The sequence below is a fragment of the Hippichthys cyanospilos genome, chromosome 14, assembly GCF_059441005.1.
Source record: "Hippichthys cyanospilos isolate Australia breed blue-spotted pipefish chromosome 14, RoL_Hcya_1.0, whole genome shotgun sequence".
NCBI lineage: Eukaryota > Metazoa > Chordata > Actinopteri > Syngnathiformes > Syngnathidae > Hippichthys > Hippichthys cyanospilos.
The window spans coordinates 13003842-13148020 of NC_142382.1; the positions used below are offsets into that span (position 1 = coordinate 13003842).

At 38.1% G+C, this 144179-nt stretch overlaps 4 protein-coding genes across 4 annotated transcripts; all 4 read left to right on the top strand.

Annotated features, from left to right (window-relative positions):
* The first annotated feature begins 55705 nt into the window (after positions 1-55705).
* erich1 (glutamate rich 1) lies at positions 55706-63793 on the top strand. Its single transcript, XM_088433511.1, has 6 exons — positions 55706-56044; positions 57544-57687; positions 57840-57956; positions 58991-59362; positions 59521-59715; positions 63053-63793. The coding sequence occupies exons 1-6, from the start codon at positions 55942-55944 to the stop codon at positions 63169-63171; spliced, it is 1050 nt and encodes a 349-aa protein (XP_088289637.1). The 5' UTR covers positions 55706-55941; the 3' UTR covers positions 63172-63793.
* Positions 63794-64350: 557 nt separating this feature from the next.
* On the top strand, positions 64351-67588 carry LOC148413058 (uncharacterized). The gene is made up of 2 exons (XM_088432989.1): positions 64351-64541; positions 65609-67588. Exons 1-2 carry the CDS (start codon positions 64491-64493, stop codon positions 65894-65896), a joined length of 339 nt encoding a protein of 112 aa, XP_088289115.1. The 5' UTR covers positions 64351-64490; the 3' UTR covers positions 65897-67588.
* Positions 67589-67747: 159 nt separating this feature from the next.
* On the top strand, positions 67748-84174 carry LOC148413059 (uncharacterized). Its single transcript, XM_088432988.1, has 13 exons — positions 67748-69560; positions 70097-70217; positions 70301-70482; positions 71883-72455; positions 72601-72653; positions 79697-80193; positions 80998-81094; positions 81168-81234; positions 81576-81636; positions 81746-81842; positions 82156-82272; positions 82711-82770; positions 82887-84174. The coding sequence occupies exons 3-13, from the start codon at positions 70440-70442 to the stop codon at positions 82974-82976; spliced, it is 1755 nt and encodes a 584-aa protein (XP_088289114.1). The 5' UTR covers positions 67748-69560; positions 70097-70217; positions 70301-70439; the 3' UTR covers positions 82977-84174.
* Positions 83836-102484, top strand: LOC148413060 (CD109 antigen-like). The gene is made up of 34 exons (XM_088433636.1): positions 83836-83896; positions 85158-85276; positions 85577-85688; positions 86116-86250; positions 87585-87613; positions 87703-87936; positions 88035-88157; positions 88246-88285; positions 89100-89181; positions 89272-89359; positions 89705-89825; positions 89914-90023; positions 90097-90288; positions 90423-90521; positions 90630-90692; positions 90786-90956; positions 91037-91189; positions 92218-92288; positions 92377-92454; positions 92554-92671; positions 93672-93785; positions 93858-94076; positions 94197-94338; positions 94604-94780; positions 95636-95717; positions 95968-96199; positions 96308-96479; positions 97267-97457; positions 97895-98044; positions 98134-98199; positions 98837-98979; positions 100261-100417; positions 100573-100675; positions 100824-102484. Exons 1-34 carry the CDS (start codon positions 83836-83838, stop codon positions 101012-101014), a joined length of 4338 nt encoding a protein of 1445 aa, XP_088289762.1. The 3' UTR covers positions 101015-102484.
* The last annotated feature ends 41695 nt before the right edge of the window (positions 102485-144179 follow it).

Genomic DNA, 144179 nt, shown 5'->3' on the forward strand with positions numbered 1-144179 from the left:
GACAGCAAGAGTGGACTTATTTGCCCCAAGAGGTCCACTCAACCCAAAACACCTCAGAATTGGATACCTGGTCATTTTGAAAACAGAACTTTGACCCAAACTTTTCAAAGAACCTAAAACATCTCGGGGAGAAAAAAGATTCTGCAACATAGCAAACATATGTAAATTAGTAATAACCTTTATACTTACTGTAACCATGAGCCAAATGTGGTCATTAATGTTTTACCATTATGCACTATGTTTATTTACGAATATCTACCATTTTGGTTAGTACAGTTTCTAGGCAATATGCCCCCCCAACAAGAAAAAAATCTCAGTTTTCTTCAAATATTCTGGATGATTTTATTTTTTTTCAATTTTAATGGAGGAAGTAAACCCACAAACAAGTTTAAGAAAAAATCCAGTGGAAAGTTTTCAGGCAAAAGTAATGGAAATCGATCTAAAATCAGTTTAAATATAAACATTCGTAGCTGTGCATAACTTGCTTAAAAGAACAGTCCCTTTGCCATTTTAGCAGTAAAAAGTTAATGTTTTTGGCAGTATTTCTGTTAACTACATCATTTGCTTTATGTTTAATTGATTGCTTTAAAAACATTTTTTTAACAACCAATCACTGTTGGTCATCGTGACTTTCATATGCTGAACTATGATTGATTGGTTGTTACCTGAGCCTTCAATACAGGTGATGTCAGCAGGAGGTAGGGACAGCAAGTGAAAAAATGTAATTGGAAAATTATTAATTGTGTGTGAAAAATAATGTAGGTACCAAAGTAACTCAATCAAGCTCAAAGATGTCATTTTATGTTTTAAGACTCTAGACATTAAATCCCAGTTATATTTTAAGAATATTTTCAAGCGTTCGACTAAGGGTGTGTCTAAAAACTGTGGTTTGAAATGGCTTCTTAAGTGCTCTTTGCCACTTTTGCAAAACCTCATTTTCAATGACAATTTTTCACATTAGTTTTAAGATGATGAATTAATTAAATTAACCTGATTTATTGCTTAGCCCAAGTTAGTACTCAGTCTTCTAAGAATGCATAAATTGCTTCTTGCATAACATTTCATTTAACCGTGGCTTTTATTCAGTTCGGTCCAATTTTCTGTTACATTTATTTCATTGGTTACCATGCTGTAGCAGGTTTGAGCCAATTTGATAGAAGTATAAAAGAGAATGGAATCGTTAAATCTAAGTGCACGGTAAATACCAGCCTGAGGTTTCTTTTGACTAGTGAGAATAAGCCAGCGGTTAGTGATAGGTCTGGCAACACCAATGCATCAGTTCATGTGTTGAGCTCATAAAGCACGCGTATTGCTTCAATAAAAAAAAATTCAGACACAGCCACTTGTATTGGATCACATGACCAATACAGCCACTGTGTTGCTCATTCGGTACCTGTAACCGAGGCTCTGAATTTTACAAGGAATCATCACTGGGAAATCATCTGCGGGTAAGTCTTTGCTTGAATTACAATAAATAAATGATCTCAAACGATCACAAAATCAGTAACAATTAGCACAGCTCTACACAGATCCTTTTTTAGATCAGCTAATGAAAATGCTTAAAACAGCAAATTATTTTTTCTTCAATAGCAGTGGTGGCAGCTGGGTGGCAGAGTGGTTAGCACGTCCGCCTCACAATGCAGGGACCTGAGTTCAATTCCAGCTGGCTCTGGCCTTCCTGTCTGGAGTTTGCAGGTTCTCGTGCCCGTATGGGTTCTCCAGCTTTGTTTCCACAAACATGCTTTGTAGGTGTGTCCGTGTGTGTGTGTGACTGGGATATACACGGCACGGTGGTAGACTGGTTTGCACATCTGTCTCTGCAGAATTTGCATATTTGCTTCTGGCTCTGTCCTGAGTGTTCTTCCCGGACCTGCATGGGTTTTCTGCGGGTACTCGTTTCCTCCCATATTTCCAAAAATATGCATGATAGGTAAATCGGCATGTTTGTGTAAGTGGTTGTTTTTCTTTGGGTGGCCTATAATTGGTTGAAAACCATTTCAGTGTCTCCACTGCCTACCGACCCAACATAACACAAGCATGCCCGCAACCCTCGTGAGGATGAGGGATCAAGATGGATGAATAATATGATAAACTTTTTCTTAGCATTTTTTTCTGCTTTACTCTACACTGTTGAAACAATCTTTCCCTTGGAATTCAATAAGACATTAGTTTATAAACAAATAATTTGGTGCATTTTTATGTCTAAACAATTCATGCAGAAAGGTGCCATGGCAAAATTATTGTGCACGTGTTACAGGCACTAAATCTTACAAAAGGCTTTTTACTCAAGTTGTACACACATAATAAATAACTTAGCACGTTGATTAATGATGCAGAGCAGCTAATCTATAGTTATGCCTGCAGGTGATAATGTCAAACATGTGTTCCTCAGCGGGTATCACAGCAGCACCACCTGGCCTGATGACCCTGCTCCTTACTGGTCAGCGGGATTCTGGCTTGAGAAGCCTAAGATCAACTGTTAGAAGGGGGAGGAGTGGAGGGGGAGGTGTGTGTTTGTTGCATCATCATGTATGGCATGCCGTTTAACAATTCTGAATCCTGATAAAGTACTGCATAAGAAAAAGCTAATATCATTGATCCAATTCCTGATTTTTTTTTTCTGTCACAGGTCACCAGAAACTAAAGACTATACCAAACGAAAAAGGCGTACGGAGAGAGTCAACAGATTTATCACATGGCAGGGCTAACACATAAAGACAAAGAGTCACTCACACTCACTTTCACACCATGTCTTCAAAGAAACTAACATTCCAGTTTTTGGGCTATCAGCGGAGACACAAAGGCCACAGCCAAGATTATAGTGCTGTTCCCAAACGTGTAACTTCTTGCCATCATGCAACAGTGATAACTAGTGCACCACTATATTGCCAAATCATTTAATTAGAATTTGGCAATGTCATGAGGATGTCACATTGATGATTTATCTGCCGCTATTAATAGTCAGGCGGTAGGAGAGAGGGTGTAATTGCATTCTTCTGGTGACTGAAGAATGTGTGATGTGGTGAGCAATAGAAGGACATTCTGGATTTAAATGCTAACGTTGAATCCACCAAGATGTGGCGGCCATATAGGATGTGGCCATCGCAAAATGAAGAGCAAGTGGGGAAAATAAATAAATGATCAAATAAATCCATTTCACCAAACAAAAACTGCATGCTATATATCCTGCTCATCTAAATACAAATACTGGGATTATATTTTCAGTATTTTAACCATTTCCCTCCCGTTGGGACAATGCATCCCACAGCTTTTCAAAAAAAATGGCAGTGGGTATAGGAATCGTAGCAATAAGATGTAATGGCATCCCAGTGGTTCATTCCACACCTATCTACTCATTTTAGTGGCATTTCGCATCTTTTACATACACAACGAGCCAGTGCCGGGTTTCTCCCCACTTGATGCACAACGCTATCTTCATTATTCTCTTTTAAATTCTGCAGGTTGGTAAATTCAGTCCATTGTTCGCGTGTAATCTCAAGCACCTGTCCTGCTGCGGCAACTCGACGCCTATTCCAATGATGGCAACGTCCACTTAGGGTCGCCTCTTCCTTGCATAATATTAGTAAAGAAAATTGCAAAATAGAATAAAAGCCAGAGAACTGCTCTTTGTTAGTGTATTTGAGCATAAATGCCACTTAAAAAATATCAGATTGTGTCGGAGAAAATAATTAGCTTTTACAGCTCTTGAAAATGTCATTGTAGCTGAAGAAAGATGATGATTCTCAGGGCCAAACCAACTTGACGTCCTCAAGGACCTTTATTTCAGTGAAAAAAACCCTCCACCACCGACTTTTGCTTCTGCTGCCGCTCGGACCATCTTTCATCTTTAGCCCCTTGATAGATTTCTTCACTCGTCTGACTTCATCATTCTCTTTGTATAATTCTCAAAGCAACGATGACTCATGTTTGCCACGGTCAAATTCGCACCTTTTGAACCACCTCCCATGGTAACTTGCCTGGAGGGAGCGAAGCGAGTCTTCTTCTCATCAGAGGTCACGTTCGTCTGTCACACATCTCTGCATCTTCATTCGCTATGTCAAAACTCTCTGCGACAGTCGTGTCTGAATCGCGATGTCTCTTACATGCATAAACACCTGTTCCATTGCATTTTCCCAAAATTACAATGTTATATTTTAATGGCCAAATCATTCTTCTCTTCAAGTTACCGATGATGTAATCAGTGGTTTATTCGCCCGATGTCTGTGAAAGCAGTATGGGTTCAGTTGCTGCTCAGTGGTGAAACAGAGAGTGCGACTGATTGTCAGCTCAATATGTGCCTAGTGATTGATTCATCCAAAAAATCAAAGTTGAACGTGAAACAAAAATCATAAGGATCGCATAAGCCTTATGGGCCTTATGGGAAAGGAAGTTACATATTTCCTCCAACAGCAATGACATTTTTCAGACAAAGCAACAAATTTGATACGGCACACGTTAATATTTCACCTGAATCACAACTTCGCATTAAATCACAAAACTGGGAAAAAAGAAAGAAAAAAATAATGACAAATAATTTGCACCACCTTCAGAAAAAGCCTATGTTTATGCACATTTATTGGCGTATACCCAGGCCTAGTTTAGTGAATGTTTATGTGTAAGATGGAAATAACACAAGTAAAGACTGTCATTTTAAATAAATTGTAAACTCAAAAGGTATTCATATACTCAGTACAGAGGATTCTCAGTCCAGGCATTTTCCGTCCTTTAAAATGTAGAGTTAATTTAAGCTCACGAGAAAAGATCAAAGTTACTGAAATCCTTTGGGAATGCAGCAAACAGACTGCAGACAGTGAAAATTGCCTGATGAGATCATGAGTAGGAATATTTCTACAAATGTGGAAAAAAGGTCAATATTTAATATTGTCAATACAATTCAGAGTATTTTATCAGTTTCTTCTGTTGTTTCCAGTGCCCTAATCCAAATCCATTAAAAAATAAAAAAAAACAAAAAACAAAAAAAAAACCACGGAATTTAAGATTTGAATAATTTGGAGCTTGTATGCCTGGCTCAGGGTTTCAAATTTGATTTACTGGGATTCTAAACTTCAAGGCTAAATTCCAGTATTAGTTTAATCTTGGGATGCACCAAAATAAAAATGTTTCCCTGAAACCAGAAATTTAACATGAGAAATGCATGTCTGAAAAAAATAAAAATAAAATAATAATAATACAATTTTAAAAATGTGGCAATCTTTTAAATTTGGGAAATGACTAACATCAAAAGAGGCGAGCTGCACAAGTCTGTAAATGATTCATGAAAATGAAACAAAATTGCATGCTATTGCTCTTAATATTATTATTTTTTGCGTGTTAAACCCTGTTTTAACAACAGTAATTTTAATGTGCTCCAATATTTTGTGGTAAACTTTGTATTTACAGACGTCTCCAACTATTGGTTTGCAGCCTGGTACCGGTCCGTGGATCAATTGGTAATGGGCTGCACGGCTGCACCTGCAATAATTATTTTGGTTTTTATGTATTATCTGAAAGATATTTCGTCAAACATTTATTTTTTTACATTTCACCCACAAAGTGGCATATTGAATAAGAAACAGACGTCTAAAGGACCCACAAAGTGACAATAAATGGATTCTCAACCTGTTTGATACCAAACCAGGCCAATCTGGTGTGTTGTGCAAGAACACGATCAACTGCTGGAGATCGTAAATGACAGGAAGCCCCAAAAGTATGTTTGAGATTTTCAACATCCTATCTATGTGAAGTGTGGTTTACTGCAATGACTGCAACAAACACTCCTAGATGGGCATTAATGGTGAGTTCAAATTTCATGTGCACTTTAAATTTCTGATTGCCAATATTCGGTGCATCGCACATTTAGGTACTTAAAGAGGTAAATAGCAAGTAAAATATAAAAAAAAGAAAAAAATACCGTATTTTCCGCACTATAAGACGCACCCAAAAGCCTTTTTTTTTTTTTAAATCTGATGGTGTGCCTTATAATCAGGTGCCCCTTATAAATGGATCAATATTGAGATCGGGATTCGTAGATGGGGAATGAACTGATAAAGTAAGCTTTACCTGTTTTGTGTGTTTGTAGTTGAACAAGGTTGGTCATATTGACATTATTTAGTTAATTAGTTATTATGCTATTGAGAGTTTAGAGTTATTATTTGAGTTATTGTTATTACTTTGAGTATTACTATATTGTGATTGAAAAAGTTTTAAAATATGTCATTAATTGAGGGTGCGCCATATAATCCGGTGCGCCTTATAGTGCGGAAAATACGGTGTGTGTGTGTGTGTGTGTGTATTATATATATATATATATATATATATATATATATACACACACACACTATGATGCATCCCACAGAATAAGCAGCGAAACAAAATTCCACTCAACTCTCTACTTTAATGTTAAACAGCAAATCTGCTGTTTTTTAACTTTCCCTGGCCTTAATGCTGTTTGTAGCAGCTGCAGCAGCTGTTCTCAGCCGAAGAAGAAAACGCTGAGCCCCCCAAAACAAAAAGACAATTAGCAACTACCAAGTAGTGACAAAAAAATCTGAATAGGCTAAAAAGCAAGTAAATGTTTCTCTCTCACTGCTAAATATGGATGTCAAAATTGACAAATTAAAGCTGCATTACTGATAACAAGTAGGAAGGTGAAACTGCATCTTTTTCACTGCCTCATGAGTCCAAAAATATTACGTGCAATATTTTTTTGTCTTTTAAAATCAATTGGTATTTAAGTCTTTCAGGATAAGCCTTTTTTTTTGACAATGCAAGCCCTCACCGTGTCAGTAAATCTTTTCCAATTTTAGCTCCTCACCACATCTTCTAACATCAAGGCTATTAGGTGAATCATTGTTGCGTGCTGCATAATTAGTAGACATATGAGGTATCTCTGAGTAAGCATTATGTTAATGTGTTCCGAATCTCAGTCACTCTCCTACTTTGACTCAGCTCCTGCAGGAAATACGACGGCTGGTAAAAGAAAGGTTATGCATACAAAAATAAAACAAAAACATAAACTAGGTCATTGGTGAGAATTAGGTGATGTAAAATGGATGGGTAAAAAAAGATGGCAATTTTTGGATGACGTGACCAAGTAGCTCCTAATTTATCGATACTGCAACGCAATCATGTCCAAGTCCATCTATTTTCCACTGCTTGCAATCACATTCAAGAGGCAGAGTACTGTACCGACACTGGAGACAGGTAACGAGTCAGTCATAAAATAAAGTATCTTATAAAATAGCAGGGCTCAAATTATGGAAAAAAAGCAGTTCTCATGAGCTCTCCCCTCCTACCGCCCCCTCAGCCCCAACCTCACAACTTGTTTTGATCTTCCTCCTTTCAGCTCCCACTCGCCTACCACCACAAAAACATGCACATGTGCTTGTCTGTCCGCCCACGAAAAAGCGCGGGCATGGGTGACTTCCCAACATGGGGAAAAATTTGGATAGGTGGAGGTTTATGCAAAGACACAAAATTGAGTGCAGCAGAGCTGACAAGTGGTGCTGTCTCCATGGCAACACAGGGAGCAAGGCCCTACGACGCCGAGTCAAACAAACATAGGATTTGAAGCTTTTCAAAAGAAATGAGATGAAGACTGGTGGTCGTAATGACAGGATGGGGTCAATAAAATTGAGTTCAGTCACAACTTGCGCTCTATTAAACTCTTCATAAAGTAGATATTGCAGACTTCCACTCCCTAATATTAGCTTTGCCTACTCTGCCACATAGCATTACATATTCAAATTGTTACATGGCTTTTTCTCCACCTAGATTTTGTTTGTGTCTTTTTTTTTTTTTTAACGAGATCATTAAAAACATGCGGCAGTACAATAATACTGCCAATAAATGAACTGAAAGCCATTAGGATGTCTATGAACTGCAGAATTAGGAACTCTCACATTTCAGATCTAATCAGAGTCAATATTAGAACTTCGCCAATAAGACACTTTTAAAGAGGTTTAAAAATGTCTATTTGTATTCCAAGAGCTACTTCTCATCTGCATTATTTTTGGTTGCATTTTTAAGACATTAGTTTTCAGTAATAATAATCAACCATTTAGTCATTTACAGCAGTGGTTAACCTTTTTTCAGTGACGTATCCCATGTGAAAGATGCTTTCAGCCAAGTACCCCTTAACCAGTACAAAGCATTTTTGGGTTGAAAAAAAACAAAAACAAAACAAAATAAACAAAAAAACATAAGACATGCCATCAGTGTCTGATTTATTAAACTTCAGAACCTTTCAAACTTAATTTTTATTAGGCCACAAAAAAATAATCCACACAAACTCACTTGGATCATAGAATATATCATAGATGTTATCGACATAAAATCGCTTCATTATTATGATACATTTGCCCCCAAAAATAATCAACATAGAGTTTCAGAGCTGCTCTCAAAAATAAATAATTATAAATAAATATTTGTCCACAAAAAATGTTCAATTTAAAGTGTCCCTTTTTGGGATCATAGTAAAGATCTGCTCACAAAAATAAGTCATTAACTTGACACGTAACAAGAGGTGGCACGTGACAAGTTGGGTCAAAGTATGGGGGAGAATCTGGCTTTTTAAAATAATGAAATTGAATAACCTAAATATAAAATTTGTTTTATGAACTTTTTCCTTAAACTTTTAATGATTTGAATAATTATTTTGAAAGGATTTTTACATGGTTGTTCAAGTCGTTCAAGTATCCCCAGGGGTACCCGTACCCCTATTTGAGAACCACTGATTTATAGCATCCAGCAAAGACCAGAGGAAAAACAATTGCTTGCAAAAAAGTGTAGTTTAGGTTTTTGTACTACCTGTAAATGCATTACTATGAAAGGCACAATACTTCAAAAAACATTATATAAAGCTACTGATTACTACTTGCCTAAAAAAGCTGCAGTTATAAACAGAGAACAAAATAATGAATTATTCACAGGTATGTGTATTATCAAAGTGTCCCTTGATCTCAATGCCCAAAGGACATGGCAAATACATATAGTAGAAGAGAAAATTCAGCTAGTCTCGACTGCTTATATATGTTCAGGTTCAGGTTCCCGAGTGAGCAGAGGATCCATCCCAGTTAACTTTAAACAAGTGACAGGAAAGACCAGAAATGGTCATTTGTCAAAAAGACACTTTGCGTCAATTTGCGTCCATGTTGTGTTTTTAACACTGGCACACTGCAGTGGAACAGCATTGGAGGGTAACATTTACACTCTTAGGTATTTTTCTAAACATCTTTGTTTATTTAGCATTCTATTGATCAACGTTGATGTACAACAGGGATGTATTGCCACATAATTTGTTCTGCTTTAGAGCTTAGACCTTTTTGGCTTAAGTGATTCACCTGAGGCACATGAAGTTCACGGTGCAGTGCAGGATATAGACTATCTGTACATGTCAATGAAAAGTGTGGTAAAGAAGGACATAACTATTTTCTTTGTTCAGAATGAGTAATTGATGGTCATCACCCTTCCACCCCTGACTTTACACCACGCATGAGAGTAGTCATGAAAGGTCAGGAAACATCAACATTCATTAAAAAAAAATAAAAAATAAATACATACTGCTATAAATATTGTAGCTACATATATATACTGTCACTCACACTTGCAGGATTCATAATTGATACATCTATTAATGTTTGTACATAGTATGTTATTTGCAATTTATATTCCTTGTTTTAGTGTTGAATAGTGTTCTTGAGGTTTGGGAAAGTTTTCCAGTGGGTAAAGTCGATGCAGTCAGTTGGACACTGATGGAAGTCAAAAGCATTAACCCAGCAGACAAAGTGCGCCGACAATCGTTTGTGCTTCACATGGTCTCATGAGCGCAAGTGACACATCACAAGCGCTCCAAAATGACACATTTGACACCAGCGGCTGATTACCGCCTGTGGGTGAGATGCTGCATCCCACTGTGAATCAACTGACCAGTCAATTTTGGGAACACGCTGGGCCACCATCTGTGCTCAGCCCATGTCATGCAAAGAGGTGTGAGCACAGTGTTACTTCACCAAAACTGTCAGTTCCCATTCAGAAACTATTAATATCAAAATTATTGACATGTTTCTGCGCGCTCGCACGCATGTACTATATCATGGCCATTGCGCTGAATGTTGAGCTTGTTGCATTTCACTGTATTGCAGGAGAATTCAACAAGCCTGCTCGTAGGGTATCCAATTAGGGGGATTCCCAAATCCCAACATTTGTCACTGATATGGACAATATCTACCATCTCTAGGGGGTCACTACTTGCCACAAGCCAGCAACAAATAATAAAGGGCTCTATGCTCAGTATTCCCAACTAAGATATGTTATCGTTACAGTGGCGAGGCAGTGCTTCATCACTGATATGTGTCAATGTCAGCCATCTCTTGAGGCCCACCCCAGGTCTGAGCCTTATGTGGCATCTCTGTACACACTGCATTCGTTACATGTTGGAATTACTTTAAGAAAACCTTAATCATTATCATGATATTGTTTTGTGTTGTGTGCTGTGCTTGTACAAACTATATCATATCTTAAAAGGAACACATATTTATTTCTTAACTTATTGTCTTGCATATTAGTTTTCAAATCACTGGTCTAAAGCATATATATCTGGGAGAGGAATCTTTGACTGACTCACTATTCCATTCACTTCCAATTTTAGGGTCTAAACGATTAGATTCCGAATCGATTTTTGATTCAAAAGATTTTTACTCATGACGATTCAATTACATTCAAAATGATTTCTGCTTCAACCTACAAGTGTGCTAATTCTGCTTTAATTGACGTGCACATGCGAAATAGTGAGGATGTGGTGTCATTGTTGATCTATTAAATCTACAACAAAAGCCACCTTCCTTCAAATAGATTCTACGTATATAGTAGCAAGGTGGAAAACATATTTATGAAAGTGATTGGGACTCGCAATGGTGAAAAGCCACTTTTAACTCATTCAGTGCCATAGACAAGAATTCTCATCTTTTAAAATAATGATAACAATAATACATAATAAAATTCTGGTCAAATTTCCACACTTATAACACAGCTATTATAAACACGCAATTCAAAGTAAGGAATGCAAATCAATCTTTCATCTGAAACCACCCATATTTACATAGACATTGCACACAGTATTCTGTTGGCCTTGAAAGTTGAGCGAAAATGCAAAAAATACTGGCCTCTTAAGGCTTACTTTTCCAATAACGCTTGGCACTGAAAGCATTAATGCTTACACAATCAACAGATTGTTAGCAGTGGAGTGAAACGTTGTACTCACATTTGTGGCCGTGTGGCTTTTGTGCATCACAGAGGTTTGCAAAACGCGACACAACTGCTTTCAATGAGCACAGGGCAATGTTACGCATCAGTGATATCTGTCGCGCAAGTTTAACTGGGTACCCCTTTAATTTTATATGTATATATATATGTGTGTGTGTGTGTATATACACACGACATTTTGACTAAACCATATGAAATGTAAATCAAATAAAAGGATTGACATCTGAAACCTGAAGATGAAACGATAATCATGCGTTTCATTGCAAATCCAGCCTCCCTGTGCATGAATGTAAGAAAGAAAATCAAAACACACACTAGGCCACACCAAATGGCAAATCATGCTTTCCATTGACAATATTTGATATTAAAAACATACACATACACACACACACACAAGGAAAAAAACAACCAATCTTTGGTAGATGATGCCTCAGGAATTCATTATAAGCTGAATGAAAAAGTCATTTAAGGGTTGAGGCCAAAGAACCGTTTCCATCAATTGAGATGTTAAACTTCCTCAGATTTTAAAGTGTTCAAGTCTCAGATTATGTCCTTACCTGCTATTGGAATTTTCTCTACAGTGCTCCTATAACACTCCTTGAAAGTTTCAGGTCAATATCTTTTATCTAAGTTACTGGCTACAATAAATATTTGAAAGATGAGTGAGCCAAAACCTTTAACGCCGTTTTTCTCAAAACTATGGATTTCAAATTGGCAACATTCAAAGTGCCTGTGGTTAGTCTGAGCTACCGTCATGTAGTATAAATCAATTTAAAGTGACAAATGTAAGATTTAAGTGACAAATGTAAGATTTAGATCTTACAGATAGATTATGATGCATTTCCAAAACTTTCAAATAAATGTGTTCTTAACGACCAACAGTATGTTTTAAATATAATCGTAGGTCTAGTTATCATCAAATTATATTACATGGGGGGTGGCATTCCTCCCGAAGTTGCCATGATCTATATTGCTGCATTTATCGTAATGCCCCTAAAGCTTTCACGGGCATGTGAAAAATGATACCTTATACCTACTCCCTAAAGGGAATTTTGTGTAGAATTAAAATATTAATAGAAATTATAGAAAAATCAATTTTAATTTTCACCGGCATAAGCTTTGTTTTGTGAAAACGTATATATTTACTTAGTTTTATTGAATATTTCAAAGTTATTTCCATGAAATACATTTTAAGAAGAACTCTGCAGCAAGGCAACCTTGAACAAAGGAGTACTCAGTCAAGTGAAGCTCAGAGCATGCGGTGATTTAGTATTTGTTTTGCGCATTTTATAGCTTAGTAATTCAAATTATACAAATGCAGGGCTATTTGAGGTTCTTTTTTAAATGTGAACATACCTTATTCTTAGTTTCCAAATGCAAATGTTTGTCACAGCTAGCATTTGTATTCAAGTACTTTAGAAATGCAGGGTAAGTGATTCAGCTGTCCGCCTGCTTCCTAGTCTAATTCCTCCCAAAATCTAACAAGGAAAACTGATGTGTCCCTTCAACAATTGAAAATCACTTCACAGCCACCAGAGATGTAAACATTCAAAGACTGACAAATCAAATCTAAAAACCTCTTACCCACTTTGGATAAATTGCTCCATTTGTTGCTATCACGAGTCGTATAAAATTATGGAAATTAGCATTGCAATCTGCCCATGGCAATATTTCACACATGCTCTCAACAGCAAGAGCAACATGTCAAGATGCAGAGTGATGACAGGATATTTGACAGCTGTTTTAATTCTTTACAAGCCTCAGGGTTTGAGTGACCATGACTGTTGGTGTCACAAGTCTTAAATCATTGTATGCGTACAGCCGTAATTTGTAGTACAGTTCACACTTTGGGAAGCACCTACTGAAATTCAAGAATAAATAATAGAAATAACGGCAAGGTCAGTTCCTCTATGAAGCCAAGCATGACAACAAACGCACGCTAACCTAATCAAAGCTTCGAAAAACATTGTAAGCAAGCTGTTGGTGCAATCAAATTCAAACGACACTTCTGAGTCATTCATCTTGTTTAAGAAGGGAATGTGACAGCAACATTCTCTTTGGTTCAACAGATGTATTTGTAGTGCTCTTGTTGCACTGTGATCCCCTGTCAGGTTTTGGAAAGCGTCATAGAAGATGACAAGTCTAATCTCTATCCTGTTATTGTCAGCCAGGATAATGCACCGGACACTGCTTGGTATGCTTACTTTAAAATGCTCAGTACTGAGTTGTAGGTTTCCAGGGTAAGTATGCTTTGCAAAGAAGATAGCTAAATAAATACTGAAATAAAAAACTAAATAAAAAAACAAACCAACACAATGCTAAATATGTGTTGCGGTCACGGTTGTGCTAACAGAAAAGGAAACATTGTCAGAGCAATAATGTTTGTTGATCATCAGTCCCATTGTTGCCTTCATATCTTTAAAAATGCAGCTTTTGATTTCATTCAGTATGGTGACACTGCTGAAAATCATAAAGCCGCCACACTTGGGCATGCATATGGGCCTGGATGCTAATATAACAGCTGATGTTTGTTGAACTTTGTTTAAAAGGATTATTGTGAGGGAAAAGGGCCTGGTCTTGACAGATAAACAGGCAGACAACTGCAGGAGTGGAGCGAAGGGATTAGTTTTGTTTCCAGTCATTTGTTTCAAAATGTCTGGCTATACAGTGCACTCAAGCCCTGGAAATGCTTATTTATAACAGTGGTTTAGAAGATAGCAGAAGTTCTTGGTGTGAATGATAACCACGGTTGGTTGAGACACGGTATAAGGAGGTCCATGAGGCAGGTTTGGCCATCAAGGAGTGAAGAGCCACTCATTGTATTCAGAAAAAGCAGACATAAAGCAACTAAGGATTCGGACAGTAAAATGCCGTCTTCAGTATATTATTGTCTTTGTAGCCATCTCATGCTCATATCATGTCTCTTAATTGCAACATTCTTATCTCCTCAAAACATTGAGCCCGACCCGGAAGTTGATTTCACACTGCCTTGTGAAAGTGAATTTGAATTGTATTCAACGCAATCAAGGTGTGAGGGTCGAGCATCGAGTAGCAACCGCAGGCTAGCTTAAATCAAGGGATGTCTGATGTACTTCATCCTCCGCGCAAGTATTTTAGCACTTCGAGGGTGACGTATGATAACGGGCATGTACTGTCTGGACCATAACAGATGTCGAATTTAAGATTAAAGGGGCCCAGAACCGTTAACATTTTAGAGCTTTTGACCATGTTCCAGCCTAAATATTACCGACGTATTCGCTTCCTTCATTGATGCATTTCTAAGCATTCCTTGCCCCCACCTGCGCAGAGAACGGCAGAGAAGGCACCTCTGCGCAGAGAACGGCTTGAAGTGCATTTACGACAATAGGATAAATTCATACCTCCGCGACACCTCCCTGTACCGCCTGTGCAAGAGAAAATACAAGCCGACCTTATCCACCTTATAGTTTCCTGCCAACTAAACAGCCGTTTCATTTACTAGCAACAATGTTTTAATGTAGAAAATGCCAGTGGCCAAAATGTGTGTTTCGGACAATCAACGTCAGCAGTAAATAATTCACCTGTGGGTGGAACTACTGTTATGAATACTGGGTTCCCATGGGGACCGTTTTGATAGGAGGAACGTATGTTAGTGAGAGTGCTGTATTGACGTGGTTTTGCATTTTAATGTCAGTAAAACGCCTGGTTTTGGCCTTGTTCTTCATGCTGTTGGAATAGACTCCATCTGCCACGAGGCTCATGAGGATGAGCGCTCAAGATGATGGATGGATGCATCTTTCGTGGCCCATTGGCATTGAACACGTCATGAAGGCGGTAAGGCAGCCACAAGGGAAGCGACATGGTCTCTTCAAACAAGGCGTTTTGATTCCATCTTAGAAATATTGCTACCACAAAACTCATATATAATAAGAAATTAAATCGCCAATGTGCTAAATGTAATATATATGCACATATTACAATGCGGAGAAGATAAAACATCATGTTAGTGAACCTTTAAATAGCTTTAATCCATATGTGTCATCACTTGATAATTTAAATTTGGACATATGTTTTGCTGAATGTCTGTTCTATATGTTTTGCTGAATGTCTGTTCTATATGAGACAGTACTTACCAAAAGAAAGAGTGGAACATGGTTACACTAAATTTCTCTCAAAAGTTTAACCTACTATTTCTCAAATGTATAAAATGGCCATTCAAAATGTTATACGTTTTTCATAGTTTCCATTGTACGCATTCAACATAATGCCTTGGCAAAACATCTACCTTTATAATAATTTTCAAGTAAGGCTGGGCACTATAGCCAAAGAATAAAATCTTGATCTTCACCCGTCATTCTGGACCATTACAATTTCAATCAATTTTAATTAAAGTAATAAACCCAACAAACATGTATTTAAAGGTTTGATTCGTTAAAAAAAATCATGTGTAAATATTCAGATAAGAATAATGTATAATGATTTAAAATAACTTTTGACATAATAATGCAGGTCATGCACAACTTGCTCAAATGTCACAAGTAATGTTTTCTTTCTTTCTTTCTAAGCGTCCCTCTTGAAACATAAAGCTTGGTGTGGATATTGTTGGATATTATTGAATATTATTCGATATTGTGATGATTATCGTAGTTCTGATAGACAAATGGTACAATTGTGACACACGTCAATGTGTGTTGTTACCTTTAGCAGGTGGCGGCAACCTCAGCTGGTTGTCAGCCAATTGCAGGGTACACAAGGAGGAACAACTAATCACACACCCAATCACACCTAAGGACAATTTAGAGCGTCCATCTACCATGCATGTTTTTGGAATGTGGGAGGAAGCAGGACTACTGGGAGAGAACCCACACAGACGCAGGGAGAAGATTGTTCTTGACGTTAAATCCATTTATTATAAATGTGGACCACAAATTGTCTTTGACTGACCAGCCATAATTTTCCCACATTCATGAGTGCAAGGAGCCTCCGCCACATGTCCTTGCATCATGTGAGGAAACACAAGATGGCTTTCTGCAACAAATCTTTTAAAAGCCTCCTCAAGCTGTTTTGTGTGGAATCTCACATTTTTAATACAGGAAATTGCCTCATGGGTACTTAACACACAGTCGGTGTGAACCACAGTGCAGCAGGCAAGTAGGAGGAGGCTCCAAGGATGGATGACTGCAAGCCATTTGGTGAATCCAAACATCGCGGGAGATCTGATGTTCATTTAGAGCAACAAGATCTTTGAGTTGTCAGCAAAGCGGGTGTTACAGATTTACTCATCCAAGCGAAGCTACGGCAACGCCAAACTCTAACTCCCAACTGATGAGGCCACCTGTACTTCCAAATAAAGTGTGGTACCGACTGCTGGGAGGTACTCTGCTACAACCATCTGCTCAAATGGCAGAGCCTAAAAGATGAAGAGCCTCTCTAAGCCTACGCTGTCTGGATTGAAGTAAAGTAGCACGTAGCAGCCTGGGCGGGAGAGAGACTGTCTGCAGTGCAGCAATGAACAAGGAGGACCCCAAGCATCTTCTCCAACAGGCTGCTCAGTGCTGGGCCAAAAGTGGGACGAATTAGAACAAGAGCCCGCAACCTGTAAATCCACGCACAAACTCATGGCAGACAAGCACTGATGAGAATTTCCTGAAATGAATCTTGTATAGTTGCTCTCTCCCACAGAATTTTCTGAAATGAACCTTGTATAGTTGCTCTCTCCCACAACCATCAGGAATCAGGAAATGAAACCGTTGTCACACTTATACACACACATTTAGAAAATGAGCTGCGAATGACACACATGGCATCCCATGGAATGCTGATCCACCCTTCATGACAGTTTACATACGATGGCGCACACCCCTGCAAGTTCAGACAGTATTGCCTCAAATGCAAGCAGGTCGACGACGCAACAATGCTTCACAACAACACTCAGAATGACATAATAATTATGCCTTTTTTGATGAAAACACTTACCAATAACCTTCATAGTCTTTTTGTTTGTTTTTTTATAACTACAAATACAAATGTGGTACAAGACATGCACTGTGCATGCTGCAACTCCCATTTCTGCATCACGATTACAAGTTGCTGCAGTCAAACATAATTTATTGCAGGGCTCTTTAGCAAATCTACAGTGCGCTTGTGTTATTAAAACAACACATTTGAACGAGTCTGTTTGCTATGTGTTAATCCTATAACTTCTAACAAAATAAAACAACCCTCGGGAAAAATCTGAAACACTGCAGAAAAGATCACCAAAAAAATACTGAGCAAAAAACTGTAAAATACATGAGGACCAGATAACTAACTTACCTGGCAAAGTGTCTACAAGAAGGAGGCATTCAGTGGCTGATCTGCCACTGAAGACAGCAGGAAATCACAGTCATGAGCAAGGTAAACTGAATTATTAGACTTCCTGAGCGCTCCACCTGTATGCAGTCTTCCCTACGACTTGTCCTTACATTTATTTACACACACTGATTAAAGGTGGTGGCGGAAAGCCACCAGGGCGAGAACGGCAGTTAAATGTCAGTGAGATGCTGCGACCGCCACTGTGATGAGTTGCGAGCGCACTGTTTGGAGCATCCACTGCAGCACAGCAGAGTGGCGGTGCAGCAAGAGAGACGAGAGGCAGACAACACACACGTTTGCCGCTGCTGATTCCCACAGAATGGCTGGAGATAAACTGTGACTGGATTGTGGATCCTGGACTTTCGAAACAGACGTTTATTTATTTTTCTCCCTCAACATATGGATGGTGAGGTGGCATGAGATAGATGACATGAAAAGAGCAAGACAGAGAGAGATGTCCGTTAATTGCATATATAGCACCCATCGTAAGTGTGTTATTGCTCATTTGAGGTATCCGTGGAAGATCAAGATAAAAACCTGGGGCCAGTTGTTCAAAAAAAGCAATCTGGATCAAAATTAGATGGATTTAGAAATCCAACTTTTTGCTATCCAAAATCAGGTAATCCATTTTACTTTCATCCCGGTTTTCATTGAATTGGATCTCTGATCCGGACCAACTGTTTTTCAGTTTTCCAAATCCAGATTACCAGTGCAGAGTATACTATACCTTTATTATTAATTTACCGTTATTACATCAGAGCCTATAAAGCCACAACAGAATCTTGTATGCCAGTGGTCCCAAACAATGTGCCCTCTAATTTTAAACGTGTTTTAACATTGGTGCAAACTTCCTGAGCATGCCTTCGACCACGATGAGCAAGATCTATCACACCTTTACCAAACATCTAGCACACCTGTTCAAAACCATGATCTAGACTACATGATACAGGCATGTTAACAAATTTAAACCACTTATAAATTAGCACCACATATCAAATAAGACCAGATCAAATTTGAACCAATCATTTATGGATTCAGGATTTGTGTCACTTTTTATGTTATGTTGCACTTTTTATGTTTTGCGTTGTCTTTACGTAGTGAATTGGCCCAAATTGACTTGAATTGTTAAACTATTTAGGTCAATCAGAATTCTGCAAAAAATATTAATATATATTTAAATAAACTATATTTTATAATATGAAACATTGAGTAAGGAGTGACATAAGCAACACTTCATTAGCTACATGTGATTGCAAAGAATAGTTGAAAATGTTGCATAATGTTAGTAATTAGTAATGAGTGTTAAGGACTTTATCTAACCCCCAAAAATTTGTGAACTACAAAGTAAAATTGTGAAGTACTGCAGGACATTGATAATATGACAAGTAGAGACACACTATGAACGCTGGACAATTCAGCCATCCATTTTCTATGGCTGCTTATCTTCATAAGGGTGCACGTTCTCGAATACATCGCTCCTATTTCATCCAAAGCATTAATGGTACAGTGTGAGAGATTTAGTGGCATCTAACGGTGGCCCTAGGGAAATGCAGAGATCTTGAAGCATGTGCACTTCACTATGGGTCTGAGAGACTATACTTTGCAAACCAGGTCATTTTTTGTTTATTTTCCTTTGTCAACAACATATGCCAAATAAACCTTTACGTTTCTTTGGAAGAGATGAATAGGAAATGCCATATATGATGCAGGATTTTTTTTTTTTTCTCTGCGCTAAGAGGTGGAGAGCAGTGCCCAAATGTGTATGTGCGTAAATTAGAGGGAACACTGTCCCTAACCATAAGTTTGTGGCCTGCTACCAGTCCATGGTACCGGGCCGCACACACCACACCACACACAGTCTCGTATACATTTTTACCACACAGCTCACTATTCCGTCCACCGTGTGAAGTTGAAGGTGATCCTTCACTGGTTGTTTTATCTTTAATGCTGGCTTCGCAAATAGTAATGACCAGAAGACAGCATGATCTCCGTTGAACTAGTTACTGTATGCCAGAAAAATGGCGCGCGCAGCCATATTCTGCTCGATGCAGAAGGCGGTCTGGTCGCTCACAAAATCGTTCTGACTCTTACTCAGCCTTGGCCACTCATTCAAAAAGAAGGCGAATCTGCCTAACCCACTTGACTATATGTGAAAGAAAAGTCTTAATCAGGTAAAACAAGATTAAATGTGTCAGAGTGCACATAGGAAAGTGTAGAGCAAAGAAAGGTCGGTGACACAATGGCCTTGCTCAAGTCACCAAGTGTCAAAGAGGCCTCATACAACAAAAGATACATAGTAATTAGAAAATATGGTTAGGTATTGTTGTAAAACAGGCAATATGTGTAGTTTATATTTTGTATTTTTATGACTTGGCAGTGGCCAGCTGTGCTTGTCAGGAAATGGGAGTTTGCAGTGGAAAGAAACATTTACATCTGTCAACCAATCACATGATAGTGACATCATAACACTCCTCCCAACAGTCTCTCAGAACCTGGTTGGAATAGATTCTTAGAAACTGTGCAATTGTTACTGCCAACCTGGCTTAAAAAAAGGGCTAGTTTATCTCCAGAAAATATGACCATAAATTTTCATTAGGAAAGAGCAAACACTTTTGAATTGTTGGAGTCTATTAGGGAGTAATTTTGAGCAACTTACTGAGGAATGCATCCCTTGCTCTAACAAGGAAGCGGGCTTTTACTTGTAGTCCCTTGGTCCTAGCAGTACTCAAGGTCGCTTGTCAGAGCTGCTTGCCGGCAGCCCAAATCCTTCAGTGATTAACAGTGGCAGACAGAATGGAGCAGCTGTCAATCTAGATCTATAACGACGGCCAAGAGAGACGGCCAGCCGGCTAGGCTCCAAACATCTCCGTGTTTAACCAGGTAGAACGGAGATTTATGAGACTATTGGAAAAAAATGCATTTTTCCTTCAGTGGGCACATGCATAAGACTAATACAGTTTCCTGTCATGCTCGAGTCTTTCAAAAAAAAAAAAAAAAAAGAAAAAGCTTCCACGGGCAGTAACATGAGAGAAACCTGCATTTGAAGTTTTATTTATTTATTTTTTTTTTTAAGACGTGTCTAAAAAAAAAAACACACACACTTTGGATTAAAAAAAAATATACAGGGTGTCCATACAGTCTCTTTACCATTTCAAAAATGTATTGAAAATGCAATTGATTAGATATTTTATTCAGATTTGTTCTATTTTAATCAGTGTTTATTAAAGTTTTTTTGTTATCACACTGCATTTGTGTGTTTCAGCAAAGGAATACTGATGCCATTGACACCATTGATGAGGCTATGCTACAGCAAACATGACAAGAAATCGAGTACCGTCTTGATGTGCTTCGTGCAACTAATGGTGCCCATGGAGAAGTGTATTTAAAGAGATAAAAAAAAAAAAAACTTTAATAAACGCTGGATACAATTGAACAAATCTGAATAAAATATCGAATCAATTGCATTTTTAATACATTTTTGAAATGGTAAAGAGACTTTATGGACACTCTGTATTTTTTTTCAACAAAACAATACAACTAGCCACCTTCTACAATTATACATGAATAATTTTTCCAAGTATTGAACATTGTACAGCTAAAGTGTTATGAATGGTTTGCTCTCAACCTCCATGCTATGTTACATGGGCAACGAACATGACAATGTGGAGATGCAAGGTTTCTACAACATAACATATTTGCGTACACTAACATAGACAATTAAATTGAAACATTTTTCATATACTGTATATATATATATATATATATATATGTATATATATATATATATATATACATATATACATATACGCACACACATAGTTTAGACCGCCAGATCATAGGAAAACACCGAATGCACACAGCTAAGAGACGAAGACATCACATCACACGGCAACAGGCTGCTGCAAAGGACAACTTCAAAATAAACACATAAACACATGGACTACAATGCAATGGCTATGGTACGCAATAATTGACACTTTTTTTATTTAGCTAAATCCTTTGATCTGCTACAATTACAATATATCTATATTATCAATCAAATAATTAAATGAGGGGTTTTCTAAGATTTTTTTTCGTGAGAAAAAAATGAGATTAGATCAATTATTTACATATCTTAATTAGCCCATTTCATTTTTTAAATCTTGATAGAACTAATTATGTTTACGAACCCAAACCCTATCCCACACACTCCCAGTCTCCCTTAGCTTCTCGTATCTCATTTCTTTGAATGTAGTCTGTTAAAGAAATGGGCACACACGCTTCAATGGCAACGGGGCGTGTCTGTTTATTTTCATGGGGCTTGAGTCAACATCAGCCGTTAGCTTGGAGAAATGGATGCCTATGAAAGTGTATCCCCGCAAGGAGAAAACGGTTAGAATCACTCAGGGCAGAATTGTTCCCTGAGCTCAGAATATGTGTCGCAGACACAGATGTGCGACACCTGGCGCAGAGATTTATTGAGCCATTAGGCTGCCGGTAAGTAAACCATAGATAAATTCAAGAACGGTTTTTCAAGAAAACAGAAGGTTTAATGCTATCCCTCTATGAACAATATTAAATACAAACATCACTCGTGTAACCTGATAGATGACAGTTTATAATTTGTGAAGATGAAGGTGACATCCCACACCACATGTTGTTTTACCAGAGCTCATGTACAAAGAATTTCAGAAGATCCAATTATTTAGGTAAAATATATATTTTAACCGGCTAATATTTAGCAAATACCGTATATTTGATATCTAACGATTAGTATCCAACAGGTAAAAGTCTGCAACCGTACAATAGCATCGGCATCAACACAACAGCATATGCCACTGAGAGTACACAAGATAAAATAATGACAGAACAAATACATGGATGGCATCTTTGGTTAGTTGCAAGTGGGTCAAGTGTCAATATGAGGAGGACTTTGAGTTTTTAATGCAAGGTTGCCAGCCCCTATCTATTTGACGTGTATGCAGGGGGCTATACTGTACTCCCCTTACCTTCAGTCGAATTCAAAAGTAAATTTGGCCACTGGAATTTCTTTTGATCACTACAAAAAAGCATCCAGAGCCTTGAGGATAGCCTGCCGTTCATCCATCAAAGGTGCTCTGCTGTATACAAAAAGCTTTGAAACGACCTTTGTGACCTCAGCCTCAGAAATAAGACAGCCCACCACACTTTACTTTCAGGGCATATCAGTGGTGAGAGAAGGGAGTCTTTAAAGTATTCTCCTCACTAACCCACAACGTCCTGAGTCGAGTTCCCAAGAGACAGTGTTGATGGTGCTTGGCTTCCCTCTTGTGAGCCGCTGGATATTGGACTACAATTTCCCCGGCCTCTATTACCTTTACCCTCACCGACAGTGTCCACCAACTGGCTCAGGGATTTATTTCATGACAGACAGAGACGACCTTACAGCCACTGCAAAAGAAGGTGGCATGAAACATGACCAAAATCAATGTCCACCGCGTACCCAGAGATGTGGTTAAATATCTTCCATAGGAGGCACCTCTGCCAGATGTTCCTGGGAAGATGCCTGACTTGCATCAGTTGGAGGTAACACACCACATTTTGATTTATTTTATTTCAAGATATAATGTGTTAGTATATTCAGGTAAGTACTAGGCATGGGACAATATCATATTCAGTATGACGTTATGATAACCTTGAGCAGAAACTTCACAGTATTGCGATATCACATATTGAGATTACAGCTTTGAAATATGTACTTTTCAAATACTTTTTGCTAAATACACATTTTTCTACATTATAAAAGTTTTATTTTAAGCAAAATACAGTATTTGTTACAATAACAATCATTTATGAGTTTTGCTCACCAATAAACATATACATTATTTTTTTTGAACACATCTGATTTGTATTGAAATATGGGCTTTTAGTATACATCTACAGTACAATAATATTTTGAAAACATTACGCTGTTATTGATGAAGGTGCACATCAGAAAGATTTACTTTAAACTTTCACTCTGCTTATTTTTTCCGCATTTGTCATCTCTGGTTCTTGTCTCATCTTGGCATGCTAATTTGCTGGCTAAACAGCCACTTGATTGTTGGCCCCGACCCGATTCAACATGATGAATTGGAACACAATGAAACACTTTTCTGAAGCCGTGCAACGAAATCCGAATTTCCAATGGTGTTTTGCCACACCAAGATGACGGCACTCAACAAGTAGGAAGGCTTACGTTGGCTTGGTGTGTAGAGGACCTTCCACTAGTGCTGACAACGTGACAAGTGGACAACGTGATTGGCTGAACATATGATACACAATGAGCGCTGCACACTGCAGTTCACATTAAGGCAGCTGACGCCGGAAGAAAGTAAAATACTACAATTTCTGACAGATTTGGACGGTTTTACAACATATGCTGCACGCATGCGTGTGTGTCGGTGTGTTTGTGCTTGCATGTGCTTGCATGTGTCTAAGTATGTCCGAAATACTGTACAATATACCCTCATGTGTTCAGTCTTATTCAATAAGTACCGAAGCACAGTTTTATCTTCGTCATAACTATAGTTTCATCGGGAAAAGAAGTATACATTTCAAATAAAAGTCAATATCTATGCAGCATACCAGACACAGCAAAGAGGTGCTGTGCCAAACAATCCCGCCACCTGACATATGGGCTTTGTCCTTGCAATGAAGATTGAGCTTGTGTAGGAAATACTAAACAGTCCATCCAATCATTCGCCCGCTGGCCTTATCAGTGCTCTTGTTTGACTTTGGCCAAATTACATGCAAAGGGGACATACTTCAACCTGCCTTGTGATGCTTGACTTATGTGCTCTGCACTGGGCTGCCATAAACCTCACAAACACTACCAACAATTTCCTTCAATCATTCATTTGCATTTATGTTCATATTTTTTAAGATCAGTTCTTGAGAGTGTAGTAACAGCTGTCCCAAAATATCCATTCAATAATTACTTCAGATTTAAGATGCACCACACCTTACCGTAATTCCCCAAATATAGGACTTACTTTTTGTTTTTTTTAGAACAATGAAGCCCAAAAGTATGGATCCATCCTATAAACGGTAATTTTTTTTTCCTGGTTATGACGTACAGATGCGCATTTCTGTATCAGATATATTCTTACTTATGTTAATTATGGTAATGGGATAAGACAGACTAAAGGCAGTCAGTTTGCTGTGTTAATTGCCACTAATAAGCTGCGCGTGGTCGTGTTCGCCGATGTTGTTACCAAATACAGTATTACATACTGTCACTTTAATATGTTGCCGTGCATATGATCCATTGGTGAGCTAAAATGTCAGGCTAACTTTGCTATCTTAGTGACAGTCACAGTTCACACAGCCAGTTTACCTGTAACTGACAGGACATGGAGCTCATATTTGAATATTTGTCAAGCTATCAAGCTCAATTTTCAAGTCGAGTGCCATGAAAACAGTCAAGTTGAATCTTTCATAAATTTTAGCCAAGCAAGTTGCAAGTAATAAAATCAGTGACCTGATTCGACTCGAGTCCAAGTCACATGACTTGAGTCCCCACCTAAAACGATCTACCGAGTGGAGGACCTGGAAAATATCAGAGCAGTTAAACAAGTGGGACGTTAAATGTATCCAAGAAGAAATATAAGTCGAACTGACAAATCAAATTGGGAGCTAATTGAATTCTCAGTCTGCATGCTGGGAATATCTGGCTCTGCTGGCTGTAGGGATAATGGCGCTCTTCGTTTATCTGCTCTCGCTCATCTCATCTGGTGCTACTGCTTTGTTTGCTACTTGTGTAAATGGAATGTGTGTTATACTGTATAAGCATAGAGCCCCATTGCTACCACCATGATCGTTGATTGTGATGGGTTCACGTCTCAAAAAAACATTATGTGGCAAGATTTCTCAGTCCACGCGAAGAGCAAGCTACCTAGTTAATACGTCACTTCTTTTTTCAAGTCATGGGCATATTCATATCCCTGCAGCTGCCTGTACATTGACTGGGTTAACACAGGGCTTGATTATTTGTGTTCGGTAAAGCTCTGGTTGGTGTTGGAAAAAAAAAAAAAAGATATATACTTTGTATGCCAGGTTGTACTGCTTGCAGTTAAGGAAAGCACACAGAATGAATTAGAGCAGGTGTGAATACTTGGACGAATTAAATCGTGTAACAGATTTTGCCCGGGGGTATTAACACTCTGAAGGAAGACTAATGTATGAACAAAGAAACTGCAAGTGCAGAACAAAGTTGTAACAAGCATATGCTAAAATACATTTTGAAGTAGGGCTGCAACTAATGATTATCGTAATACAAAATTACTGTATATTAAGTGATGAGAAGCTAAGATTGTGAGAATTCTGAAGTTAGATTTTAATAAAGCATCTTAAAAGAACTATCAAAATGAAATATCAATTAATTTGATTGCTTAACTACTTGCATTCATAGCACCGATGCAGTGTAGTGATCAAATGTTGGTGTGCGCCAGTAAGTAAGCAAGCAGGTCTTATATAACATTGCTGTAAATCCAAATCGCTTGATCAAAGTCTAAGTTTTACATTTGTGACTTTGAACCATTAAGATGCTGGATGGCTTGTCCGAAGACATCAACCATGTTTGTTTACTGCGAGGCTATCCTTGTGGATTTTAGGCTAATCGTTGACAGGAAATGAGTCATGTCAGGCTTTGTTGCATTTCAGTCCTGCTTGCAGCATGAATAGATAGCAAAATGCAGAGACTGATTGTACCTAATGGACTATACAGGAAGGACATACACTTCAAATGAAACTCTGCCTCTTCACTGAACTTGATCAGAGGCATACAAATCTCTTGACACTTAATTAGGTACAGTGAAATCAAACGTTATACCACGTTAAAATTTTGCCTGGCTAATAATCCTTTATCAGAGAGGTTTGAATGCTATGATTATTCCGGGGGTTAAAGCTCAGTCCTGTCATAATCAAAAGTTCATAGGGACATTTCTTACAAAAGTTGCAGCTCAAAGTGCATTATGGATTAAACGCCCCGCTTCCCGAGCAAGAGACATGACCATGGTTGTAATTGTCCCACCCACCTCCACCAATTGAACACTGCACTCTCCAAATGAATCCTTGTAATGACTGATTTCAAGAGAATTTTTATCTGTGTGCTTTTTAAAATGGATCGGAAATCAGGTGTGATGCATCAATAGATGCTATAAAATTATTGCAGAAATTTTAAATTAAGCTACAATTGATTAAGTACTTGACCACATTCACTACACGTATGACAGAAATTTACTGTTAACCATCAAAACAAAAACAGAAACACGTGCTTTGATGCAACCATGACATTCTTGTAAATGTCAGCCAAATTATTGGATTCCTAGATATCTTGGTGAAGGACACCCAAAAGGTGACCAAAAATTTCCCGCCTCATGAAATGGAAGTGCAAAAGGGAAATGAGACACATTCAAGTGAGAGTGATGAGTATCACATTCCTGAAGATGTAGTGGTATTTGTGGAATAAGTTCAAGACTCGGTGAAGGACTGCTGTGGATGAAGAAAAGTGCTTACAATGAAATTGGATGTCAGCGCATGTTCACAAGCTGGGGCATCTGCAGAGTTGCAATAAATGTGAACATTCATAGCACACGGGTCTAAATAAAAGGTCATATCAAGGACGATTAGAAGGATCTAGGATTAGAAGGTTAGAGGTGCTTAACAACTACAGAGCGTATCTGATGGTGGGCATTTAGAAAACTTAAGGGTGGGAGGCATTGCTAGAATCAAACATGTATTTATTATACAATAATTATTGTGTCATAATATTCTATTTCAACATAGAACTTTATGGTGTCAACACTTTTTTTTACCTTGTTAAAAATGACAAAAGATAAAAAAAATCTCTCAGTTTAAAAAAAACACACCTTTGGGTCATAGTTTGATCATTATACAAACAGTGTGTCTGCGTATGTGCATGTGTGTGCGCGTGTGTACTGCTGTTTAATGTAACACATAAGCAACTTTCTGGTTAAAGTCTTGATACAAAACAACCAGTTCTAATCATCTTTAAATTGAAGTTATTATAGACACGGATTTAAAAATACGAACGCTATTCGTAATATAAACCAGTGAAGTCTGATATAAAGTGTGAATATTTAGGAACTGATTAAATACATTTTTCTCATGCTGAGTTTTAAAAAGGTGACAGATTCCAAAAAAGATTTCAATTTTGTTTGGGTAATTACCATGTGAATCAATTATTATTCAGACAAATTCTGTGTCCACAAGTTCAGCCTTCCATCTGGTGAAGTGGCACAAAGACAAATTAGAGGTTGTATGTGATGCTCAGAGGACAATTAAAACAAAGAGCTCAGACATACAATTATGGGGGCTTTAATGCAGCATAGCCATGTTCACATTGATGAGATTTACAAAAACAAACACAGGGGAAAATGCATCTGCCCCAAAGTGAAAAGCGATCAAATATAAACACACAGGCTCTTGAGATGGATTATTATTCAGTGTATTTGTTTAAAATCAAGCCTGTGACCAGGGATATTACTGTGCTTAGGGGAAAACAATTGCATGTCATTCTGAGCTGTAATTTGTGTCCAACTGTATAAAAAATAAAAAAAGAAAAAAAATGTCTGCAGCACATCATCTCTTTGCAGGCGCAAAACAATGCTGCTAATCCTATGCTTGAAAGCAGGACTTCTCTGCTTTGCTAACATCAGATAATCTTGTGAATATTTGCCTACTCATGAGCTGTTTTCCAACAGCAGAAAACATGATGACATTCGGATCATGCCGGATAACATGAAACTGTGGGCAATCTGATCTGACGCTCTACCAAGAGCATCAAATGCCAAAACAGTGACAGGGAGTAATTCCATTTTTGGATTTGCAAATCATGTATTCTGTTTTCACAGACATTCTACACATGTCCTATCTTTACTGGAGGTGTGGTTTGTACCATATTTGAAATAACAAATTAGAGGAAAATGGATAACTTCCTGTGGCACCACCCCCCCTGAAACCCTGGTTGAGAATCTCTGTTCTCAAAAGAAATAATACACGACATGCAGTCTAGTTGTGATTTTGAAACTGTTCAATAGGGAAATACAAAAACATATTGCCACCCCCTCCCCCCCAAAAAAAACAAAAAGAGGCCAGAAAGTTTTGAATTCTAATCACTTGACTCTTGATGATTCTCAGTCTTAAATGGAATACTTTAGCCATATCCTCATTTAATCTCAATAAAGAGCATGATAGCAATCAGGCCATAGGATGTTATGTACTTTACTATGATGAGTCTGACAGTGACGTCGGTCTTCACCTCAACCACATTAATCAGTGACAAGCACAGGAGTTGTTTTTAGATGATTCTCACAGCAGTAATCCAAAACTGTGTGTACTTACCCATGTTTTTTTTGTCCTTCCACAATAAAGAGAATGAGCTATCCATCGAAATGACTGAACAAATAATCGGATATGTTGGAATATCAAACGAGAAGGGCAAGAAGAAATCATTAGGATTTTTTTCCCCTTTATGAACCAGGAAGAGATCCATTGAGAGTTACATCTCTTTTGCAAGGTTGTCCTGCAGACGTTTACGGAAACAGGACTTGAACAGCAAGATCAGAATTTAAGTTCAGAAGACTGAGAAAGAGGAAAGTAACTACAATAAAAACATTAAAAAAACTGACAGTAAAATAGTTAATAGCAGTCTTGATCATAGCAATACAAGTTGTAGTATCAGTAGACCATTAATTCCAAGAACAGCTAGTGACAAGGAGTTTAGCATAGCATGCTTGAAATGAACAAAAGATATGAGAAAGCATAGTTTCAAGTGGGCTTGCAGATCGTTCTATGCCCATGGACCCAAATAGGACAGACACTTCCTCCCTAACTCAGTCCCTATAGTGTACATCTCAATGAAGACTTTCTTCGAGAACTACGATGGTATTTTTCACTTCCATATGAAAGAAAACAGGCCATCTCGAGAAATGACCAAACAAACAACATCTGTATCACAAGTATTTAAGGAACAAAAGAAAAATAGGCCATAGTTTCAAAATGGACTATCAAGTAGTATAACAAAAAGAAAATACACACATGATGTAATTTTTATCCTGAAAGTTGAAACTGGTGCACCTGTGCCTTCACAAGGTCAGCTCTTTGTTCTTGAGTCATGGGTTTGAAAAGGCAGTCTTGCAAACGTTGTGAATTCAGAGTTTAATCAATAATGCAGTGCTTCGGCGAAGTAGGTCTAAGAACAAGCGAGATGAATCTAAATATTCTTGCTGCCTCAGAAAGTTTTGGTAATGGTGTGCACTTTGAGGAGTTTCTTCATTAACAAATGTATCATTCAATATGAACAAAAAGCACCTTACAAAACTATGATCAGAGGTGGGCACCATGCTGAATCTTAACGAATCGATAGCAATTCATCCACCCTCAGATTACATGAAGTAGAAAGCAGTTTAAAAGTCACTGTTTTCACAATTGCATGCCTGGTTGAGCTTTAGCGCTCTCCTGGCACATACTCCGTGTTCTTAATTGAGTTCTCTGAGGTTTTATACATTCTAGAAATGTTCTTATGCTAGAGCATTATTCCAGCTTCTTTGGGTCAGAGGCACCCTAGGCCAGTTGCCAGCCAAGTACAGGAAACCATTCAGGATAGAAAAAAACAAAACAAACAATCTACATTCACAATAACACCTTACTCATTTACTTTTCCTTTTGAGTCAGTTAACATAACATACATGTATTTTGTATACAGGGGGAAAGCGGAATACCACAACTGATGATCGCTTGCGGAATCACTGCTATGATTATGTTATCCTACTTCCTAAATTACTGCCAAAAATGTCATTGCATCCACTATATATCCACTTTCTTAACTTGGGGCACTGTTTCTTGCATTTATCAACACAGAGCAAACTTTATCACTGCCTTGAGATAAATTCATTGCGATGTGAACTGGGGCCATATGAATGCCATTTCCTTGATTTGACTTGACTTAATGTGGCAGCAAGTGCAATGTTTGATACTTGCCTGCTGTTTCCTATGATCTGTCATTATTTCAATTAGGAACTCATGCGACCGAAGCCCATTTTATTGTTCAATCGAGGATTAACTGATTTGACTGTGTGAGGCAAACAACATGTATCATCAGGGAGGCCACAATCACCTGCAGCTCTTCTTCTGGTAGCTTGATGGAGCTTAGCAGCATTTTCCCATGTCCGTACCAATTTATTTAAATGTCTTCGAAAGTTATCATAGGTAGCTCAATTTATTTGTTGCTCATTTATCATGATTAAAATTGATATATGTCACTAAATCAGTATTATGTGTAAAATGAAATCAATAAACTTCTTGATTTAAAAACACCAGTACTTTCCTCGATTTCTCACGCACGCACGTAATCAAATGAGCTATTCAGGAACTAATCTACAGTACCTACAACAGAAAGCAAATGATCCGTAATTAACGTAACACAAAACGTCAGCATGTCCAAAAAAAAAAAAAAAAACTAAACAAAAAAAAAAAACAACAAAAACAATAAACACTGAATAAAAATAATGGATATAATAATAAAGTGTACCAAATATTATGTTACAATTGTGACTGATAATGCTCCCGATATGCTCTTGGAGGAACAATTTGGCGTATATTTCATGCTTTGCCCAAAATCTCAATTCAGCTGTTCACTTGACAAAAAATATTTTCAAAAAAATATTATCTTGTTTGTCATTAATATAGTGAGGAATACTACTATTTTTCATTTGGGCAACAGTTTTTCACATGATATTTTGGTACTGCAATTTCCTGTGAAATAATGTTTCTTGTTCTACCTTTTTATTTAAATTTTAGTTCATCTTACTTTATACAGTAAAAGTATACAAATTATAGTTAGCTTCAAAGAGCAGTTGTCCATATGGTATTTTTGTGGGAAAATGCATGTTGCTTACAGATCAAAACTCAAAAAGAAAAAAAAAGAAAAAAGAGAATAAAAGAATATAATTGTGAGACAGTCAATACTTTAATATATACACTGTATATATATATATATATATATATATATATATATATATATATATATATATATATATTATATATATATTAAAAGTCACTGGGCTATCTTCTCCCCACATTTCAAAAACATGCATGGCAGGTATACTGGACTCACTAAATTGTCCTTTGGTGAGATTGGGTGCATGAATGGTTATTTGTCCTGGTGTGCCCTGCAATTGGCTGGCAAACAGTTAAGGGGGCCGCCTACTGCTCGTTGTCACCTTGGATAGGCATCAGCTAGCCAGCCACTCTTGTGAGGAGTGCCTATAGAAAATTGATTGATGGATGGTTATATTATATATATATATATATATATATATATATATATATATATATATATATATATATATATATATATATATATAGGGTCTTAAAAGTGTATTGCGATATATTGAGCAATGTTTGTTAAAAAAAAAAACAAAAAAACGTACAAACGCTTAATGCGGACGACTTGAACAGGAGAAAGAAGCCCGAGATATGACTACGATGATGGAAACAAAGGAAACGTTATCTTTGTATCATAAAGTTTTCAGTGAATCATCCTTTTGTGCTCTTTTCCAGCTCTTATATTTTTGTTCTGTGCTCGCATGCCATTTAATCACATCACAAATGGGATCAGGCAGCAAGGCATGACTTCCATAACATTATTCAATATTCTTCAGACTTGTGGTTCATTTCATACAAGACAAACAAACAGTTGGGGACGTGGAGATAAAGTTGACCCTTTCAGGCAGTGCTAAAAGCCTAAACTTCAATGAGTATACCCATTTTAAAGGCAGATTATTTCGGATAGATGTCATTGTCATTGTCATTGTAAAATAACAGACTTTTTAGATCAATGTTCTTCACATTCGGCGACACGTTTCCAAAGTCAGAGTAATGTTAAAGTAGCAGAAAGCAGACCAACTAAGGTGAGACTTACAATCCTTCAATTTCATATTTTAGCGAGCTGCGATAGTCAGGCCACTCTATCTGGCAAACACTGCTGGCACAGTCAAAGAAACAATAGACAGCCGGTCAAAAGATCACTGCACTGCAATTAAAATCTTCCTTCAGGGGTCGAACACAATATATGAGATTTGGGATTCAGTATGGAATACAGCACTGTCAAAGTATTTGATTTTTCTACATCCATTTTTTTTCTGCTTGAAATAAAACACAAGAGCTCCCCCATGAGTAAAGACGATGGCATGAAAACAACGGTTAAGTTCGAAGAAATAGAACCTCACCAATCATTCACCAAAAAAAAAAAAAAAATGCAGAAAAAAAACTGAGGAGAGGCATCAAAAAAATAAAAAGGTTATGGCTGCAGGACACAAAGTCTGATAAGAGCAAGAGCAGAAGTGATCCTGAAGAAAAAGCAATGATTTGGAAAAAGGCACATTACTGAGGTGTATCATTCTGTGAAATGCAATGTGTTTTATCATCTCTCCCAGTTGAAACAGATCCGCACTACCTGGACAGAGAGGTATTTTCTTCACCATAAACCTACGCAGCCAAGCCAGCAATTTTCGTTCTTTGTCCATCCCTGTTTGCCATTTTTCCATTCATTTCTTTAAACCTGTAGTCAACATGGAAGAACGGTAGCGAGCATCATCTAGCTCCTCTGCATGGATGCTCGTTCTATTACAAAAACTGGCAGGAGATGATGTGTGAGAGTGTGTTGTGCCGAGAATAAAACTCCACACCTCAACTGTCTCTTAAATTCCTTCACCAGGGATGAGACACCGTAAGGGATTTGTATTACATAGTAAGCCGGGGATTTAAAAATAAAGAAGAAAAACTTTTTCATCATTTAAAATTTTGGGGAAGATGTGTCTAAAAACCACAAGGGCAGGATCGCATGATACGTTTATCGTCAAAATCATGGAGGTCCATGAGTTTGACGCTTCATAAGCACCATCTTTAGTTTTTTTTAAATTATTTTTTCATTAATGACCCTTTGTCTGTGACAAGTTTCTTAAAGCGTCCCTGATATCATTGATAGCCACAGTTATGCAGGTGGCTCCATTATTTAAAATGTGTGATAAAGGCACTACACATTATGAATCAAATAATGTTTTAAAAAGAAAATATGATAAGAACTTTATTGTTAAGTTTTATATATATCAGTGCTGTTGGCAAGCGTCCCTGCATCCCAGATGCACATTTTTTGACAAGGACGCATCCTTTCAAATCAACATGCGTCCCTCGGACGCATTGTTTTTTGACATCAATATATTAATCATTGTTCAACTGCTCTTTTATTCAACAAAACTTCAGGACTTGTCACGAAAATGCTTCCGAGAGTAATTAAAATGAAACTGACCCAATGCCATTTTTTTCAAATAGTACTTGATATACAGTACACATTTTATTTTGAAGCATTGTCTGACTTCTTTTACAACCAGCCGCATTACAAGACACATTTCATAGGGGCACAAGCCACAGTACAGATTTGCAGCCCTATGGTAAAAATGTCACCAAATAAAAACAAATTAACTTCAAAGCGCACATGCCACATACTGTATTACTTAGTACATTAATTGCTACTGTATTCATTCCAACTAAACAATGTGCACATGGCTAATTAATATGGTAATTTATTCACATATAGCGACATAAGCTGAAACTTCCATGAGAAAAGGTACTGTAGGTTAAGAGAATCACTGCAAGAAGTCGATAAGTTTAGCTGACAATAATATGTTAAAAATATACTTGGAAGTGTAACTCTGAGATAGATATAAGAAAATGGATTTGATTTGAAGCCGTCTTGTTGTTCTCAACCATTTCAATACTGTTGAGGGCTTGCTGGTGCCTATTCCAGCTGTCAATGGGAAGTAGGTGAACACCCTGGACTGGTTGCCAGTCGATTGCAGAGCACAAAGAGACAAATGACCATTCACACTCACTAACGCAACTAAGGGCAACATGGATTGTCCAATATAGGTACCCTGCATGTTTTTGAAATATGAGAGGAAACCGGAGTACCCAGAGAAAACCCAAATGGACACAGGGAGAACACGCAAACTCCATACAGAAAGGCCCGAATCGGGAATGAACCCTGTCTTGTATGGGAGAAAAAAAGCTGTCAGATTTTATACACATCACTAACTTTGTTTCAGTAATTCCTTCAAACTGATCTGGGATTGTGAATAAAGTCAGCCGACAAATCTGTGAGCATTGACCTTGTAGTGTTTTGGCAGGCTGCTAAAACCTCCCTAAACAGTCTGCTCACGTGATTGGTAGCTGGGCCAAGACAGCAGGCTGATGTATTGAAATGACACACAGATTGAATACTGTTTGGGTCTGGTTTGCTCCTTTATGCCAGTACACAGCCTAAGAGGAGCTGCAGGGGCAGAGAAACTGATGGAAATTCACTGTAAAGCCTGGAGAGCCAACCTTTCAGTCAGACAATCATTAAACTGATCAGTACATAGCTGTATACTGTAGCGTTGGTATGAGTAATGGTGAAGGGGAGCAAGAATGTTCTTTCAATGTTGCCGTCTGTGACATTTGAATGGTCTCCCATTTACAGTGACAGTTTCTATAGTTCTGAAAGATGTTGAGACAAAGCGGTTTGGTGCATTCACCATCATTGAGAGCTTCAGATACCATATATCATGGCACAATGATTGTCCTTTTGGAATATAGCACCATCTTATGGTCCCAATGAAAAATTGAGACTAAGATGCTTCATTTCTTGATTGAAACTGCATGATGAAATGACGTTGATACAGTCTACTTCTCAGAGATACAACACCCAGATAACACTCAAACACGCACATTTAGAAAGGGATCTGAACCGGGATCTGCTGTACAACAAAACTTGTGTAACTTGATTGAAGACTTGATGACGGAAGAGACTTGACAGTTTGTCAGTAGCTTTGAAGTGTGCTTTGAAGCTTTGAAGTGTGGCTTGAGCAACTGATTGGACCAGTTATTAATGATTTATGGTAAGGTCCATTTTAGTTTAAAAACAACATGGTATAATCATTATTTTTCAGTGGAGTAATCTAGGGTTAAAAGCAGCACTGGCGAGGAGTACCTTTTTAAAGTGAAGTAAATTGATGTAGAAACAAAAGCCAAATGAAATGATCTTTTTAAAAGAAGGAAGTTGTGGATTTTAAAGTGAACTGATGAACTGAAAACTAGTCCCACAAAACTTGTTTTTTCAGTTACCATTAAAGCACTTGCAGTGTCCAAATGTAGCACGCTAATTTGCGTGCGATAAGGAATCAAAACAAAGATCCCTTTAATATAGTGGTACTGCTTAAAAAAAAAAAAAAAAAATGCAGGTTATAAAACACCTGTTCTTAAAAATATCATCTCGTTAAGAAAAACAAAAACGAAAACTCAGGAAACAAAAGGCGAAAATTGTTCGGGTATAATAATAAAACATGAGACACCGGCCCGAGAGTGTAACACGGCATCACAACCGGTCTATTTGTTACAGTTTTTATGCATTTTTCTCTTTTATTAATAGTGATTTTGCACCAATGATTACTGTGGTCTTTTTACTTTTCATCTTTACACGCTTTATCCACACTTTCCACCAACAATTTATGTCGTACAACTAACAACGATAAAATTAACTACGGCTAACATTGTACATGTTGACATAAAAAAACATACCACTTTGGGCTGTCGCGTCTGACGTCAGGGTCGCTAGCATTGTTAGCACGTTAGCGAGAGGGCTGAACGTCACACAGGCACTTTGCATGAGCGCAAACTAAACTGAAAGTAAACTTACATGCTCAAAATTACACCAAAATAATAATTCTTACCCCTCTGGACTTGTATATGATAACTCGATCACAGGAATTGTATATTAAAAACATACAGATAAAACGACCTAAAAAGGCTTCTACACTCACCACCAAAACATCAGCGCCATCTCAAGGAAAACAAATGAATTGCATTCAGATTGCCAATTGCTAAGTAATATGATTCAATTCAAGGGTTTAGAAGCATTTTTTAATTATTCTCTACACGATGTACTTTGAATTCTAATTATTAACGTAATTCAAATACTGTATGTATTTGTTACAGTTTCTGACACATGTTTGCACTATATTAATATTATTCTATTAAAGGGTTTACGAGCATTTTGGGGGCTTGGAACAGATTGGGCTATTTACGTAAAATATTTATGTAAAATCGGCTCTACTTACAAATAATGGACTGATTCACTAGTACAGAAGCGTGGAGCAGCCAATGTTAAAAGCTTTTGACTGGCAAACTTATTTGAATGTATTTGCAAGCATATTCAAATGCATGTACAAGTACTTTCCACTGTATTTGTGAGTACCTGGTCAAATATGCTTATATTTGACCATACTTATTCAGTTTGAATGCACTTTGGAATATGTTTGCCTCTCATCAATGTTTTTTCCGAATTGTGAGCTCCATTCTTCCGCGCACAATAACTCTATTCTCGTGAATGTTTGTTGGCTAGTCTGATGATTCTGCTTTTCGATTCCAACAAGCATTTTAACTGACCGAGCCTAGGTTGTTGGATAGACCACTTATGCACCCAAGTCTCGGGTGTGATTTGGCTGACGCAGCAGAGGATAAAGCAGGGAACGAGAGAGAAGAGATAAGGAAAAAAAAATGAGCAGTGTGACCAGGATTCCACCGCCTGTGAGGCTGATTATGCGCCTCGTTCTGGGGTGTGATTCAGCCGACGTGATGGAGGGGAAAGGAGGAAGTGGATTAGGAGATAGAGGTAATAAAAAAAAAAAAAAAACATTGCCGTATCGAGGGCTCGGCGGCTTCAGTCACAATGCAAACACTTGTAACAGTTTGCAAGTTATTGCCAAGTTGTTGCATTTGCAATTGGAAATGATTTATCACGGATGTTGTAGTCTTTGTAGTCTGTCAGTTTAGAATAAAACAGGCAAGTCAAGATGATGAACTACATGATGTTTGTTAATGTGTTTTCAAGTTGAATTGACCTGCAGTACATTACCTTGACAACACCTGTAATTAAATAGCGAATAATGGCAATATTTCATTCCATGAAGACTCAACACTCAAGGTAAGGCATTAGAGTGATCCCTCGCTCTATCATCTTTCATGGCTTCGCTGCTTCACGGATTTTTTTACAGTGTGGATATTTTTTACAGCGCATTGTGGTCTGAATCCTGATTGGCTCAAGGCCTTTACTGTTGTCTAGAAATAAAATATTGACGCTGTACTGTATTGGTTTTTCACTTGTCAATTTATTAAAAAAGGCAAGAGGATCCAAAAGCTTGCTTTCGTCTCTCCTGTAACCGCCGTGTGCGAACGTGCTAGTAAGCACATTGATTGACAGCTTGGTCTCTGGGAGCTGATCACGACTTAAGAAATACGCGAGTGACAATGTTCCCAACCTTGTATTACTATATTAAAATTGTTTTAAACAAATTTGGGGCTTTAAAATATATTGTATATTGCATTGTAAAATAATACAAAAATATAAAGCTGACTACTTCACGGATTTCACTTTGCGCGTGTTATTTTTGAAACGTAACCCCAGTGATAAACGAGGGATCACTGTATTAACAGGTGGCTAACTTCAGACTTGACATCACAAGATTTGACCTGTAACCAGTATCCTGACAAGCCAAAAAAACAAAATGATCTGGGATTCGCTTAATACTTGAATATTTCTTGCAGAAAAGCAGAAGTGATTAATATTGTATTGCACTGCAATTTAACAATTATTTCAGAGATGGAAATAAAAGACACTTCAAGATAGGACCTCCACATTTTAAATGTACGAAGTGTTTTATGTTAAATTAAGACAGAAACGTCATAACGTTTCAATCTACAACAACCACATTTTAGCTCTAGGTCAGCAAACAACTGTTGTGACCCCTGGTTAAAATGAACTAGAGCTGCAAACTTTATTTTATTTCACATTTATCACAGAGTTCAGACCCTCATAGTTGATGCTTGCATAATCACTGTGATGCAGACTGAAGGGGGAGATAAGATGTCACCTTGAATGAAAGCAGGCTCCAGTTAAACTAATAAGGAAATGAATGGGTTGCTGGTGCAGAAAATTAAATAGGCCATGCATTACCTTCATGAATAGAGAGTAATGCATGGCCTGCAGTAAAAGAATATTTATGCAAAATCTGTTGGAAAACTAATGATGAAATATCACCATATTATAGAGCAGGGGTATTCAAATGTAAATCTTAAAAGGGACCAATTTTTTTAATTTTTTTTTTTTTTTTTGGTCAGACCTAGTGGGATATTTCGAGTCGCTCTCGGATGACCGAGCTCTTCACCGTATCACCCTGGACACCCTGCGGAGGAAGCCTCTTTTGGCCGCTTGTATCTGGGATCTAGTTCTTTCCGTTATAACCCACAGCCCATGACAATGAATGAGATAGGAACGTAGATCAACTGATTAATCGAGAGTTTCGCCTGGGGCACAGCTCCGTCTTTACCGCGACAGACCGGTGCAGAGCCCGTATCACTTGTACACCAATATGCCCGTTGATCTCCCACTCCTTCCTGCCCTCAATCGCAAACAAGACACCCCAAATAGTCAAACTCCTCAACTTGGGGAAGGACCTCATCGGTAGAGGGCACTCCACCCATTTCCAATTGAGGACCATCTTGTCTCAGATTTGGACAGATTTTCATCCCAACCTCTTCACACTTGGGTGCAAACCGCTCCAGTGAAAACAACAATACAAATAAAATTGTTCCAATATGTTTAGGGTGAAGTCAGCAGTGTTGGACAATATGGAGCACTCCGGTGTTGCTAGCTGTTTGATGTCATGCTGGAGGCTCATATCATGGTGTTTCTACTTTTGTAGGTCACTTTGCCCATTTCTTATATCTCATTTGTGAAAGCTGTTAGGAGGTGAGGACCTCCTACTTTTTTATTGACCGCTTCAGAGGGACGCACAACCTAGCTTGTCGGATTTAAAAAATCCACTGAAACGCTGTAGCATCATCCACTAATCTCTTATTTTTATACACGTCGATTAGAATTTGAACGTTTTGGCTGTTGGTAAATGAAAGTCGAGACTTTTAGGAGGTTGTTTTGGAAGAAATAAAAATATGAGCACTTCTGTTCAATGTACATTTTTGGAACTCAAAACCACCCCCCCAACATATGCCTGATTTATCAAACAACGTCACAAATATGCTAGAGAATAAAAAAGATGACTCAGTCATGAATACAAAGCATAACTAAAATTGAGAGCCTCAGCTTCAGCGTCCTTGAAAAAAATAAAATGTCTATTCATGCTGCTTATTGGTAACCTATCACGACACGCGAACGGAATGTTAAATAGTGAAAGGAGAGGTTTTGTGGTGAATATTTTGAAGGCTGATTCTTGGCCTTGTTTGGCTGATACCTCAAGGCATGAACAGAGTCATCTATATTCAATAAATAACAAAAGGCCCGAATGGAGTTGTAAAAATATGTGATGAAACTATGAAGTGATAATTAGTTCCTTGATACACTAACTAAAACACACAAGAAAATGGTAGGTGAGGGTAAAGCATGCAGGAAGCCTGAGTGGCAAAAAAAAAAAAATACAAAATAATGCAAGCATGGGGCAATTGCTACACAGGCAAGCAGGAGTGTGAATTCAATCTACAAACCTCAGAAATGTAAGGCAGATATGCTAAACACCAGAAGTAATTTAAAGTTTAAGCAAAGAATCAAATAAATATAAATGGAAATAGTGGTGAGAATGGATGATTTAGACTTTTTCCCCCCTTTCATGTTGTCACAGTCTTCAAGAATATTAGTGGTGGCAATTGCTGATTGAACTTTGCACTCCTGTAACATATAAATTCATTAAAACTGTTTTTTTTTTTTTTATAATAGGGATCATTAATTCACAATAACAACTCAAAAGGCAGAGTTCATGGAACGGATTAATATGAAACAATGAAACATTTAATAATAAGACTTCCACGTTGTCATGTCAAGATTGTATATTATTTGATCTAATGATGCAAACCGGCTCTACCAAATAGGTATGTCAAGCTTCCGATTCCAGGCTTGAGGAATAGGGAGGAAAAAAAGCAGATTCAGCAAACTCATGTGTGGTTGGCTACAAAAGCGAGAAACATTTTCTCTGATGAGCTGGTGCCATGGCTTCTGCGGCGCCATGTCAATAAAGTACAGCCCACTGCAGCAGTTTGCCCAGCAAAGATCTTGCAGTAAAAGTTAACTTATGGGTGTCCCTTCTTTGACACCGTGAAGACCAATGAACCATTTCATATGACTTAAAACAATCTGTAAGGCTGTTTGCTCTGGTTGTAAATCTCAAGGTTGCCACAAAGAAAACATCTATCAATAGCCTATACAACATTTTAATACCTACTAAATGATGCTTTAGGTAAATTGTTTTTATTCCGTGACTATCAGTACTAGCATGAAAACCAAAGGTCAACAAGCAGTGATTTCCTTTTCTTTTCTGATTTCAAGCAATTGTTAATTGTGTCAGACTAACTTTATGGATGATGGATGATGGAATCTCAATGTAATGACACGGCCTCATCAATTCAATTGGCAAATTGTCTTTCTCCTCGCACAATTCAGTTTTACTTTGTAATTTCCAGTCGTAATGCTGAGCTTATCTACAGTCATTAATGACTCTGTGTTAGAGTAGTGACAGTTACAATGGCTATAGTTTGTCTCCTCTCTTTTGGTCAGGACTCAAAGTTTAACACTGTGCCTATTTTCCATTTCCTGACACTGATTAAGCTAAATTTGTACAATAGATAACAGAATAGGAATGTATTCCATATAGACATGAAGCAAACATTGCACGGAGGTGGTGACATTTTTCAAGATCAGACTATAATCAATCTAAAAGTTAGTAAGGAGGTTTTTGTTGTTGTTTTTTTAATGAGAGCAGAGTAAAATTCAAGCCAGTTTCTGAAAGGTCGGTGAATCCTCAAAGAATACAGGAATTGCAATAAATAAAATTCATAGATCATGAATTGAAATAAATAACATGAAGGGTGAGAAAAAGTTTTTTATTAAACTATTGAAAACCCTGTCTTGTGTATTATAATACTGCACTGGCAATATAGTTGTAGGTCTATATGTCAGGATTGCATTCATAGCTTTTCAACATGAGAGCAAAATGGACCACTGATGTCGGCGTGAGATATACAAGCAGTAAGATGAAAATTGATGACAACGCCACACTTTTGTCAACGCATCTTGTATATACCGATCAAAAATATTGGTGAAACACTATTTCTCCCGACAACAACCATTCATCATTAATGAAGTAACAGAGTAACTACAGGAAGTCATCGCTTTCTCCTATGATCACTTATTTTGTCAGATGAGGCAAACAAACCTCACAAAACAGGTGTCACCCCCTGTCAGGCATGATTAATATTACTGACGACAGTCTTGAAGGCAACTATCTTGGCGCATTTGTGGGGAAAAAAAAAAAAAATCTCCTGTCTTTCCCGGTTGGGCATGACTGTGTCGCATGAGGATGAGGATTTGGACCCAGAAGCAGACAGAAGTGACAAAGTAGGAAGAATAGAACAAAAATACAACATAACCACCACTAAAAAAAAAAAAAAAAAAAAAAAAAAAAAAACCTTGTAAAATGACCCCATTTAACTAGTATTGGAAAGAAACTAGGAAGACGCCTGCTTGACCTGCTGCTGATATCACCAGATACAGTGTGTGGCAACTCAAGAGGATGCATGATAATTACCTATCAAAGGATTCTGGTACTGATTCTTTCAAAAACCAGCAATGGCATAAAACATAAAGTAATAGTGACCTAACCCTAACCTTAGTAGAATACATATGAGTTAAATGTCAATCTCTAATTACGACTATAAATTTTTTTGATTAAATATTACTTTTTGACAGCATTAGTCACAAGTTTTATTTGTAAAGTATGAAAGCTTAATGCATTGACTTTGGGGGTGTACTTTTTGTAGTTTCTGTTTCTGGTGTTTACTTTGCTTTATGATTTACGTTTTTAAATACTTTTTGGCTGTATTTTTTTAATATTAATCTCAATTTTTTGACATTTTCAGGTTTTTGGGGAAGTAAATTTTCCCTTTCCCAATTTTTTGAGGGAAAAAAAAATGCCTGCAATTTGAGAGAAATTGACAAAGACTGTATACATTGTTTTGACAGCCCAAATAAAACATGATTGACTTATTTAGTTGGATCATTCTATTTTGATAAGGTTTAAAATACAAGTGTATACAAACAACGTCTTGGCTCATTCTGCTTGTCTCATAAAGATTGCCTGACTGAAATATTGTTGATTAACAAGCTCATAAAGCAACATAGTAACATACAGTAAAAAGCAGTTTTCCAAAATGTTTGTTTATTCATATTTTCAATAACAGACAAAAACAAAGAAAAACAAGAATGTATTTTTTAAAGCCCAAAACAAAGCTCTTCCTCAAAAAAAAAAAAAAAAAAATCTGTGTGAAACAGTGAATGCAACAAGATTCCATAGTAAGGCAATCATTTTTGATATAGCACTTGTATGGACTGTGCGAGCGTATCAAAAAGTGATCTAAAAACCACAAAAGGACTGAAAGAAATGGGTGCTCAACTAGAGTGAGCACTCGAGTGTGCACACAAAAGCAGGTTATCACGCAAAGATAAAAGTGACCAATAACTACAGCAGCTAATAGAGAGGATGTTGATTCAATGTTGTCAGTGAAAGTTAGTGAGTGGCAAACTGCGATCGAACATGCAAAGCATTGATAAGGATCCTCTCACGTCAAGACAAAAGTTGGGAGAGGAACCATTAGACTGATGGAGTGTATTTGTATGTTGAAATCATGAGTTTAGGCAATTTTAACTCCCTTTTTGGAATTCGTTTTATATCGAAGTTTTATAGTAATCCAAATCTACGTTGTTCATGGACGTATAGTAGAGCTCATACACAAACTTCCCTTATTAGGTCTACATGCAAGAAGTTTGTTTCATGAAGTGACGGCAGCAAAGATTCAAAAGCAGTCACAAACGACAACTTTGCAATATGCAAAGGCAAAGTTTATAAAGAGAGATATGGATATACTCACGTGTGAAGTATTGTTTTGTTACTCAAGCCAAATACAGTAAGGACAATTGTGATTGCAAAGTAGTGAATTCCTAAAAACACAAATATGATGCAAGGGCTCCCCTCCCTGATTCGTGTTATTTGCTTGCTCGTGAGAAAATGGTGGAACGATATAAAATAATACATAATAAATTATGAAAGCATAAACATTAAAATGTTCCCGACATCACTATTATTTAGAGAATGCAAAAACAAGAAAGACAATAACTATAGTCAAGGATGCTGCCAGTTATTCAGCATGGACGAATGGAGAGATTGATGAAATACTACCAGGCTAATTAATGTCTATAAATAGCAATATTCTAAATTGACTGCATAGAAATGCTGAGTGCTCACCAGAGCAGAGGAAGAACTGCATATTAGAAATGGAAGGACACATTGAAAACAGAGCGTGTGTGATAAGCCTAATCACCACAGTTTCTTTGCACAAACATTTGATTATGGCAAACAGAAGAAAGTTAGAGGTAGAGAATGCAGGAGATTATTATTTGTCTTTCAATGCTGTATTTGTGTTCAAAACCTGCCCAGGAGAGGGCGCCCTTTATTCAGTTCAGTTGCCGCGCAAATGTATACGCATACGCAATTAAATTAATGTAGACTTGAGAGTTAATCAAGTAACCCTGCCGCAATGCCTAACTTTTTGCAGCAATGACATTTCAAGTATCTTTTCGTCTGATTTGTTCTTTTTTTTTGTGGGGGGTCATTCCTTTAACTGCCTTTCAGTTATTTATAACATTTGCTAAGGCATATAATTTAATGAGAACGCAACGTTAGATACTCACCAAGCTCGGCCAAGGCCATGAATTATTCCTCCGTGTTCATGATATGAAAAAGTGACAGTTCACATTTTGAGAATTACTCACATGTGATGTTACAAAAGCAGCATGCCAAGGTAACTGTAATAGCTGCAGGCAATGATGAAAAGTATGTTTTGCCATATGCATAAAACGAAAAGATATAATTTATATTAACATTTGATTAAAAAGTGAAATTTGTCTCTTCAAACTGCAGCTCAGTTTGCATGAAAAGGTTTTGACGCTTTAAAACCTCAATTCCACTTTCCAAGGCTGCCTCAACAAGATTGCTGCCTTCCTCCTTAGCTGGCCTTGGTGTCATGTCAGAGAACGTTACATGCATGCACCAAAGTTTCAATATATTCTAAATCAGTTTAGAAATTCTGTCACATATGGAAAGACAACAAAAAAACAGTTTGCACGGGTGCATGTTGCTATGGTGATACCGTAGCCACATTGTTAATAAATGAGTAAAGCAATGCATTGGCGAATCGGGTTGTATCTTCGCAGTGAAAGAAAGTTTGTTTGCAAGATAAAAGAACCGTATGCAATCATGCTGCATTTGAAAAGTATACAAGAGGACTGCTGTCAGGTACCTGAATATATATCCCTTTTCTTCACTTTCATCAGCAACCTCTTCACACCTGCAACAATGTGAACAATCCCATCATGATCACCAGAGCGTTTGTAACAACTTAATGTGAGAATGGCTCCCACTAAAATGTTCAAAGAAAATCCCATGATTGACGATTTGCAAATGACAGAGAAGGTCATCGACACAAGGACCCAACCATTCACCCACCACTAGCGCTCGATAATTATGGCAAAACATAGCCATGATTATTTTTGACTGATTTTAAAATCACAATTACTATAAACAATTGATGTCAAAACTTGGTGTTCAACTATCAAAATTCACCTACTCAAAACTGATTTCACAAACTCATGCCGATTCCCCCCCTTCACATGAAACACGTGTTCATGTTTATGATGTCAAATACAAAATTATTTTATAAATACAGTATATTTCGCTTCACTGCAGGCACACCATCAGTTCATCCACCCCTTTGCTGTTTTGTATCTTTACACATATTTGGCCATGAATGAGCATCTTTCTTATCTCTTTATGGTCATATAGAATTTTTCTTAACTTACTGTTCTATTTTTGTTTTTAAATGTCTTGGAACCTACTGGGCTAACCTGGGGCCTTGAGTATTTTGTGCACAAACACTCCAGTGAAATTCAAATGACAGTTCAGACACTCAGCACCAAGCCACATATATGAAGCATTCTGCAAACAAATGATAAAGTCACACACTTACCAACACACTTTTAATGAGTATGGGATTTGGGAGATTGAATTCACAGTGCTGGTACCAGGCAGTAGCTGCAGAGTGGGGAACCTGGTTACATGGCCTACCAACGCCCATTGCAAGCACAGAGAAGTCCACCCCCCCTTGTTAAATCAAATTATGCTTGGAAGTGCTCCGCTTTACCATTGTTATAATGTTATATAAGAGGGGAGGCAGTAGACTAGTGTACATCATGGGAATCAACCAGAAAGAAACAACAGGCTTCCAGGAACACATCAAGATGGCCTCTAGGGAAGACTGGCTTTGTAAATGCCTCCATCAACAAAAGCCCAGAAGGATGACGGAGCCAGATGGACTGTCATGGAAAGTCACTCATACAATTTGACAAGTACATTTACATTGATTTTAGCTTTAATGTTATCAATATTTATTTTTAAAGCGTGTTTTTTGTATGTTTAGTTTTACAATAAACTCCGAATGGGTGTCATTACACAGGGATGTAAAAATCTTTTATGTAAATCATTTTTACAATTATCTTATCTATGTGCCTTCACCTGACTGGTATTGTGATTAATATTATGTTGAATGGATTTGAATTAAAAAACAAAATCCACCTGTTTACCTGATATGGCTACACAGTAAAGGGGGAAGTCCTATTCCACAAACGTAATATTAATTAGAATGCCATGTTTAGACTTGTTTGGAACATATTACAGAGAACTTTTTTTGACTTCCCATCTGAAGCACGCTCAGGGAACAATAGAATCATATCACATATACGTTATATACTAGTGTGGTACATTCAGGTTACTTTCACAACATCTAGGAACTTGCAAACTCATAGCACGAGTCGGCACATTCATCGTTTATCTTCAATGATGTTTTTAAGTTTGTGAGAAAACAAAATTAGAATCACCTTTAAATGTTGATGAATTGCTCAGGCCTACCCATTACAACACCTAGATTGGTTATTATTGTCACATCATCAAAAGTTCTTTGTTTAGTTGATACATTTTGGGGGGGGGGTTCTTACCTGTATTCCTGTTTGGGAAAATACAGCAATGCTTCTGAAAGATACTTGGGAACACCTGAGATGAACATGAAAAAAATAGACAGTATTAGTGACTGAGCACAGAAAGATCAATGAAAAATATACAATTTACACCTCTACAACAAAGTAATACAGTATAAGCATTTACACATTGGCATCAATTTGTTAGAGTCTGTTATCTTTTACAAGATGAGAAACAGAACAACAAAATACTGTTGCAAGGTTCTGTTTAAAAGGTTGCCAGTTAAAAATCTTACTTACCTATAATTACTTTAGTGATTACTTTCTCCAAAGGGTAACTTAGATACTTTACTGACTTCTTGACTTAAAAAAAATCTCCTGTATTCTATTATTCGGTGACATTACCTCCACCGAGTTACTCATACCAGAAAAGTTACTCATTTCTGGAGTAACTTGATTACTTGACTGAAGAATGGAATGCAATAATACATATTTGGAGAAATGCATTATGATATCACTGGTCATCAATCTGTTGGATACCAAATGGGAAATGCATAAGATACATTATTGATGCAGTTCGATAAAACAGCAGTGGTTCGTACGTAGTTCTAATTATAGTCTCGATAAGGGTCATCAAGTCTTATAGAACCAGGAAGTTGAAACAGCAAATACAAGAGCCAATTATTGACCTGCTCAATCACTGCTCCACATTCCAATCAATAATGCAAGCTTAACGTCTATTCTCCTGAGTAAAATTAAATTCAAATTGATATGAAATACAATATTAGCTGATAATAATCTGCGCCTGAGGACTTTTTCTTCAAACCACGTTTCTTAAAAAGTGGCAGTACTGAATTGTACAATGAAGGACCTAAATTACTTTTAATGAGGTTGTGTGAGTATGTGAGTGCCACTGAACATCAATATCGGTTTTCAAAAGCTTTTCTAACAGATAAAAATCCCAGAGAAGGACTAGCGTGGCTCAGCAGGGGTCATCAATTTCCCCTTTGGCCTTGCCGCTAACTGACAGATCCATTGCTTAAGCAATATTGACATATTCATCCATTTCAGGGATGAATGTCAGAAAACATTGTGGCTAAACAGTTTAAAAAAAAAAAAAATCTCCTCAAGTGTAATTAGCTTATGGGCATTATAGGCTCTATTTCCAAGCTCAGCACAGGTCAACTCAACTTTATTTATATAGCACTTAAAAACAGCAATTTCTATGTACAAAGTCCAAAAGAGTGAAGTTCGTCATGTATTAAACAAATAAAAAAAAAAGTCTATAGTAATTGTGTAATGTATAACATTAACAGGGTCCTCAAAGTTAAGATTGCACCTGTGTATTGCATTTTAACTAGGGGTGTTCCATTCAGGGCTTTAAGATGAATGTTTTAATATGGATTGTACTCGAGACTTGCAGGTACCTAAAATAGCTGCTTTTTTCCCAACTTTAGAGCGACTCACTAACAATTATTTTAAGAATTGATTATTTTTTTCCAATAACTGATGAATGATATTCAAAAATATTATATCAAAATCACTATCCCTTTATTAAACTACTACTTTTTCATGGCAATGATTCAGTCACGATTGGGGCTGACTGATGGGATCAGTTCATCTCACGTTGTCTCGTAATTCAATTGATTTTTTTTCATGTACTGTAATATAGAGCTGAAAACATGCTATTAAACTAAAGCTGAAATTTCTGGATGGCAGCACAGCTCAGCCATTCAACACTAATGTCCTGAAGCGAGACGACATCTTTCTGTCTTATAGTTATAACAGTGTAAAGATTGTCTCCGTGACGTTTCATAGGTCAACTCGGCCATAAATTTTGCTTCAGTAGTCAAGTGTGAAACAAGAGATGGCTACTGTTGAATAGCTTTGCAACCCAGAGCATGCAGGAGTTGGTTTGTGGTGACTAAAGTCATTCTAATTGATGCTAGTTGGCAGCTATGTACTATTCGAGAGGAGTGAGGAGAACAAACTGTCAGTGCCTCATCTGTGTCTCAGACTCACAGAGCTGTCACTTGCTTCGTTAAAAGGATTACAGACAAGCCATCTAATTTTACATACGTTAGTGCTTCAAGCATCAGTGTTTTTTCTGTTCATGCGGGGAGGATTGGTGACAGACAATTAGAAAACACATGGAAAAATCACAGTGACACGTAATGGGGACATTTATATTTAGAGGCTCTGAAATGCAATTAATTTCCTCACAGTTAACATCAATCAGGAAAAAAAGGTTTATTTGAGTCGCACATGAAAAGGTTTATTTTACATTAAGCACACATGTTCATGTCTAAACTTCAATTAGAACTGATTTTATTCATTCTTTATGGCCATTCAGTTTACTTAAGTTTGATCAATTTTGCAAAACATGCAGAGAAAATGAATTCCCCAATGATAGTTACAATGGAGATCTTTGAATGAATTTTCAAGTGTTATTTTATTGAGTTTTTAGTCATCAGAGTGAGCAGCCATTCTTTTATTTGACATCACAGTTGCTCAGGGCTCAATCATGGCTCAGTTTATGAGTGACATGACCAAATTCATGAAACAGCTGAGCTGATCTGAGCACAAAACAAATATGATGACAAAATTGGTGGCCCCTGAGATGGATAAAAATGGATGGACTTTGCTGCTTAGTTTATATTCCACAACCATAATACTAATAAGGATGCCAAGTTTCGGAAAAACTAATTACGAGGCATTGAACATATGTTTTTTTTTTTACTTTGTATCTCCTTTAATTAGTGCACCTGCTGAAAATTCTCACTGTTTTTTATTGTGAGATTGTACTGTGGCTTTCACTGAATTAAACTGAGGCATGCTGATCCTACCATCACCTTGACCTTTGTTTTTTTTTTTTCAAAAGATGAAAGCAGATAACAGAGATTTTCCATTCCCTGGAGCGATGGAGTGAATGGCAAAAATAGCTTACAGGCTATAAGAGTATTATAAAGAATATATTAGAAAAAATAAATATTTGCAAAAAGTCCCACATTTGGTTGTAATGATGGTAGGGTATCTCTTGTGTACGTGTGGTCATATGAGGTGATTGTGATGGATACAAATGATTTAGTTTCATAAAGGGGAAAGAACATAAAAGAATATGGGCATATTGACAGTTTTCTCAAACGGAGGGTGATCTTATGGGCGACAAAAGGACCATTGTCTGATAAATGACAATTTTCTAGTCATTCAAATCTACTTCAATGCAGTTCTATTGCTGAAAGGGGCCATTGTATGGCCCACTTTATGGCCTTGCAAACTCCTTAAAATTTGAGACACCAAAGAAGTTATGGGTCAATAAGAGGTCATATTATCTCAAACGCAAGTATATGTCAAGCTGAGCAAAAATATATAAATACGTGCAAACTTAATCACCAATTTTAAAGTGCTATAAACTTTTGATGTTAAGGACAACAGGCACCATTTTCATGAGTATCTGGGAGGATGGATTACATTAGTACTGTGAAGCTCAACTCTGCAATATACATCAGTTTCAGATGAAATGTTAACTTGTGATCAAATAATTCAAATTTTAAAATAATAAATATACCGTATATTAAAAGGCAAAGTATTGTAATGTAATAGGGCATGTAGTGTAATGGCAGAAATACATTTGTGCAGGGTAGATATCCTGAGAAAAGAGCATGCTAAATGTTTCAGGACTCATGCCTTTCCACTGTAGATGAAAATGGCATCATCACTCGCATACATGTGGACCTCCAGCTTTGCTTTCCATTTTGTAACAGATTGTGAGAGCCTTATCTTGTCACTGTCAAGTAGGCAAGGTCCACATAGGCTTTCTATTGACAGTTTTGAGAGACCTTGATGGTGAGGCTTGTGAATGTGTGTGTGTGTGTACACACAGATGAAGCACCCTCACTTGCAGAGTACTCAGGATGTCAGAGCCCTATTTTTGTCTTCTGTTCATTAAACATCAGTGTTAATTTTTAATTAAGTCATGCTCCTTTTATTTATTGCAAAAGCCTTGTAGGAATTTATTTAACTTAAAAATAGTTTTTCAATATGTATATGGAAAACTTCATTTTTATAAAAACACACACGTCAGTTTGTCATGTATTCCAGTCATCTGACCAAGTCAGAAAATGTCCAGGACTGGTGCCACAAAAGATGGTAAATTTCAACTACCAGTTTTCTTAGTGTCCTACTTAAATAGGAGTCGGTCTATCAATCCGGAGGCGCTGTCCTAGATGTCCATGCGATGTTGCAGAGGCGCGTCAACCGAGACAGTCCTAGGACAACCAGAGCCCTTGGCTTTTGCCACTGTCAACTGATCACCACCTTGAGATCAGTTGGAAGCTCTGCTCCTCTCTTCACCCGAGTGTCCAAAATGTGTGGCCGCAAATTCGATGATATGACCACATAGTCAATCATGGAACAGTGGCCGAGGGTGTCCTGGTCCCAACTGCACATATGGGCACTCTCACGTTTAAACATGGTGTTTGTTATGGACTGATCCAATAACAAAGCACCGCTCGGGTTCAGATGAGGGAGCTGTTCCTGCCAATCACACCCCTCAAGGTCTCACTGTCATTGGCCTCGTGAGCATTGAAGTTTTCCTGCAGAATGAGGGAGTCCCCAGAGGGTACGCTCTCCAGCACATCCTCCAAGGACTTCAAAAAGGGTGGGTACTCTGAGCTTTTCTTTGGTGGTCACACCTCGGTGACTTCAGCCCCACAGATAAGAGAGCCCACCTCGGAGATTCCAGACTATGCTCTCTCAGAGGAACACGATGAAGTGGAATTGAGGACTTTGAAGTATTTTGCCCACCGGCTCACAACGTCCCTAGTTGGGGTCAGCAGCACACCATCTCCACTCTACGCAGTGTTAATGGTTTACTGCTTTCCCTTCCTGAGATGCAGGATCCAGAATTTCCGCCAAGCTGTCTGTAAGTCATTTTCCAAGGCCTCAACAAACTCCTCCCACATTCGAGTTGTTTGCCTTGTGACCGCAGAAGCCGCATTCCGTTTGTCCAGTCGGTACCTGACAGCTGCCTCTGGAGTCCCGCTGGCCAAAAAGGCCCAATAAGACTCCTTCAGCTTGACAGGCTCTATTACCGCTGGATACCAGCGGGTTTGGGGATTACCGGTACCACAGGCATCGACCACCTTATGGCCACAACTCTGATCAGCCGCTTCAACAATGGAGGCATCTAACATGGTCCACACGGACTCAATGTCCCTGCCTGCCCTGAGACATGGGAGAAATTCTGCTGGAGGAGGAAGTTGAAACTCCTTTTGACAGGAGATTCTGCCAGACGTTCCCAGCAGGCCCTCTCATGTAATGTTTGGGTCTGCCAGGTCATACCAGCATCCTCGCCAACCACCAGGTGGTGATCAGTTGACAGCTTCACCCCTCTCTTCACCCGTGTCCAAAACATTTAGTGGGAAATCCGATGATACCAACACAAAGTCGATGCAACCTAAGGTGCCCTGGTGCTAAATGCACTCCTACAGAAAAACTGCTACTGTATTTTTTTTTATGTTATTCAAATGCAGTAACTTTTTGTGTTTGAGGTTATTTTTTGTACCGAAATATTCGGAATGGGACAACATTTCTCATAACATTGTTGCTGACTATTGCCATGTGTATCTGACAGTTATTGGTCACCATGGTGGAGCAACCATTCAACTTTGGCCGACCCAGTTCAGCCTTAGGGGGTCAACAAAGGGAAGAAGTCTGAAAACATGGACAACATCAAGATGGGGATGAAAAAAAAAAAAACAACACTTTTTTTACAGATTGAAAAACAAGGCTGGTAAAACTATGTCTCGTCCTGGAACTTTTCTGAGCCTTTGTACACCTTATCCACAGTTTTCGTGTTTTCTTTTTTCTCTCGTTTAGTTGGTAGATTATGGCAACACATTAAGGTATATTGCACATACACTAATGGAAATAAATTGTCCCACCTCTTTGAAAAAAGCCCGCTCATTGATTTAATTTAATTACATTTACTCCTGACTGCTTTTTGCATCAAATGGTTTTGCATCACCTTTCAGTTCAACCGCAAAAAAAAAAAAAAAAAAGCTTGTTTGCAACTTAGCCCAAGAACATGTATTTGTGACTTATAGACAAAAACAAGACAGTGGAACAAAGAGGACAAATCAAAGGGTTGGGTATTTAAGTTTGGTTGGTCAACCATGGAGAAAATGACCAATACATCCAGGATTGTTAATATTACTGCAGAGGGGATCAAAAGTTTGAGCACCCCAGATGAAAATGTTTATTTTTGTAGATAAAATAGCCAAGTAAAATAATGTCCAAAAGGGATCAAATTAAAGAATGAGGCATTCATACGTGTTCTAAACACTAAGATGTTATTTCCACCGATTCCACCAGAGTTTAAAGGGACAATGTGTAAGATTTAGACAGTTTTTCCATTACGGACAACAGGAGGTGCTGCATTTACAGTTGTCCGTAGCTATAGTATAACGGATATGGCAGCCTCCCATGTAATAGAATTTTTTGATAACTAGAACTATGATCATATTTAAAACATTTTGTTGGTCATTAAGAACATATTTGCAAGTTTTTGAAATTTATAATCATTTGATTAATTCCTTTTCAGTGAAAAACTGTCTAAATCTTACAAATTGTCCCTTTAATGCATGCACTGCCCACTTTCGAAAGCTGAAACCCGACAGTCCTGGAATCCTTATACCAGGTAATGTCCATTTCAAAGTTGTAAATGTGAAGACCAATCTGGCTATGCCACAACAAGCAGCACCATGGGTTCTTCTAAGCAGCTATCTTTAACAATGAAACTTAAAATAAGTCACATTAACAAAGCAAGAGAAGGCTATGAAAGATAGCAACAATTCTCAGATACCAATTTTCTCTATTTGGAATGTTATTAAGAAATTGCAGGAATCAGGAAACAGTGGAAATTAAAGCAATAGGTGGAAGACTAGGATAACTATCAGAACATCTAAGAAGATTGACAGAAAATAAAGTTAAAACCCACGTTTGACTGTACGACCCCTCAAGAAAGACCTGACATTACACTGTAAAACTTTTCACGATGAAGAAATACTGGACAAATCGGAGGAAACATTATTGTATGCCCTGAAAGCAAAAATCAGCATATGAAGTTTGCAAAAGAACATGTATGATTTCAGAAAAATGTTCTGTGTACAGATTAGGTTACAATAGTTTTTATTATTTTCCCATGCTTTGGGGGAGGTATTGTAGTCTATGGCATGGGGATATTTTCACAAGTAGGAAAAAAAATGAATATTAGCAAATTTTGGACACTAACTTAATGCAGTCTAAAAATTTGGAAGTTGAAGAGAGGATTGCTTCTACAAGTGGAAAATGATTCAATCCAGCCAGCCATCCAATATAGCCTCTTATCTCTAAGTTTCTAAACATACCTCAATTCACAGACGATTACATCAAAGGGTGCAAGATGAAGGTTTTTTTTCATCTTTGACAATGAAAATCTTTGGAAAGTCCTTAAAAGTGCAGTGCGTAACAGACAGAAAAAAATCTCAAATAACTAAAAAAAGTTTAAGGTTGAATGGGCAGACACCTTAAACAATAAGAAGACTTGGCTGGGGGTGTTAACTCTGGTGTCCAAACATTTGCAGATTGTGTCATTTTACTTTATCTTATTTTGAAAGTGTAAATGAAGGGCATGCAATTAAATTGGGGGGAATGTCTCATCTGTAATGTGATGCCATTTGGAGATTGTTCCATCTTCCATTCTTTCTTCCATTCATTCATCTTCTTTATGCATTACTGCATATTTTTACCTGGGGTGATCAAATCTTTGATTCCAACTGTGATTGTGGGATTGCAAAATTCTACACTGAATCTTTTGGAAAAGAAAAGAAAAATAACTGCAAGCTATTATGCACCCTGTTTATAGTAAATGTATGGAGGTAGAGAATCCTCAATTGTTGCAAAGCCTTTCTTATGACACTTATTCAGTCTTGGCAAGGACTCGACAGTCAATGAAGCACATCCGCCCACGGCAACTATGGTGTGCATGGAAAATGCTGTGTTAAGTAGTTAACCTTATACTCAGCTTCTTTCTGCCGGATTTGGTCTTCATCCACACCTCACATCCACTAATTGGTGTATATGCGGAAAACTGAGGGGTGGTCGTTCATGTTAATCCAATTTTAAACAACACCTGCATTTTGTACTGGGATCAAAATAAGTGAGACGGAGATGCTCTCACATACTGTATAAACATACATACACACAACTCATTTCAAATTATATTTTTGTCCATCGGATATAATGTGTGAAAACCTCATGCACATGAAAATACTTTTTTGGTGGTGAGATGTGTACACAAAGACCACTATTAAGGAGGGGACGTTAAGGGGATTACCTTCTTAAAAGCTGGCATTCTAGGTGGATCCTCCTTCTGCAACGTCCGTTCACATGTGGAAATCCCAAGCCAAGTTTGGAATGCACCGTACGTCAAAGCCAACTCAGCCTGGTGATGATGCAGAGCCACGAGGTGCACTCGAGTTTTCTCCTCATTCTCCCCCTTCTCACTCCCGCCCTGCAGCTGGCTGGACTCATGTCATTACATCATTCAAACACCGGTGGGGCTGTGGTGCATAATACGATACTATCACTCAAAAGTTATAGGCTACTGTAAATTAATTAACGTTGAGCAAAAAATATTCATCTGTCCAATATACAGTATTCAGTGAATATGGCCAGTGAAAGTTGAATATGGAGATCACATATTCTACAGAGATTTCTCATTAAAGTGCAAATTAATCATATTAATACAATGTAGCACCCAAGCATGCATGATTTTACACGCTGAATCATATTACGCATTCTGGCAAATACTGTAGACGCATAGATTCGTGGTCAAAAAAGAGCGGAGCTTTTCTGTTAAGGACGTCAGCATCCAAATGCTAATATGATGAACAGAGTTCCGGGACTCGCTGAACGTCACTGCATGCAGCCACTTCAGTCCTTCGCTGTACTCGGAAATTTTGATGCTCGAGTGATTTTCAGATAAGAGCAATAATCTTCGCAGCCATTGTTTTATCCACCAAGTTCGGGGATTTCTGTGGTTGACTATGACGAATGGTGTTAATGCATTTGTGAGCGAGTCAACATGAGAGTAATGAGGCATGCTAATGCTAGCTAGCAGTGCTCTCGTCGCTACTCCGTGTTTACTAACAATACAGTCATCGCCTTCAGTTAGTCGATTTGACATGGCACACAGGAAAGAGGGTATGTATCATACGCGCCGTTGGAATTACAGTACATGCTATGAGAACACTTCCTTTGTATGAAGTTTGTAGCTAACTTTGCTAGGTTGCAATGTTTTGGATCTTCTAGCGGTAAACAAAGACACGTGTTCCTGTCTCAAATACGGTAGAGCTAAAACTTATGAGCTATTGACCAAGTCGTTTAAGTTCTATCTTACAATGGGTGCTGGGGCTAATGGCAATTTTACGGAGGGATACACGCACATTCGACTGGAATGATTGTGACAACACTGTGCCTGCTGTATGGTAAATGTAGGTAAACAACCCTAGTTGACAAAAGACCATTTGACGGCAGTAGTTTGTTTCCTCCGCAAGGACTCATTCAACAATTGTTGCAAAGTCGCGACCCACTTTAAAAACAGAACAATTAACAACAGCAAAAACGATACAGGCTACGCGCGCATGCCCAATGGACAGTTCGGTCTTCAAATGATTCATATGATAACCGAATATTTAAAAAGAATTGAAGTTCAATATCAAAACCTACCAGCACTGATCTTTGCAAGAAATTGCAACATCAGTAGTTTGCTTAAAAAAAAAAAAAAAGTCTGCAAGGACAACAGTCAAAAGTAGGTGTCTCCAATATTAGTCCTCGGAGGGCCAGCGTCCTTGATTATTTCTATGTGTCCCCCGCTGAAAGACGCATGATTCAAATGATCAGGATCGTTTTTCAGCTTCTGCAGAACTTGCTGATTGCAGATCATTTGAATCAGGTGTGTTGTAGTTGGGAGACAGACAGAACATCCAAGAGACTGACCCGTGAGGACCACGACTGAAGACTCCTCGATTTTGGAGGATTATGCAGCATGGGCCGCTCTGTTGCTAGGGTATGAATAGTAACCCAAGGGTAAAAAAATAATAAATTGAGTGTGCAGATTAGGATATTGAGGGAACAAGTTAGTAAAATGTGGGTACAGATCAGTAAAAATGAGGAAACAGCATTTTTTTTTTGCATATATTTTGCAATAGCAATGAGTTTTATTTCATTGCCACCATATGACAAGACCAGTAAAAGCTGTTTTGAGGCTGCTGGGAATTGTTTACGCAGCACATAGACAGTTCCACACTTCATTCAGATAGACGCAAGTTTGTACAGAATAAGATGTTGTGGCGTTTGACATGCACTTGTTATTAAGAAATATAAATAAAATAAAATATGAATACAATAATCTATGCACACCAAATTTGAAATATGTAATTATAAAGATTGGCAGTGCAAAAGAATAAAAAATGAGCCATTTCAAAAATTGTAATGTTCACTTGGGTTGCATTTTACTTACATGTTTGACAGCCTTAAACATTAAATGGGTAAACCATGCAAAATAATTTGACAAGAGTACAAATATGTTTTAATGGCACCACTGTGCCAATGCATCTTAATATCTTTATATTTTATTGAAGGTGTGAGTCCCGTGCATGAGATTAACTTTTTATAATTCAGTTTATGTGCATTCCCCGTAGTATTCCAGTCCAAGGTACTCCAAAAGCTTTACCCTGCAGCCCCAAAATCAGAGAAGGAACCCTCCTCAACATGCACACCAGTGGATGTGTCTGCCAATGAAAAACATGTGAAAAAAAAAATCTCTCCTCAGGACATTCCTCACAGTAAGATCAATTGTATTTTGCGTTGTTTTTTTTTTTTTTTGCTGTTGTTTGCATTAATTCTTCTGTAATCATCAATATGCTGTAATGAGGCTAATGGTGGAATGTAACTTTTTATTTATTTATATGTTTAATGTATTTTTATGCAAATGTAGCCAATCAACGCAGGCGAATGTACACAGTCCTACCTCCTCCTGAAGACTACAATGGGGATCCAAATAAATGTGCTACACTACCACATCTTGAGAGCACAAATAGGAAAAGTCCATCTGGTAAGGCAAAAATAAATAATATACTATTGGGAACTAACTTTGCATTTTAAGATAAGTCTGATACATCAAAGAAATCTACTTTCAGGTGATCTGGTTTTTGTATTCTACTCAACAGACCATAGGAGTTTAGTTGTTCCATGAAGCACATATGGTCTTCTACGCTTTCTAATTAAATGTTAGGTAAAATAAGTTATGAAAATGAAACCCTGTTTCAACAGATGTGTTGTTTTTTATGCCTGAATGATTTTGAAAATGGCCAGTATATTTGAAAAGTAATGCACTGTGTTTTTCTCAGTCTTTCCACACATTGTCGGAATTCTCACATTTTAATGACAGTGTTAGCTAATTTCACAGCTTGCTGAATTTATCATCTAGCTCAGCGTTGAGCTCTTCCTGGCATTAATGGTTTTGCCTTAGTGAAGGATAGATTATATTAGCTGGTAAGAGCATTTGTAGGTTCATTTTAAAATTTTTGTCTGTGATGCCGCTGACAACCGCATTAGGCACACCTGTAAAAAACATTTCATGAAAGTGTCAGTCAAACGAATCAGAATTGTTGTTACGGTCAACTCGGACTAAACGAGTGAATGAATGATAGAATCAACAGGGTTATGCAATTTTCCAGTATTGTGATAAAAAATGATGATATGATATTCTATTAAGGTGTAATGGGCTGCTTGTTTTGATTGATATGTTTAAGTTTTTGGAAGGGCCAGCATGATTTGTCTCATTCTGTTTCTTATGTATGATATAAAGGGGGAAAAAATGGTCCTTTAAAATTTCAAAATAAACATACGTAAGTAAAAATCACAATTCTGGGAAAAACTCAAAGAATTATGATAAATAATGTGGGTCAATAGGGTTCCCTATATCCTCGTGCTAATAAGCTATAGGGAAAATAATGTATTATAATGTGATGTTGTACAATTAATTTGCATCTGTGTCTTGATAATTAACATTTTCTACCTAGACCTGAAGGTACTATGATGCTTTTTGTAAATTTAATTGCTGATGTTCTCATCTATGATCTGCAGAACCTGACCTACAGGAATGCAGTGAAGAGCTGGACCAAGACGTTGAAGCAAATGAACAGAAAAGAAGAAGGAAAAGAAGAAAAAGGAAACTGAACCATCATGGAGATAAAGATGGAACAAAGGCAACATTCGTGTCTAGTGATGTTCAAAATGGGACATTGATGGATGTGGAAGGAGTGCACATTAGCCGGAACAAGAAAAGGAAACTGAAAAAAAAACGACACAAGGAGAAGATGCTCTCAATGGGTTTGTTGCCCCGGGCTTCTGCCCTGGAGTTCACATACCAAAAAGAAAACGATAAGGAGGAAGATGTGAGAGCTGCTGAGGTGGCAGATTTCCTCAGGACCACAATGGAAATCTATAAGTCAGATTGTGAGTGCTGAGTTTTATGGATCAAAAATTTTCTGTTTATTGAATGTGCCAAACACCGATTAAGTTGGTTCTAAATGTTCACACACTCTCACTCTGCTTTATCAAGTGTGAATTTGATAGTATTAGACGAAGTAATGTGACATCGTGTGATCCTTCAGCTTTAGTGCATGCAGAGAAGCTTCCTCTCCTGCCTGGTGTGTTGGAGGATCTTTTGAGTAGCATCACCACTGGAAGCAGGCCTGCCTCTCTGTTGAAGCATCTTCACACCCTTAAGATATCTATTCAAGAAAAGGACACAAATAAACTGGAAAATGCACTGCAGGACCTCTACAACAGCAAACTAATGGCCACAGGTTAGTGATTGTTTAGATGTTATACAAAGGTGTCAAACCTAAGGCCTGTGGGGCAGATCCATTACCCATTACATAAGCCGGTTGCAGTTTTTTCCCATGGCTTAAATTTGAAACTAGCCTAAGGCATACATTTGAAACTAACTTAAGGTAGGTGCCATAATTGATATAAAATATTAGCATTGTCATTATGGCTGCTGCAAGCAACTGTTCTGTTTGTAAAATAGTAGTTGCAATTTGTGGACTTAGCGGATCATAAGTAAATTGCAGCAAATAAACGTCATGATCTTTCAGGTTGAACTCTTTTGAGGTCAGGGCAAATTAAGCATTAAGACAATTCCAGCTACTTGCGTTGATCACTGATTGTATTAAGACCCAACAAATATGCTGTTCTACGGTTAATTTTTACATTGAATATATCAAATGAGAGGAAAATAAGTTATTCTAACTTTTCTGTTCTTTAATTATCAGCAGTGGGACATGAGTGTTTTAAGAAATTAGCCGCTTTGCTCCAAATCTGAAGGAAGGTAGTTTTTTGTTTTAACAAAGATATTTTATGTTAATATGTTGTTCTTCCGCAACAACTCTAAAATCCGAACAGTAGTTTCATTGTGAAATTCTGCAAATTCAACAGAATGCTTTTGACTCAAAACAATAACCTCGTGAGTGAAATACAAGTCTGGTTCTGTCACAGTCCACCATTTCAGCCACCTCACTTCCAGCTTCACCACACCCGCTCAGCCCTCCTTCTAATCAGCCTCGAACACCAACACCTGCAACCATTTACCCGCTCAGTATAAAGCCCGGTCACTTCCCTCCACAACCCGCCAGATCGTCTCTATGCGCTACGCCGAGCTTTCCAGCAATTCCTCCTGCCAGCCTGCCTGTTGTCCGACCCTGTTCGCCCTTGACCTCCCGATTGCCTGCCGAATTGACTGGATCCTTGGTATTTCGACCTTGCCTGCCTCTGACCACCCGCTAGCCTGCCGTCTTTACCTGTATGCCCGAGCTCCCCTCCCGTCTCGCTCCCTTTGCCCGACTCCCAGCCAAACCCCAGCTCTCCCGACTCCAGAACCCCCCAGACGTCTGTGCCACGCTCCCGTCAGCTCCCACGACTACCCGCACCTTCTGTTCAATAAACACTCTGCCATTGCCCTTACCAGTGCGTGCGTGCTCTTGGGTCCTCCCTCGTCCCGCCGTAACAGGTTCTGAACAAATAAATTTTTGGCTCCCATGTCCAACTCCTTGGCCATACTTTCTGTGAACCACCATTATGAGTATTTGAGTAATCCTTAGGGCATACAGTATAGGCGTATTTGTCTAACATTTAGGGAGTATATAACAGATTAAGAGTACGTTGGCAACTTGCATCTGTTTTTGTATATTTATGTCATTATCGTGGATCCTGAAGAGAGAATATAGGTTTTTTTGAGGTGGTGCTTAATATAAAAGTTTTGAGAACCACTAAATTTAAATCACACTATGTACTGGAATACATATAAAATTCAATGTGTCCTGGAAAAACGCTTGTACCCCATTTGTTCTTGATCTCTGAAATGTAGAATAATAATTACAGATGCTCCTCTATATCCAAAGGAGTTACGTTCCGAGCACCCGTTCATTAACTGAATTTGTTTGTAAGTTGTTTGTAAGCTCAAAAAAATGTCAATCAGAAAAAAGCACTACGTTGTTTAGTACTTGGTGAGATGCTTAAATTAATTATTGACAATTTAATTATTTAATGGTACATTTATTTGTTTAATTTTGACACTTTCTGTCCTTCTATTAGTTACTGCCTGGTAAATGTTTAATCTGCCTGGCCCTGGGTCTTTGCTAAGCGATATCACTGCTAAATAGCTGAGGTTGTATTGGGCACCCCTGCACTACATCATCAGCTGGCGTAAGGTTTGTTTACAATGGCAGCGCGTATTGGTATCACAGAAAACGCGCTAAATACAAAATCTGACTTAAAGGCATAGAGGAACGTCTGAATGAGATACATGCCTTGTATTTATAAAATGCTTTTTAAGAGTGATTCTGTCCATTTGTGAGCTAAGCAGTTTTAATCTATCACAAATATGTTTGAAGAAGTTGATGTCAGGGCTTTCAATTTGTTTTGTGGCAAAAAAATTTAAATGAAGTCCTTGCTTGGTGCTATGGAGCACTAAAGAGGGCATTCCACTAACTGTTCCTACAAAGTCAGAAGCAGGTGCATTGTCCAGAATGAGCCAGAGACTTGTGTCAATCCTGTTGTGCAAATAGCCCAGAAAGGTGCATTTGATATAAATTGTCCAAAATGGCTTCCTCTTGCTTGGATGCTCAAGCACATCATTGGCAGGTCTTTGTAAATTTGTAATTTACTTTGTCAGACCATGCTTGCTTGGTTCACCTGAGCAAACCTGCCCTGAGTTGCCCTCATCAGCCTGCACCTGCACATACATGTCCTAATTTGTAAATACATGCATGTGTGATTAAGTTCACCACACATCTCATGTTGTAAACCTGATAACCTGACCTTAACTCGTTGTCTACAATCAAAGCACTTCAAGGCCGTGGGCACGTTTTCTTCCGTGTGTGGTTGGTTACATGGTTTCATAATAAGATTAGCAGGGACTCGCCAGGGGTCCTCTTGTCTGTGTGTGTCTCAGAAGGGGGCATTCAGGAGACACTAACAAGGAGATTCAACCTCTAAATGCTCATCTGCACATCTACCTGAGCAAGATGGAGCCTTGTGGAATTCACTGTGATGCCAAGCCTGCTGTAGTTTCTCCTCTCCTCTTTGTGTACCTGCTTTACAACTGCATGAAAACCACTCAAACATGCCCACGGTCTTCATGGCGCATGAGTCATTCTTGTCAGTGTTTCATAATGCAACTCCCCCAGCAGATATGAATCAAAGAAAGCAGTGAATGAATCAAACTCAGAAAAAGAAATTCTGAATGCTTTTTTTTTTTCATGCGAAGGCTTTGTCTATTGACTCGTATTTTTCTTGAGAAGATCTTTTTAGGGAATGCTGTGACTTTCATATCACATTCAGAAGTTTTGATATTCTGAAAATACCATCAGCCCACACCAGTTTTGTTGAATCCAATAATCCATGTGTGCAGAGAAGGGCTCTGATAGAAAGTCCCAAGCACTTTTCCCTTCAATTTATTTTCCAATGCTGTGAAGTTCCCTTGATAAACTTGACTGGTCCACTCCCAGTGTTCGTTTTGTGCACCCCTGAAGAGGATTCTTATTAAAAGCTTGTATGCATTAATGCGGCCATGCAAGTACCTAATATATGCTTTTCAAGATTTATTGCATTCAAATACCACCATTTGTTGTCTTTTTGTTTCAGAGGAAACCACTGCTGTTGCCACATTGTTTCAATACTGGATAACAGACATTCTTCCCATGAAGGGAGGCATTGAACTCTCTGAGAGGCTTAGTTCGACAGCAACACCATGTAAGGATTAAGCTTATGCTACTTCTATATTGAAAATTAAATGGACTGATTTATTGATTTTGTCAGTTAAATTAGTTTCAGAGTCACTCTATGATGCTGTGTGAATATATTTTTGATTTTTAGTTTCTGGATTTTTTTGCCTCACAACAATAAAACAAAGCATTTTGTTCACCCCAATTAAGAAACTGTAGTCGTATTGATCTGTTATTTACCTTGGTTTTGTTTGTTGTTTATATGAATGGAAATGAGTATCACTTGTCTGTCTTATCTTACCCCCAATTATCAGAAAGGCAAATGTCAGCACAGTGGGGAGTCAGGTTTTGTTTGCTGGCATGACATTTAAAACAAGCCAACTAACCAAATAGCTTCCCAAACATACCACTTATCTGCAACACTGTTGCAATTTGAAATTGTGGGATTTTCTCAAATGGATCTTCTGACTGTGAAGTATGCTGTACATCACATTTTAAATTACAGTCCTTGCTGCTACAGTGTTAGTCAAAGGGCTATAATGATTTAGATCACTAATTTTTGCAACTTGTCTCACAAACACTTGTTGCCATGATAGAAACACAGCATGTTAGACTTAGAGCACCATTGCCCCCTGAGGAGCCTGACGCCGGGTGTATTCTATTCTGGTGCGTTTCCCCAAAGCTTGTTGCCAAGGTAGGAGTTCATGAAAAGGACAGAGAATTATCATGGCTGAGAAGTGTCATTGTGTCATGTTGAGTAAGCGTTGTTTTGTTGTCTTTTTCACAACTTGTACAAACTGCAATGCAGCGATCTGAATAAGTATAAAGTGGGAGGTATTATTTTTGATCACCTGTTGAACTTGTGCGTTTGCTCAAAAATACATCGTCTTTGTTGTTTATTCATGACAATGATAAACATGGTAGAAGTCTGAAATACAAGCAAAATAATCATAATATCAACACTATGGACAACATAGGCCGACCTGTCCCAATGGATGCCCACAGGGAGCCTTGCTCACCCACCCAGATGATTTCAACAGACGTTTGTACATTTTCAAGATATGTACATATGCAACTCAAAAAATAGTGGAACCTGCTGTAAGCCGGCTGTAGGATCAGTCTTGGTTGTGTTGACTTCTTTGTCCCCTGTATGCCAAGGCTTGTAATCCCATTAGAACCACCAACTGCCAAAGCCTGTTATAAAAGGAGACATTATCAAGGTAGACAAGTCTGTTTTGAACCAGTATCCGAGCACAGGCTGAAGTGATAACACACATCGGGGTTTCCCCTCCTGGGAGTCCAGGAAGGGGAACTGTAGCGACCCGGGTCTTAGTTCTGTCATCAACAGCACTGGCAATATGTTTTTCAGACTCCCAAGACTGACTCCGGGCTACATCCGATTACTGCAGGTGAGACTTCATTTATATTTTGTTGTGGTGTTGGCTGTTTATTAAATCAGGCACTAACTGCTAAGTAAATGTCCTATGTCGCTCTTATACATGCAGATGAGAGCAAAGTGAAAGGTGAAGCCTGCTATTTTTGTGTGTGTGGTGTGTGTCCAGGTGTGTCAAGCAGTTCCCTTTGATTTAGATCCATGTTAACAAAGATCAGACCCCCTCAAATGCACCCACACCCACGGAGATATTAAAACTGTATCCCAGATTGCATAGTGCTTGTTCACTTTATTGTTCCATGGAAGAGTAGTTCTATAAGACTGATGTAATCACTGCTTTCAAGGTAGTGATTTTATAGGCGCATATAGGCTGAGCCTGAGGCTAAGTATACATCAACTTCATTTCACTAAGCTTTATGCTGCCATCAGGTAGCCGTTCATCTGTCTGGTTACTCAACTGCAAATACAATGAAATGCAAACACACACCCGTACTATAGACACAGACATTCCATGCTACAATTTCCATAATTATAGGGCACATTTTGTTTTAGCTCACGTCACATAATTACCTTTTCACTGACACAAACAATGAAGAAACGTAAGCCTGTGACAGCCCATTGAGTTGTAAATGGAAATGAGAACTGGGTGAGTGAGCTTCAGAAATGACTTTTTAAGTGCCTGTGACACAACTGTTTTGGAAATGAGCTTTCTATTATTTGCCCTGCTTTATTGTTGCAAAAGGTCTGCACAGGAAATTGCCCATGTCACAAAATAGACAGGCTTTCGTTTGTTGGGAAAACATAGTTAAAGAGATATTGTGGGCTTTGTTCTCCTGGCCATTGCGGGAGAACTGAGGAGGAGAGAAGACTTAGATGAGGCTCATGCAATGGAAAATCATTTGGCAAATAAGTTACATTAAAAATTGGACTTTCTGAAACTCAAACGAAGAACGCATCGGTACATGTCCTCGATGAGAACATAATTCTGGGATTATTATGGATGCATTAGTAATAAAGCTTGCAGGTAGCTTGTCACAATCATCCATCTGAGTCCCAACTGATTTGTTTCCCTTCATCTTTCAGACCCAGGCCTACCACAATGTATGTGTGGTGCGTCCACCCGAGAAGACCATGCCCGGTATGGCTATGCTTCTAGGGGCCGTGGGGATCGGGATGTGCGGGTACAGCTCCAGGCAATTGGCTCTCTACCATCGTCCTTCCAACCGTGTGCTGCAGAGTGTTGGCTCGCATACCGATGCCAGCATGGCTGGCGTAGCCATCCTCAGGAGCCCCTTCCTGGATGCTACCCGCAGGGCTGGGGCCTGCCAGGAGATTCCACCTCCCTCCTTTGTGGGCCAAAAGTTTGTTTAAATTCAGCCCATTGGTAAAGCTGAGCAAAGATTGGCCAGCATAGGGTGGCATTTGGTAACTATACTGTTGCATGTTGAAGATTGTAGCTATGCTGGCCCATTGTGTCAATGAGGCCCATGTGCTCTCTGTTGACATGGCAGTAGTTATCTGAATGATTCAACCTGTGTTGGCAGAATGTTGGATGTGGCAGTAGTTAATAGTCAGTTACCGTCCGTGTAAGCACTAAGCAATATTAATATACTGTACTACTGTCATAACTTCCCTCATAGAAATACTGAATGTAGCATACATGTTAAGTCCTTGTGTCTTTTTTTTTCTACATAAAAAAAAACACAAATAAGGTATGGCAGTGGTCCCTCATACACAGATGATATGAAACAACTCTGTGGTCTCACCTCTCCAAGCAGTAGTGAAAATACAGTTCCATGATACCTGTGAGGGGAGCCAGTAAGAATCCTTGCACAAAGCCTCAAATTAAAACGATCAATTAGGAACAATTTGGAGGTTGGAGGTTGGCTTTGTGACTCGATTAATAGCTTTCTAAGAATGGGCTACTGACTAATTGAGTCACAAAGGGTCATGATGATGAAGGACAGCAGGAAGTAGCAGCACCTTCTTGTTTATGCCAGGTCATAGGTTGGTGGCACACAAGACAGGAAGCGATTTAAACCTGCATTTTCCAGTGCAATTAACCCACACAAGTGGGAAATATGGTTTAGTTTGTATGTTTTCTTACCTATCCTTCATCGACAGTTCCTGTGCACCCAAACTGTACCTTTCTCCCTGCAATGTCCACCATTTGTCTCTCTGCCACGCATGGGTGTGGATAATACAGCTTTAGCGTCTACATTCACACCCACACAAAATAGTGGTTACAAAGAGAGGGGAAAGCAAATTGGCGAGGCGTTGAGTGTGGTTGAGAATGTGTGCCGTGCCTTAGGGAGAGCACAGCGTCTAACTGTCAAAAAAAATTCCCATGAGCGTCATCATGGAAAAGAGGTAAGTAATATAGAATGGTTGGAAGGTTTATCTTTTTTTGGCACAAGTTCCTTGCTGAACAGCAAGTCTTTCCTGTCGAACGTTTTTGTGACAGGTTGGGAGTTAATTTAGAAAAACAATTGCCAACCTCCTGAACTCTATCCCACTTTGGAATTCAAAAGAACATTTTCTAAAGTTTTGGTTACAAACAGCAGTTTCGACTGAGGTGAATCTGTACTACACACACGTACGAATGTCCTTGTCTGGCCAAAGACTCAACCATATCCATGTGTGGGCAATGTTCTCTTTGGGCTGTTTAATCAATATGGGATGGGTTGCACATGGGCTTTAGTGTGTTTGGGTCGGCACTGCAGTGCTGCACCTTGAGCGCAGAGGTTAAAGAGAACCCATCGATCTCAATCATTAGAGTTGGGGAGGAGAAAGAGACATGGATGACACCTCTATGCAGCAGAGTTAAACTCCTCTGTTTATGAGGGATTACTGCCAAAGATGTGCACTGAAAGAAGAGAATATAGTGTTATACGTTGTACAAGCAATTTCTGGACCCCCTCCATGTTTTATATGTTAAATCATGTTAATGCCATGGTTTTCTTGACTACAACTCTTCCCTTTAGATAACTCTTTTGCTCTGTTAGTGATACAAGTGAGCTGTAATAAAAATGATGAATGTAAAATAAAAATATATATCAGCAATTGCATGCTGTACAGTACTGTTGTCTGTAGGTGGCTATAGATAATGGATGGATAGTTTTTAACCTAAAAAGTACACATACAGTATCTGTTAAAGTGATCTTTGTGTTGTTTTGATATGTTTGTCTGTTACATTATTTAATCATGTTTAAAGTACAAATGTGACAAAGAACACACTAATGTGGTATAGCTGCCGACTGAGAACGTCAAGGCACTTCTTTATTTCTAATTAGATTATCCCTATGTACAGAGGTGTGTGAAAAGTGAATTTTCCCTTATCCAAATACAATTTTTATATTCTGAAAAGCATCATCATGGCAGGTGGATAGTTAGTGAATGATAAAAGAAGTATGTTCTATTAAGACACTATTACCCCTTTGCCACAGAGGGGAAGGGTCTGTGTTAGCCAACACTTCTACTTTCCAAAAATGTAAAGTAATGATGCTAGATGATGTTAAATATGTGATTAATATTCATTGAGAATGTACCATCCTAATGGGTATTTCAGGAAATGATTCATCAACACAGCTTCTCCAGGACAAGTGGAACAACCAACACACAAACCATTTTGCCAAAAACTGTCAAAAATCATATTTTAACAGGCCCCAAACTATACAGTGAACTCATTGAAGGCAATGCAGCGAAATGAAACAACACGTGATCTGAATTCAACCAGTGTGAAGTAGTGCGGTGACTTCACAATGCAATGACTTTTTTGACAGTTTTGCTATCTGAAAGCAGTAGCCAAATTCCAGTAGAGAGTGTTCTGTCTATATTCAGATTCATTAACAGCAGAGGAAGGAGTGAATGGGGCCACTTGGGGTCAAATACTGCTAGCGATTCTGAAAGTGCAAACTTTTCACAGTCCATGAAGTGAAACACGTTTAAATGATGTGTGTCAACCATATTTGATAATAAGAAAACATTTTCATAGCAATTTGAAGCAATTTTCTAATACCCATGTCTGCGAGCGCTCATATATGCAAGAGAATTGCCTGTTGAATTGTCATCAATAGAAAAGTACTTTTGAATAGTTTTGACAGAGTACAACTAGAGTAATTGTTGAAGTTCAAGCACTTAACAATCTGTTGTCATATATCCTATTTCTCCTCACTCCCTTAATAGGCTACACAAAATCATGACCTCATTTTGAGGTCCTTCATGGGTATTGACTCTCCAAACACTAAGCGCAATAGTTTCTACGTCCATATTTCATAATTACTGGCCCTCATCATGGTTGCTCCCACAGCGCAGATTTGAACCCCTAACCTCAGACCTGTGAGACAGATGTGGTAACCATGCAGTCACTCTCTATGCCGTCCATTACATGCAAACATCTAGACATGGTTTCCCTATTTTTCCCGATTTTGTAGGTTGTACCTGAGTCATATTTTTAAATACACAAGTGTCAATACTGCATTGCTACCTGACACCGTGTGAATTATTATGCCACCTCTGATTTATGGACGACTTAATAATGTGAACAATGTGTCATTCACAACATTGTGCAAAGTGTTTGTGATTTCATAATCGGCTGGTGAGGTCATGTAAATGCAACACGGGGATTTCAACCAGCAAGTTGGAAGAAGTACTGGAAGAAATACTTTTCCCCCCTTCGGCAGCAGCTCAACTCCGCCCTCTAGTGGACATATACAGCGGAAAGCCACACAAGCACTTCGGTTTGCGTGGTTTTAGTTCGTTGTATTACAGCTCTGAGAGGCGTTATCATATTTTCGGATTATTATCAATAAAAGATTTGTCAGGAGCTAAACTGTGTTTAAAGCTTTTGTGGCAACTTTAAGAAAGCTAGGCGAAAAAGTGTTCTTGGTGGAGACGCGCTGGAAGAAGCAAAGTGGGGAAGTTGATCCAACTACCGACCCAAGGACTTTTGGATTATTTGTCCGCTTTCAAGGGTTTGTGTCCGTGTTATCATTCTCTCCAAGTAGTTGCATCTTTACTCCTCTTTTTTCCTCAGGTAAGTTGCTACGCGTTATTTTTTTTAATACTTGTCATACAGACACGCAACTACATAACTTTAGTTTGTTAAGAGGTCTAATGTTTTAAAGTAGTATACCTGTTTGTTCATAGTCTAGTTTTGGCAAATTGATTGTAGTTTCTCAATGATATGCTTTAAACCAGGAATGTGTAAAAAATCCGACTTTAGGCTAATTGCGTTGTTATTTCACTCACTCACTCACTCACTCACTCACTCACTCACTCACTCACTCATTCAGGCTACTGAATTTTACTTATTTGCTTACTGAGGGACACGTGTGAAAACGTTGGAATGAAAAGTTAAAATAATTACAATGTTTTTAGGAAGGTTGCATGAAAAGTAGAACAGTAATGTACTCACCAAAACTTTGTCACTTTTTTATTCAAAACGTTACATGAATTTTCAGTTGAATATGACAAGATATCACACATTTTTGCCACAGTTTTGCTGTCACGATAACACACATTTCTTGTCACCGATAACACTTGCGTCCTGCTTAATTTTCTTGGATTTAGCCCTCTGGAAAAAAAGATTGGACATCCCTGCTTTAAACACCTGCCGTGGCTCTGATCTCATCCTTGATGATGCGATCTCCTCTTTTTAAATTGTAATGAGAAGCACCAGTCACATCTGAAGGTAACTATAGCGGAAAGGCAATCAGTTTAGAAATGTGTTAAACAGTCATGAAGTCACAAGGTTGTTTTCCCATTTGCCTACAGGGTCAAAGAGATAGGACCTCATCCATCATCTGGACCGGATGTGCCGCATGTACGGGGCACCCCGACCGCCACTTTGATCTGGGCTGGGCAGGAGCGCAGCAAGCACCAGCAGGGCCATTGTGGCCAAACTGACTGCGCGATGGGGAGCTTTTCCAGCAAGGACAGCAGCCATGGACTCACCGGTAGGTCACCCACACACAACATATTTTAAGCCAGTAAGAAATTTGACGAGAAGAATACATGGGGACTAATTAGGAGGAGAAAGGCTACAAAAGGGGAAGCAAGTGGAACGGTTGTGCATGTGAATCTTGGCAGCCCTCCTGCATGTTGCTCAGCTAGTGGTCATTCTCCTTGCGTCCCCATGCGATCCGCTCGGGCCAGCTGCGATGAATCGGCAGAATTCTCCGGCTCAGCACAAGGGCAGCCGATTAATCATAGAGGCTTAATGTTATCTGACATCCACGCTCACACACAAACCTAATCACACACTCACACACATTCATTCAGTCAATCTGCCACCCATGTGCATGGGTGGACGAGCACATTAAGGTCTGGAATGAAGAAATAAAAAGGGAAGGGAGGCTTGAGAAAGTTATGAAACAATCCTCCCATTCTTTCCCAATGAGTTGGTGCATAGTTGCTGCTTTCACGTCACTTAAAAAGAAATCCTTCCTCTTTTATAAGCCGTGAGGATTTTATTTTAAGAAGAAGGATGAGGAGAGCTGTTGCTCATTGCTTAGCTGTCTTCATCTTTGTGATTTGTGGAGTTTTCGGTTTTTGGCCGAAAGACGCATTCCATGAAACTGCAGGCTCCGAATAGTTCAAACTTTATTGTTAAGTTTTGTGAAATGCTTCAGTTGTTTTTCTGTCTGTCCCAGATTGATGTGATTAGTTGATGTTGTTGCAACATTGTTGACGAGCCAGCTCCCTGTTAAGGAATTCCCAGTGGCATGGGCAACTCATTGAATGGTGTTTTCAGTGACAGCATGACAGAGGCGTGACCATTTTTGTCCCATCATTCCTTCATGACATCATTACCCGACGATGCAGAACCTCACTTGGCCACTGTCAACCTTTTTTTTAACTCCACTCCACTCAAAACTCGTGTAAAAAATATTGCTGTATTTTCAGTAAAAATGTGTTTTTTTAAGCATTGGTTTCATAATGGAAGTTTGTTAATTGTTTCAAAAGTGTGGTTTCAAAAAGGCTGAAGCATATGCTCACATTATTCAGCTGTTTTGTAATAGACATTGTTGTATTTTGTGTTTCATGTCTTTGTAAAAAAGAACATTGTGAGTACATGAATATATGTTTTAACTGCACAACATGTTTGCTTTTGAAGGGTCACTGAGACATTAGAAAATGTAGAAAAGAAACATGAGGAAATAGATTTTTACATAGATTTTAGACGATATGAAGTAAATTCTCATATTCCATCATTTTTTCTTTGATTAATTATTCCAGTATGTACAGACAAATAATTTTGTGTGTTGGTAGCTTTGTGATGTGATAGCAATAAGAACGGACTGAAATAAACAAAAAGATTTTGATATGGTGCTAAAATTGTGCTTATTTCCTCCAGGTAACCAATTTGATAGTTTCCACACACCCCCAGCTTCCCCACAAAGAGACGAACCTGGATTTGGGTCCGGTGTCGCCCCTCCTCCTGTATCACCAAAATCTCCTATTGCAGTGTCATCTTCACCTTCTGTCTCAGTGCTCACTTCCAGCATTAAGCGATCACAGCCAAGTTCTGCCATTCCTCCACCTGAGTGGAGGCCTCCCCCTCTACGGCTCGACTCAAACAGCTCCACAAGTGTCCCCGCCGACAGTCCAGTGTCCATCAAGCCGGAAAATCCACCAGCAGTGAGAGGACACATTACTTTGGGAAGAAATGGGGCCCCTTCTACTTCTACGCCTCTGACTGTAGGCGCACAGGGCAAGAGTGTGCCCGTCAGTCCTTCAAAAAGCCCATCTGCTTCGTGCAGCTCCTCTGGGCCGAAATGGAGAGAAAGGGACAATAGTTTGAGTCGGTCTTTGTTGCCAGGTTCAGAGACCAGAAATGTCCCAACCAAAGAACTGGAGAGGCTATTGGATGAGTGTCGAACAACATTAGGGACGTCCAACAGTAAGGATGGGACCACCGATGTCATAGGTAGGACTAACAAAACATTTGTGCGGCGATTACATCTTTCACAGGCTCATTATTTTTCATGTACAGAGAAGTGCAAAATGTTTCTTTGACCTTTCTCTTTAGTTTCATATTCATGTGACATTATCTGACATTTCTCTTCTATCAGAAATGCTGAAACATCTCCAAGCAGAAGTGAAGAATTTAAAGAGTACAATGCAGGTGAGATTATTCATCCATCCATTTTCTATAGTGTTTGTCCTCAGATCTACAGCAGGATTTCCGAGGTAAGTTTACATAAGTATGCAGTTTTTTTTTTTTTTTTGTCATAGTAGGGCATACGTAGACAAACATCCTTTCGCACTTCCATTGATACTGTCCAATTTTGAGTCTTCATTTGACGGGCCACAGATGAGATTTCACTGGTTTGGTTTGGTTCGCATGTCAGTTTGGTTCATATCCACATGCAGCTGTTCTTTTTTAAGATAGAGGTGCACACGGTTGCAATGATGTATGCCAATAGTTAGATTGGAGTCCTGTTTGACATATTTTTACATAATATAGGTCAGGGAGCAAAGGTTAAACAGGGTCTGTTAAAATTAATATTTCCCATTGTTAAAGTTTTTTACATTTCTAGAGGGTTGTCAACCATAGTTCATTTAGTTTACAATTCCATCGAATCTTGACACATTACCGGTGGCGTTACTCTTTCCACCGCTAGGGTTACCGAAAATTATGCTAATGCTTACAAGAAGCCTAGATCATAGAAATGTTGCACAATTTCCCATGTGATACACAGACTACTCAATAGCGGACAAAGTTATCTTTTTTATTTCGACAAGTAAGAGACACACTGGTGTTGACAGAAGCCTCAAACCTGAAACGGGTGTGAATTCACAAAGCTCCTGTTATGTCACAGTTACGGAAATACTCACAGACGTTAGGGTGTGTGATTCAAAATTTGATTTGATCGAATTAATGTGTAATGGAAGTTATGCTTTGTCAATTCTCAATAAAAACGTCTCAACATTCACCCTCTGATCTTTGTAGCAAGTTTAAAAAATTAGCGGCCATGTTCCTATGCATATGTGGAGATTCTGGAGATAATACCAAAACACACACTGTTACGCTATCACAATTGGCCCCGCTTGACGTCCTTAGTCTGGTAATGGAGGTCTTTCTGTTCTCTGTTGGGGACCAAGGAAGAAAAAGATGAGCTTCTTAATGTCTGAAAAAGCCACATATTTATACTTACGTCAACACATGTAATTCTACAGTGGAGAAAACGTTTGTCTTGATTGTTTTGATTTCATCGCATTAGGAAGGCATTTCCATAAACATTCCTGAGTTTGCTTAGATGTTTCCTGCTCCTCTGAAGATGTTGTAATCTGCAATGATTTCCTGTTTCCAATTCAGACCCCTCCCATAGGATAGCTGCTTTTGAGGCTCACCGCTTCCTTCAGGTTACAACAGATGGAATATGACCTAAAACGGGCCCTCCCTTCTTAGCGTTTTCATCTGCAGTTGCTATGCTATGTATGACATATCAAAATTCATAGTTCAAATTTGACCAAAGCATTCGGGAAAAACTCAAATGGAAACGTCATCTACTATTATGTAGACGGCAGCTGTGTGGCCCAGGAAAACCGTAGACTCCATGCTGGAGGTCATTCTGCATCTTTGAAAAGATAAGAATTTAAACTGCATTTTTAAACTGCGTTTAGTTGTTTCATCTCATGTTTAAAATCTCATCACACATGCTTATTTGTCTTCTTGGACTCTCTGTTTCATGACTTCTTCCTCTTTTTTCCACTTTCCCACACCCCCAAAGAGACTTGCAAATGTAATCCCTGCGCAGGCCAGCTCAGACCGCAGGGAGAAAAAGCATTGAGAGGTAGCCGTGTATTAGAAATTGAGGCAATCCAACACTGTGTTTACATGGGCCCTTGCTGAGCCAATAGAAGTTGCAAAGCCTGACTTTATGAACCCACTCGGTCAGCTCCACTGTCCTGGGAGCCTTTTTGTGGGGAGCTGGTGGAAGGAGGAAGGGCAATAGCAGTGTAGAGGTGGGGGCTCACAATCGACTGTTCAAGAGACAAAACTTGTTTTGTTTTGTTCAGTGCAATGAGGAAGAGGAGGAGGTGAGGCCTTATGCGCTTGGTCTCCCAGGCTATTTGTTTTTTTATCTATTGCACACGTGACAGAGCAGAGACAGGCAAAATCATGGAGAAAGGCACCAGAAAATATGGAGGATTTCAACTTTGTGAAATTGCTTCTCCCCCTATTGTGCCTCTCTATTGTCTTCAAGTCTTCCGTCAGAGAACTGCTTACTCTTGCACACAAGACTGCAACTTTTTTTCTACGGTGTAATTTCTACAGTGATTTCTTCACCTTTTTTATGCATTCCGTCCAGTCCCTACCAGTCCCTATCAGTTTTATCGGCTCCAACTATAATCTGTGCTTCCACATAAAAAGAAAAGTATTTTTACATCTACTACAGGCTTTTTTTTTTTTTTTAATATGGAAAAAGACCGGGCCTTTAGGAAAGTCCATATTTTTCCCCACATTTATATAATATAATGCCATTAATCTCCATGGGCGCTCTCTTGTTTGGAGTGCGATTAAATTAACCAGTGGTGGCTTTGCACTAGGTAAGCAGAGCTGCAACTGATGATTCAATCATCTATTAATCTGCTGGTTATAGTTGAATAATCAATGAGTCAGACGTTTAAAAGTATTTTAATTTCTCTCTCTTCTTACAAACACGGGCCTTTTTTCAGACAGTGCAGTAAACAATCAAACATTTGTTTTCTGATTAATTTAATGGTAGGCTACATGCTAGCCGACCAGTTAGCACCTCTCCCTCTTAGTGCAGAGTGCATGGGTGTTGCTCTGTGTCAAGTTTGCATGTCCTCCCCATGCCTGCTTTTTTTTTTTTTTTTTGCAGGTACTCCATTTTCATCCCACGTTCCAAAAAGATGAATGATAGGTATATTGGCCCCTCCAATCTGTTCTTAGGTGCTGTTTTATTCGTAAGTGTGACTGGTTGTTTATCTTTGTGTGCCATGCGATTGGCTGGCAACCAGTTCCGGGTGTAACCTGCCTGCTGCCAGGAGACAGCTGGAATAGGCGCTCAAAAGCTCATGATGAAATCTTGGCTTGTTACTGACCCACCACCTCATCGGGCCAGATGAAGGTTGGTGCACTGCCTGAGACAGATGCTCCCAGAAAACAAGCCTTTTTTTTCTTTTCATAAAAAGTATTAGCACAACATTCTGGTATAATTTTAAACCCTATAATCTATTCTTATAGTGGTCTTGCCCCCAGTGGTGCAGACTGCCTTAAAAAAATCATGTGTGCCATTGCCTCAGCAATAAAATGTGAGCTCATAAATATGACAAACATAGATCAGCTTACTGTAATTTGTCTACATTATCAAAAGAGTCAAGAGACAAGCACTTTATACTAATTAACTCTGTAAATATTATAATGTAAGAATAATAATTAAATTGATTTTGCAATTCAGCCATCTTTATAGGGACACTTGGTCAAAGGTTGTTTTCAGTGTGCAAAGCTATGTCCTTGGTTGGATGAGCTTGGCGTGGGAGAACCCCATCAAACACTTGTGGGATGAACTTGAGATGAGATTGTAAAGCAGACTCTGCAACAGCAGTCACAACAGTCACTTTTTTTTAGATCAATAGACAGACATTCTCACACTTCATAGTCTCGTAAAAAGTGGAGATTGTTATAGCTGAAACAATGGCTGTTTTTTTTCTATTTGCACTTACTGTAATGTGCTTGTGTCCCATTACTTTTTTTAAGTATACGTTTAAGGAAACCGCCTTTATGTATTTTTGCTGCAGTGATGACAAAATGTCGATGAAATGAATTATTTTTCGTTCGCTCAATGATTACTTCAAGAAGATCATTAGATCCACCATCTGTCTGTGCTTACTTGCACCATCAATCTTCAATTGTCCTAACCAACATTTTTTTTTTTCATTTCTGCTTGTGTAACCATATTTGTTTCCCTTCTGGATATTTTTCAAAACGCAACTTTGGAATCAGTTCCAGGTGACCGCTGCTAGTTATTCCCAGGAATTCAGTCTTGGTCCTCTGCTCCCTAAGCTGAAGTTTATGTTGAGGTTACAAAGGTTATGTGGAATGAAAAAATATTGAGCTTGTCTAGACTCTGAGGAGTCAGTATTGATGTTGAATGTGAACTGTGCTGAATTAGTCTGTGTGGAATACATGGTAGTGAACTTGGCCCCGTTGCACTTTGAAGTCCATGTGCATCCAATGCAGCGTTTCACCTCCTGACTGCTTTTCAGGTGCAAGGAATACAGTTAGGTTTGATGATATTCAATCATTTTTGGTGCATATTGCATACCTAAGAGGGAGGGAAGGGGAGGGAAATACTTTCAGGGTTTAGATTTTACTCCAAGTTTGTGTCGAAAGAGAGAAAGAGCAAGCGGTTGGAGAAGACAACTAGAGACAGATGGATTGAACAATAATTCTTTCTGAGAATGACCAGAATTTCTGATGTCAGAGTAGGTGTTTGTGTGTGAACGTGCACCACATCTGGTCTCGCTGTGGGTCTCGGGTCAACTCTTCCGGGACTGTTTCTGTCTGTGTGTTCATCCTGACAAATCCACACCCTTATCTCAGTGTGAAGTAAGGAGCACCCCTTCCTGTTTCCTTAAACAGACTTGCTCAAATTGGAGTCTTCATGTCCAGATAACCAAGATCCTTCAAACCCCAGTGTTATTTGTTGTTGTTGTAATGCTTAATATAGGACTGTGTCTTAATCGGGTTGTTTGACATGGTTCCTGGAAAGAGCGCCAAACTGCACGGAATTGAAAAGTCCGATAAGTTGATCATGGAGTTTGGTGGTGAGGCAAACGCAAAAGGAATGTGTGTGCGGGGGAGAAAAAGAAATGTGAGATGTGTGCATACAGTATAATGTGGTCCAGCTGTGGTCTTGAGTCACTGGTCAGACTAGGGAGCGTCGACTTGGCTCAGTTATTGCTTCCTCCTCCACATCTTTATCCGTTGTTCATCTAATTACTCACCTTTCTAACCTCTGCTCCTTCACCGAACTTCAAAACCACCTGGCTGATATTGCTTCCTAGCCCGTCTGCTGCCGCCATTAAATATGCACCTCTTTTCCCTTATTTCTGCTCTGCTTTTGCACTGGTGTCCTCTCCTATATTTAATACCTCCCTGGTGTTGCTGTAATATCAAGCGGGGCTTTTTTTTGTGAGTGTGTGAACGCCTGAAGGCTCTCTCCCAATGATTTATCACACACCCAAGGAACTATTTTGGCATGATTGTTATCACACTGTAGCTCAAACGGGTAACAACTCTAAGAGAGGAAACCCCCTGTTTCGAGTAGTCTACAAGTATTAATGACATATGTCCCGCATCTCTGGACCTCCTTTTTTTTTGTTTCACAGATGTTTTTTTTGGGGGCGTAGTTTGTTTCATATGTCCCAGATGGGCCTGTTTTTGTACTTGTCAGGGAATGCTACAGTGTATCATTCAATTCATATTAATTACGTACTAATTACGTGTAAATATCAGGCCACAAAATACTGCTTGTTAGTTGTTGATTTTTACCTCTTTGTGAAGTTGTATACTGTGATACTGGCACATAGAACAAAAAATAATTTCTAGAATGTGTCTAAGATGGTTTCTATTTTAGGAAAAAAAAAAAAACAACAACAACAACGCACATACATACGCATACACATGATAAGACCCAGTGGTAGAATGCTCATCTGCCAACCAGAAGGTTGTGGGTTTTGTCACCGGTCCTGGCAATTATCCCGACGCGTCCTTGAGCAAGACACTGACCCTAATTTGCTCTCAGTGGACTTGGCTGCACCCTCCGTGACAGCAGCCTTCATTGGTGTATGTATGTGTGAATTTGAGCCTTTGTCAAGCGCTTTGAGCACCATATGTTCTAGAAAGAACTTCATATATCCGCTCTACAGTATTTTAATTTTAAATCATAGGGTTCATCGAGACAAGTTAGCGAATCCAACAGTGATGTCGAGATGGTTCCGTTAATATCAAACTTGATTGATCAAAAATGTGTATCAAACTAGACAGTCCTTCGAATTAATCAGTCCCCAAGAAGCTATCAGGAAGTTGGTGAGCCCTGATTTAGTCTTAAATTAAGGTGGGGGATGTCAAAGGATGTGTGGAGAGAATGTGCTAACGTCACACAAGGCCTGGGCTCTGATTCAAACCCAGAACCATAAAACTGTTGAAACAGCTACAGCAGAGCCATTTGTTAAATTGATCAGCCCTTGGTTGTGGTCAAAGTTTATCTCTTAAGAAAAAGAAAAAGAAATCCATACGGCCTCACACCAACATTTCTTTCTTTTTCCCCCTGGTATGTGCCACAAAAGAAATCTGGAAGTTAAGATTTCATTGCTAACAGTCAAGATTAATGCTGTTAGGAGATTTAAAAAAAAAAAAAAGGGAGAGAAAGCAATTAATTAAAATCTGTAATTAATGCATGTATTTAATGTCTTAGTCTCATTTAAAAATTCAAACGAGAAACCGCCAGTCTGGATTTTTTTTTTCCAATTTAGACACATAGCATTATTGTGACAGATCAAAAGGTTGATTATACAACAACAAGATAAGTGGCTTCAGTCATTTGTTTTCTTTGACAGATGCAGTTATAACCAGTTACCTACTTCTGTATTTGAGACTCAAGTGCTGGCTTTACTTTTGACCATCAGGAGGAATTGTGCTGTTTTCTTTTGTCGTTCACCAAATATTTATAAAACATTAATGTTACCGATAGAATAAAACATGTCCCATCCCGTCCCATGAAGACTTGCTCAAATGTGGACTGTTCTTTAGTTTAGTTTGGCTATGTTTCACTACATAATCATCTTTGTTGCTATCATTACCTGTGGGTGCTTTGCGTTTATGTGGTAGGCTAAACTTGAGCTGTTTCAGTGCTAAGCACGCTCCTTTTTATTAAAAAATGCATAACAACCTACAGTTATCAAAGGTGCCATTGAGGTATGTTTTTAAGTTAATTTACCATTCTTCAGACTAAGAACTCTGACATTTACAGTTTCACGTCTTCCCTCTGCTCCTGAACTTGCCCTCCCATCCACAACTGGAGCCGACAATGACAGCCAATCACTGATTAATCTGACAGCCCTAATTAAAAGCACTTTTGCCAATGATGTCCAGTTCATCTAAAAGCATGAAGGTATATATGTTTGTTCTTTCAGAGCGAGCGAACGGAATGGCTGCAGTTCCAGGCTGACCTTCAGGTAGCGGTGTCAGTGGCTGACCGTCTAAGATGCGAGGCCGAAGAGGAGCTGTCTGCACTTCGGACGGCTCATAAAGATGTGGAGCGGGAACTGGCTGCTGCTCTGCAAAGACAGAAGGAGGCTGACATGCAGCTTGTCACGTTGAGAGGGGAGCTGGAGGAGAGCAGGCAGAGGCTAGCTACTCTGAGCCAAACTCCAGACAAAACTAATGCCCAACAAGGAGGGAAGACGGAACCTCAGAAGACCTCTGACAGCAATGAGGGAAGCCAGAAGGGCAAAGAGAGAGGAGTGTACCGGCTGGCGGGGAGTTCGAATGACACGTTAAAAAGTGTTGTCAGAGAGGACTGTGTAGGTGTCACCAAAAGGTACCTGAGAAATGTAACCAATGAGGAAAAGAGGAAGGACGAGGTGCAATCGGGTGAGGGGTTAAGAACAGTAACCACTGAAAGGTCAAGGTGAGAAGGAAAAGTGTGCTGGATGTGATATATTTACAATTCAAAATTTGTGGATTTCTTTACAATTCTTTACAATTTTAAAATTTTAGAGGTAATCTCCATGGGATTGAGCGTTGTCCTGTACTATAACATTTGGTCCCGGATTATGGCAATATGGGATTGCTATGAGTTGCTAAATGTCATCTTGATCATCTTAGATTGCCTCAAATGTTTCCAAGTCTCGTTATTTCTCGTGAAGGAGCCCCTCAAACTGCCTACACCAAAATATATTCCTTTATCATATTTATATATATATATATATATATATATATATATATATATATATATATATATATATATATATATATATATATATATATATATATATTTGACTTACAGTTTTTAAAGTGCACATATTCAATTTAGCTGTTCATCCCATAAATGCATTTTCCTTTCAAATGTTAGACCATTTACAAGAATAGTTTATTACCAACTTGCAATTTCTACTCATTAGTTTTTGCTGTTGTCTTTGAATATCTATTATACTGCATAACATTTTTGTCTGAAATTAATTTCTTTCACTGCCACTGACAGCATCACACCCAATATGTGAAAGAAATGTAATAAGTGTCTTATTTTGTGAGTGGAGTTGTAATATAGAGCCATGCAATAGAGCCATAATATAGAGTACCAAACTAAAAGGCAAGAGGGTTTTTTTTCCATCACAGTCCAGTTTGCATTGTAGTATTCACAACTGGAATAGCTTTTTATCAAGAAACATTTCATGTGATCAAACACTTTTTCTAACGTGTCATAATACTACAGAAGCCTATCCAGATTACCAGCGTCCTGTGACTCAATCACAATACAGAATGGAACTTCCCAATCAACCGCATCCACAACACCTGAATCAACAAACAAAGTAAGATTGTTGTTTTTGTAAAGTTTTTAAATCAGACATAGGTTTACAAATGTAAATGTATTTTTGCTTCAAGAATTTACTACAACTTCGAGGACGAAAAAGCTTGGACCAGCAAGAGAGCAGGTCAAACACTGAAACAGGTGTGTGTATTCAAATTGATGTTGTCAACATTTTGCACAATTAACTTATGTCTTCAGTGGAAATTATGTTATATATGGATGGATGGATGGATGGATGGATGGATGGATGGATGGATGGATGGATGGATGGATGGATGGATGGATGGATGGATGGATGGATGGATGGATGGATGGATAGATAGATAGATAGATAGATAGATAGATAGATAGATAGATAGATAGATAGATAGATAGATAGATAGATAGATAGATAGATAGATAGATAGATAGATAGATAGATTCATGTATTATAATTTTTAACAAACCCTGCTTGAGACATAAGAAAGACTCTGTCATTGCAGGTAAACGTGAAGAAAGTCTAAACAAATACAACTCAAGCCTCTCTGACCTGGCACCAATGAGGTAATTACACTAAACACTAATTTTGGTTACTATTCAATGCAAAATATTTGTATCAAGTGCTAATTTCTACATAGAGTTTGTGATGTGACCTGACTCTTGTCTTGTTCAGATCCCAGGATGGTTTTAACTTGCTCCTGCGTCGCCATGGAGGCTCAAAAAGGAATTCATTATTGCGTTGGTGTCAGAGCCAAACTCAAGGCTACAAAGTAAACCATTTTAGTCTTTGATTTTGAGTAGAACATTAGAGTTGATTAGTAGTTCGTAATACGTACATGGCAACTGCATGCTCAACATACTGGTTGCTAACTTAAATTTAAAACCACGCTAACACCCAGCATGTTTAACATACCGTAACTAGGTGTTCAAGTAAGACTTCAGAAATGTCGAGTGCTATGTCCGATTACTGTTGAGTTTATCTTGTACATATCAAGGGCGTGATGGGATTCTTTTCTATTCTGCCATTTTACAACATGTTCTATGTTAACAGGGGTAACTCCATTTTGTTATCTTTTCCTATAGAATATTGACATTACCAATTTTAGCAGCAGCTGGGTGGATGGCCTAGCATTTTGTGCTGTTTACCACAGCTACCTCCCCTCACATATTCCTTATAGCAGCCTCAGTCCAGACAACAAGGTAAGCTTGGTCCTTCTGGATGTTGCACATGCATGCTTTAGCTACCTTGCAGAACATTTTCACATTTTCAGGTCCACTCAGATAAATCCTCAGTCAGTAAGATGTGTGTCTTATTTGGGACAAGTTGCTAAATAAGTTAAACAAAGTGTTAGAAACAAAATAGGCTGTAGCAATACTAAAACACCCTTAAAAAAACACTGAAATGCTAATGTTGCATGTAACTCAAGAATAGGTGGGGGCACATGATTGCTAATTCTCTATTTTTTGAGGGTATAAGGTAATGATAAGTTCAGAATGAATCAGATCATTTAACAAGTTAAACTAAATAGATTAGTGAATCAGTCGCTCTACAGCTAATCACCTAACCAGTCGTAGATGTCAAATGGATGGAATTCATGTATTTATTTGGTTTGCTTTCTGACTTTTTTTTCTTTGCAGAGGGAGAATCTCAGTCTAGCATTCAAAACAGGCGAGGCTGTTGGGATTGATCAAACTTTGGTAAGACACTGAGCCAAAATATGCAAGTGGGTGCGTGTAAAAAAAAAAAGTCCTCATCTACATGACAAACACAGCTGCTTATTGACTAACTAGCTGTTATACAATCTGTTTAACAGAGCGTTGAGGACATGCTGCGTGCAGGTGGTCCTGATTGGCAAAGGGTCCTGAACTATGTGGAGAGCATGTATCGTCACTTTGAGATGTGACTGATGGAGTTTACTGAAGTCAGTCGTGTCTCTTAGATTGTAGTATAGCAAACGAACTATAACAGCTGAAGAAACGTGCCTTGGTGAGTGCTTGGTACTTGGTTTATAAAAGTTTACAATGTGTAAACGTTTGGCCTCAAAAGTGAAGCACAAGATCATCTTATGGAAAGAAATGAGGCTATGGAAAATGGGTCATATATAAAAAAAAATACACAACAGATTTTGTTTTTCTTGTCTATACTGAATGTATTTGTTCACCAATTTGTTTATCCCACTGAAAAGAAAAACGCTAAAATATTTCTGTTAAATTGACAAACATCTGTTGATTGACTCATGATGATGTGAAGTATTTTTGTATATCATATTTTTGTTCTAAAACGCATCGAAAAAAAAGTATAGGGGATCGAATGTTTGGACTAAAAACATTTAAAAATATGTCTCAGCGGTTGAATGAGTTCATTGTCAAACAAATTATGACGTGGTCTGAGGTCAAACCATGCAAAGACATTGTCCGGTTGTGTTGGTTTGTGAAACTATTTTTAAATTACGTTTCATATTTTCATAATTAACTCAGATCTTATCAGTCTGAGTTAAAAGTGCAACATTTTGTTGTAAATGTGCACATACTGCTACTTACTGTAACTTACTTAAGTACTGTATTTTATTATGCTTTTGCCAAACCTGTATGTGGATGTCACTGTATACATGCTATTTACTTGCCTGTGTGATTTATCATTTACCATCTTTCATAAAGTTTATCTGATACCTTTTTTTTTAGCAATTGCCTAATGTGCACTTAAGTCAGCACTCTGTTTCTATGTCAATCTATTGTAAATATTGACTGTTGACGTGGTCATCCATGGATTATTTGGTTTCAGGAGCAGCAAACTCTCCACGGTTAAAGTGTCCAGGCCTGGATGGTATTGACTACAATGTAAAAATGGTTTGACAGTATTAAATACTCAGGGATGTGCAAGAGGGGAAGCCAAATACAAGGCAGCACAGGCTTGCACATCTATCACATTAATACTGGCTCACATTAAATGCCCTTCTGAGACTTGTCAAAAGTGGACTTTGTACTGGTAGTTATATGTACTGTACATGCCAAATATTTGACAAACCCTCCTTGTAAAATGTTAATATGTAACTAGTGTTAATACCGAAAGAATAAAACTTTTGATATCAAGTAAATGTTAAAGGCAGACTTTGTGATTTATTCAGTACGCTCGACGAAAACCCTAGTCAAATAATGAGGAAGAAATTGAAAGATGAATAACATCGGGATTTGCTCCACTTCAGTTGAGAAAGCAGTGGATGTTCAAAACAGGATTTACTGGGGATTAAGATCTGTTTAGACAACTCTGCCTGCAATTTAGTCAAAAAGGCATAGAATGAGAAACGGTTTACATTTAACAATTTAGGTGGACTTGCAGAATCCGATGACAATTTACATAAGGGCTTAAAAAAAACAAGATTGTAAAATCAGATTTTTTTTTTTTTTTGATTTACCGCATAGAATGTCAATTAAATTTCAATTGTTTGGCCAACCATTGATAAGATTCAGTTCGTGAGGTTTGATCTAAATGGGCACGACAGATGAAGACTTTGTTGGATGACGGATTTGCATAGTCTCTACTACCACTCTGTGGTAAATTTATGTCACTGCACCAAATTTATTAAAAAAAAAAAAAAAAACAACTGGCTTTCATGGCCGCAACAGGCATTCTGTTCTGGAGATTCGACCATTTTTTTTTAGAACTTTTGTCATTTCATTTGATCATTTCTATTTGTTGCAACATATGAAATTTGAAATCTTTAAAATCTGCTGTTTCTTACATACAGTTGCAGGACAGTGGAAACGTGATCTGGGGATCATTGTGTCAGTGTCATTGGCGTCATAGCTGTCCCTGGAAGTCACCAGGCTGTCCCAGCAACACTTTCTCATCCTCTTCTTCTTATTTTTATTATTATCTTTCTTATTTTTTCTGTTCCGAATATTTTCACCAGTCGGGGTTTTTGAGTTTTTCCTTCCCTTTGTGGGAGCTTTGTTGTGTACTTGTGATGTTCTGTGTGATGCTATCTGTGATTTCTCTTCACCTGTGAAGCCTTTTGAGAGTGGTGATTCAGGGCTACTCTATAAATAAACTTGACTTGACTTTTTCCTCCTCTGGTTCTTCAAAGGCATCGAAGACCTCAGCAAAGTTGGCATCATTCTCTGCGGTGATAGCTACCACGTGCTTGACAATGCTAAACATCTGATGGATGTCGTTGATGACATCCCCCAGAACCTGATGTTTCTGGTTGACCTGAGAATATTTGTAGCTTTCTTTTAAATATTTATGAGTTTTTTTTCTTAGTTTTTCTTTTCAAATGACATGTTTTCATTTTTACCTTCAACTTCCTGGATGCTCAGCTTGCCTTTTTCTTTTTCAAGTTGGGACAGTCGATTGAATAGACAAGAAGAGCATAGAATCTCTCCAAGAGCACAGTCATGCCCAGGACGGAACTTCACATTTGCACAGGACTATATCAAATATACATGTAGTAAAGTTTTCTCACTGTGCATAGTCCAGCTGTATGCACTTCTTTTTGGACAGCAGGTTGTTGTGGCCTTGCCCATCAGCTCATCCCGGTCCCTCTCCGGGGACCTCCTGGACATGAGAGTCATCCCCTTGTCTTTGGAGCATGAAAGTAATCTCTGGGAACTGACAGGCAAGAAGATTCCCTCTGGGAAAAGGCGTTAGCTCAGATCCATTGTGTGAAAGACTATATGATATGTTCATAAGGTACTCGTGCATTAGCATGAGCACGTCCTCAGGTGATAAGAGGCACTCTTTTGTCATTTGTGTGCTCAGGCCCGTTGAGCTTAGTTGTTGTATTCGCTTTCAGTTGGGAGTCAGGCAGGGACCTCAGTGATCAGTGTAAAGGCAGGCACTTAGTTAAAGTATGGATTTAATTTGGGCTCTTGTGTGTTTGGCACTTTGTTCTGCTGCAACCTATTCTGCTCAAGAGTAAGTAACACAAAAATGACACTCCATATCATGGTGCGGCATTGTAAAAAAACTTTAATGCTGTTTATATTTTAGGTCCAGTGACCTTATCTGTGTTCTATTTGGCAGGACAACATTTGTGCTGACAGGACCCGAGGTGCTGCCTGCAGGGATGCCCTCACTGCTGGCTGTAACGGTCTTCTCTGAGTTCCCTGTCAGGATCAAGGCTGAAGTTTCACATCGCAGCACCAAAGTCACCCAAATCCATGACTTCTTCCAAGGAGGTGAGCCATGCTATGCATTTACAAAAGGCAGAATACTTCTATAACCAAAATCTTAATTTTTCAAGAGACCTCAAAATTGTCAATTTTTTTTCAAACATTAGAAATGCACTGTGAAATTCAGCAGCAATGTTTGATACTTTGGTCAAAAATTGGTAAAAAGAAGACCCACACGCAGCGTTAGCTCATCCATTGGGCGATATTGGCAGATGGTAAAGGTGCTGTGGACCAATTAAGTAGCATCAACACTCAGGTGAAAATTTACCCTCAATATAAATATAGTACATTCAAGCAAATTATTACTATTAACTCTTGATGTCAATTCAAAAGAAATTAGGAGTAAAATATGAATGAATATAAACACAACAAGTAAGCACAGAAGCGCAAAGTGAATTCATGCAATGTAATGTTAATGTGACAACGCACACTTGACATAACATTTTCTCATTATATTTTTGTAAAAAATTCACAATCCTAAGGCAGATGTGCTTAAAAGTCAGTCAGTAATATTAATTGACATACAAAAAAGTTGTTCATTTTAAAAAACCCACTAAATTTTAATATTTACATCTTTTACATCACCAAAATAATTTTATATACTGTATTTGTAGGTCTTGTAATCGCTAATTGTATTACATGAGGAGGCGCCACTCAGGCAGGAGGTTGCAATGTTTTACTGCAATCTTTTAGCAAAGGAAAAGGTTACAAACATAATTCAAATCATGTTTTGGATTTCTATTTTCTATTCTGAAAATATGGTCTTTCTGAGGCCTTGTCTACATGTAACCAGGGCTATTTAACCCCAGCTAATCATCCACTCTTAGTGTGTAAAAAAATACACATAGCTTTGTTTATTTTAAAGAATTGCTGCTACACAATTTCAGTTTTATTCATCTAGAAGCACACAAGGCCCAGTAGGTGGCAGTTGTTTTGCCAAATTCTGTCCAATCAGAAAGGAATTCCATCTTTTAATGTCACTGGCGTCTTTGACAGGAAATATACCTTAGACATACTGTTGTTATGCGCTAGCGAAAAGCCGACTTTACAACCATCCTTTGCTTGTGTGCTTCGAAATGATACTGCAGTTGGGCTTGCAACAATAAGCAAGCAGCCAGCTTGCATAATGATTATAACCAAAAAAGTATTTGAGGGGATGGTCATCCGCGTTGATTCTCATATACAGTGTGTGTGTGTGTATGTATATATATATATATATATATATATATATATATATATATATATATATATATATATATATATATATATATATATATATATATATATATAATTGAACTGCTGAAACAAATGATGTTTCCTATAATGTTTATTTTTCCTAGGTGTGACTCAGCTGCTTACTTTGCCTGCTGTGAGTATTTTTCTTCTTCCCTCTGTCCTGATGCATTTCTAATCTAAAATCATCAAATCACTTTGGTTGCCTGCTTTCTGTCACCGTAGTTTCCCAGCTCCCTTACTCAAAGCGCCTCTTTAAATTTGACATTGACGGGGTACCATGAGGGAAGGATTGTCTTCTCCAACGTCTCCACCCTCAGTTTTGAAGTCAGGAATCTCTCCTGCTACGTTCAAACTGACCGATCACATTATCGCCCAGGGGACGTTGTCAGAGTTCGAGCTGTTTGTGTTCGGTTGGATAATCTCCCATACAAAGGCAGAGTGGATATTTCAGTAGAGGTAGTTGTATTACTGTATATACAAATTGCCAAAAGAGCTGACCAGCTTTCTACTCAGGCTTTGTGTGTTCATGGGAAGTGTCACTGTCACCCTTGAAGGATTCCAGTGAGAATGTAGTGGAAAGGTGGCAGGCCACAGCGCATCATGGGATTGTTTTTCAAGAATTTACTTTGTCCCAAACGTCTCCTCTGGGAACATGGACAGTCACCATCACAATGCATGTAAGTTTAAAAAGTGTCAGGTGTGCCTAAAAGACTGCTATGAATGTTTGAATCTAATCATGCCAATGTTTGTTCTTCTCTCTTACAGGGTGTGATTGATAAGAAAACATTCAATGTGGAGCATGAGGGTAACCAATCACTGACTACATTCCCACAGCAATACACTTACAATACAGCTAGATTAAGGCCATATTGTACTACAAGAAAAATCTGATATTTGTTTTTGCAGTGGCTTGGAGTAAAAATTAACACTAGGATGCACCAAAACTAAACACTTGGCAAAAAACCAAAACATTGAAAAATAAATGTTTTTTTTTTTTTTTTTGCACATTGTCTTGCGGCAGCCAATTGACATAGGGCATAGGCTGTAATGTCACAAACAGCGTCTTGCACAAGTCTGTAAATGATTATCCATCCATACCCTATAATCATTTATCCTCACTTGGGTAGCTGTTATAATATTTATATAACACAAAGGCAGGTTTATGCCTCATTTTAATTCAGTGAGATAGATACTATTACAATGGAAGACAGATGCGAGGTTATGGATTAGGTATTGCAAACATGTGACTAAATTGACCATTTATTGTAATTAAGTAAAATATCAAATTACTTTTGCACCATCATTATAATTGATATACTGGACTGATGTCAGCTTTTAAAGATTAATTGGAAGCCCACAAAATTTAGACCTTTACAGTTATTAACCAATGCATTGGCAATCTCTGAGTTTCAAATGGGTCAATGGTAGATGGTGTTTTGAATGCATCACATGTAATGTGCATACATAGTAAGTGGTTAGCGCTCATGCTGGAAACATAATCGATTAGTGGTTTCTTAGCATGCTAAATTGCCGATTGATTCGGATTTTTTTTTTTTTTTTTTACTCCAATGCTGTAAGGTTTTCTTTCAAACCAACTTGTGCACTGTCCACTGTTGCAGAACCCCCTCAATTTAATGTGCTTGTCAAGACTCCTCCGAGAGTCCTCATTGAAGAAGATATATTTGGATCAGTGAGAGCCTTGTGGGTTCTTTAATCCCATGCATATCAATTAATATCTTATATATGCATAAGTAATAAGCAAATACTATAATACCTTTGATTCTCTTCTAGTTATCCCAACGGACAGCCTGTTCAGGGAACCCTCACTGTCTCACTCAATCAGTCATCTGCCATGAAGGAGATAACACAAACTAAAGAGGTGAACTTTTAAATCAAGAAATTAATGGGAGAATAACTACAGTGGTTTGGAAGTGAACTGTGCTCTTAAGCAATATACTGTATTTCAACCAGTGATGCTGGGAACACATCACTCAAGAATGATTAATTCCACACAGGAGAGGCTAAGTTGACATTTGAACCAGAAATCTCTCAATTGTTAAGCAGACATGTATGCTAATTGCTACTACTCCATTTTTATACATTTTGTTACAGAATTGCAACATTTTTTTTTAGGAAGCTCCTTTTGATTGTGTTGAGCTGTGATGAGAACAACTGTGTTGGTTGATCAATCTCTAGCAAGTCCTTTCTTTTCTTTTTCCTCTAGATCTATGGCTCAGCTCAGTTTTCCTTCAGCAATTCTCAGCTTCAGAGTGTCCATGTATCATCAAGAAAGGATGATGATTATGTTTTATTGATTAAAGTGTGCACTACTGAGAGGTCCACAGGTAGACTTGTCTGTCAAATCACACAGTTGGTATTATATATTTTTTGTGTGCTAACATACCTTTATCACATTGTGAAACATCACACAAGGAATTAAAGTCAGCAAAACAGTTGAGGTTCACCTAATGAGGAACAGATTCCATCTTAGGTTCTCTGACTTCCCCCAGTCACTGAAACCATCTTTGACCTTCTATACAAAAGTGAGGAAGTTACTCAACAGCTTTTTCTTTCAACGATGGAACGTGGACAGCAACTTTTTCTCTCATGCCACAGCTTAGCATCACCAGATATGACAAAGGGCACCTGAATCCTGTGGATCGAATGTACTCTGCTGTGATTGACATTACTCAGAGGTCATCTATGATGGAGGACGAAACCACCACGATGACTCTTCCAGTACCAAAGGATGGGAATGTCCACATTAGGTTTCAGTTACACAGTGAAGTGAACATGCTTTTAATTAGGGCAAGTATTCATTCATTCTTAAAAGAGTTGAAATTTTGCGTAATTCTGGAAAGGAACCTATGATGATTTCATTTCTTTAAAAAAAAAAAAAATAGATGTGCTGTGTGTGATTTCAAATGATAATTTATACACAGGCCAGTTTCCAGTCAGCTGTCGAGACATTAAAGATCTACAACAACTACTCATCTCCAAGTGGCTCATATATTCAGATTTACCCTGGCATGCCTGCAATGGTAATACAGTAATGCAAAGTAATGTCTTTTTGTATAAACAGTGATGGATATGATTTATTTTCTTTTTCTTTAATGGATTACATGATTGTAGATATATTCACATTTTAGGTTGGATTGCCATATCAAATAGAGACAGAAAGCACAATTCCACTAACCAAGCTTCATTATGTGGTATGTTCAAAATATACTAGCGTACAAATAAGCAATTGGGTATTTTTTTTTTATAATAGAAAGTCTACTGTTATGTTCTTCTTATACTTCCAGGTGAGCTCTAGGGGTCAAGTGGTGACAGCAGGGTCACAGACGTCTTTCTCCTTTTCTCTGGTGCCGACATTGTCCTGGTCCCCTGAGGCCTGTATCACAGTCTACTCTATCCTCTCTGATGGAGAAATCATTAGTGACACAGTGCGGATAACTATTGATCAGCAAGGATATGTATGGACTAACACTTAAGCTCCGTCTTGTTGGTCCAATGTAATAGAATGTGTAATGATCACGGTGGGTTTCTAATGAAGGTGTCTCTGAACTGGAGCAGCGATAAATCCCGGCCAGGAGAACAAGTAACACTCACCGTGACAGCCCTTAATCCAAATTCCCATGTCGGAATTACGGTGATGGGAATGCATGATGAAGGTGCCCGTGCTGACAGGGATTCAAAAGCAGGGCAGGTACAGCACTTGTATTTGCTTGTGTGACAGTATTTTATTCAAAATCACTTGACAGAGGCCAGAAATTTAAAACATGTTAAGAACTTTAAAGAAGAAAACAGCTGACTTTGGACAAGATTCTGTGTACAATCTTGACTGGCCATTGGCACATATAAACATGCGTTCACACGTATGTTCACACGTATTAGTCATTAATGAACTAAATATGCATGTTGCCGGAAGTATATCTAGAACACCACACAATGCATCTAATCAAACATACATTCAATCAGTTGCAGCTAGGATGATTTGATGACAGGATTTAGGGGTGTATAAAATATTTTAAGCATCACCTAAAGGGAACCGTTGATATATGTCTCATAGAAAAGAGTTTCAGTGCCGTTGGATCAAGAGACCAGCTTGACTTGGCCTATGTTGAAAATAAATCTTTAATCCCCTTTAGTTTTGTCTGATGCTTAAAACCTTTAATGCACCCGTCATATATATTTCCTTGTATTTTGTAACACTGCTTGCGGAATCCAAAACATAATGCTTGTTTAAGCTGCACCAGCACACCAGCGCCCCATATATATATATATATATATATATATATATATATATATATATATATATATATATATATATATATATATATATATATATATATATATATGTAAGGGGAGAGAGAGGGAGAGAGAGTATGGTTTCATTTGAGTTACTTGTTTTGTGGCGTTATTTGAAAGAGAGTTGGTTACTCAAGTATGCCCTAGCTGCAAAGTTCTCAACCTGAGGCCTGTTGATGAATACATGAGTTTGAAAACTCGAGTTGTCTCAGCTTACCAGTGCTCTGGTCGATTGTATTGTATCGGGGTAGGGGGAAACTATTTTTGTTAAAAGACACCTCAATAGCTTTTTTGTACATCTTATATAATTAGATCACCCCTCCTTGTTGTCACAATAATGCACAACCTCATGTACTGAGCTGAAACTGTTATATAAGTGCTTTCGTACATTGTTGAAAAATACCATCTTGTGCTTTGTCACCATAGGGATGCTACATGAAGATGCTTTCCAATGCTGGACTGAATGTGGATAAAACCTTGCTGGATAAATCTGAAAAGTGTATGTTTATACTAACATATAGCATCGGCAAAATGTTCTACTCACTGACCCCTCTTGTGGTCTTCATTTATTGTTTCAGTTGGTAGTGTCCACCCATTGGAAAAATACTGGAAACGCTGGGTGGATAGAGGTGAAGACCAACTGTGGTTTGATACTACTCTCAGGTGAGCAGTTTGGAGCTTCTGCTACAAAGGATACCTGAAAACATGGAGTCGCAATATGTCATCTGAATGCAGTACATTGTCATCTTGTTTCTCCTCCAGTAATGAAAGATGGACAAGCGGGGCAATAACAGTTCCGGATGGTGTTACATCTCTAGCTGCAGCTGCACTGATAATGTCAGATAACTTGGGTTTGGGATTCACTCCTGTGCCACAACAGGTAGTTAATGTATGGGTTTTATATACCACAAAATAAGCAGCCTGGAAAAGTTAATGCTAAAACTAACTGAAATTACTTGGTCTGTTTTTCCTTGTGCTATTCCTCTATTTAAGTTCTGTAAAAATCTAAAATACAGTGGACCTCCGTGTTACAACGTCCCTGACTTAACGTTATTTTCATTTTGCCATGTGGAATACTGAGTTTTTTCATCCCCACTTTATGACATTTTCCCGGTTTTGCAACCGTCATGACCCTAGGGGCTTGGCTGTATTTGTGTTGTTTCGTCTCCATCTGCAGGCGTTTTAAGGTAATTACACCTTTTTTCAGTTGCCATCCCTGCAACTAGTCACTACAATTCTGCTATTGGTCGGCGTCTCCTCACGAAGATGGTGGTCTGCTATTGGTCGGCCTAACTTGTTTCAAAATGGCGGTACGGTAAAACTTTGTTCGATTTATAGTTCGATTTATGGCGTATAGTATTTATAGTGCATTTTACTGCTTAATTAAAAGTTGAAAGGGTCAGCTATGGGTCCCAAGATTGCTGGTGATGTTAAAGAGAAAAGTTAGAAGATGATTTATATGAAAACGATGAGATAATCCATATTAGGGAATATGGGCATAGCAAGCTGCACTGAAAGTAAAATAAATCCTCACTATATTTTTTTATTTATGATGTTTTCTGATTGTATACATGTATATTATATATATATATATATATATATATATATATATATATATATATATATATATATATATATATATATATATATATATATATACCTGGGGTTCTAAACGCATTAGCGATTTAACATAGGTTTGGATTACCCGTCATACGGCGAATTCGCCTTATGACACCAACCGCGGAACGGATTAATTTCGTAACACAGGGGCCCACTGTATTGTTTAATGTAGAAACTCCAAGTAACAGCATTGTCAAGTCCAGAGTCCATGTTTTTACTTCTTATAATGGCTTCAAATGTTCATTTCTTTGGATTTACAGCTGACGGTGGCCAAAGATTTCTCCTTGTCACTTAATGTACCACACTATATCATTAGAAAAGAGGAGCTAGTGTTGGAGGTGAACATCATCAACCACTTAGCGCAGCACTTAGAGGTATGGAGTGAAGAAACCACTCTGAAAGTCATGTTATATTATGGTCATTTATACGTTTTCCCCCCCCAACAGGTGATTTTGTTGTTATCCCAAAGTGAGTCCTTTGAGTTTGTTTTGGAAACACATGATGACATCTTTGTGGTTAATACTCAAATGCTCATGCTAGAGGGGTACACTTCAGCCACAGCATTGTTCCCCATCAGGCCTGTGGCTATTGGGGAGCTGCAAATATCTGTGGATGCCATATCTGCAGACTCCTCAGACAGCCTCGTTTGGAGCGTGGATGTGAAGGTACCAAATCATGTTGGCGCTTGCATCTTGAGTGGTATTGTAACCTAGATTTTGAATTGAAGGCAGGATATCTACTGTATACACAAAAGTGCATATTTATTTATTTTCATTTTCTTGAAGTCTGAAGGAGTGGAGCAGTATTTCTCAGAGACACTCTTCCTGGAAATGGCACCATTGACCTATAACTACTCCCAGTCCATCTCCATCTCCTTGCCACCGCATGTCGTGCAGGACAGCCTGAGAGCCAATATGGTATTAGTTGGTATGTGTGTACTTGTTCTCAAACATTTACCAGAGCAGCTTTTTTAGTTTTAAATTTATTGGGTGTGGGGAATGATACGCCAGTTTAAAATTCTATCCTCTTGTTTATTTTTAACAATTCCGTTAATAGGTTTTGTCTGGCACTTCAGCATTTGTTGAATTGACAACTGAACAGACGCTAGACTATAATTAATATACAATATATTAGCAGTATAATGAAATATGACAAAATATGCTTTCCCTGGCCACTGTGTTGCTCTACGCAGGTGATGTATTGGCTTTGTCCATCCGACACTTGGATTCGCTGGTTCAATTGCCCCTTGGATGTGGGGAACAGAACATGATCCACTTTGCTCCAAATATTTATGTACTCCAATACCTGGACAGGTCCAATCAGGAGAATAGAGAGATCAGGAACATGGCTTTGGGCTATTTGATAGAAGGTACGCAACAGTGCATACTGAAACAGTGAAATGATATCATTGGCTCTCAAACCTTTTTTTCAATGAAGTATTTTTTTTAGCCAAGTAACTCCTAACAAGCACAGAGCATTTTTTTAATGAAACAAAAGGCTTGAAACTAAGTGATGTGACATTCATGTCTGTTTTTTAGCTATGGAACTACATTTGTAGCGATATCTCTGGAAGTACAGAAAATCCAGAAGCGAGATTGTGATAAATAAGTGCGTCACTTATTGTGTATCCATGTTTTGTAACTCCTAAAATTTGAAAGCATACATTTTTATGCAACACAAATTACAATATTAGGCAAGAAGTTGTATCCACCCATCCCTCCATTTTCTACAGCCGCATATCCTCACTAGGGTTGCGGGTGCCTTTCCTAGCTGTCTTCGAGCAGTTGGCAGGGGACACCCTGAACAGGTTGCCAACCAATCGCAGGGCAAAGTTGTTTCATATTCCACTTAATCTTCTCTTAATTTGAAAAGAAATATGCACTGTTCCTGTTGCTGCATTATAAAGCACTAAATTACCGTCCTTTGATTTGCTGATTTTTACAAATGTACAAATTCTGGTCTTCAACTTTGGAGGCTAAACCTGTCGGGCAAATTCATTGCAACTCCAAAACCATCAGTTTTGAACAAACAAACAAACAAACAAAAAAATCACGTTTGTTAAGCCACTAACATTCAATCACCAAAGTGAATAAGCAATTATTTACCCTTGATTGGTAAATATTTGCTTTAGACTGACCAATTCTATGGTAATGTTTATGAAATAGTAAAAGTCCAAGTAAAAACATTGTGTTTAATGATTCGATCCATTGTTGAATTTATTCAGGGTATCAGAGACAGTTGTCCTTCCAACGAGAAGATGGATCCTTCAGTGCGTTTGGCTCTGAAGACCCTGCTGGTAGTACATGGTAGGTATTACACTGTGTGCCACTCTTAAAGATAAGTGGCTACAGATAAAATATGCCATTTCCTGTGTAAAAGAGATTACATTTATTCTTTTAACATCAAATACATAACAAATAACATTCATGGGGCACAAATGAATACTGCCTGAAATCCTTTTTGGTAATCAGATAATATAGTACCTAGTATTTATTTGCTAAAGAAACATCACTTTGCTGTCATGAGTAGACTTTAGAATATATGTTTGCATTACAGGCTGACCGCCTTCATCCTGAGGTGCTTCCTTCAGGCTCAAGGCTACATAGAGATTGAAGAGACGGTCATAAGTAGGGCTGGAAGCTGGCTCATGGGACTCCAAGGCCCCCAGGGAGAGTTCTCTGAGGTGGGAAACTTGATGCACACAGAGATGCAAGAAGGACTCGACAACGGCCCTGTAGCCCTCACTGCTTTTGTCATGATGGCCTTACTGGAGAACAAGAACTTTATGGTGAGATTCAATCCCAGTTTACAAAAATCCACACTAATGATATGCACCTATGGAATTTGATGGTAGCATGACATCACTGTCTTAATGTTTTTTTTTTTGTTTGTGAAGAACAAGTACATCGATGAAGTGTCCCTGACCAAAATGTATCTGGAAAGAAAAGTAACCAGTGAAGTGCTCAGTAACTACACATTGTGTTTGGCAGCGTATGCGTTAGCTCTGGCCAACAGTTCTTTGGCTGGCAACGCAATGGCTGAACTGAGCAAAAGAGCTGATTACAGAGGTAGTTTACAAAAATATTTGACACTCAATAATAAACACTATTTATTGAACATGCGTGCCATAAAATAAATAACAATCACCTTCAGTTAAATTATTTAGACGTGAAATCAGAATGTGGGATTTGCACATCTACGAGTAGTTTCAATGTCAAGGTCTGTTATTTAATCTCATACTGTTGCAGCAGAAGTCCGCTTGCTGAACAGTCAGCAAAATCAAAAGGCCAATCAAAAATTACATGCGTTCAGTCATAGAAAGGCACAGATACTACAGTAATGTATACTGTGAGGATGGTGAACCCAACTGGACAACTGGCTGGTGAATGGTCGGGGACAGACTGGGTCAGAACACGTGCAAACACCTAGTGTACTGTTGTACTACATTTCACTGTATAAGATTTAGACTTTTTTTTAATTAAAAATGAATAAATCAAATTATTATAAATACTGTATTATAAAAAATACTCCTCTGGAGTATAACATACATGGCACCCTCTGGAGGAGTGCCACCCCCATGCAATATAATTTGATGGTAATTAGACCAACAGTTATACAGTATTTAAAACATAGTTAGTCGTTAAGAAAAATATTGTACTTTTTAAAATTTATAATAATTTAATGTTTTAATTTAATGTAATTTTCTCATTTTTAATGAGAAACGGTTTAAATCTTACCTATTGTTACTGTAAATTTCACACACTAGATCAAGTTAATATTTACTGTCCCAACATATTTTGTTTCTCAGGACCCGGGAACATGCTAGTTTACTTGTCATTTTACCTTTTTCTCTAGATGATGTCATGATGTGGGCATCCTCAGCTGGCCTTGACTTGCATGAGGGGCAAGCACTCTCATCTCAGATAGAAATGGCCTCCTACATGATGTTGGCACATATTCAGCTTGGAAACTATGTGGAAGGCATTCCGTTTCTGAAGTGGATAAGCAAACAAAGAAACTTTTTGGGTGGCTATGGGAGCACACAGGTAAATTATGATCAAATTATTTTAACCATTTTAACTGAGATTATATTTGGATGGATGAAGAAAGAAAGAAAGAAAGAAAGAAAGAAAGAAAGAAAGAAAGAAAGAAAGAATCACATGTACATTTAACATATAAATGTATTGTTATACCGTATGCAATATGTAAAGTCTAATATTTCCTTTAGGCACTGTATAAGTCCTTATCAAGGAATATTGCTATTGGCTGAAATGACAAACTTAAGTCTGTCAACAGAGAGAGTAGGGGGGAATAAAAACTCACTAGATTTCTCACAAGTTGTTTTTGTACTCGCTTTTTAAAATGGTGGTTGACTAAATAAGGCAAGACATTGAAATTATAGTGTAATGCTCTCTGCTGTATTCAATTGTTTCCAGAGCTTATTCTGAATATAATTTTAGCATAGACCCTTTTTCCTCCTCAGGACACAGTCGTTGCCCTCCAGGCTATGGCGTACTATGCTGCGTTCAGTGGCTCCAGCGCCATCAACCTTAGTTTCCTTGTATCTTCTTCGGAGGCTTCATTTGTCTTTGCCATCAACTCCACTAACTATTTGACGTACCAGCAGCAAGAGGTAAACAATGATCTATATAGAAGTTTCTCGATGCATGCAATACTGTATATTTTGGTGGTATTTGTTCAAGTTGACATATTCGGTTTCAGATCAACGCTGACAATGAAATGCAACTCAATGTATACATGAAAGGAAGAGGATTCGCAGTATTCCAGGTGCAATCGTGTATTATTGCCCTTTGTCCTCTCATTTCTGCTTGCAATACTTACTTTATTAATACAGAACAGTTCACAATTTGCAGCTTTAAATGAATCCTGTTGCCCCAAAACTGTTCTCTGATAGTGGGAATTTTTCCAAAATATTAAACTCCACGTAAGGTATTGTTTAATGGCCAGAGCATAGCCACAACCAAGTGAAAACTACAGCTGTGCATGAGACAATGTATTACGTTGATAATGCCAAAACAAAAAACAGATAATTGCAAATGTAGCATGATGGCCTCCCGCAGATTACCATCTGGAACACATGGTGTAGTGTAGCGGTTTGTTTACATTGGTCTCCCCACGATTCCACTCAAAAGACTTTGGTTAAAGGTTAATCTTTTCATCCTGTCCAAATTAGAAGCAATACTGCTCCATCTCAGAGCTTTTCCACCTGTTTTACTGTCTGCGATTCATTATGCTGGATTTTACATCCGTGATTGCAATGCTGCGACTTTTCCTAAAGTCATATAGTTTTTGTGAAGCATTTGTGTCCCGTATAATCGTTGGCACTGGTATCAGCCAGTACACGAAAGCGTTTCATCATATAATCTAATAAATTATGTTTTAAATGTCGCTTAAATCCTTCCAGATGAATGTCTTTTACAACTTGGAGAGCAAAGGCTTTTTACAAAGCCACATTTTACATGCCAGAGACCAGGAGGCTTTTGAATTAAATGTGGACGTGATGGACGAAGAAGACTACAATCACATGGTGTTATCAGTGTGTGCCAGGTAAGATGCTTTGTTTTTTTTTCTGAGTGCTTCAGCTTCCTCCAAGAAATGCAGGTAAGAGTGATTAGTTGTCCACTGGTGTGAATGTTGTTTGTTGATATTTTTGGTTGATGCCTTGTGATGGAAGACCCAAACTTGCACAATTCCAATACGCACACTTCAACATATATGCTGTTCAATTGCGCATTCTCATTAATGGTGCAAGTTTGTAGTAGGACTTGTCTGAAAAAATCCTCAGAATCGGTATTGATCCCGATCCAGAACTAAATGACTGAATCGTATCGAATTGTTTTGATTAGAATCAGTCCAACCCCATCCTCAACTTCACTTTATGCTAGCAAGATTTGTGTTCATCATGCCAGAACGACAAATACTTCCATTTTTCCTTGTCTGAAAATCATGGGGAATGTAGTCCTACAAGCCTATGGCTGTGGGTAGACCAACACAAGAAGAGTCTTGATGTTTGCAGTACAATGTGGGGCCTGTGCCAGGTACTGTAAATGACACATTCAGCTTGCAGTAGCAAGCGAAAAGGAGATAAATGCAAATGTAGCATGATGGACCCCCACCGATTAACATCTGGAACACATGGTATAGTTTAGCTTTCCTTGAGCAAAAAACAAAGATTGGATAGCGGTGAGTGCATTGACTTGATTATAGTTTTTGAATTGGGTTAGGGTTAGAGTTACTCCTGTACCAGTACTGACAAAAAAAAAAAAGTTTTCCACTTTAAGTATTGAATTATTACGTATATTATTTTTACTGTATATGATTTATTTTTAATGTTGTTTTTTTTCTAGTGATCTACATAATGAAGTAATCTATGTAGCTGTTATAGCTTGAGCCCGAGGTTTTACTTTACTGTTAAATACGATTTAAAACTGGAAATGGTTTTGAAAGACATCCAAGATAATGTTGACAAATTTCCTGAAGATATTACCGGTCACTATTTTCATCCTCTCCTTTAATCCTGCTTGATTTTGATGTGATAATGATAAACTCAATGGCAAGCTACATGAAAGCTTGATAACGATCCTGATTATTCGAATGAGGTGTCAATGTTAGGGAGACAGCGAAAACGTGCAGGCTATGACTCTCATGTAAGTGGAGTTCCCTATTTCTGATTTTAAAAAACATTCAGCCATGATGTCTGGTTGCAATATCCTAAACATTTATTATCACCTGTTACATTGGTATTTCTCATTTGTCATTATTTTTCATTATTTAAATGTAACCAGTCCATATTTTCCCTCATTCCCGCCATGGCGGTCTTGTTCCCAGGTTAAAGAGCAATCAAGGCATTACTTACACAGGCATGGTTATTTTGGATGTCGGACTGCTCAGTGGCTTTGCTCTCTCTCCTGGAGCTGCTGGTCCTCTACAGTTAATAGGAAAGCTGGAGACCATGCCTCAGAAAGTCATTCTCTACCTGAATTCAGTAAGTTTCTATGGTTGTTCTTGTTTGTGTCATATATATATATATATATATATATATATATATATATATATATACATATATATATATATACACACACACACAAACACAATAAACTGTGCTTTTAACTAATTTGTTAAATTTGTGTGTGTGTGCAGCTCAACAAGTCTGAATTGTGCATTCCACTTCCATTGGTCAGAGTTTTTAAAGTTGCTCGCATTCAAGATGCATTGGTGCAAGTTTATGACTACTATGAGCCGAGTGAGTACTAAATGCAAATGACGATGATGATAAAGCCGATAAGAACGTTTCACTATCCTCAAAAGTATAACAATAAATTTACAAACAACACAATTGCATATCATCCTTGATGTCCTCCTTATAGTGATTATGCTCTCTTGTTTCACAGCAAGAAGAGCACTGACAACATATAATTCAGATGTTCTGCGCCACATGGATGTTTGTGACTTGTGTGCTGAAGATTGTCATCTATGTCAGGGAATTCCAATCACCGCACCCTCATCATTCAATCACCCAGTACATATCACCACCTGGAGCCATTGGTGCCTCATACTTGCACTTATGTTTCTTTCTTCTTGACTGATTTGATGGCAACATTAGAAGCAGCATAGCAATTGTAGTGATGAGCATGTCTACCCCGGTGGCAACATTGGTGAACCCTGCTGTAAACTGTGTCAAGACCGTGACCAGGATGAACTAAAAAAAAAAGAAGGAACCCAGGACTCACAGAACACAATGTGGAAAAATTACTCAACAATATTAGTTCAACAAAGGTTCACAAAATGGAATCAAAGTACAATCAAAAGAGATAGATTAAACTGTAAGTGACCAACCAGTAGGTGGACGTCGCCAAAACTACAAAGTACAAACAAAAACTTCTATCCGTACGGTAGCACACCAAGTAACAACCAACATTTTCATTTTCTAGCATCAGGAGCTGAATACAATAATGCTTCAGCCACACCTAATTCCTTAAGTACCGTAATGGGGATGCGCTTCAGGTGTGCGGCTGGTGGCTCCGCCCCCTAATCTGCAGACAGGACATAGCATTAGGGACACTGAATGTGACAAACCGTCTATAACCCTTGACCACAGACTGTTGAGATGACGTGACCATTATGAGGACATGCACAACAGACAACGGATGATTACCAGACACTGCAAAACGTACATGATTGGATCATCAACTTGTCTTTCTGCATATTTTATTTGTTCTAGTTTCTGATTCAGTTTTGAGAATTGTCCCCCAAATGTTAGTTTCGCAACTATTCTGTCCCACGTCATATAACAGAGAGCCAGAAGAATGCAGACTGACCTGCAGGTGTTTGAGGAGCAAGCACGCACATGTGACTCATCACCAAAGAGTAATCAAGTAGTGTACTGTACTTCATTTAGTCCAAATCATTATATTACGTACATCAACTTCTGTCAGGACCACTAATTCTTTTCTACTGCCATCAAAGAAAAATATAAATATACATTTTCCACCTGCATCGAGTCCAACTGACATTTTTTAGAAAATGGGCTCAAAGGTCTAAAAAACAAACTTTGTATAGCAACTATTTTGAGACATCACCTCAGTGAGCATCTAAGGCTAAAGTTCACTCCAGGTGCGTGTTGCACCTTTTGGGGTGTTTGTGAGTGAAACGCCATTGCGTTCGGATTCCGGAGGGGCAAGAAAGCAATGAGACAAACGCGATATCCAGCCGGAGGGAGGTAAGCTCAGCTGCAACAGGTTTTGTCTCATAAACACCGCCTAAATGATACCTTCACACACGCAGCGACTTCCTGTTTGTGTCTTCAAAATAAAGTAAAAAATCGAAGCTGAAACGTATGTGTTTGGACGCTCAACAGCGCAACACACAAACTATAACAACTTCAAAACGTTCCTTAACAAATATAACTGTGCAGAACAAGCTCCATTAAACTTTATGTTCAACCATACATTATGCTTACCTCTGTTTGACATTATTTGCATGGATGAATTGCGAAGCAAGACTTTTTAAAATTCAAGTAAAATTTAAGTGTATCCGTTTTCCCCACAAAAGTAAGAATAATATAAGTACTGCACAGTAAATCATCCACCCTTAGATGTTTGTCTTTGGCTAACTATCTAACAGCGATATTTCAGTAGCTGTTCCCAAATTTCCACTCCATTCAGTGCACTGCAGTACTGGTTGAACAAAAACGTTCATAGTGATAAACACTAGATGGCAGGCTTGGCATCGGAATAGTGATTCTTGAGCGCTATGTAACTTTATTACCTTGGAGGGAGAATTTGGACTGTTTAAGAAAAAATACATATGCATTGCGACACAAGGCACTGACAATATCATTTTAAATATGCTTCCAGCCATAATAATCACTTAAAAAAAAACAAATTTAATTCAACTCCCAGTATGAGAATAATTAAAGAGTTGGAGAAGCCGGTCCGTAACGCCTTGGGTTTTTGGAAGCAGGGGCTCATTTGGTGTGAGTCCCACTGTGGAGTCAATAAATGAATAAAACAACATCTTACTGCTAAAATGCGAGTTGATTCCAGTCTTGACTCCTCTTGAAGTGCCTTGAGGGTATGGCTGTTGTGAGCCCAAATTACTCTAACTTCTCTGACCTTGTCTTCATGCATTTCATCTTGTTCTATCTGTGGTGTTTATTAGAAATTATGCATTTTGTCGCATTTTGTTACTAGGGACCAGGTCCAAAGAAGCATGGAAGGAAGGATAGGTTGTCCAAGGTCCTTCTTCGGCCTTCGTTTCCTTCTAGTCTTGTAAACACCTGACATACAGCCTTAAACAAAGACTTGCTTATCCATAACATATACCAAAATCAAAATGAACTATTCTTGTAAACATACATTAAGACTGCACCATCTATTCTCTCTGAAAGAAAATGCTCCAAAAATACGGGTCAAAGGTAATGAATGTATAGGAGGGAACCTTCAACTGTAAAAATGGCAGCTAAAATTGATGTTCAAAGCACATGGTGTTACATGATATACATAAACAGTATTTTGAAGTTATGCCAAAGCTTTATTAAATGATATCAAACGCAATTGTTTAATTATATCTGAGGTCAATTATTCAGACACAATATAACATGTCCAACAAGACATGTACAGTGTAAGGTGGTTTTATTTTGCATATTTGCTGACTCCTTGTGGTGGCCAACACAAGATACAGGGGAAATAGAGTTTGTGTTGCAGGATAAGAACAAGTACTGTATAATAAATGTATCATGAAATTTAGATTTGTTTGCTCATGCTAAAGCTCTGTCTAACGTAAAACTATTGCTTTGTGGCCATTTTTGTGGCAACTACATTAACAGGAAAGAGAGTAGCTTCATTTAAGAGAGGTGCTTACACGGTCTGGCTGATAAGTACAGCGATGCCTTGAGAGGCGAGTGAATCTGCATTGAAAAAAACTGTTTGATGTCACTTTATTATTATTGCCGTGAATTTTGGAATATAAGACGCAACTTATTTTTCATGCTTTGAACCCTGCGGTGTATCCAGAGCTGCTTATTGTGTGTGTGTGTGTTTTTCTTGTTTTAGCTAGCCACCAGAGGGAACTCTCTCGGTAAAAGAGGAGGACAGAATATGATGCTATCTGAGTATTGAGTTTGAGTTTCAACTGCTAATTTGCTCTCCACTAGGGGGCACTTTGCGCGACTAAATGCAAATGGATGTTAATGTGTTGGTGCAGTATTCTAACAAACTAAGTGTGTTGGTGTAATATTGAAAATATGTTGGTGCTGCTCTTTTTTCTAAATGTGTGGGCATGTTCAGTCTGTGTTGAAAGTGTGAGAAGAAAGTTTTAAATAAAAAACAAAACAAAAAAACTTCCATGTGCCATATTTCTGCTTAAAAATCTGATGTTGTAGCCTGCGGCTTTTAGTCCAGTGTGGCTTGTGCGTGACAAAATTCAATTTTATGTTGCATTTTTGTTGGTGCTGCTTAAACTTTGGTGCGACTTACAGTCTGAAAAATATGGTATTTGTTTTGGTGGCTTGAATGCATGAATGGCCATTCACTTCATTTCAATAGGGAAGGATGATTTTGACACACACGTGTTTTGAGTTTCCAGCATGGTTGGAGAAAATAATTCAGCTCATCTTATGGAACCACTGTATTTCTTTGCAGTCATTTTGTGGCATCTAGAGGAAATAGATGATAACTTTCATAAGAGAATGGCACCTATTCACAGAATTCTCACTCCGTCAACACTGCAATATATTTGGAAAATGAAATTTAATAAAGTTATTTTATTAGATCCTACTATATTACTTGTGTGTAACTAATACTGTGGCTGGTAATGCACATATGTGAATGTTTGTGATAACAACTCAAACATCAGGGTCAAGTCAAATAAACTTCAAGCTCCACAAGCCTTGTTTTTGGGTCATGTTCTAATAACAGTTCATCAGGCTTGACAGGCATGATGTCATGCTTGTACTATGTCACAGGCAAAGTCAATGTGGTACCCTAAGGGATTTGTGGTGCCCCCTCCACCGGCATACACTTACAAGAGCAATCTAACGGCATTGTTTTTAACCTAAAGTAATTGGTTAGAAGTGAGCTATCAACTGAAATGTGCTAAATGACTGGCACACTATATCTGATTTTGTGTAATTTGTTTCCTCTTTTTTATTCGGTGGCATGTTTTGGATGGAAATAGAGTGTAGTTAGAAAACTAGCTTTGGATTTCAAACTGATAACTTTTCTTTTTTCAGAATTATAAGTGAAGTTAATTATGAGTACCGGTAGTTTTTTATTTAATTGTGGCTTTAAGCATTTGTCTATTCTGTACTAATTATTGACCTAACTCTCTGGCCATAGGTTATTTTAAGAAGAAGGCTTGACAGGATGACTTTTAGGTAAGTGCAGTCTACAATGAGAGCTTTTAAATGAGTCGGGGAAAAAAGCGTTCAGTGGTGATCATAGAGCATCTTTCAGCGGCATATCAGCATCTGCTAAAGGTGAAGCTTCTGGATTTGGTGTGGGTTTCATGTGAGTCAATCACTCCTCAGGGCCATTGAGAACATTTCATTCCCCTTAGTGTGCCTGAGGAGGAGTAAGATCGGCACGTAGTCCGTCCTCATGGCAATTGACGGAAAGGAATTTATTCCTCGTTGTTTCCTCTTCTGATGGGATAAACAGACAATATTGTCGTTGGACTCCTTGTGACAGACTGCAAAATAAAGTCTTTCTTCACATAAACATCAGACAGACAGCAGGGTTTTAAGGATGAATTTGCACTCTGGGATTTATTGCATAACCAAGGAGATGAATGGCCGGACCCAAAAGGGAAAGAAGATATACGGAGTTTGTGCCACCGAAGTGATATATTCTGCTTGCGTAATGATTTATTCTGAATCGTGTGAATGTATAAATGGAGGCATTCAGGAAAAGCTAATGCGGTTAGGAATCCTTGCCAAGTTTGGTGCTTTACCTCAGATCTATATCAGCAGAATTCTATTCCCAACAAACAAGCAGATGATATGGAAAGGTAAAAACTGTTGATTGCGTGACAGAAATTGCTAGTGATGTCGACAACAATAAAGATAAATCAAATGGGAAAACCACAATCTCCCTGGTGACACAACCCAAACGGCTCCCTGCGTTGGCCGCGGGGAGGTGGATGATGCAGTTGTTTGGCAAGGCGCGCTTCACCAGGGGCGAGTCATAGGAAAATCTGTTTGAGCTTGCATCCCACCCAGAGTGAGCGCGTATTTGAACAACCCCCGTTTGACCCCGCACGGGCCGGCTTATTGAAGCGTCCTGCTAACATTCAGACAAATCCATCCCAAAAAGCGGAAACTCCAGAGGAACTAAGCATTTTGAATTGCCCCTTCTATCATCTTCATCGAGGGGAGGCGTACTTTGAGCTAATCAAGGGAGGGAGAACAGGTGGCTGACAGCCTCCAGTGAGTCATTGCGGAGTGTCAATGTTTCTGTCTGCTCTACTGCATGAGTGTTGTCCACTTGAAACATGATACTGACAATCACTTAGAGGAGCTGGGTATCACTTTTGCTTTGCGAATTCTGCATTGCTGGAGGCATGCATGCGGACATACACCATTGATGATTTTAAAAAAAAAATCACTCATTCAAGTTTCGGTGTTGAACTTTTCTGGACATTATGGATTTGGATTGGATTATAAAATGATAGTGTGTTTTTTTTCCTTACTATTCAAAGTTAATGTGAAATAATACTCCAATGTATAAGTCATACGGGCATGTTATATGACAAGAAATTTTGATGTATCAAAGTTGCACAATTTTGATGTAACGTTTGGATTTCCTTTTTTTATGCTGACTTGAAAGAACTCAACAAAGTTAAACACAGACCACGCTTTATTCTGTTTAAGAACCAGGATACACATTGGCCTGGTTACAGGTCAACCACAGTCCAAGCATTAGGTGAAATTAAGAAATATGTTATTGCTAAATGAAAAAAAAAAAAGTGTTGTCAAGAGATTAAAAATACAGAGTCTGTAATTAATTGTCCAAATAATTTATTTTTCATCACATTCCCCCGCGAAGTTTTCTTTTTAAATATATATTGTTATATTGTAGCCAGATCAAAATGATTGGCATGCAACAACTAAAAAAAACAAACAAACAAACAAAAAGCTCTCTTTAAATAATTTAACCATGTAACCATTTACCTTGTGATGTATTTGAGATAAGGCCTAAGTGCTGGCTGCAACCTTTAGTTTCAACCATCAGGACGAACGATGCCAATCTCTTTAAAAAATTTAGAAAACAAAGCTACAATGAAACATTGTTTGTCCTGTCTGTGGCAAACGAGACGTTATCGAGTTTGCTATGGCTCAAGACATTAGCAGTCACCCCTTGGTGCTTTGCATTTATGTGGTAGGCTAAACTTGGTAAGTAAACTCCATTCAAAGAAAGCTTATCACTTGTAGTGTACCCCCAGCCCCACCCCCCAAAAAAAATTCACATGAGAATTGGGATTCTCATTTACTACAATTCAGAATCAATTTAAAATATCCCCAAATCTATATTTAAAATAATAATACAATTAAAAATCGCTTCCGGATGGCTTTCATGTGACATTTTTAAACTTTCCCTTCTTTGACTCACCCAAAGAATAGGCGTACTTTTCCTCCGGTCGTGATGCACTAATTCTCATCCCTGAATGTTTACATTAAGCTGAAAAGTGTCAAATTCAATGCTAAAGGTCAGCGTTTGATGAGGCCACCAGGACATCATCTGCTTAGAGCCGATGCCTGAGACAACCTAAGTGGACAATGTCTATGCCTTGGCTTCACCTAGAAATTATGTCCATGAAGACAATGAACAGATCAAGTGACAAAAGGCAGCCTTGCTGAAGCAAGCCCTTCTCTGATTGTACAAGGACAAAATGACCCTGGATTTTGTTCAATGACAATTCTGATGAAAAACACAATTTTGATGATGAATGTTGTAAACATCAACTCACCTCCGTCATGAAAGCTTTTTTGGCTTCCTGACTATTTCTCCCACATGTTGTGGCTCGAAAGAAACTCAAGCAGGTGTATCTGGACAAAAAGAGAATCTATTCATCTTCCAATAAAAATGATTTAAACCATCCCTGTCTCAGCTCTGGACTAAATCACTGCATGTTTTCAGCATGGTGTGTGCATACACTGGAAACTTGACACAATAAAAAGTCTGTGAAGTCTTGATTTGTGCGTATCCTGTTTAAGTGTGGTATTCCTCCACAATCATGATAGAAGGAAGAGGGGGAACTGTGAGAGGAAAACTTGATTCTTGGAAACACTTAAAACATAGTGTAGTCTTTGGGATTTTGTGTCATAGAATACTTTAAGTATGAAAGTACTATGCACTGTGATTGCAGATTGATCAGGAAATTTAAATTGATTGATTAACTCTTTCGATCCAAAAAGGCAACCCCTAGAATGCGAGACAATTTTGAGCATTTTGACGGACCTTTCAAGTGCAAGAAAAATTGATACGTATGTAGAGTGCAATGTACTGTATATATATATATATATATATATACATAGGGTGTGCCATATGGAAGATTGGATTCCATTCTTTACCTAGAAAAAGAAAGTAGGAGTCTACCTTAAAACACACACGCTGTCGGATAGAGCCAAGGGAAAGGAGCAAAGACCTTCACCTGACGGTTGGAAATCTCTTACCTAGATTGCTTTTGTAATAAATTTGGAATTCCAAGTGTAAATTTTATCATGTTTGGTCATCTACAGTTTTCACTTAATTTAGACTTTCGGGCGCCACTTAAATAACCGTGGCTCTCCGTGACCCCATTCAAAGGCAATGGGAATCGAAAGGGACAAGAGTTCAGTTGAAAAAACATGGAATTGTAGTTGAAGTATTGTCACTGGCACACAACCTAAGTATTTTACATGACGAAAATTCTCATCTGTGGCACTGAAAGAGTTAAATAACCCATCTCATAGTTTAGTCAGTCTGATGCAAATAAAAATATGAACGTGCTTTGAATTCATCTGAAAGGCTGAGGCAAGATGACGCATTATGGCATTATAATAGGTATTGTAAGAACCTCCGCCCTATACGGAACTCTCCAGGATTGAATCATGGATGGACCTGGCTGACACGCCTTTCTTGATCTAAAATGTAGTGTGTGTACCAAACAATTGACAACTTGACAGTTCCACCTGTTGTGTCCATGGATTCATTTTCAGCAGCAGTCCATAGACATCCGTATCTGCGTGTTCAAATGTAAACATAAACCGTGGTAAACCATAAAATAAATGAACCAATTTCCCAAACAGCATTTGTAATGAATTCATTCCTGGTTCAATCCTCCCTCACCCTAGTTGAGAACCTGGTGCTTATATAAACCACAGCGCCACCCCAAGGATACATATGACATGTTGCATTTGGCCCTTACAGGTAGAATTGTTAGATTTCTTCCTTTTTTCTTTTTTTTTATTTATGCAAAATGATGCTCCTAATGACTTACTTTATATTGAATTTGGGTACTTCATCAAATTCAATATTTAAGGCTTCAAAAAGTGTGGGAAAAAAGTACCGGCTTATTGTCTGAAATTTACGGTATCCGTTTGCCCTCTTTTTTTTTCATAAAATAATCAAATCACTAAAGAAAAATCAAAATAGAATCAGGGTTGTGCAAATCCAATCAATCCCCATCCCAATGAACACTTTCAGTGTTTGCCCCTCACTGGGATAGGGACATAAAGGCAAGCCACAGCACAGCGGAAGTTAACATGCTGGCGTACATTAAAATGCCAGATGACTTTAAAATCCTGTCTCTCCTTAGGTCCCAAAAAGTGAAGTAGTTTCTGCACTAACTGCCCAAAACGTCTTGGTTAAAGAAATATTTTAGGAGCTTACCATCATTTACTTTCATTGCACACATCTCACAAGCTCTGTGATGGCTTCCTGTCTTTTAATGAAGCATTACTGTGGCTGAACTCATCAAGACCCATGCCTCAGGATAGTTTGGAATCCTCCTGGAAAACATTGCGTGTATCAAAGTGTCCAAATTCCACAATAAAATATGGCTGTGAATGAGGCCTTCATACTGTACGTTTCATCTCAAACATGCTTCATCTTTCTTTTTCACACATTTCACCACTTCTACAGCCTTCCAAGTATGTTTCCTAGTGTATTTATCTTTCCAGCCTATTAATGTGTAATACAGTAGAATGAAGTTGTTTTCATCTTGCTGAAGGCGCATCATCAGTTAGATGACTCCAACAACACAAGTTCTTGGAGTGTGATTGATTGATTCTGTCTGGCTCCGGATGGCTCATTGACTCACTGGCTTTGCGATCCCTTTGACCTGCCTGTCTGCATCGCACTGTTCTCAATGACTAGGTGAGCCATTCTTGCTGAAAATGTGTGAGAGACAATGAATAACTTCACAGCAGGAGTTAGGCGAGACTAAACTGGTGTTGCGCACATGTACACCAGGAGCAAACTGGGCCCTCGCCTTATTTTCCACTCATTTTTCACCAGGGTCAGGTTTTTTTTTATTTTTTTGCCCGACTTTCAGCTGTCACACATTTCCCCAACTTCACTGGCCAATTACGATAATAGGAAACAGGTGGAAGTGGGTTTGCGCCTGTGCTCCTGTATGTGTGATAGTGCTTGTACAGTATGTGGATGTGAGAGGCAGCCAGTCAAAGAAAGAAAAGTGAAAATCGTAGCAAGATTATCGTGTGCGCAAAAGGCGGCAAGGAGAGGCTTGTGAAACACGTGTGTTTGAACAGGCCCTCATCTGACTGACAAGGGATTATTATGTGTCTCAACCGCACAACAAGCTAAAGTTCCTGCACTTCTGATTAGGAATCAAACACAGTTTCAGATGTCTGGAGTTATGGAGCTGCTCTGATTGCACTCAATGGGAAATGCAAAGATCCATGTTTCCTTGCCTTAAGTGCATGTGACATGGGAGGTTATGCAGTAGCAGAGATCTCAGGTTTGATGAATGGAGGGAAAAAGGCAAATAAATGTGCCTTCTCCATTTCTCTGCCTGAGTCAGAGTTGAGATGGAGTTTACAGCAATAATTATACCTTCTTCACAATCTGTATGTGTGTAACGCTAATTATTTTTTTTACTATATTTGTTATTGGAATAATATATATATATATATATATATATATATATATATATATATATATATATATATATATATATATATATATATATATATAGAGAGAGAGAGAGAGAGAGAGAGAGAGAGAGAGAGAGAGAGAGAGAGAGAGAGAGAGAGAGAGAGAATTGGCGTCCACCATCTTGCCTCCAGAAAACTCTGATTCTTATTGTATCATGATGAGTAGCTTTAAGGAAGTATGCCTCTGAGTTTTATACGATTTATACTTCTGTTAAATCCCTTAAACTGTGACAGGAAATATTTATACAAGGTCAAGCCTGTTGAAGTCACAGGGCAGATGTGATGAGAGCAAAGGTCTGATGAAGAAGAGGAAGGCTGTGGAACAGCAGTGCATTTCCATATTCTTATATCACAGTGTTTAACTGCAGATGCAATAAAATTCCCTTCAAAGGAGTAAAATGCACACAGGAGCTTTGTTGTGTGCCCTTTTAAGTTTTAATCGTGGTCTTAATTTTTCTACGTTAGCATTACAAAAGCAGATGCGAAGGCTGTTGGTGATCAACATGAATTCCATCAGTGAATCAACTATAAAGAAGGGCATGCAATTGTAAACCAGAAGCCAGCATTTTCCTGGAATGTGAGCCAAAATTCTAGATCCATTGGCAAACGCATCTTTAATTCTTCTTTCCAAACGCCTTCACTTCAAAATGACATGATTAGTAAAGCAGACTTTCTGATACCAGAAAATAGAAAATAATAATAAATAATAAGATGAAAATTTACTAAATGAGACATACATCTATATATATATATATATATATATATATATATATATATATATATATATATATATATATATATATATAGAACCAGTCCAGGGTGTCCCCTGCCTACTGGCGTTGGCTGCAAGCCAGCGACCCTAGTGACTATGATACCACCTCCCAGCTGGGCATTTACCTGGTTTCAGATGACCTTTAACCTTTTTGTCCAAATTGCAACATAGTTTCGTCTTTAGATCATTCAAAACCCCAATAAAAATCTTTGAGTAAATAGTTTAACCTTTGAAATCAATTCCTGTGGTGAAAAAAAGGTATTTAACTCTATCCTAGAGGTGTCCCAAGACTTTTGCACAGTACGGTATACTACTGGGTTAAGGCTGAAACAATGTAATCCAAAACCCATCATGCTTAACAGCTTTTCCATGACAGAAAAAAATAAACCCAGATCTAAAGTTAAGTAAAGTAACCTCTATCATTTTCAATGTATGTTCTGTTTTTTACAGTGCAGGCTTTTGACGCAAAGGTCATCTTGGATCCAAACACGGTCAAAAAGGTAAAAAAAAAGTCACTATGTCTAGTATGGAACAATCATGTTTCTTTGAAGCTAAGATGCTGCGTTGTCAAATCTGCTGTGTTTGTGTATAGTTCGTCTGTCAGACATGATTTGCACATACATGCACTGTGCAAATGAAAGAACAAGTACTCCACCCCAGGTGGAAGCTGCTGACACACCAAACACCTGAAGGAAACACACCCAGTCTGCTTTTGACTTCACCTGTAAATCCTCCAGCTGACACACTGAACAGAACGTCTGTTAGAATAACACAACTCACTGCCACAGATCCAAGCTGTGACTTGCACAACCATAACAAAAACTTTTAAATCTCAGTGAGATGTATATTACTATATGACACCCCATACGTGTCCATGAATAGTTGGAACTACATCATGTGTGACAGTTGTTACTATAAATTTTGATCTAATTGTAGTCCTTGAAATGACAAGGAACTGGAATTTAGCCTAGGTGAACATAGGAACGGGAGGGACATTATTCAAACATACAGCACGGTCAAAGTGTTATATTTTTTACTGTGGTAGTTTCACTTTATACTTTCTGTATGATTATTAAATCTGGCTTCTTTATTTTGGGTTTCTAATGCTTGAGTTGCTGAGGATGGGAAAACAAAGATCTAGTGCACCCTAAAATGGACACTGATTGGCTGTCACTGTGTTTGACAGAACCTGTACAGTAAAAGGTGGAAGGGCAAGTTCCGTTCCTACCTCAAAAAGTTTGCTTATCACTGAAGCAGCTTAAGTTTAAACTACAATATTAATGCAAAGCACCCAATTTTGACTACCACAGCTAGCGATAGCAACAAATACACTTTTGTCGCGAGCCATAGCAAAGCTCCCTGATAAATTGAAGTCAAGAGCACCCATGTTTGAGCAGGTCTACAATGGAAAAAATGGCCAAAGTTTTACTTTAGTGTCAAGTTCTAATTATTTTGCTCATGATAAAAGTAAACAGCATCATGAGAGTCAAAACAAAAGGCTTCACTCGTGACTTGTCTCAAATATAGAAGTAGATAAATAGTTGTGCCTGCTACTATGACAACATTATTTTATTGCTGCACTGAATATTAATCTTTTGACCTGCCACAAAAAACATCATGTATCTAAATTTGGAAAATGATGAGCGCCATTGTTAGCACATTAATGCTAGTTATTATTTAGACAGTGATTTATTTCACGGTTTTAAAGTTTAATGTTCTGGCCAATCCAATTTCACCAGGCGGGTCAGAATCTGAGAAACAACATTAACAGACAAACAGCTTTTTCCTTATTTTATTCATTTATTTATTTTGTGCATTTGGGGTGGATTACAGTTTGTTGTACTTCCGGAGGTGAATGATAAATTTGTGAAACCACATAGTGAGCATCATTGAGTCATAATCCACAAGAGTCATAATCCTCAATCCCAAATTCAAATGTATTTGTTTTTAGCATGATGCTTTTCTCTTTCAATACTATGGCATGGCATACTTGTGTTTCGATTGTGAGCTACACAAAATGTATTGGCTTATGTTTTGATGTCAAAGCAAACCTGTTAACGCAGACCAAGTGTGGACCAACACAAAATAACTTCCCTCCCTTGCCTACCTACAAAATAATAGCGCCACAACCCTGCACCTATGACCAGACGCATTTAGTCACGTGGCTAGATTGTTCTAGCCCACTGAATAATGATGGAATGTTATTTTTCTGAATGCTAGCTTCAGACATCTGAGTTCCACATGAGGAAAACTGGTTCACTGCAGCCCTTGGATATTGTCCAGGTGTGGATTTGTGTAATTTCGCGTGTACCTGGAAACATGTCCAGTCTAGCACATCCCAGAAGACACTTCTGATTCACTGCACACTGCACATAATGCCTCACATGAGAATTTTCGAAGTAAAAAATATTCTGCCTTGGAAAAATGTCTGTTGGTGATTGGTACAGACGCAGTTTGGGTATACATTTAAAATGACAATAATAATTTTGTAAACTAAAAAAATGATCACAAAAATACTAGATTTGTGCAAGACAACCACACAAAGATGGATTAAAAGCAGGCTTGTCTAGGGCAAATTTGTTATTCTTGCCAAATAAAAGTTGAATATGCTGTTTTCAAACAACAATGGTCCACTCCATCTCCGACTGCTAAACCATGCAGCATAGAAAAGGTCTGAAACTTATTGGAGACAACTGAAGTCAAGACACTGAACCCCCTTTAAATGCTAAGAAGAACAACACGTTATAGCCCTGACCTAAATAGATTTTACAGCCTCTGCTACCGCACTAGGGGAGCCTCCATATGTAAAAAACATCAAGCGGAGTGCAGAATTGGCAGACATGATCTTCTTTTTACACAGTCTGGCATGAAATACAGCTGAGTAAAATCATACAGGCCAGGGCATGCGCTGCCGTGAACAGGTATGAACTGGAAGAGGTGGTGGTGCCCAGGCTTACGTAATACCATTAGACTGCACAGCCAACATGCCCAGAGTTGGTTAATCCAGGGGTGGCGCTCACATTTTTTTTTCTTTCCTAGAAAGAAAATTGTCTTGTGAGAAACACATCACCACTGGCGGAGCTAAGTGGGCGGGGGGTAACGCAGGGGGTAATTTCAACTTGACAACTGTTTGATAAAATGAGTGAAAAGTAAAAAAGTGTTTATTTCAATTTCTCACCATTGGAGCACAAGCACATTCATAATTTTGGTACAAAACCATGTAACAAACTAAAAAATGTCTTTTTGGTATTTGAACTTTTGACATGGAGGCTTTTTTTAGCATGTGCTGAACAATGTTGGGGGGAATTGTCCTCCTCATGGCCCCCTGCTCTCGCAGTGCACATCGAGACTTTCGGCTGGGGGGAAAACAGTGGGAATTTTGCTTCTGACCAGAAATTCATGAATATTCTCAAGCACTTATGCTTTAAAGGCCTTGGGGGGGGGGGGGGATAAACCAGCTGACCAAGTGTGCAGACCTTGGAATGGCTAGCGATAGTGTGTGGGGTACTTTTTCTATTCTAAACTTTTAATCCTGCTTTTTTTTGTGTGTATGAAAAGTACTACTATAGCAATAAAGAAGTGGTATTAAGTGTTTTTTTTAAAACTAATTTTCCATAATTAATCAAATGTAAATGTAAATTCATTCATAAAATGAAGCATTTTGTTTCAATGACTGTCATAGCTTTCTTTCATCCTATACTACAATTGTTCTTATGCAAAATACCATTGTTAGTGAACTACCAAATGGGACTCAATGTTACAGGTATTTTTTTTTTCTTGTAGTCATCTCATAGAAACTATTCTCAAAGCTTCTCACTTACAGGCTTAGCCCCGCCCATCATCGCCACACTCTCACAGTGTTTGTGCGGCCCTGTGGGGGTGACTTTGACTTTGACTTTGACTTTGAGGGGAGGAAAGATGTACAACCAACACAATGTTTTAAACTTGACTTTGTAAAGTTCGCTTTTTTCCCAATGTGCCATCAACCATCTAAACATCTTTGTTTTGGTTGGTGACTCTCCTCTGAGTGAAAGCAGTTGGCAGAGTTTGCTACTATAGGAATTAACATTGAGTTAATATTTTTAATGCTTTATGGATTTTTATTCATCTCCAAAGTTAACCATTTAACTTTGACAGCCTTAATATAAGCATTTTTCATATGTAACTTTTTAATGACATATACTGCGTTAAAGAATGACATTTTAACTCAATGACAATTTTACATAATATGATGTTACTTCAACTTCATTATTAAATAGACTTTTAAACAAGTAATGAGAATGTGTAACAGAATGTATTTAAAAGAAAAAAAAAACCTGACAGTCGCCATCAATCTTTATCAGAAACCACCATCTCCCTGTCTCGGGCCCCTTTCCCGGAGACGGCGTCGATATGCCTCGATGGTGAACGGCGGATGAAGTCACGGAAAGTATAGGCCCCAAATCTTGTAATTACTTAATTGTATCACTCTCAAATATTTCTCCTAGTCCCTCTTCCCCTATCTTGATCCATACGTTGAGCCAGTGGGCTCTAGTTGTGGTGTGTATACATGCCCAGCTGCACGTGTATACAAGTGATGGCTGTTGGATCCAGCTTGACCGACTGTGATTTGCGGTTCTCTGATGTAAAACAATTTTTTCCAGCTTCCGACCTCAAGGCTCACATGCCCGTGAGTTGGCCGTGGCGAAGCGTTGGGGGATGTAGTTGTTTGTTCCAACTGTGTGTTAGGAGACCACCGCCCATCAACCAGCAGTAAAAATGAATTCTGTGGAATAATGGCATCAAGTAAATATACCTGAGTTCCAACCAGTTCAGGTTGTACCCTATTGCTCGAAAAAAGCTGGAATGGGCTCAAGCACGTCCGCGGCCCTTGTGAGGACAGATGGATGGATTGAATAGTTATTGTATCTGTTGGAGGTTTTTTCACAGTTGTATTGTTATAGCATTTGATCGCTACTAGTAGCAAAATACAGTATACATCTGACTAAGAAAATACATTCTTCAAATGATCATGAATGTGATTGTTTATTGCTACCAACACCATATGTGTGAACTGTTAAAATATTTTAATCACCCTGTATTTGCTTTTACAGACTCATAGTGGGAGTTTGACTCAATATGGCCCCTTTATATACCTTGCACAATATAATAAAACCTAATGCAGGAGATAAATTTACAGCAGTCTTTACAATGGTGCGTGGGTTTATTGTGGAAAACCTATGTGTCCGTTGTGTGGATAAATGACTCGAATGTGAAGCACTATGAGAGTCAGCAGAGCAGTAGACCCAGAGGACTGAAGTGAGGGTCTTCCCAGAACAAGAACAGAGGAGTTTATTGCCCCTATAATGTGATCCCCTCCTGAAGGATCACTTCTTAAGGGGGCAAGACTCATGTTATGTAACCCTCCCAGCCCAAAAAAGGAGCTTAAACTACTGATGTGCTTTTATGGCATCAAATTAATATGAATCTGCAGTAACTGTGTTAAATCAATCTTGATATGTCCCATAAATTCATTGGAAGTTTTTGGCTGACAGACACAAAAGCCACACACTTATACATCCGCTGAGATGAGCTACCAAACAGATGCACATGCACCGGATTTCCTTTTTGTCCTAAATCTCTGCTATCCTTGTCAGCAAGAAAGAGATTTATTTAGTATTTAATTGAAATACCTGCTGCAGACCTAGGCATGTATGACTTCATTTCACTATAAAATATAAACAGGATTCTCCTTATCCTTCACTATGGTGCAGACCTAAGTACAGAAATTCGTACACTATTTTTCAGAATGTGCTTACAAATTAGTTGATGTCCTTCTGGGATAGAAATGTCTAATGGTTGGGTGTGCGAGGCCATATTGCTAGGTTCAGTAGTCAGAAGATTTAAAGGTCATGTTTCAAATTGGGGGGCTCGGCTGGTTATATTCCTGGTATAAAAGTGTAAAAAAATGCCAAAACCTCAAGCATGATGTCACTTTCAAAGCAAACCTATTTACATCTCATCTACAAAGTAAAGTAACCAAAGTGGTCTGAAACCAGCGAGGTGTAAGAGAAATATCAATACAGTTGTGTGGTTTGGGACCATCTTGGAAAAGCCAAACAAACCAGAAACAACTATGCAACAGGAGAGCAACAGGATGTGATGTGGTCTTTAAAAAAAAAAAAAAAAAAAAAAACTACTGAATGGAACATTGGTGGGTGGCTTATTTTACAACCATTTTACTTGTTTTAATCCCCATTTCTACAGTGCACTCACATCATGTACAAGTAGCCAAAAAAGTTCATACAAAAATTCTAATTTGCACAAAATGTCAAGTTCATCAAGCATTCAATTTCCCTAGTGGAGCTATTATTTTAGGAACTTGGATTTGTACTGTGTTGGTTTGAATTTGAAAAACAAAACAAAACAAAAAAACAAAAAAACAGGACCATCCTTATTCCCACAGAGAATAGTATTTCTGTGTGGATTTTTGGGGCAATAAGTTTGTATGCTTTTTAAAACATGTATGTCTCAATTTTGGGGAGCTTGGAACGGATTGGGCATTTACATGGAAAGTGCATCTCTACTTATAAAGTTTTCTGGTTAAGAAATTTCTTCAAGAGCCAATTAATTTCGAAAGTAGAAGCACTACTGTGTTCATTTAACTGTTATGTTAATATCAAGTATACTTTGGCGACTAATTGAACCTTTCTGTATAATAAAGTAAAGATAACCCAACTTCATGAAAACAGCCTTTGCTGCCTAGTAGAACCCATCCAACTCCACACACCTGTCCAACGCCTGAGGTCTGTGGATCAGATACCACTAAAGGTGCCAAGGACTAAGCGGAGTCTCACAGGGAATTGAGTCTTTTCTGAGGCCGGCCCAGAAAGGAAAGACCGTCTGTTAAATGTCAAGCGGGCTCTCTCTCCGTCCCTTTTTAAAACCTGTCTGAAGACACAATTCTATCCTTCGCCTTTCGATCCAGGACTGTTATTTTGTATTTTCTCTTGTTTCTATTATCTGTTTTTAATTTTTATTATGTGTATTTATTATTCATTGTTTAGTTTATTCATTTGTGTTAATTGACTGTGCCACTTCTTATGCAGCAATGCCTGTTTTAAAGTGCTACAAAAATAAAGCTAAGTTACGTTTCAAAAGGCCTTTTTCTGGTCTTTGTAGACCTGCTTGTGTGCTGAGGTGTGGAAAACCTTGACCCCTCAAACACCTTTGGAATGACCTTAAACAGATAATGTGAGCTAAGTTCTTAGCCTAGTCAGTCACAAATGCTCATGTGGATGAATGGAGTGCACAATAGCTGACGCAATGGAGTCATTTTTACTCACTCTTTTACACAATCTGCCATCTCCTAACACCCAATCAATTCAGCTCCTTCAGAATTCCACATAACTTTATCGTATTCCATCTGACCTCAATGGTGGCATTCTTCCCGAGAAATAATTCTTACTTAAAAAGAAAAAAAAATCTGATATGGATGTCACGCCAAGACAAGTGATGCAGGACAATTAAGCCCACTGTGACAAAGATCTGCTACAAGACGAGACTCAGGTTTTTACTGGCTCTAATTTGCTATGACTTCGAGCTCCTGCTTATCGCCAAATGTGGTCAAACGACGCTAATGTGATAATGAGATTAACAGCCGGTCAAATTGCTGTTGTCTTGAAAAAGGGTAGCAGGGAAAGAAGTTACGACATCATTCCAACACAATGAGGTCTCCCTAATTAACAATCTTTGCTTCTGATACAATAAGTCTGCCTAAAGAGTGACATCATAGTAAAACAACACACGGTTAGCAACACTCTCGGAATGGAAGGTGCTGAGAACAAATGTGCCCAGGCAGCAATAGCACAAATGAAAGTTATGACTTTAACCATACAAATGATGTCATGCAAGTATCTCTTTCTCCATGCACGTGTGAAAACATTGTGTTGACAGAAGTAAATCTTGCATCTTTGAGTTGCTGCCAACTATACGGCATGCTGCTCCTGTCTTTTCCACTGCCTACTGGGATTCATGATTAGTTTCCAAGCCCTCCATGCAAATTCAGCTCTCGAGCCTTCTTTTTCCACTCATTAAAAACAGACCCTGAAAGCTTCGTCCAGAACGACAAATCTCTTCGCTCATCATATTTCTCCGCTAAAAACAATACACCAGACTGTCAACTCAGCACTTCCTGGCTTCTCTTACGTTTATTGTGGGAGTGCGTCTGCGTGGCTGATACGTAAACTGTTTTATTGACACTTAGGGAGAAGGTATGCATGCTGTGAGTGCTCAAGTATGCCCAAGCACACACGCTGACATAGATTAGAATTTGTGAGAGGAATTAGACTGCGTTGGCTTGTTGGAAAACCTCCTAACTTCAGCCTGTCTAGGTCTTGTGTCTGGCAATAAAACTGAGTCATTTGTCAGGACGTTTGAATAGAAGATTAGTGTGAAACACATGTACCCGTATGCATGTGTAGAAATAATCATCATCCAGCAGGAAATTGTGTTGCCTATAATCAGGATTTAAAAGCATGACCTCATTTGGCTTTGGTCAGGCCGCATTAAGTCATCGTCATGAGCCTCATGAAATGGTTGCTGTAATTTAATAGTCGTTTAAAGCATACTGCAGGTCACCGCTAATGCTGATTGGCACACGTTTGTCCGTCGTGAAATGACCTACTTGTAACGGAGGAAGTTCAGGGCCACACTGACCTTCAAATCTGGTGAACTTTTAATTGTTCTGCTATGTGATTGAAACTCCCCTACAATGTAGGCCGCTGCATAAAAGGATATATTTGTATTTGATCTTTCATTTATAAATTCAATGGGGGGGATGTATAGTTGGATGTACAGTTTTTTATCATTGGCCAATCACTTTGCCTTTCCATTCAAGCATCCATCCATCCGTCCATCCATCCATCCATCCATTCAGGGTGGGAATCTGATTTGAATCTTCTGGTTTTTGATCTGTGATTTGATTCAGAATCAATTTTCCATTCAAAATGATCTTCCTTTCAAAAGAATTTGATAAATTCCTGCCTCAATGTATTGTGTAAAGAATTGTAATGATCTAATCCAGGCTGCTTTGCAAGACAGAATGAGAAATAACTATTAAGTTTTGAATTGTAAGTAAAGTATCCTTTTCCACAAACTGTGAATATATTCTTTAATTTGATTCACATAGATACTATAAGGAAAAAGGAAGCCTTGTAAAGCCAGAGTAAAGCTATCTGCTATGCACTCACTAAAATCGTCAAAACAAAAGTGTTGATGTCCATGCATTATTTTGTGTGTTTATTTTGAAATATACTTTCACAGCACGCCATTGACATGTAATTTGATGTTTGGTGCTTCATTTTTGGACGTGTGCATCTGGCGTTCTTGCACGGAAACCGACAGGAATCTGTTTTTTCTTATTAATTTATTTTGATTGGATTAATAAAAACCGATTTTGGACATTTTATTTATCAGTAATCTGGACAAATTGGTTTGCGTGGGTCCTCTACTGAGCTGAGCACATGATGACATCACCAAGGTAATTTATTGAGTTTGTGTGCTCACCATGGTTACAGTTATTGGGGATTACCACTAAGCGATGACCAGAGCCTATCTGTCCTCACCTCCATGCAGACACTGACTGAGGCTGCTAAGGCCTTTCTTCTCTCCAAAGTCAGGATCCCAATAAATTTGCCAAACGTTTAGTGAAGCCAGACAGAGGAATTGCTCTGAGGCATTTTTATGGAGACACAGATGTTGAATGTTCAGGGAGCAAGTGTTTTTTGTTCTGTTTTGAAAGCCTACCTTTGTCTTTAACACATATCTGTAGGCTCAAAGTGTTTTGAGATATAAAACATAACCTGACGAGTATTTCAAATTTAAGGTGGAAAGATTCTTTCCTCGGTCAATTGTGTTGCCACAATATGTGGTCGATCCAGACAAAGGGGGAGTACCTACATCGGACTTTGTCCCCATATGAGTCTTCACGCTAATACCGAGAAACGGGGCAGCATGCCAGAGCAAGTCATGCACAACTTAGCTGGCCTTTTATTTGTTATTCTTTGTTTCTTTAAACCTTTAAAAAAAAGGTCAGGGGCCAAACTGACTGCTTGAGAAGAGCTGTAGGCAGACTATTAAGCAAACATGGGAGCCATATCAGCGGTGCGCACAGAAATCGAGACATGACAGATTCCTCAGGGGGAGCTGAAGCGGCTTAGGATCTGATAATGGGCTCCAGAGAGGTGAGGGATGATGTCATGAAGAAAAATGGGGGTGGTTGTGGTAAGGGGGAGAGATGGCCAGTTAGTGTGTGGATGGATTTATGGAGCAACAAAAATCATTCGTCAGTTTTTGAGATGTTCAAGTTCATTTCTTTTTTTCTAGTCGAATAATGCCCCATTTTGTTTTAAATGCTGCTTAGTCGAGCAGAATTTCTAAAATGAAACAAACAAACAAAAATAGTAGACGTGAATTTTGTACATTGCCGACATGACTTCAATGAATTTGATGCTTGGGCAATGATTGAACCAGTAGGTGTCACTGTCCAACTGTATCATTGGTAAAAACAGATGATTCTTATCAGTCAATACACAGACCAAAGATGAGTCAGAAAGTCTCTTTGAAATGCTTAAAGTCTGTAATCATTTATTCCATACAATGCCATGAAATTCCTGGAAATGCCGGTCTTGTAAACACTTGAGTGTGATTTGAGTCTTCCCACCATTGAGGTACTTATGTCATCGAGTCTGAACGCTTGAGTTTACTGCATGCAATAAAAAATTAAGTAGTTAGGACTCATTTTCAAACTGTTAGGTTGTGCCATATCGCTTAAACGCTACAGTGCCACAACGTGTAAGTTTACATATAGACTTGCAATACATGAGTGTTAACTGTAGGTGTTAATTTTACGCATATGAATGAATGTTCCACACAAAAATGAAAGCGATTTGAGTTGTTCCTCTTTTCATGTAACTTGGAGCCAAATGGCTTTATTTTTGTGAATGGCGTAAATGCTACAAGATGTGCAAGGATGGATGGATCATCATCATCATCATCATCATCATCATCATCATCATCATCATCATCATCATCTTCCCAGTGATGCATTCTATGCATTGACCTCTTCAGTGATTCAGAGGGTTTTATGCCCAATATTGTCCAGTTGGCATCCAAAACACATCCATGCAGGACAATATCTATCTGCCTATGACCTGCTGAAATTCCCCAAAATAGCATTAGGCCAGCTACCAAAAACACGAAGCTAAGTAGGGCAATTTTTAGGTTGATTTTCTCCCAATCGATAGTTACTTAGCCTGGCGCATCTCCCACCAAATGCTGCTAAATTGGTAAACATTTGCAGCAAACCTCGTGCTTGCATGGAGAACAGCTTCTGTGAACATTCGTGCCCTTCCACACATGTGCTGTCGATAAAAAAAGACTCTTCAGTATTTTTCACCGGAAAAAAAAAAAAATCTGTAGAAGTTGAACTTTTTTTCACTTGTATAACTTTAAGGAGGCAAAGAGGTGGTTTAGTGGGGAGCAGATCTGCCTCACGGTTCTGAGGTTACGGGTATGGGTCTCGTTTTCCATATGCAAGGGTTTTCTCCATTTATCTGGCTTCTTCCCACATTCCAAAATATGCAAGTTTGGTTAATTGAAGACTCTAAATATTCCACATGTACATAGTTTAAAGCGGGTGTGAATCGTTTTTTTTTTTTTTTTCCTTTAAGTATCCGATTGACACAGATGGGATAAGTTCCAGTTCATGAGTGGGTTACTATTCACAAATCTTTCCCTGAAATGTTGATTTTTTATTTAGAAGTAAATAGTAGAATAGAGTTGTACATGTTGAAATTATTGAGCCATAGCATTGTTTTGATGCTTTTAGAAATAGCCATTTTGGTAAATTGAAGCATTGCGTAGGACTGACACAAGCAAAGAAAATATTTTGCGTTCAACCATTGGTTGCTAAATTGCACTGTTATTTACATTGTATACGTAGCACATTAGAAAATAAAATGTTTTTGAGTTTCTTATTTGGTTAACAACTATATTTGCTTCGTCAACCACTTTTGAAGCTATATGCCATGGTGATGGTCAATGATGGTCATGAGGAAGAATGTTTGGGCCGAGAAGCTGACAGGACAGAAATGTGAAAAACTAGAAAAAATCTGGAATAAATTTGGAAACTTGACTCTAAAACTAGGCTCTCAATTTAGCCTGAATTTGAAAAGATTAGAGATCAAATATAAATATATTTTTACTTTCAATCCCTCAAAATGTTGCAAGACAGTTTAGTTTCAAAAAGTTTTCATTTTGTTTTCTTTTTGTTTCGTAAGAATTTTTTTTAACGGTTATTCAATGCTACAGATGGAAATATGCAGATATTATTTTATGCACTGCATGAAATAAAATGCTTCCCTGCAGCAAAATAAAATATTTCCTGCAACATTTAGTTCTTGGATTGACGCCTTTTGTCAACTCCAAGTTCCATAATGCTTAGCAAGAACTTTTGCATTAAGGGCGTCAAGCTAAGCCAGTCAATGAAGTCATTGAAAGGCTTGCAAATGTCATAAGTTGTCCGCTGGCGCCCCCTCCCAAGTGGTTTAGAGTCTCAAAACAAAAATTTCTATTGCACCCTGTCCGTGACTTGCTGTTGTAAGGAATAATATGAAAATCTGGGGAAATGCATGATAAAACATCAGGTTTTGAAAATTGGAAAAACTATGCAATGTTTTAGCCTCCTAATGTTTTTTTGTATGTGTTTCCTTTGATATCAGACATCAAAAACATCTAAATCCCCAAGTTGGGTCAAAATTTCCCCCAGGGTTTAACAATTCATAAGCGTACGACTCAAAATTGTATTGAGTTTATGAATTGAAAACTTGCGAATACAAGGTATTTTAAATACAACTCTTGTTTTGCAGGCTTATGACCTCGCAGGACACGACTTCACGTTTTTGCATGAATCTCTCTTTTGGATTTGCTGTTGTGATCCTTTGGATTTGAGTTGAATATGAGAATTGAGATGATGTCATGCCAAGCTACAAGGCAAAGTCATTTGCTCTCCAAGTTATGTAACTAGCTAGCTAGCTCACGAGCGAGCGAGCGAGATAGATAGATAGATAGATAGATAGATAGATAGATAGATAGATAGATAGATAGATAGATAGATAGATAGATAGATAGATAGATAGATAGATAGATAGATAGATAGATAGATAGATAGATAGATAGATAGATAGATAGATAGATACAGATCAACAGAGAGCTAGTTATTGATTTATGTAGCAATTTATTCACGCAGAAAACTGTTTTGAGACCCTACTTTACCCTTTTATTTATAAGGAAAACTGTTTTGAGACTTTCTATTCTAATATTTGATGAAAAAAACAATCTGTAAATTAGTGCCTCGGATTGTATCTTTAGACTCTGTAGATATGTGTAAATATATCTTTAGGATTGAATGAGTTAAAGAACCATAGCAATTGCAAGTGGTACACCAAGGGAAAAAAATCAATTACAATTCCACATACAGCAAAGACAATATGTTAAAATGATAAAAGGTGACAAGTGCTTAACCAGTATGACAAAGTCGACAAATACAAGATGAATAGAAATTACATGGCAAATTTCACATTTTTTAACAATACTGACTTCACAAAAAGGTTTTTAATCCCCTGGGTGACACAACATCTCTCTGATTTATGAGTTTTTATTCTAATGTCTCTAGTCTGACTCTAGTTGTAGTATCAAAGTTTGAAATGAAAGTGAGCGGTGTCTCCTGGAGTTTCAAAGCAGATATATGTGACTCTCCCATCTTTGTCTTTATAGACATAAGCCACATAAAGCTCAAGTTTATGCGCTTAGAAAGATGTTTCAGCCATGATAACATACTATATACTTTTAAACATGCAGATGACCACACAGTTAATTACAAGGGTCCGTTTTTAAAAGCAAAAGTAACTTTTTCTAGGCACGCCAAACATATGTTCCTTTTCGCAAGGTGCAATTCAACACTGGATTCCGCACATACCTAATGCTTGCATAAAACTCCTAAATAGGAAGGTAATTGGTTTAAAGAGTTCTAATAGCTCTTAATTAGCAGTTCTTTTGAGGAGGGGTATGCCAGAGGTCTGGCCAAAGTATCAACAAGCTTCAGAACACACGTGTTTGAACCCGAATGGCAGCAGATGAGTTAGTTCATGATTGAACACAACCACGCTCTCTTCACATGTGTTTTAAATGTTTTCTCTCTTCAAGAAGACTAAAAAGTAAAAACGCATTTGCAGTACAATTAAACATTCTTCCCAGAAATCTGATGTCAAGTTGCATTTTGCTCTGCTAATAGTTATCTATCAGTAGTTGTCAATCATTATAAAACACTATTCGTACAACAGTATGTATGCATTCAGTTTAACCCCACATTTTCTAAGCTCCATAATGACAGGCAGCCCAACAAAAAGATCAATCACACAAAATGTATGTTTACAGGATTCTGTATGAGGGACATCAATGCATGAAAATATGTGCGCTGAAAGGGCATCTGTGGTCTTCCCACTCTCAGTTGTGGCAGTGTAGAAAGATTTTTCAGAGAAGAGGGAACATTTGCACCCTGTATGGGATGCTTTTTTTGTCGACCCAGCAATCGTAACTGTTGCAGATGTTGATGATGATGATGATGATGGAGAGCAGTAGCCCAGATGTCATGTGGCCTGCAGTCTCTTGGATGCGAAAGAAAATGCTGTTGCTGTCTGATGCTTAACTGTGTCCTTCTGTCAATAGGGTTCTGATGTAACGTAAAAACAAAAGTACCATAATTATTCATAATTTCTTTCTCCAGTCGTTCTAACTTAAATAGTCATAGTCAAAACTCATGGAATAGATAGCATTGTGTGACAGAACATGTCTTCAACACCAATCTTACACTGTAAAATGACAAAACCTATTATATATGTCATTCTATGTTTTTTTTAACAACATATTCTCTTTATTGCATTAGTGTTATTTATTTTCCTCTCTGTCAGGACTTTGCTTTTTTATCTATAATCCTGGTAACCGAAGGCACATTATATTTTTACAGTGAAATTTAATTTTGTTTAGTTCTTTTATATTTAATGGAATTTGCATTTATGTCAATTTTATTTTTGCATTAATTATTGACAATTCTCTCATGATGTTATGATGTGGACTCCAACTAAAGTTGAATTGTGCAGTTAGAGCCTTAGTCTTTTAACATATCCTTCTGAAAATTGGTATTAAGTAGTGTCATTTGTCATCATTAATATGTTATAAACAAAACACATTCAAATAGTTAAATTGTCAGTTACTATGAAAGTGATCTATTATGGAAGAGAACATGGCAGAGTGCAGCTATTATTGCATTGGTGTAGCTTATTGTCCTTCTCAAATAGTGGTTAGGGTTGGGGTGCTTGCAGATGACCCCAAGAAACACTCTTAAAAGTTAACATTTAGCCTCAACATTAGTTGAAAGTTTATTTGTACTGCTTTTTATCTTTAGTTAATGTTAAAATTTATACAATTTTAGATGTATACAAATGTTTTAGTTAATGACCTTATGCTTACTGCGGCAAGTGTCAGGGCCATGAAATGTTTTCTCTTTCCTGTTCACTGCACTGGTAATGCGACCAACAAGCACATTAAATACAGCACATCAAATTATAAACGTACTTAATGTGCAGTGTTCAGTCCAAATATTCTTAAAAGATAAGACTGAAAAGGACAAGACTTTGGTTAATGGGGCACCTCTTTGCAAAGCAGCATTGCAATCTATCGTATTTTATGGGGCATTAGGCACAACATGTTATTAGGCGCGATATCAATGGTCCTATTTTAAAATACGTAATTTCATACATAAAACGCACAAGCTTATGCAGTGCATCTGGAAAGTGTTCACAGCACTTCACTTTTTCTACGTTTTCTTAACTCAAAATTCTTCACACAACATCTCATTATGAAAATGTGAAAAATAGTGTGTTTATTTTTACATGTTTTCAAAATAATAATTAATTAATAGAAAGCCAAGAACTCACACCTACATAAGTAGTCACAGCCTTTGCTTAATACTTTGTTGTCCTATCTTTGGCAGCAATTTCAGCTTCAAGTATTCAAGCTTCAATACGCCACAATGTATCTAATGTATCTTTTTAGGCAGCTCTGCCCATTCTTCTTTTGGCCTGGTTTCCTCCTAACATGATGCCTGGCATTGACACCAAATAGTTAAATTTTCATCTTATCAGACCAGAGACATTTGTTCATGGTCATGTTTTGAGAGTAATTCAGGTGCCATGTTCCTCATACTGGCCACACTAGCATACAGGACTGATTGGTGGAGATGGGTGTCCCACTGGAATGCCCTCCTCTCTCCACAGCGGAAGGCAGGCGCTCTGACTGAGTTACCATTGGGTTCTTGGGCCATGCCTTTCTCACCTCCCCAGGGCCCTTCTACCCCGGTTGCTCTGTTTCGACAGCTCTAGGGACAGTTGTGGTGGTTCCAAAAGTCTCCCATTTACAAATAATAGAGGCCACTGTGCTCAATTAGGCCTTCAAAGCAGCAGATTTTTTTCTGTTTCCTTACTCAGTTTTGTGTATCAAGAAAATCCTGTCTCACAGGTCTACAAAAAATGTATTTGCCTTCACTCTTAATGTTTGAGCTTTAAGATGTGTGGCCAACTGTGGAACCTTATATAGATGGTTGTGTACCTTTCCAAATAAAGTCCAATTGACTTAATGTATTAATGGACTTCAATTAAGATGTAGAAACCTCGAGGATGATAAGTGGAAAAGCACCTGAACTCAATTTTAAGCTTCATAGAAAGGGCTGTGAATACATATATAAAATTATTTCTTGAAATTCTAAAAATTCCAAAAATACATGTTTTCACATTCTCATAATGGGCTAATGGGTGTAGAATTCTGAAGTAAGAGATTAATTTATTGCAATATGGAATTACGCTATAAGACACAGACAAACACTAGGTGTGGGGGCCATATCCGGCCTACCACATCATTTTATGTGGCCTGTGAAATGCTGATTTGACTTCAAGTTTCTGACTAAAATACCAAAACTTGCAAGTTAACTTTTAAAAATATGTGAAAAAAAAACAATCATTTCATTATTCCCAAATACGTTTTTTGAACAGTATTTGCTGGCCACTGATTTCATAAGTAAGGAAGTGTGTGATGAACACACATCAAATTGATTTGACTTCACATTCCAACCCTCTGACAGAAACCATAACTACAATATGGCCCGCTATAAAAATGAGTTTGGCACCTCTGCTGTAAGAGGACACAATATGGAGAAAATGAAATGCTGTGAATACTTTACGGATCCATTGTATCATCCATTATCCTACATTTTGTAGGCCATTGTTAATGGCATCATTTTCGACAATATTACACTTTAAAAGAAACAAAAGAGGAAAAAAAGGCTGTTTTCACAAGCTCACATAAAATTACTTCCTTTAAAATGATCTCACAGGAGTTGTCACTTGTTCATTTATCAGGCTTGCGCTACGGTAAGGTGATCCTCTGTTTCTCAAACACCAGGGGTCATACCACCCAGGTTATCCCAGAGGTTACACCTGTCAAGAGAATGTTTCCTCTTCTCTGGACATGTGTTAGCTACCGAGGAGCCTTTCAAGCAGACCGCATGCTTCACATTCAAGAGCTTGGTACAAAGCAAAAGTCCTTGATTGTAAACGTTATATATAGCAAAGACAAAGCTCTAATTTACTTTTTACAGCATCTAGCTAATTATTTTTTTTTTTTTTTACGGCTACACAGTTACTGCTCTTTACTTGGTTGGTGCAGTCAGTTGCTTCAACCACAACAGGTGAAAATATGTATTCTTAATCTACAAGACAGTGAGTGTATGATTTGTTAGTTTCTTGTCCCTGTTAATACAGTACCAACTCATTCAAATCCAAATGGTTTCAAACACATTAAGAGAATGAAAAAAATCCAAGATATGACCAAATGATAATGCACAGTTGTGAATGGAAAAATCATTCCAGGACATAAAATATCATCCACATTATGAACAATGCAAAGGTGTTATTTGGACATTAGGCATATACTTTGAAGAAACTATATTAGAAAACATACTCTGGTTTGACTTATCTATTTGGCTTACCAAATAATTCCATCATTATTTCTACATAATGTTGATGACTTAAATATTAATATACAAACGAGCAATTCAAACAGCAGCAATAAAAGTAGTGAATCACAGACTGTTTCCCAACTTATGACTGGTACTGTAATTATAGAATTACAGGTAAAAATGTGATGTTCCCATTTGTTGTGTCTATTTTGAGGCAGTGCACACCGAGGGGGGGTGTGGGGGTGGGGGGGTCCTCTTTTTATTGCCAGATGTCTTCTCCAACTTCAAATGAAATAAAATGTAATCCAGTTCACTGTTGGGACATATAAATTACAGCTCCAATGTCTCTCGAGGGCAATAAAGAAACCTAGTCCTAATTGGTCACATGTGGGCACTCAGGCAGGTAAAAAGCCTGCTAAGGAAATAGAAGCTAAACAAGCCATTAAGTACAAGTACAATCGTAGTGTTTTAATTAATTATCATGAAAGTTGTTTCTAATCGGCCTCATGTTTGGAGCAGTTATAGTCAAACATGCCAACGACATCCTGATTCATTCAAAGGGTCTTTTATCTGTGCAGACATGGCAACTGGTAAACACAGATGCCCAACAAGAAAGCAAATAATAAATCTCGTAGCTTGCAAGTGAGGGGGTAGAAATAAATAATTTTCCCCTGATGCCTTCTGCAAGAGGACCCCAGATGTCGAACGCACGCAAACCAATCGTTTGATTAGCGGCTCGGAGTGAAGATGACGACTAATTGTTAAATGGAGGCTTTTTGTTGACATTTCGCAAAGTCTTTTTAAAATGAAAGTAAATCAATGCCTCAGTGTAGGTTGACAATCAGCCGTTTTACCCGCAGAAAATATATAATATTTTATTACCTACCAGAATAGCTCAAATGCTTGACTAAATTTCCTTAATTAGGAATGAGTTAATTATCTTTGTTTTTTGTCCTTGTGCTGAAGTAGCCGTTGTTTCATCATTAAAAAATGCACTGTCAAATAAGAAAAAAACAGACATTTATAAGCTTGGCTCAACTCAACTGTGCATTAACTATACTGTAACAAAAAATATAAAATACAAACCTGGTTTCCTGATTCTTGTTGAGAATTAGCATGTCAACTTGAACATATTTTAGAAACTGGAAAATGCAAACATAGTTGAGGTGCATATTGGTGCATCTTACATTCAATAATTGTAACCTTCCTAGCAACAACTCATGGTGCTACCAAATGACAGTCTGTAATTTGGGTGTGATGTTCTCAAATGCATTTACCCACATCTTGTGTAAAAAAAAAAATAAAAAATGAAAAACAATAAAAAAGTCTTCGTAAGAAAGTTTAGATGCAATCAACATATTTTTATTGAACTATTTTAATTCATTTGTGTTATAAATACTACTTCAATTGTAGTATAAATACTTTTTTTAACTTGTCAATGTCTATATAGTAATTCTTTGCACTTTTTTTTAATGCATGACACACAGCATCATATCAAAAGAGATGGGCATTGCGTAGGTATCGACATTTGCAGAACTTTGAAAAATAGAAAAATGCACTAAGCACCAATGCAAAAAAACATTTAGATTCACTGAAAATATTTATAGTTTTCAAGTCTAATAAAGGAAAGTGTGCAATAGTAAGTTTCTGGTTGGTATGCTAGCATTTATGAATGAAACATTTATCCCAAAGCATTAAAAAATGTCCATTTCCATTTGCTACAGCCGCTTATCCCGACTAGGGTCGCTGGCTTGCTGGTGCCTATCCCAGCTGCCATTGGGTAGTAGGTGGGGAACACTATGGACTAGTTGCCAGCCAATTGCAGAGCACACCATTCAGCCTCATAATCACACCTGAGTGCAATTTTGGAGTACTCAAAATAGATGTTTTTGGAATGTGGGAGGAGACTGGTGTGCCCCAGAGAAAAGACCCACGCGATCACAGGGAGAACATGCAAATTCCACACATGAAGGCCAGAGTGACCTGGAAGTGAACCCAGGACTCTGAACTGTGAGGCGGATGCACTAACATTGGCTGGCAGCTGAGCCTGACTAAAAAAAAAAAAAAAAAAGACAAACTAATGCAAATGATGACGGACTGCTGAACTGGCTGCCAACGAATGACGGATCAGCGACATTTACCGACTCGCTCACTATGTAAACTTCTTTTTTTACAGATTGTAATTAAGCGGCAACAAAACGCAGTCAAATGACGGAGACGGACCAAGCACTGGTGGGTCAGGGTTGCTAAAAAAAACTACACAGACGAGTGGGCAAGCCATCGGAAAATACAGAATGATTCACGAACAAAATTAACCAACAGCCGCCTGTATATCAACACTATTCCTATTTAAAGTGACTACAATTAGCTGCTGGAATTATTCACATTTAATCAACAGTTCCATGAAGTATGCCACTGGCATAGATGGACAAGCAAAGTTAGTTCTTTCATTGTAAATAAATGAGCTTCTGAACAACGAAGGGTTGAAGATACACCGATGATCTCTCTCGACACACTGAGCATGCTGTGGCTGGGAAAAACTGTGAAGGTATGTTCATTTATTCAAAATAACTATGGAACATTTGGATTAATTAAAAGCTAAGTACACAAACCAAGGGTATGCTCTGTGTTAAAAAATAGATGAGCACTTTAATGTACATGTGATTAATTGAGGCTGGGATATACAGTATCTCTACATTACAGTTTTCTGATACTTTTTGAGCTAAGGTTTGTTCTCCTGTCTTCCAATCCAGTCAAGGGAATGAAACCACTGAATTCTCAGTGAAACCTATGAATAAAGTCAGATTAAAATGTCTTTTCATTTATCTCAACCATACGTTAAAAGAATCAAATCATTTTTGATCCATGTTTGAGATCTTAAGTACTGTTACAAATACAATTGATGTAGATCCAAATCTTATTTATTTACATGATATCACTCTATCTTCAGGGGAATATCAAAATGTTGCTCTCTGTTGCTGTCCATAAAAGTTATAGGGATCACCAGGTTAATTACTGCACATTAAGTGAAAAAAAAAAACCAAGTGTAGCAAATAGGTCAAACTGTATTAAACAATTCTAGATTTGTAGACAGATATATAGTACCATATTTTTTTTTTACCATAGGATGAATGTTAATAGGAAGGAATTTAAATTAAAGATGATGGACTTAAAAACCAACATCCATACATAAGGCGAAGATAATTCCAAGAATTTTTGAAATTAAAAAAAAAAAATCTATTTTAAGTGTGCCTTCTACTAAATACAGTACAGTACAACAAGCACAAGAAAAAAAAGTGAACAACACTTTTTTGTGGAATGTTGCATGACCTCTAATGGTCACATAAATCACTGCCCGGTTTTGAAATTGCTCTTTAGGGACAACAATCCATCCCCCCCAAAAAGTATATACAATGTGAACATTTCACCACAACCGTCAAACGTAAAATAGTCGCGCTACCGCATTTCATTTGATGAACATTTAACACGATTAATTTTCACCACAAACGAGGAAGGAAAACAATGGCACCGCGAGGAACATCACGCCAGAACTCCAACCTGTCATGCGATCACTGCTCGAGTGTTCTATGTTGGCAGACGACACAATACTGCTGTCAGCAAATGCGGGATGGGATAACTAGGGGATGGAAAACATGGTTCCACTTTATTCACGTTGGTGGGCCATGATATATCCCCCTTCCCTCCACTTCCTTTGGTAGCGCAGACCTCAAGTGGCTTAATTCAACCAACGTGACTTAAATAGCATGTGATCCATGTGCCGCAAAAAATGGCATGTGCACTGTTTGTTAGGAAGACACAAGTGGGAGAAACTGGAACATCGATACAAACGTCACTTCGGAGAAGTTAAGCAGTCCCGCTACTCCTTTGCACATCTGTCTGTCAGCCTGTCGTCAGTGGTGAGAACCCATGTCTTTGTTTCTTTGTTTGTATGTTCCAAAACAACAAACTGGCAAAGAAAGAAAGAAAATGGATGCACTCAAGATGCCTGTGTGTGTCAGCTTATGTGTGTGTATACACGTGAAGCAATGACAATTAAAGCACATCTACAAATAATGGGGCGAATACAATTATTTGTAAAGAAATGCTCATAACAATATCAGATGTCGACATAGGCCTATTGTGGTTTGCTTCTAACTACAAATTATGGTAATAAATGTGCTGAAAATGTCAAAAGTCTGACAGAAATTTAGTACTGAAATGCTGAGGAACAGTCACAGGGGACCCTCTTATATAGTTGTGGTTGGGCACCCACAGATTTTTTTTTTTTAATTAGATATTTAGATATTTTTGCAGTATGTATTTTTGAAATGTTATTGTTTCTTTTTTTTTTGGGGGGGGGGGGGCTTGCATTAACTCATTCAGTGCCAAAGAAGTATTTTTACATTTTTTTAAATCCTAGGTATTTATTTGTTTATTTATTTATCCATATATGCAGGACAACTACAAAAAACTAAACAAGATATTTATTGTTGAGGGATTGAAATTACAAGGATTCAAACAATATTAAATCAAAACAGGTCTCGATTTACTCACACTCCTTTACTCTAACACTTCAATCTTGGTGTTGCTGCTTTATTTTGACACTTGACACTTTAATTTCCTTGACTGCTTTCACTCAGTGTGTATCTCCTTTGACCTTCCCGTCCAACCCCTTAAATTATCTTCTGTCAAGGGCAGACGTGGTATGCTACTTTATGATCATTGAATGGACATTTACAATATAATTAAGTCTCCTAAATTTATAAACCTTATAATCAGTATGTGAGGGGCATTGTATGTGCATGTTTGTGTGTGTGTGTGTGTGTGTGTGTTTTGTTTGTTTGTTTGTTTTGCTGTATATTCATTTTATAAAACATCAGTTTGTGAGCAAGGGGCCACAGATGAGTGTTAAAATAGAGTTTAGGGAGTGATACTGTAGGTTTTGTTTGATGTTCTCCCATAGGCCAGTGTTCCTTGGATGGCAGAGGTCATCAAGAAACGCACACCTGCATGGCTGCACTTTGGTTTATGCTGATGAATGTGGTAAATAAACATTGCAGACAGACTTTCGAGTGGTGTCTGAGTGGGAGAATCCACCTGGAAAATTATAACCGCAACAAAGCTCCCTGCATTTGGTGAAGATGACATACAACCACATTCTTATCGGATGTGATGACCAGGAGAGGTTACCCTGACATTTCACCTCATCCTATCCCCTATCCAACATGGACATCATGCTCAAATCTTCATTCCAATATATACATCACAATGTAATGGCTTCTTCCAATGTTAACTGCGTTAGGGACAGAGATTCACGGAAATCACAGTGTTTTTCTTTTTTTTGTTGTTGTTGTTTTTTTTTTTTTGCTGAAAGCGAAGCCAAACCAACTAACGTGTTAACAGGATCAAAGATAATGGATCCAAACATGCAGTCTCTGCAGCTGGATTTTTTATTTTTTTTTTTTTGTCACATGAATCCCAGGCAGTTTTGTCATTGGAACATGATTAAAGTAAGTGACGATAGTCATATTACTCTAATGCGGAGAATTATAATAAAGTACTCACACGAAAAAATGGTGTAAACAATCCTTGGGATGATGATTTTTTTGTTCTAAGAATAACTGCTTAGATGTTCGTATAATTTATGAGTGACCCATGCCCAAGCCGCACGCACATTAAAGGGCATGATTAAAAACTCAAGTTAAGCTCCAAGGGGTAAAAGGAACAATAGTCATGGTTATTTTAAGTGATACTACTTTGCATGTCAAACTGATGTTTACTGTCACGCTATCACAAACCAGCACTCCATTGACATAACATTTGAACAAGCTATTTTAAGTTATCTAATACTTTTATAGTATTTCACAAACATTATTTTATCAAAAATTGTACTATGCATCCATCCATCCATCCATCTTCTTCCACTCATTTTGGGTCGGTTCACCACTTCCTCAAAGAAAAGCTTTTTGGTGGAATTTAGGAGGTCTTTAAACTGTTCTTTCCACCATTAAATGAGGAAATCATGAACAATATAAAGAAAATAATCAGTCACTTATAAACATCGCATTGTAAATTAGTCATCCAAAAACGTTTGGCTCGACTGCACATAAATAAATAAATAAATAAACACACAAACAAGGGTGTGTCCAAGAGCGGTGGAATAGTACCAATTGCACTACGTAAGGTGGTTTGAAGAACTTACATCCATCCAGATATTTGGAGCCGTTTTCTTCATTCTGTTACATAACCAGTGGAAGTATTCCTGACCAGACTGAGCCTGTGGTTTGATGATACTGCCATTCACAGTTATTTATGACAGTTTGTGTTGGACTAATATTGTGCCAGATTGAGCCGGATAGTAAAGTAGTGAATCGGTCATAGTGGGGGAATATTTTATTGTTCTTCAGAAAGAATGTGCGCCCCCCTGGCTACTTTTTAACCTTGGTGGAGTCTGGAGGATAGATTGTGAGGATGATCAAAATATGTAACTTGCTTGAGGAGCACCATAGGCAGTGTAGATGAAGATGCGTTACATTGCTGAGCTTGCTGGTACTGGTAACAGATGTATATGCTATTCATTGAAGGTCAAGATTTCTTAGAAAAATTACTAGTCCCATTTATTGAAATGCATATTTCTACAACATTACAGCTAAGGGGACCAAACAAGGACGTGTTCCCTGCTGTTTCTCATTTCCTTTTATTCTGCTCTGCTGGTCTTTCTGTAGTTTCAATTATCCACTGTAATAAAATCTCAAAGTGCACTTGAGCTAATTTGGTACTGTTGCATTACAACAACAAATACTCATGATATAGCAACAATGGGGAGCTTATAATTGTAACTTAAAACAAACAGCCCTCTTGATTACTAAAGTGAAATACAAAAAGTAAAATAAATTAAAACATCTTAGCTAGGACAATTAAATGCCAATTACACCAATAAAGGCTTTTAAGAGAGCCAGAAAAAATCTAAAACACAAGGCAGAGATTTAAAAGTACTGTATAAAATTCATATTTACAGTCAACCTGCATGTTGTAGATTTATGATAAATACTTAGAATGTTTAATGCGAGAGCAATTTTTCCAACATTTTTTGAATGATGTACCCCTATAAAAAAATATTTTCAGCCAAGTACCCCTTAACCAATGGCATATGCATCATCTGTCTTGTGTCTGGCTCATCTGCTAGAAAATACTGAAGTCACGAATGACCGTGCTAATGTTTATAAAAATTTAAAATAAAGATGTTTTGCAATGGACTCACAAAAACAAGATTCAACAAATTGCAAAATGCAAAGTTCCATTGAATTTGCTTTTAATTTGAAAATATCAATAGTTGATACCAAAGACTGTCTTTGTTCAAATAAAATTACTTGAGTGTGAAATGGAGCAGCATATGAGGAATTCAAAAAACCGAAGTGGGAAATTCATGAAAGAGTCATTTATCGTTTCATATGAAATTGAAAACAGTCTATAAAATGTAGTGTAGGAGCAATAAAGTGGGACTGACATCTGACAAGTAGTTCATTGATATTGCACAATGACACATTTTTGACACAATGTTCAGTAATGCCACTATTTTGTCCTGTACCAAGTAGAACCTCATTGAACTAAGTATTGAAAACTAAAAAAAATTGACTCTTCTGTAATTTGCCAAGAAAATGGAAAGTTATTAAAGCTGAAAGGGGTCCGCTTCAAATAAGCTGTATGCACATGTTTTTATTTCCTTTTATTACCATTGAAGCTCTGAGTTTAGGAAAATAAAACAGAGGAAGTCCAGCTACACATGTAAGACATTTTGCAAGCACTGCACGCTGTAATCAAACATCAGTAATCAGTTTTCAGGTTGACTCCCAGCTCCTTTTTCTGATGCTTCTCAGCTGCAGAACTAGAGCGCAGCCTTTGTTGTGGCAGGTCTTCAACCCCAGTGTGGACAAACCTTTACAAGTCCCCCCCAAAAAATTGACAGCCAGCAATCAGAGAAAACCAGTGGTCCCTCTTTTTTTTCAGCGCTATACCAAAAATACTAGCACAGCTGTAACTGCAAACAAATGGGATTTTTTTTTTTTTTTTTTTTATAGTAAGAGGCCCAGACCACCCTTAATGTTTCCCAAAATATAAATGAAAGAACCCAATAATTCTGTTTGGGCTTGACTCAAATAGTGTTTACTTACACAAGCTAACACCCTATGCACCTGCCAAAAAAAGATTGACACCACAGTGCCCTCAAATATTTGTATGCTCACTTTGAAAATGAAGTAAAAAATTATTAAAATCATTATTAAAATTATTTATCACAGGTCGAGTAGGATGTAAGTAACACTAATGATGTGCTATGCCAATTAAAACAATTGAAGTATAGAACAGATTGTGCTATGGGTCATGACAAAAACCCAAATAATCTTTCCTAATTTATTCATCTATCCACCCATTTTGGTATTGTCTATTGCAACCAGCTCTGGTCCAAGAACAATTTCTTCTTGAAACCTGCTATAATATTCCTGTGTGAACAAGAATGTTGGTTCAGTCTGCTTGGTCGTTTTATTAAAAATAATGCAGTAACAACCTCAGCTAACATTAGCTTGCAAGTGTTAGCTGCAACTCATGCCCTGGCTGCTAGCAGCTAAATGACTTCCACCTAGCTCTTCCCATAATCATAATTACTGTAAGTAAATATACGTCCGAGATCAAAATGTGCATCTGTACATCATATCTCGGCTCACGTGGTTGACGGATACAATTTTTCTCAAATTTTTAAGTTACCGTTTAGAAGACACACCCGTATTTTTGGACTTCATTTTGGGGTCTTATTTGGGGAATTACACTCCGTAATTTCCCAAATATAATATCATTTACCTACTAATGACAGAGCATCAGGCTTTCAGTGTCTTGCTCAAGGATAAATCAACATGGTCACAAACCCACAACCTTGTGGGTGGGAGGTGACCACCCTACCGCTGAGCAAAGCCTCCCCTTGCTGCATTTTGACTCAGCAAAACCTTGGCCTCAAAATTCCTGCCAATCCTATCCACCAAATCTGATCAGTAAAGTCGAGTTCATTTACTTTTCACAAATAGCATAGTCATTTGTCTAACAGTCCAAGCTAAAACAGTGGTTGAAAAAAGTAGCCCCCAAGAACACCCACTCAAAAAATGGATGTCCTAATTCCACGACAGCAGGAAGATTTTGTCCCTCCAAGCCATTTAGTTACAGCACCTGGCTACCAAAATGCCTGAAAATGTTCTAATCAGTCACACCATGAACACCAAACACCAGAACTCACTGAAGGCCACAAACTGAGTGACTGAAAGATGAGTCACACCAAGGCAGCCAATGAGCCACATGGGGCTCTTTAAACATGTGTAGACCACCACTGAGAGTATTCCCACTGTTAGGCATCTTCTATGGCCTTTTTTTTGAGGTGTGAAAAAAATTGATCTCATAATAAGCTGTTGAATTTCCTCTTCTCTTCCCTTTTTTTTCTGAATCTGGGTTTATTTCATAAAATTGCATGTATGCTTCATTTGGCACAGTTTTTAATGCCCTTTCTAGCTTATGTTTTTAAGTAATAATTAATTCACCAATAAGAAAAACATCAACTTTACACGTGAGTCAAGACTGACTTGACATTCTACTGTATTCATATCTTAATCCCACAAATTCCGACCTCATGGTGGCACCACGGGAGCATCTGGAAACTAAATGTGAGGAACATTTTTTTGATGGCTAGCAGTGTTTTGAAAAAAAAAAAGAGAGAGAGAAAAAAAACATCTTTTTTCTTCCTGCGTCCCTCTTCCCTCAGTTCTGGATGTTTAGAAATATCCCTTGACAGCAATGGCATGACCTTGTGTAATATGAAATTGATGCACCTCAGAAGTCATTGTATGTTGTAAACAACCATGTTAAATCAGTTTAATCTCATGGAATATCTAAATGAGACAATGTGTTCAAGTGGACTTTCAGAGACCTGAAGATATGAGATGAACACGTAATGTCTGAATGTGACTGTGAAAAACTGAAAGGAAATTTGAAAATTGCAACGTCATTTCTCATTATCCAACCAGGAATCACATTTCCCAGCTGCAATAACACACGCACGTGCGCACACACGCACCTACACACACAAAAACCATCCACTTAGGAACTGGAACATCTGCCTGAAACATTTATTCAAACTTTTATTTTGTTCCTCCAAACAGTGACACTCTACCTCTTTGAAACAATGAATTAAAACTGACAGAATTGTTTTATAACATCTTTATATAGTTTATTGGTGTTTAGGATGGTGGAATCACTGAGGTTTTAGTTTCTTTTGTGATTTCCTTTCTCGAAGACGACTGGCTGCCTCTGCCACTCGCAGGATCGTGGTCGCAATGAGCCAAGTGGATATCGCGGTTTCCGCAGCACGCGCAGCTTTGTCAGCGTCTATGAAAATGTGCAAAACCAGTCAAGAGACTCGTGTACGCTCTCTCCTTTCAACTCAGGGTAAAGTTTAACTGCTGGCTGAACGGCATAAAGACGTGCGGGATGCTTTGATGGGAAGTGGCATGATGCCCAATGTCAACAGCAGATTATAAGTCTTGAGCATCTGTGGAAACCTTTGAGGGATCCCACGCTCAGGATATATCGGAGATCCCAATGTGTCTCCGAGGACTGATGCCAAACAACCGTCCCTTCGCTGTGAGTAACAATCATCAGCACATCAACACACTGTTAGATATTTTGCAAAAATGGAGTTAAATGCTTTAAATGAACCTACAGTGATGCATAATAATTCAAACTAATTGTTGACCAAGACTCTTCCAAAATGAGGACAAACGTGCTCTAAAAGCTGGACAAAACTTGGTATTTCATTAATCAGACAGCGAAGCTCATAAGTGCCCCGTCAGCCACTATGAAAGCATTAACTCATAGCAGTGGCAGACTCCAAGACTACTGTGTGGGCGGTGGTAATGCACACCAAAATGTGTTTGCCAATAAACAACAGAAGAAGATTCATACTTCTTCCTATGGGGTGTCCAGCACAGTCTGTTGCATTTCAGTGCTATGCCAGCCAGAGATGATGCAACACTGAGCCAGTCAGTATGAATAGCACTAAGAGTGAGTTGACACTACGAGGATTATGACTTTTTAAAGCTATTACAATTTGGTAGATGCAAGTTAGCTGGATTTTATTTAATTTTCTATTATTTGGGTTATAAAAAGAATTACCTCCATTTTCACACTTGTGACACAAAGAATGTTTAAAAAAAATTGCATGAGGTACATTCCTCTATAATACCTGTAGTGAACTTCAAAGCATGATGGCTGCATTATCCAAAAATGAATTCATCACTACAAACAAACAACTCTATAGTGGGTTGGTTTAGGTGTTGAATTTGTATTCAATATGAGGCAGACAAGCACAAACCATGTCCAGTCCGCCCATCAAGAAGAAGAGGAAGAAAAAGACTCGGGACAGCTGGAAGTTGTTGGATAAACGTGCCTGAATCACAACAGTGAGTATGTGCGTCCTAGTGGACGTAATTGCTAATTGCAGTCATCAAAAAAAAAAACCATCTTGAAATCCAATCAAATTGGAGGTTCACCTCACCAGCATCCTGGAACATATAGCATTTAATGTGAAACATCTACTGTAATTAATTACTTTTGGTTTGATGACGACATGCAATAAAAAGAATTTATGAGTTGTACGGTATACTGCTCAAAGTTCAAGGTTTAACCAACCGTATTTTCTCTTTAACAGACTGTCCAAAAGGAAGATGCAGTCATAATAACTTTGTGCACCAGTACTGCAGAAACAAAATGGAAAACATAGAGTGCCAATCTGAAAAACAGGCATTTTGAGCATGAGGTGAAACACAAAGTGCAGACATGCAATGAGTCCCAGGAGGTTGAAAATGTGCTTATTTGTGAAAGCAATCTGTTGTTTATCCTTCAGGTCCAACTTTCATTTCAAATGTTGCATAACTTTCCCTATTTTCAATAACCTATTCATCTAATGGGCGTCAAAGCTGTCAGCACGATACTTAAATAAACTAGAGGAAACGATTATTTTATCCTTTAAGTTCACCTAAATGCTGACTGGATGAATCACAACTGAACATCTCACTGTCTTCAGTGTTCTAAAAGGTAAGTGAAAACGTCTCTCTATGCCAACAATGCTTCACCCCTTCTTTGCTTCTAAGCCCTGCTGGACCTTCATAGCATATCCCTCCAAAAAATAACCTGGAAAAATCATTAAAACTTTTTGTTTATTTTGGAGTACTGAGAGGAGCTCTTTCCTACTGACTGGCAGGATGAACAAGGATTGCCGTTGCAGCAGTCCAGAATGTTTATAGTAGCATTAGAGCTGAAATTAAGATACGGTCAATAAATAACAGTAGAACTTAAACAAGGGGTGCCTTAGGCTGTCATGGCATAGGAAATGTTCTGTTATCAGAGTCATTTAAAGGTTGGTGGCAGAAGTGAGCCAAAAACTTAGAAAACTATGCCCATTTTAGGGGGATGGTTAATGTATAAAAGCTCCAGTATTATCAATGCCATTTTTCCACTACTATGGATGCAATTATGCGATAGTAACATCTTAAAGGGTTTTTTGTTGTTTTTTTTTTTTTGTTTTGGTGCCTTAACAAAATATCAACCATTTGCAGCTATTTCTACCATTGACTTTCTGCTGATTATGTGCATTTTGCCCTTCGGTCTCTGATTAAGTTCATTTAAAATTCAGTTGAGGTGTATTCAGTGTTTGTTCGAGGCCTCAAACACATCTCCTGGAAATACAAGCTTTCTCAAAAACCACAGGTTAGGAAAAAGGAAGAAAATGTTTCAGCATGACATATGGAGCAGTTTAGACTGGATTGGGTGACACTGCCAGAAACCACTACACAACAAAAGTGTATATTATTGAAACCTACCGTACTTGGGGCCTATGACTGTGTGTGCGTCTAATTTGCCTCAGACCCTGTAATGAGTAGAGCTCTGCGATACTTGAGAATTTGGTAGCGATTGCTACCAAGTGAATACTGCCGCCAGTATTGCCGACACTGATACCAGGTATTTTTCCGTTCATCAAGTATTATGGTTTTTTTCTACTAATAACATGCTTTTTAAAATTAAAATGTCTTTTTTTTCTTAACTATGTTATATTATTAACAAATTCAATGTAAAATTAAGATGAAGTTAAATAAATAAATAAATAAATAAAAGGAGGACATGAGGGTAAATCTGAAAGTAGATTTAGGATTATGTAATAAAAAACAATAAACTGTGCTCTAGAAATATATTAAACAATACTGAAAAAGTAGCATAGTGGGCAGGCAACCGTGTGCGCAAGCATTAAAAAAAGACTACATGACAGAACATTTTTGAGCTGTTAGTTTTATTAATCAAATATTCGAGAACTAATTGATTACCAAATTCATTGGTAAATATTCTAAGCATTATGTAATCATTTATAGCCTTTGTATAACTTTAAATGGCCCACTTCTCCAATTTCAGCCTCTCAACAGTAGTAATTCGGATTTCTGTAGTCCTTCATGAAAGCTGTTTTAATATATTTTGTTTTTAATCAAATAAGACATTTTATTTTAGGAAAAGTCAAGTAAAAGTGTTGTGTCATGTGCACTGCTGACTGAAAAGTGAGTAAATCAGTTACAAAAGGTAGGAGGGTTCCAGATCCATCATTCTTGAGTAATATTGCTTATTTGTTGTTTAGTTGTTGCTTTTGGTAGATAAACTCTAGATGAGAAAAAATGTTTTGTAATACATTAGTGCAAAATCAAACCCATTTATCCAATTACAGTGGCCCCCCGAGTTAAGAGATTAATCCGTTCCGCGGTTGGGCTCGTGAGGCGAATTCATCACATGACGGGCAATCCAAACCTATGTCAAATAGCTAATGCCTTTAGAACCAAAGGTAAAAACATCAATATTGTACATACATATTAAAAATTGGTACCAAAATAGTATAGTAAGTATGCATGTATACAATCAGAAAACATCCTATATAAAAAATATTGAAAGGATTTAATTACCTTTGAGTGACGCTTGTTATTCCTATATTCCCGAGTAAGGGTAGCCTAAGCTAGGATAGCTTCGTATTTCTTGATTATCTCCAACTTTGTTTCCAGATAAATCATCTTTTTACTTCTCTCTTTAACACCACTAGCAATCTTGGGTCCCATGGCTAAACCTTTCAACTTTGAATTAAG

Coding starts and splice junctions, on each gene's coding strand:
- erich1 (XM_088433511.1), top strand. CDS start 55,942: ATGCTAATGCTAGCTAGCAGTGCTCTCGTCGCTACTCCGTGTTTACTA. Junction 57,688..57,839: donor TCCTCAGGACATTCCTCACA/GTAAGATCAATT, acceptor ATGCAAATGTAG/CCAATCAACGCAGGCGAATG. Junction 57,957..58,990: donor AAATAGGAAAAGTCCATCTG/GTAAGGCAAAAA, acceptor TATGATCTGCAG/AACCTGACCTACAGGAATGC.
- LOC148413058 (XM_088432989.1), top strand. CDS start 64,491: ATGTTTTTCAGACTCCCAAGACTGACTCCGGGCTACATCCGATTACTG. Junction 64,542..65,608: donor GCTACATCCGATTACTGCAG/GTGAGACTTCAT, acceptor TTCATCTTTCAG/ACCCAGGCCTACCACAATGT.
- LOC148413060 (XM_088433636.1), top strand. CDS start 83,836: ATGGATTATTTGGTTTCAGGAGCAGCAAACTCTCCACGGTTAAAGTGT. Junction 90,522..90,629: donor ACCCTGGCATGCCTGCAATG/GTAATACAGTAA, acceptor TTCACATTTTAG/GTTGGATTGCCATATCAAAT. Junction 92,289..92,376: donor TTGCTGGATAAATCTGAAAA/GTGTATGTTTAT, acceptor TTCAGTTGGTAG/TGTCCACCCATTGGAAAAAT.
- LOC148413059 (XM_088432988.1), top strand. CDS start 70,440: ATGGGGAGCTTTTCCAGCAAGGACAGCAGCCATGGACTCACCG. Junction 82,273..82,710: donor GCCTCAGTCCAGACAACAAG/GTAAGCTTGGTC, acceptor TTTTCTTTGCAG/AGGGAGAATCTCAGTCTAGC. Junction 82,771..82,886: donor TTGGGATTGATCAAACTTTG/GTAAGACACTGA, acceptor TCTGTTTAACAG/AGCGTTGAGGACATGCTGCG.